General features: G+C 40.9%; 1 protein-coding gene, 1 long non-coding RNA gene and 1 pseudogene across 5 annotated transcripts; 1 reads left to right on the plus strand and 2 right to left on the minus strand.

Annotated features, from left to right (window-relative positions):
- Window positions 1-14,226: 14,226 nt before the first annotated feature.
- Window positions 14,227-30,013, minus strand: LOC128458310 (uncharacterized; annotated as a pseudogene).
- Window positions 30,014-31,577: 1,564 nt separating this feature from the next.
- On the minus strand, window positions 31,578-32,979 carry LOC128458565 (uncharacterized). The gene is made up of 4 exons (XR_008342031.1): window positions 32,893-32,979; window positions 32,769-32,797; window positions 32,097-32,235; window positions 31,578-31,935 (listed from the first exon to the last, which is right to left on the minus strand). It is a non-coding gene; the product is annotated as an uncharacterized LOC128458565 (long non-coding RNA).
- Window positions 32,980-45,393: 12,414 nt separating this feature from the next.
- rbfox1 (RNA binding fox-1 homolog 1) lies at window positions 45,394-120,670 on the plus strand. 4 transcript variants are annotated; one of them, XM_053443448.1, is made up of 13 exons: window positions 45,394-45,505; window positions 49,212-49,496; window positions 68,483-68,629; window positions 68,726-68,779; window positions 70,708-70,800; window positions 74,789-74,849; window positions 76,600-76,653; window positions 78,851-78,983; window positions 90,662-90,701; window positions 96,318-96,382; window positions 112,861-112,936; window positions 117,487-117,585; window positions 117,892-118,021. In XM_053443448.1, exons 1-12 carry the CDS (start codon window positions 45,467-45,469, stop codon window positions 117,535-117,537), a joined length of 1,098 nt encoding a protein of 365 aa, XP_053299423.1. In that variant the 5' UTR covers window positions 45,394-45,466; the 3' UTR covers window positions 117,538-117,585; window positions 117,892-118,021. The 4 variants fall into 4 exon arrangements, with proteins under 4 accessions (XP_053299423.1, XP_053299419.1, XP_053299421.1 ...); XM_053443444.1 differs by lacking the exon at window positions 117,487-117,585 and having other exon boundaries at window positions 117,892-120,670; XM_053443446.1 differs by lacking the exon at window positions 117,487-117,585 and having other exon boundaries at window positions 68,486-68,629; window positions 117,892-120,670.
- Window positions 120,671-144,179: the final 23,509 nt, after the last annotated feature.

The raw sequence follows: 144,179 nt of genomic DNA on the forward strand, positions 1-144,179 counted from the left end.
TCCGTTAACGTTTAGGGTTTCTTCAGCTTGAAGTTTGTTTTTATTTCAGTTTGTACTTACTTATTAACCAGTAGAGTTCTGTTAAACGTGGGTTCGTTCAGACGTGGTGTTGGTAGGAAGCGACTCGCGTTGCGTCTCTGCCTGTCGGAGATTTTATTTTTTTAAACATTTTTTTTTTTTACTTCACGGATTGAGTGTCTGACTACTCTCTAGCGTCTGGCTACTCTCTCTCTCTCTCCCTCTCTCTGCCGGTAGTTGGATTTTTTTTTTTTTTTTAAACCGTCAATTGGCTCTAACCAGTTTTATTTTACTTCACGCACTGAGTGTCTGACACATTATAGGTAGTAGTGATATAAAAAATATTACAAATTAAGCTACACACACACACACACCCTCTGTCTCTCTCTTACTCACTCATACACACACTCCCAGGTTAAGTCACACCCACTTCCGGGTTAGGCCCCGCCCACTCCGAGTACGGATACGGATACAGATAATTCATATGGTTAACAGATACAGATACAGATAATGCTGTACTCGTTCATCCCTAGTAAGAAGCTTGTCCGCACTTACCGAAAACATTTTTTAGAAGTTATAAAAGCTAGAGGATGCGCCACAAAGTACTGAAGCTGGGGGGTTGAATAATACTGCACATGTGTTGAAAGAGTTACATTTTTCATTTGAACTTCCAAGTTAAGTCAACTTCTGTTGTCAAAATAACTAAAATACATATCAATAAATATCCTTTGTTGTTTGATGAGGTTTTTTTGTCATTTATTGTCATTATCTGTCATCCACATCACTATAATGTCTATTGAGGTGAGGGGGTTGAATATTTCTGATTGCAACTGTATGTATTTTGAACATTGTGTAGCACACGTTGTAATTTGTTTCGGGATCTTACAATTAGTACAGATTTAAGTGATCATATACAAAAAAAACGTACTTTCTAGCCTCAATCTATTAGGGTTATACAATTCTTTTCTTTTCATGTACTATTAAAGTAAAACTTTGTTTTTATACTTACAGTTTCATCAGATTTAATCAAAATGTACTCATCAAAGTTTAACTGAATTTCTTAATCCAGCAACATGCTAACATCATGTCTGACAAGTTGAGAAAAATAAACCAATTAATTACAAAAAATTTCAGTTACAAATGAGAGTGAACAAAAATCAAAGTATTACTTGTATTTTCTCATTTCAAACACAAATTTTGCTCCTGCTTTGTTTGGAAAGGTCTATTACAGGCTGCTTTTTGTGTGTAGCTGACAGTTAATGACATCAATACATTTTACTGAGCAGTAGTTGATAAACAGCTGAATTTTATATGGAGGGAAGATGCCAAATGCTATTTGGTTCTCTTTCTTAGCATTCGTTTCGATGTCTGACCATGGGATACGCCACTCGCGCGTTTTCACATAAGCACTTAAAACAATTTGCCAGCCCTGGTAGGCTGGCAGTCGTGACGCGGTGGACGCGGCATCACATGTCATTCAAACACCTCTTCTCGCTTCACGAACAAGCATTTTTAATAGGCGTCGATGCTAACTAGCTGCTGTCCATAGACCGGAGCTTACACCTCCATTGCTGGACGCTAGTGGAAGAAACGCCGATCGTACTCCCTTCACCATAGGTAGTTTTTTCTATTTAAATAGCTAACGGCACCGGGAGCACCACACTGCCTGCCACCGGAGCTAGCTAACAGTGATTATCATTCCAGATAATTCGCTCCCCTTTAGCACACATAGCTAAATGGACCAAGCTGCAAAGCTTCCCTCCACCTTGCAACTGGGCGATGCCCATCGCCTGTGCACCTGTGGAAATAAAATCTCGAGGATGGACACATACCAAGTCTGCTCTGCGTGTCTCGGGCTGGAACATGCCTGCAACGCAAGCTTGTGCGCGGACTGTGCCCGCTTCACAGCAAAAAGTCACCGCCGACGACTAGCACGCCAAGCTAGTGTCTCTGAGAGGGATCCGATCCGGTGTGGACGAGGAGGATGCTCCTGAATCAGAGATTCGGCACTTGGGCTCCACGCTGGATTTGCTGGACCCGCTAATGGACTCACCCCTCATGTTGGATTATGAGGAGGAGGTTGAGTCCGACGGCAAAGATTGTATGGTGTCGGACGGTGACGACGAGGATTATGAATCCTGCTTCGTTCCATCTGCACAGGCTCTCAGCTCTCCAAGCCCTGCAAAGGGCTCGGTTGGGACAATTACACCCCAGCCTAGCGGCGATATGCATGATGTGTGTAAACGCGCCGCAGAGAGACTGAAGATTCCATGGCCCGCGGTCGTGGCGGCGGGGAGAAATTACCCCAAGCTAAAAGGGCTGCGAGACAACTTCTCCTGGTGTTCCTGGATCTCCTGGAGGAAGTTACCGCCTCATGGAAGCAAAACCCTTACTCCAGCAAAACCACCATTCATGGTGCGTCTTCCCTTGATATTAAAGGGATGGACAAGCATGCTATGGCCCACATGCCTCCCGTGGAGCCCCTGGTGGCAGCTCACCTTCATCCACGGCTGTCAGCTGCCTCATCCAGGGCCCCCACACTCCCCACGAAAGCCGATCGCTTCCAATCTGCCATGACTGAGCAAGTTTATAAAGCAGCACCTCCATGTTGTCAGCCTACCAAGCGGAGTTTGTTGACGACATAGCCGACGTGCCTGAATGTTACGCGTGGGACGAGATCACCACAATCGCGGATATCTGCCTACGCGTCCAGCGGTGCGCGGCACATCCGCCCCCCCCGTTAGACTTTCGCTCAGGTTGCCTCTAGGAGCGCCCCTCCTGCTTTCCGCATCCCGAAGCGCCCAACGGCTCAACCGGGTGTGAACACCAACGGCCCCCCGGACACCAAGCCCGCTCGAACGAGAAAGCCCTTCTATTCCCTGTCAACCCAGGCTGCTCAACCGGGCCCGTCACCAAGCCAGCAGGCCAGGCGGAAGAAGAAGGCGACTTAGCGGTCAACCCCACCGTGAGCGGAGCTGCCACCCGTTCCCTGTTCCCTGGCAGTCCAGCTATCCCGTGTGTTAGGGGAGAAATAACCCAGTGCCACCCATCCCTCTCAGCTACGCGTGGGCCCAGAGCTCAGTTTGTGCGTCCCAGTCAAGAGGCGAAGAGACATGTTTCAGATGTGGGATTGTTCAACACCGCATCATTGTCTCAAAATCACTCACACGGGGTACGCGTGGCCACTTATCTGGACGACTGGCTGCAGCTGGCGCGCTCAGAGCAGGAGGCTGCGGCACACACGGGCATTGTGCTTACACACCTGGCCGGTTAGGGTTTTGTGGTGAACAGGGAAAAAGAGCGTGTTAACACAGAGACCGGAAATTGCCTTTCTGAGTCTCACATTAAATTCACTGACCTACACGGCTCGCCTATCAGCCGAGAGAGTGTACACTTTCAGGTCCACTTTCTCTCATTTTGCCATAACACGTCAGGTCATGTACGGACTGTGCCTCAGGTTACTGGGACTGATGGCCTCACCAATATTGGTGGTGAGGCTGGGCAGGCTGTACATGAGAGATTTCCAGCGTTGGGTGACTTCTCTCAGACTGGATCCTGTGCGCCACAGACGCTGCAGTTTAACGGTTTGCGCGTCCTGCGTCCTGGCACTGCGACCATGGAAACACCCGTCTATGTTGACAGCGGGGGTGCGCATGGGCGCAATATCTACCAGAAAAGTGGTGACAACAGACGCCAGCCTATCAGGCTGGGGCGGTGTGTTCGAGGGCAGATCCTCGAATGGGATGTGAAGCACGGATCTCAAACATGCCCATATAAATTATCTGGAGTTGTTGGCAGTGTTTCTGACGCTGAAACATTTTCTGCCGTTCCTCCGGGTACATCATGTGTTAGTGAGGACTGACAATACGACCACGGCGTATATCAATCGTCAGGGGGTCTACATTCTCTACAGTTACACACTCTTGCACGCAGACTGATATTATGGGGCGAGGTGCATCTCCTCTCAGTGAGAGCGACCAACGTTCCCGGAATTCAGAATGTGTGTGCGGACCTTTTTGTCCAGGGGAAATCCTCTCTACGCGGAGTGGAATCTTCACCTGCTGTAGTAGCTCAGATTTGGTCACATTTCGGGCCGCGCGACAGTGGATCTGTTTGCGTCGAGAGGGAACACACAGTGCCCACTGTTCTTCTCCCTGCACGACCAGAGCGCACCACTGGGGCTGGATGTGTTCGCTCACGAGTGGCCGCCTGTCCCGCTTTACGCTTTTCCACCTCTGGCTTTGATTCCCCCGACACTGCTCAGGGTGCGGGAGAATCGTCTGTCACTAATTCTGATCGCCCCTAACTGGCCGTCCATGCACTTGCTGGCGGAAGTGAGACAGCTCCTCCACGGTCACCCATGGCCTCTCCCGCTATGCAGGGACCTGCTCTCCCAGGCGCGCGGACAGATATTTCACCCTCATCCGGAGCGCCTCGCCCTGTGGGCTTGGCCTGTGTGTGGTTTAATCTGAGCCTGACTGGATTATCACAGAATGTTGTTAACACAATTCAGAATGCCAGAGCATCATCCACTAGGTCTCTTTATGACTGTAAGTGGAGAATGTTTGAGGATTGGTGTGCTAAGGCACAGGAAGTCCCTTTTCAATGTCCAGTTGGTACAATCCTGTCCTTCCTGCAGGACTTGATTGATCAAAAGAGGGCATTTTCTACCGTCAAAGTTTACATGGCAGGTATTTCTGCTTGCCATGTTGGATTTAATGGAAAACCAGTGGGCCAACCCCCTCTGGTTTGTTGTTTTATGAAGGGTGCACAGAGGTTGCTGCCCATCTCTAAGACTATGTCACCATCTTGGGATCTAGCAGTGGTGCTCGGAGCCCTCTCATTCTTTTAAACCATTGGATAACGTGGACATGAAAACGTTATCCTTGAAGGTGGCTCTGTTATTGGCTTTGGCTACAGCTAAACGAGTGAGTGATATTCATGCTTTATCTGTACATCCAGCAAGTATTCGGTTCACCCCGGGGAACCTTGGGGTGACGCTGAGGCCGAACCTGGGACCTGTTCAAGGGACTCTATATCCATGACATCTGCGCTGCAGCTAGCTGGTCTTCTGCCCTCACGTTTGCAAGGTACTACAGGTTGGCTGTCACATCCCCTGGCCTGAACAACGCTGTCTTGAGCATTGGCTCCAATGTGGATCTCACTTCTAAGCGAAGGGGGGACTGGCGGTCAATCACCGAGATAAGCTTGTCTGGCAATACGGGAGTCTCCATATCCCATAGTGAGACATCGAAACGAATGCTAAGAAACAGAACTTTAGGTTTCTGTCGTAACCCTGGTTCTCTGAGTAGCATGAGTGAGATGTCTCACCAGACCGCCCTTCTTCCTACTGGGGTGAAGCGAGAAGAGGTGTGCTTGTTTTTAATGACGTGTGACGCCGCGTCCACCGTATTTAAGGTGCGGCACCTTGACGCGAACGTCACTACTGCCAGCCTATCAGGGCTGGCGAATTGGTATAAGTGCTTCTGTGAATACGCGCGAGGGGCGTATCCCATAATGAGATATCTCACTCATAATACTCAGAGAACCGGGTTTACGACAGTAACCCTAAAGTTTTCATTTCAGATTCCTTTCTGAGATTGTGATTGTGACTGTAAAGTCCAGCAGCTGACATTGGAAGTTTGGATGTCAAGATAAAACAGTACATGGATGCATCACAGACATATATACGTAAAGCTGCATTCTGTAGGTTTTTGAATATGGAGTATAGAGAAAAGAGAATGCGAGAATTTGAATAGGTACAACTTTCAGGCCCCTCCCTTCCCTTCCTGCTGAGCTCCAAACCGGTCACAGCCCCTCCTTTCACCCGACAGAGGGGCAGGTGCAGGGTAGTAACTGCAATAAGAGAAGAGACCAGAAAGAATGACAAAGAAAGAGTGAAAAAGAGAGCATGAGTGTGCACATAAGCAAGAAAAATATTAATTCATTATAAAAAATTAACAGTATCTTCCAAAACATTGACATTTCCCAGAGTCAATCAATGCTTATTTATAAAAACATTAGTGATATATGCAGCGAGTGAACAGTGTGATGACCTGAGTAACTAACAAAGTTCACATTTTTATAGCCAGATGACTGGGTTGAAGCATTTCCAAAATGACAAGACTCACTGTGTGCTCTCAGTCAGTGGTGGTGACTACCAACCAATAAACAGAGTGGGCGGCTACGGCTGAGGGGTAGAGTGGTCGTCCTCCAACCTGAAGGTCGACAGTTAGATCCCCAGTCTGACCGATCTGCATGCCGAAGTGTCTTTGGGCAAGATGCTGAACCCCGAATGGCCCCCCATAGAATAACAAAGTGCTGCGAATAGATGCACTGTTTGAATGTGTGTGTGAATGGATGAATGTAAAACTGTACTGTAAAGCGCTTTGAGGGATCATCAAGACTAGAAAAGCGCTATATAAATACAAAACCATTTACCAAAACCATTTGGTATGAAGTATCCATAAAGTTAAATGTGTCCCTGCTAAATAATTTTTTTAAATGTTAACTTATCTACTAACAGTGTCCCAAATAAACTCATCCATCCCAAGTTTCAAATCAAATTTGATTTGTGTAGCACAAATCACAACAAGAAACAAAATGGAGAGGTGTATCAATAATATCACAATCCACCACCACAATCAGCTGCCACCATATACAACTTAGAGGGTATTTTTACCAAAATGAAGCTTGAACACACAGATTACCCAGATCTTAAAGCAGATATTTATGAACTACGTAAAGGTCCAGTATGTAAGATTTAGGTGAAATGGATCTGTTGGCAGAAACTGAGTATAAACTAATCCTAGTGATGTTTTCAAAAGTGTCTTAAAAGTTTAAATTATACAAATTGTTGTTTTCTTTACCCTAGAATGAGCCATTTATATTTAAATACTTTCTATTTACATTGGAAGCAGGTCCTGTCTACGGAGGCCGCCATGTTAAAACTGGACCAACCTGCATTATTTAATATTAAATTAACCCTTGCAATCCTGGACCCATGTTTGAAAAAGGTCACATATGCACATTTGGATAGAATACATTTTTAGGACTAGAAAATAATGTTTGCCTGGATTTTGCCTTTCAGAGAAGCTGCCAAAACATTCCACACACATTCCCGAATCTCTTTGAAGCACTGTATTCCAAATTATATGGTTTAGTTTACAAGACGAAAAAATTTTTTAAAGTAGGAATGCTGTATATGTGTGTGTGTGTGTGTGTGAGTGTGTGTGTGTATGTTCTTGTTCTGACCTGCATTATTTACAGCTTGCCTGCACTGCCTGGGAACCTTGCACAGAGCACAACAGCTCAGCTCTGTATATCACAGCTGTTGCATAACTTATCCAGTCCCGTGTGACTTGAGGGCTGTGGCTGTGTGGAACACACTAACACTGCTGGCTCTTTGCTGCAACACAAATCCGACTGATGGCTGACTCTGCTGATGCACTGAGGCTATGAGAAGTAGGCTGTGTGTGTGTGTGGGGGGGGGGTAAAGCAGCTTTCTGTAAGATTTTCTGTACAATCACAATGGTGACAGTTGAAACCAGTTCTAAGTTTACAGTGAATTAGCAGTTAGTCAAATACTGCCTCAGCTCTACCTTTCAGCATGTCTTCAGTAGCCTGGGCCATATTTATGTACTCTATACCCGAGTAGATTATATTCTTGCAATGAAATGCTTGAAATGCTAGGTAATTTATTTTAACATTTTACCTTGACAATTTTTTGCTAGCGTGACTGTAAAGGCAATTTCCAACCAAGAAAGCTTCCAATCTTTACAGTGTTGAATTGATAACATGCTTGTTAGGGCCTATATCCAACTGCTGTGAGCAGCCTCTTCAAAATGCTGTGTTTGTCATTAAGGGTTCAGGCAGCATTCCTTGATGCTGAAGCCCTATTATATTTCTTCTCATTTTTGGGGGTCATTGTGGGCTTGAAGCCACAGAGGCAAAGCAGCAGAGGTGTTGCATATGGAACTGAGGCTGAGGGGTAGAATGGTCGTCCTCCAACAATTTGGTCTGCAGTGTGATCCCAGTCTTCCCCCATCTGCAAGTGTCCTTCAGTAAGATGCTGAACCCTGAATGTAGAAAAACTTGCTGCCCATAGATGCACTGCATGGATGTATGTGTGAATGGAAACCTGTAATATAAAGGGCTTTGAGTGGTCATCAAGACAGAAAAGCTCTATATAAATACAGAAATTTACTATTTGCATTTCATAAGCTATTCTCAAACACCAGCTCTGGATGAACTCCGACTCTGGAGATATTTATATTATTTGTATTTTTGCAACTTTTGCTTGATAGAACCATCCCTCCATTTGCTGACGGTGCAAAACTTTTGTTAACTCCTATCAACACTTAACTTGGCTCAAAAGTATCCCATGCACCACTCAGGCAAAACCTGTGGCTAATTGCCAAAATCTGGAAATGTGTGTTAAAATGACCATCATGACATTTTTTATGAATCTTTTTTAGTGAGGTGAACATTTTTACTTATCAGTGTAATCTGATTCCATTTCAAAATACATCTCTCCATTTTGGATACCATCAATAACATCCCACACACTGTATGAAGCTATTCTCTTTGCTGGCGGCATTTTGAAATAGATAGAATAGTTAGTATTTGCAAGACTTATAATATTTTTTTGCAAATCAATCCTAATTCTTACCATTATACTGAGGTCACACAATACTGCACACAGCAAGCCGTCTCCCATCGTCATGCTACCTCTGCCTTATATTTGCTGCTGTCTTGTTTCTATATTTTTGCTGCCGGGATGTAACTACTCTTTCGTTTATGATGGCCAAGCTTAACTTAACATCCAAGGCTCTTTTGAGGTTTTTGGGCTGTCAAGAGATGGGTAAGAAAACAGACAAGAGGCCGTCCGTTGTCTAACATCACAGATTACCTGTGCCGTGGCCTTCCCCGGAAAAAGACCCCCTGTCAGGGTTTGTGGAAGGAGATGGACCCAGGATGCAGAGGTTATAACAAAAAGGTATTTAATATAATAAAAGGCTTTAAACAAGACAAAAACAAAACAGGAACACTAACACAAGTAACTCTGGCGACAAGGCTCACGGAGAACAAGGAACGAGGAAGCTGGTCAAGACAGCCGGAACAAACAAACCTATAGAAGCCTACGTGTAGCACAACAACGAGTACAAACCGACAAAGGGCTTGGGGAACACAGAGGCTTAAATAGAGACACAGAGGGAAGGCAGGAGCAATTAACCACAGGTGAAACACATGAGGACTGGGAAGACAATCACCGAAAGGAAGTGAAGATAGAAACCACACACAAGGGACAGATACTACAAAATAAAACAGGAAACAGAAAATACACTGATGACACTGAAATTAACAAACTAAAATGACAGGACGTCACACCCACATGAAACGGGGAAAGCATGCCAGTGTGTTAGTTCAGCTAAAAGCTTACCTGAAAAGGTATGGCACCTCCCCGCCTCCTCTGCGATGAAGTCTTCTATCTCCCAACTATCCGTGACTGCCGTTTCCCGGTTATTCTGCGCCTGTGGTGGATCTGATCTATATTCTCTGGGCCCGCTGCGGATGATGTCGACCTCCATCCAACCGTTTTGGCTTCACTACCTGATCTGAGTCCGTCAGAGGGCTTTGCTCCTGCCATCTTGGTCACAGAACTTACTCTTTAAGTTAAATGCGGAAATACGAAAAATTTTATGCAAACGTTTATATCGTATACATTCCTTTAAATCCAGGGTTCAGCAACCTTAGGCACGCGTGCCACACAGGTGATTTCTTATTATAGTTTTTTTCGATTGCATAAACACTCAAATCTAAAGTATTACAAAATCATCAAAACCTTTCACTCAAGGAACAAAACATGGGCCCAGATGTGCACCACAATAAGCACAATGTCAGCTTCACACTTTTTGCAAAACAATACACACATTGATTTGCAAAACATTAAACACTTGTATACATTAGACACAGAAGTATATCAAGATGTCACTTCCTTGCAATTCCTAAGCACTGCCTGTCAAATGACCACCCCTATGAGCCAATTGGTTAAACACAGCCATCAGGTGTTTAAACACATGATTGTTTAATTTTAGACAGAACAATCAGTTTTAAGCACTTTAAAAATGCAGCAGCTGAGTTCACCTGTCTTTAACCAAAATGGAGCTCGTGCTCAAAAAAGAAGAAGAGTGAGGGTGAGAGGGGGAATCCACGGAGGAGAAGAAGGCTGCGGCTGCAGCATGAGTATGTGGAGGTGTGTATTGTTCACTTTAGCACTATGATGCTGCATACTGAACACGTAACCTTTATAATGTAAATGTACTGTATTCCAGACCTATGCTGAACTACACAATCTTGTCTTTCACTGTATTTCTGAGAGTTTTACAGATGGATGCTGAGGTAATCGCATGAATTCATATACATAGATGAGGCAGGGTTCAACCTGACAAAAGCAAGAAGGAGACGCAGAAATATCATTGGCCACAGGGCAATAATCAATGTCCCAGGGCAATGTGGGGCTAACATCACCCTTTGCGCTGGCACTACACAGAATGGGGTCTCGCAGCATCCTTGCAGCATCCGCTATCCCCCCGCCTCCGCTGACTCGCTGTCAGGTCCGTCGGCCATCGGAGCAGGCTGGCAAAGGCGCACGGAGGGGGGTGGAAGAGCGGAGATGGAGGCACCGCATGGTAGTGGACAGCGCTCAGACGAAGTGGAGGAGACAGAATAATAGAAGGAGTGGGAGGTTGGTGGGAGAGCACTCACGTGCCACAACAACACAGCCCCGGCCTCGGGAGTAGGGATGTCCCGATCCGATATTGATATCGGAAATCAGTCCGATATCAGCCAAAAAAGTGAATATCGGATTTTATCGGACTGAATCTAAAAACTCCGATATAAGCGCTCCGATATAAGCTGTCCATTTACCGCTACAGGACTTCTATAATAGGTGACTCTGGTTTGATCACACTCCAACACAGTAGGTGGTAATGCCCCTTAATTAACGTTGGTGCCGGCCGCGGAAGAAGAGCGTCTCTGATCCAGCATGCACAGCCCACGTGATCACAACAACGACAACGTGTGTGCCTGCAGCAAGGTGTAGTGATGTCGGCTGTGTGGAAGTATTTCGCTCAATTGGATAGACCTACAACCAATCAGAGCAACGTAGTATGTGACGTATGCTAAGCAACGCATTGTGAGTTATTTACTAACCCGGGTTCACACCGGACGCTTCAGCGCAGCGCCAAGCCTTAAATAACAGCTGGCTCCCATCCACTCCCATGTTAAAACTTTGTGCCGGTCACACCGGAGGCTGAAGCACCGCGAGGCAGCCTTGGCGCAGCGCGGTGCTTCAGCCTCCGGTGTGACCGGCACAAAGCCGTGCAGCGATCTACTGGATCAACGGGTGATATTATTAGCGCTGCCCGGCGGTTCAGCGTCGCTTCAGTGTCCGTTGTGAACAGCCAAGCGCCGGGGCGATAGGGATTAGCGCGGTGCTCTGGCGTCGCCTCCACGTTCTGTGTTCCTCTTTCAAAATGAATGCGCTGTCGATGTCTTCTAAAACAGACTCAATGGCAGCATCTACACATCTCAGCTCGCCAGCGGCAGGCATGTTTGTTGAAAACGAATTCAACCCGAGGGCACTTTGGTGACGTGGTTGATTACGTCACCGTTGATCATCTGTCAATCATCGTATAAAGCCCGCCCTGACAATCTGATTGGCCCAGTCCGGCCATAATTTTTTCCCAATGGAGCGACCCCAGACCGAACTGCCCGACCAAATCTGTTGTGGGCGGGGCTAAATTCGTCTGGCATCCAGGCTATGACAAACTACCACGGGACAGCAAAAAGGCAATGGCCATAACAGAAAAGATAGCCCAGTTTATTGTGCTTGATGACCAGCCCCTGTCGGTGGTGAGTAATGTCGGGTTTAAACGCTTAATGGAGCACCTCGAACCTCGCTACATTATTCCTATAGTTTTTGTTGTTTTTGTCCCTGCCCACAGTTGTTTCCAACATATGCTGACAGTAGAAAAATAACTGAAGTGAACTTGAATTGTTTGCACTTTAAAATTTAATTTATTCTATTCAATTGTATAATGATGTTGGTAACCAGTGGTTATTTTGCACTTTAAATATAACATTTTGTTTTCATTGGATTTGTTGAGGTAATACTCTTATGTTGAAGGTTAAAATTTATGTAACCAATTGGTTAATAATACATGGGTCAGTTTTTCCTATACCTACTGTTGCTGACTATTGTTTTCTGTTATATCACTACAACATCAGTAACAGTAACATCACTTTATCAAGCCTTTTCTAACATTCCACACAACAAAATAAGGAATAAATATATGTATGATTTGTGCCTATATCGTATCGTATTGATATCGGTATCGGCCAATACTCAAGGCTACAATATCGGTATCGTATCGGAAGTGAAAAAGTTGTATCGGGACATCCCTACTCGGGAGCCACGCTGGCCCTGGGACGCAGCGCGAGACCCTAAGCACCTGTGGGGGGGGGGGGGGGGGGGTTTGGGTGCCATGCAGTCGAATCAGGCTGTACCGGTAAAGATCCTTCCGCAGGTTCACCTACGGAAACCTTGTTACAACTTTTATTTCCTCGAGATAGTCAAGTTTGATCGTCTTCTCGGCGCTCCGCCAGGGCCGTTACCGACTCCGGCGGTGCCGATCCGAGGACCTCACTAAACCATCCAATCAGTAGTAGCGACGGGCGATGTGTACAAAGGGCAGGGCCTCAGCAGCCTGTGAAAGACTGTTTAGTGTTGCAGGGCTCATCTTCAGGCCAGGTAGAGCATGCATAGGCTCCAATACCTTTGAGAACCTGCTGCTTATGCGGCTGAACAAAGCCTATCGGTAGTTTTGTTGTACATACAGGATCTAGTCCAAAGGTCTCAAGGTCTCTTCCAATAAAGGTTATTAATAACATTCCACGGAAGTTTGACTTTTTGCACTATTACAATAATTATTGGCAACTAGTTATCATGTCTCCGCTCAATGAAACGCATGTTAATGCTCAGTAATACAAATATGGTACTTTAATGTATTTACATAAAAAAATTCCCCTTACATTACTTTTACTTTTATACTTTAAGTAGTTTTGAAACCAGTACTTTTAAACTTTTACTTAAGTAAAAAGCTTGAGTTGATACTTCAACTTCGACAGAAGTGTTTTTAAAACCTAGTATCTATACTTCTACTTGAGTAATGAATGGGAATACTTTTGACACCTCTGCTCATAGGGGTGGTCATTTGACAGTCAGTGCTTAGGAATTGCAAAGAAGTGACATCTTGATATACAAGTGTGTTGAGTGTTTTGCAGATCACTTTGTGTATTGTTTTGCAAAAAGTGTGAAGCTGACATTGTGCCTATAGGGGTGCAGATCTGAGCCCATGTTTTGCTCCTTGAGTTTAAGGTTTTGATAATTGTGTAATACTTTTGATTTCAGTGTTTATGCAATCGTAAAAAACTGTATTTAGCTTGATTGATGAACACCTCCCAGCCACTAGGTGCCAGTAATCCACCATAGGCTGGATGCCATCGTCATTAAATAAGAAGAAGAAGCCTCCGGCGCTGCTCGAATTTTGGTATGGTGTATTGGTGATGGCAGCCTCGCTAGCTAAAACCTAAGGTAGAGGTACTGTGGCCCTGACAGCTCAACACACTGCAACTTAAGAAAACACATGCAAGTAAACAAAACATAAGCAAAGTAAGAAAACATCTTCATCAATTTGACAACACAGCATAACACATTACGCACAGCCAAGACAAGGGAGAATTGATCAAACGTGCAGTGTCCAGGTATGGGAGGCAAGCCAACTCTCTCAAAGTCTTTTACACTGACGAAAATCATGCGACAGGAGCAAGCTTTCGTAATTCTGAATATGAGTGGTTGCTGGGGTTAATGACCAACTTATTATCAAAATCATAATGAGTTTTATTCACTATTACAGTCCCTTGCATTCTTCTGAATGTAATTACCTGTCAAACTCTGTTGCAGTTCTCTGCTGTTTTTTAAATACTCTGTGTTCTATAACTTGGAGGGATGTGAAGTTCTGAGTGCTGATGAGCTTATCAATCTTTTTAACTCAACCTGCATAAGCACTTGGACTTTGTTGCTCTTTTGAGGATAAACGCAATAAAGCACTTTTGGATCCATGTAATACAACTCTACCCGTGCTCTCAGAAGAGCATGTAGGCAAGCTGAGAGAAAGCGAAAAAATTGCAAACTCTGAGTGTCATATGAAATCTTACAGAACACAAGCATTGCTTTTCAGCGTCTTTTATTCTCCACACAGCACACACGAGCAATAATAAAGTCAAGACTCAACATTAAGCGGCCAGTAGTTTCTGTGGATGTCTAGCTTTGCAGCCCAGTATCTCTGTCTCTCTGCGTGGCTCTCAGCATGTTTGTCTTAGTCGTTGTGTCTGTCCGTGACTGTCTTTATGAGGCAGCTCTGCTCCTGCCTTTTGTACCAGACGATGTATCAGCTAACAGCTCTCACCTGCGCTCATTGATCCTCAAGTCCAGGCAAAGATGCTTACCCAGCTACCTCCAAAGACATTGTCAGCTCATCTGGGTAATTACGCCTAAAAGTAGTTGGTGCTCCTGCCTACTTTCCATCTTTCACCCCTTTATCCATTTATTTCACAACCAAAGTGTTCCCTATTTAAACCTTTTCAGCTGCACTATAGACATGTGCCTCCAAATGGCTTCGAAGAGCGGCAGATCCAGGAAAAAAGACGAAGCAGCAACAGCTAGCTCAACAATTGAGGCTATCTCTGCCTACTGGACCCGCACTGCGAGTCGCTGGCTGCAGACGTCAGGAGCTCCTTCAAAAGGCCTTAAAATAAATGTTACCAAGTGAAGCTCACAGTGAGTGACTGGCATCTCAGACGACCTGAGCCAGAGTGTCAAGGAGTTGATTTTTATTTCCAGAACACTTACATCCCCATATTCAAGAACATTTCATTTGTCCCAGAACAATACAAGTACACTCAGCACCCCAGAACAATTGATTACATTCTGTTATTATCATCAGGTTATGTACCACAGTCTTTTAAAATAGCTGTAATCAAACCCCTTCTCAAAAAACCCACCCTAGACCCAGAGGTTTTAGCCAATTACAATCCAATATCTAATCTCCCCTTCATGTCTGAAATCTTAGAAAAGTTGTAGTCAATCAGCTGTGTGTTTCTCCAGGAAAATAATATATATGAAGACTTTCAGTCTGGGTTCAGAGCCAATCACAGCACAGAGACAGCCTTAGCAAAAGTCAGTAATGACTAGAGATGAGCTGGATACTCGGCTGAAACGAGTATCCGGTACGGATAAAGCACTTTTGCCGAGCACGAGTATTATACGAGTAATACGAGTCAATATCTGTGCTCGGACTGAATGAAAATCCTCACACAGCGTCACAGCGCTCCTCCCCTTCACACACCGCTCTGCTCACTCACTCACAGAACAGCTCTCTGTCTCTCAGTCACTCAGGTTCGCGGGTCTTTTCCGTTAACGTTTAGGGTTTCTTCAGCTTGAAGTTTGTACTTACTTATTAACCAGTAGAGTTCTGTTAAACGTGGGTTCGTTCAGACGTGGTGCTGGTAGAAAGCGACTCGCGTTGCGTCTCTGCCTGTCGGAGATTTTTATTTTTTAAACAGTTTTTTTTTTTTACTTCACGCATTGAGTGTCTGACTACTCTCTAGCGTCTGGCTACTCTCTCTCTCTCTCTCTCTCTCTCTCTCTCCCTCTCCCTCTCTCTGCCGGTCGTTGGATTTTTTTTTTTTTTTTTAAACCGTCAGTTGGCTCTAACCAGTTTTATTTTACCTCACGCAGTGTCTGACACTTTCTAGGTAGTAGTGGTATAAAAAATATTACAAATTAAGCTACACACACACATTATATATTAAATATATTATATTATATTATATTACATTTCACTTCATAATTGCAACAGCATGTGTTGTATTCATTGCTGCAAAACTTTTTCTGTAAATAGTTCGTTTGCTATTGTGATCAAAATCATTGATCTGAAGCTCAATGCTGATGCTGTCCTGTAATAGTTTTCTAATCAGCAATAAATATAACAATTTCTGATCAACCCATATCAATTGCATGCTTTCAAGACAACCCGGCCTACTTCCGGGTTAAATCACACCCACTTCCGGGTTAGGCCCCGCCCACTCCGAGTACGGATACGGATACAGATAATTCATATGGTTAACAGATACAGATAATTCTGTACTCGCTCATCCCTACTAATGACCTTCTAATAGCTTCAGATCAGGGTCTTGTGTCTGTCCTCATTCTGTTAGATCTCAGTGCAGCATTCGACACAATTGACCATTTTTCCTATTTGTATAGTCCATATTCACAAATCACAATTTGTCTCATAGGGCTTTAACATTGTGAGACATCCTCTGTCCTTAACCCTCAACGTACGCACGTTGAAGCCTGTTGCGGTCTGTGGAGAGAGCGATCGATGACCAAGCACACGTCTCCGCGTTGCATAAGTTTTGCGCTCTGGGGCAAGGGTGAACGCTTCGCGTCTTACGCGATGTCGATGCTTGCCTGCTAATTGCTCATTACGGTCCAGGCTATCAAATTGCACATCACACTGAACATTTAACGTAAATTGAATGATAGTTGTAAAACAAAGCTTACTTTCTGTTGCCAGTAGGTGGCGCCATCACTATTATTACGCACAGACATATAGATCTGTTCAAGTAGGTGCTCTGATGTAGCGTGAGCAATTTTGTATCAATTGGACAATGTTTCCACAACTTAATTTTCACACTGATCAGTATGACCCTGAACTAATATTAGTATATGGAGCTGTTCAGGTCAGGATTGGGATCATAGCTCAGTAGTTCGGAGCCGGATAGCTAATGCAAAGTGTATTAACGAAGTACTTCCTGTTTCATGGTGAATCAGTAGGTGGCGCTATGACACTGAGGAAATATTGACACATAGAGCTGTTCAGGCTTGTACTCTAATCATGTGACAGAAGTTTGGTAGTGATAGGACAATGCAGAGTGGACTTCTGAAAACATTGTGTCCTTTGGCGAAGGACTATCCTTCGCCGCACATCAATGTTTACACAGTTTGAGGGAAAGTCACAATTCTGACCATGATCCAATGACTTGACTGAGCTCATTTGAGCTATATATTGTAAAGCAGCCAGAAGCAGTTCATCAAAGTATAAAACATTTCACTTCCTGTAGCCACCAGGGGGCGCTGTGATTTCAAGTCATTACTCCTATGTAGATGTCATCAGGCCGGGACTCTTTTCTTACATGTTTAGTTTGGACTCGATTGGACAATCTACATTGCCTTGCATAAGTATTCACCCCCCTTGGACTTTTTCCCATTATATACTGTTACTAACTGGAATTCAAATAGACTTAAATAAACTTTTTCCCGTTTGATCAACAAAACATGCATAGTACTTTGGAGGTGCAAAATAAATTTTATTGTGACACAAACAATAATGAGAACAAAAAAGTTGACATCTGTTGGGTGCATAAGTATTCACCCCCCTGTGTCAATACTTGGTAGAACCCCCTTTCGCTGCAATTACAGCTGCAAGTCTTTTGGGGTATGTCTCTACCAGCTTTGCACATCTAGAGATGGAAAGGTTTGTCCATTCTTCTTGGCAAAAAAGATGAAGCTCAGTCAGATTGGATGGAGACCGTCTGTGAACCGCAATCTTCAAGTCTTGCCATAGATTCTCTATTGGATTGAGGTCTGTGCTTTGACTGGGCCATTTTAAGACATTAACATTCTTTAATCCAAACCATTCCTTTGTAGCTCTGGCTGTATGTTTAGGGTCATTGTCCTGCTGGAAGATGAACCTCCGCCCCAGTCTCAAGTCTTTTGCAGACTGCATCAGATTTTCTTCAAGGATTTCCCTGTATTTGGCTCCATCCATCTTTCCCTCTATTCTGACCAGTTTCCCTGTACCTGCTGAAGAGAAGCATCCCCACAGCATGATGCTACCACCACCATGTTTCACTGTTGGGATGGTGTGCTCAGGGTGATGGGCAGTGTTGGGTTTTCGCCACAAATAGCGTTTTGCATTGAGGCCAAAAAGTTCAATTTTGGTCTCATCTGACCAGAGCACCTTCTTCCACATGTTTGCTGTGTCTCCCACATGGCTTCTGGCAAACTCCAAACAGGATTTTTTATGGATCCCTTTCAACAATGGCTTTCTTCTTGCCACTGCTTCATATTTCTCCACAACTTTATCCCTGACCTGTTTGGTGAGCTCCTTGGTCTTCATGATGCTGTTTGTTCAGTAATGATCTCCAACAAACTCTGAGTCCGTCACAGAACAGGTGTATTTATACTGAGATTAAATTGCAGACAGGTGGACCCTATTTACTAATTATGTGACTTGCAAATGTGACTTGTGAATGCAATTGGTCGCACCAGATCTTTGTTAGGGGTTTCACAGTAAAGGGGGTGAATACATATGCACTCAACACTTTTCAGATTTTTATTTGTAAATAATTGTGAAATTCATGTAATATTTCCCCCCATTTCCAAATGATGCACTATTTTGTGTTGGTCCATTACATAAACTCACGATGAAATACATTTTAATCTGTGGTTATACCATGACAAAATGTAGAAAAGTACAAAGGGGGTGAATACTTATGCAAGGCACTGTATGTCCGAGATACAGAACCTAGTGTTTTTATGGCGTGTTATCAAACTTTGATGCCACGCCACGGTCACACGGTGTGACGAATTTTTAAGTCAATTTTTATCTCCATCTTGTTGTACTGACAATCATCTTAATTTGAAGTTGATCGGAAGAAAGCCCTGGGACAAGTACTTCAAAGTAAAAATGTGCAATATGGATAAAATGGCCACTAAATCCAAAATGGAGGGCTTCCTGTTGAGTTTTTCATGATGCTCCAAGAGGCTTTTTTCTATGATTAGTCAAGATACACATGTGTCAAGATTTTGGGGGAAATCGGTTGCGACTCTTGTCTTACATGTCTAGTTTAGAGTTGATTGGACCAAATATGTCCAAGATACAGAACCCCGTGTTTTGATGGCATGTAATCAAACTTTGACGCCCCGCCATGGTCACACGGTGTGACGAAAAATCGATCTTTCAATAACTTTAGATCTCCGTCTTGTTGTAATGACACTCAACTAAATTTTAAGTTGATCTGATGAAAGCTCTACCACAAGTACATCAAAGTAAAAATGTGGAATATGGACAAAATGGCCACTAAATCTAAAATGGCGAGCTTCCTGTTGCGTTTTTCACAATGCTCCTTGAGGCTTTTTTGTGCATCTGGACATGATACACAACTGTCCTCATTTTCGTGAGGATCAGTGAATGCTAAATGAGGGGCTTTTCCGTAGGTGGCACTGTTGAGCCATTTTGCCACGCCTATTTCCAAATTCTCCAGAATACGTAAATGTTCACCACGTTCTAATTTACTGCAAACTTTTAAAACTGTTGAAAAACGCTCAGAATAATCCTTACAATTTCAATAGGGCCTCCCACCGATTTCGGTGCTCGGGCCCTAATAATCCTTACAATTACAATAGGGCCTCTCACCATTCGGTGCTCGGGCCCTAACTACTAAAAACCCCTTTAACAGGATAAAAATACGTAGAAACCTCAGAGAGAGCCACATGTGAGGGATCCCTCTCCCAGGACGAACAGAAGTGCAATAAATGTCAAGTGTAGAGGAAAACATCATCAAGATTAAAGTTTTAAGCAGCAATGATGAGGGTCAACATTTTGAAGGATAACTTCAATAATATATATCAAGCAGTCCTGCTGCAGTCATAGTCTATGGTCAGCAGCCAGCAAGATTATGATCCACCATCAAGACGGATGCCACTATAGTCCACAGCTGCCACCTCGGTCGTGGTCCACCACCATTTTCTGACGCGAAACGCGACAAAGGATGCGCCATTCCCACTACGATCAGCCGGCACAACAAAGAATCCACCACACTGGATCCACCATCGTGTCCACTGACCAGGATCCATAAATCGCAATCCATGATGATGTGGCCACAGCTGTGGCCCTGGATCTGCGGGCGATAAGACCCAGGGAAGGTGTCAAGTCAGAAACATGTATTGATGTGATCCTTCCTATTTTAGAACAGGACAAGTTACGTTCTGCCGCACTAATTAATGCATACCGCCAGTTGATGTTATCGACCTTCAAGACCAGGGGGGTCCAAACTACAGCCCGCGGGCCATCTGCGGCCCACCATCCATTATTAATTGGCCCACCTGAAAAAATTTAAAAAAAAATTAAAAAACTCCGATCCTGTGCCACATGAAAAACTCTTGTAAAAACTATACACTAATTTATCAAAACTATATCTTTTTACCATATGAAACTCACACATTTCATATGACTTAATTTCTGTTTCAGCCAGTTACACACAGCTGTTGCTAACCTAAAACACTTTTAGCAAATCTACTTCTCAGTGATTAGAGTACTGTAAGTGAAGTACACAGAGAAAGTGCAAATAGACAATAAATTCACCAAACTCTACACAAGACCAATGCTGCAGACTGATGAAAATATAATTGATTTCTCTCCATATTCCCAATTCAGTCAACATGTCAACATGGAGAATCAAAACAAAACATGTCCCAGTTTTCATGCAACTACAGGAGTTTGCATAACACTGTAAGCTCAGCAAATGTCAGACAAGCAGAAAATTCTGTATCCAGTACAGGTTTCAATGAGGGTACCTGAGCCTGGGGCCGAAGATCGTAAACCCTCCACCGCCATGCAAAGAAAAACTATTTGATTGGGTTAAGAAACGGAGAATGTTGTGTAAGGTATAGTACTGTAAACTGTGGATGGTGTTGAAACCAGTTCTGGACCAGAGAGGAGGGGTGGAATGACACATTGTCCCAGATGACAATATATTGCATCTGGTTTACTGCTGTGACGATATGTTGTGCAATCGGTCCAAAAATGTGAGAATGTGAGGTGTGTTGTAAGCTCACATATTGGCGTGACGGAGGAGGATCCCATTCTGTGTAATGGCAGCGCAAAGGGTGATGTTACCCCCATGTTGCCCTGGGACATTGATTATAGCCCTGTGTCCAATTGTATTTCTGCCTCTCCCTCTTGCTTTTGTCAGGTTGAACCCTGCCTCATCTATGTATATGAATTAATGCTGGATTTCCTCAGCATCCATCTGTAAAACTCTGTAAAAACCGTGAGTTGCACAGACCTTCAAATTTTTTCTGTATGTGGCCGTCAGGATAAAAAGTTTGGACAGCCCTGTTCTAGACCTATAGCAGCATAACTAAGAGCAGGTCTAAGACAAGCCTGGACCAGCTCTAACTATACGCTTTATCAAAAAGGAAGGTTGTAAGCCTACTTTTAAACGTACAATTGGTGTCTGCCTCCCGAACTGAAATTGAGAGATTATTTCACAGCAGAGGGGCTTGATGGCTGAAAGCTCTGGCTCCTACTCTACTTTTAGAGACTTTAGGTCCTGACAATAATGAATTACCATAGTCCAGTCTAGATGTAACAAAGGTGGGGACCAGTTTTTCTGCATCTTTTTGTGAAGGACATGTCTGATTTTTTAGATATTACGCAAGTGGAAAAAGGCCGTCCTAGAATAAAAAAAAAAAGAGAATTAAAGAACAAATCAGGATCAAAGATCACTCCCAAGTTCCTGATTGTATCATTGTAAGCAAGGGCAATGTCGTCTAGCGCAGCTATATCATTAGATAATGTATATCTAAGGTGTTTAGGGCCAAGTATTATAACCTCTGTTTTATCAGAGTTTAATAAGAGAAAATTGCGGGTCATCCAGGTTTTTATGTCCTGGAGACATGCTTGAAGTTTAGTTAATGTATTACCTTGTTCAGGTTTTATTGACAAGTATAACTGGGTGTCATCCGCATAGCAGTAGAAATTTACCGAGTGTGTCTTGATAATGTTTCACAGTGGAAGCATATATAATGAGAATAAAATTGGGCCGAGCACAGAGCCCTGTGGAACCCCATGGTTAACATTGGTGCGCACAGATGACTCAACATTAATTTGCACGAATTGGGAGCGATCAGAAAAATAAGATTTAAACCAGTTTAGGGCGGTTCCTCTAATGTTAATTAACTGTTTTAGTCTCTGTAATAAAATCTGATGGTCAATTGGGTTGAATGCTGCACTGAGATCTAACAGAACGAGGACAGACACAAATCCCTGATTTGAAGCTATTTGAAGGTCATTAGTGACTTTTGCCAAGGCTGTCTCTGTGCTGTGATTGGCTCTGAACCCAGACTGAAAGTCTTCATACATATACTTTTTCTTGAAAAACTCACACAGCTGATTGGCTACAACTTTTTCTAAGATTTTAGACATGAAGGGGAGATTAGAGATTGCTTAATTAATTAATTGGCCAAAACCTCTGGGTCTAGGGTGGGTTTTTTGAGAAGGGGTTTGATTACTGCTATTTTAAAGGACTGTGGTACATAACCTGATGATAATGACAGATTGATTGTATTGTATTTGTAAGTAACAAACTATCAATTAGGGGCAGAATTTCTTTAAGTAATTCTGTTGGAATCGGATCTAAGATACAGGTTGTTGGTTTAGAACCTGAGATTATTTTGGTCAGCTGATCACGGGTGATCAGAGAGAAGCTGTCTAAATAATGGGTAGGATTCTCAGCCGTTTCTGAGATCTCTGTTGTTGGTAGGATAGTAGTGCCAATTGAGGGCAGGAGAGGGTGGATTTTATTTCTAATAGTTAAAATGTTATCATTAAAAAAGCTCATAAAGATATTGCTATTTAGGGATTGAGGATTACTGGGTTCGGTGGAGGTGTGACTCTCTGTCAGCCTGGCTACAGTGCTGAAAAGAAACCAGGGGTTGTTTTTATTCTCTTCTATTAGTTTTGAATAATAGGCAGCTCTTGCTTTTTGGAGACCATGACAGTAAAACATTGCAAATCCAAGAAATCCGCATTTTAAAAAGTAGTGCAACATGTTGTGCAATAGTAGTAGACTTGAATTAAGAATAGTTAAATAATTAATGAAAACAATAAAATTATCAATTAAGAATAATACAATCGACGACGGGGCACCACCCTGGTAACAGGGCCAACAGTCAATCTGTAAGGATCAGTCTTAGTTTATAAAAGTTCAATTACTAATCTCAATATTTAATATTAATGAGTGTATAATGAACAATTAAGGGTTTTAAGTTCGAGCACAGGCTATCATAATCCAGCTGTATTCATATATATATGCACAAATAATCACAAGATAGAGATACTTTAATTACACAAGAATTTATTTAAAGATAATAACATTAATGTAACTCAATGATTACTATTCTAACAAAACTCCACTATATCACAGATAACAACAGCAGCACTTATCACAATTTAGGACACACGTGTAATACCGATGGTATATGTATGTGTGTGTGTTGGTGTGTGTGTGTCTGGCTGTGTCTCTATGTGTGTGTGTGTGGGGGGGGGGGGGGGGGAGTGGCAATGGCGTAATGATGCAGTCACGTGGTGACGTAGTCTGGCCGAATTCAAGATGGTGGTACACTCACATGATTCAAAATGGATGTTTATGTTAATGGCAGCATGAGGCCGAAGTCAAAATGGCGGTAGGTCACGTTAGTTGAACAAAGAGATTTAGGACAAAGAGATTCTGATCTACCTCGTGGTTTGAATCTAAAGCCATGTGTTTTGAACAAGGAAACTTTAGGACAAGCTCTAATCTCTCAGAGATGTGACCAAACTAGTTTAAGTATCAGAGGATATATATATGTATATGTGAATGTCTTGGAACGTGTGTGTAGGCAGGTTTAGGAGAAGAGAGAGAGAGAGAGAGAGAGAGAGAGAGAGAGAGAGAGAGAGAGAGAGAGAGAGAGAGGAACATGCAAGGAGTGATCAGAAAAGCTCTCAAATTACGCCAGAGACAATTTTACAGTGACTTTACCACTTGGTACCCAAGGGGCGTTGTGTACCTATATTTTGATCAGTAAAATCTCGGCAAACTTGGTCGGACGATAACAGTAGACGGCCGTCATACTCAAAATAGTTTTAACATACACTCAAATAATGACAAGCTAATTATTAAAACTAGTCTCTGCCCAGACATAAAAGCTTCTTACTGTGGATCCTCAGGGTTTGTGCGCGATCGGCTGATTCTGGGAAACAAGTGAATGATTCGTGGCCTGTGCCCCGCTGGTTTGGTCGGTGGCAACGGGAGTTGCGCTGGGCCAGAAGGAAGAGAATTTGTCTTTCTTCTTCGACGGAAAGACTTCGTCTTTCTGCAGGGATAAACAGCTGTTTTGTAGCCGTTTTGGGATTGTGGCAAAGTCCGTGTGAGCTGTTCGGCCTGCCGAGTGAACTTCCTGTGCCGTGGCCTTTTCAAGGTAAAATACAAAAATTGTCTTATCAAAATAAAAGCATCAACTTTAAGATAAAACAAAGAAAAATTAAATAAAACAAATGTCTGTGTGGTTGCCCCTTTACACTAGACGAAAAGCAGAATTAGTGTAATGGGAAATCCTATGGAAGCTACATGATCCCCTGAAGTTAATAGGTATTCACAGCACGTCAGCACCGAGTTCTCCCGCGACAGTAACTACAGTGAAGCGGAGAGTACGTACCGCGGAGAGGGGGTCTGGAGAACAAAGGGGGAGAGCGGGGGGGGGGGGGGGGGGGGCGCGGAGCCGCGGAGCGAACATGTTATCTAATTAGCATATGACTCAGGGCCAAGCCGCTGCTGAGCCTCTCTCGATTCCCCATTGGAGGAAACCAACCCGGAAAGTCACTCGTGGTTGGCTGGTAGAAGTGTTGCCATTGGTCACCCTGGGTCATTGCAGCACACACGTGGGGTAAACCCCTCCCACTCAATATTTATAATAAAAATTAATTTATAGTTGTTACTAATAATATATATAATAATATTTAATAATTTATTAGTAAGCCTTTACCAAAAGCAATGCAGTTATTAAGACATTCATTCATGTGATGCTTGATGTAATATGTGAACATATTGTACAGGGAAAAAAAACATGAACATTGATATGTTTAGTCAAAGCTTTATTTACATACAGCACAACTATTGTACAAACACAACTGGCCTAGCCAGTGAAAAGCTAATCAGGTGAAGCTTGAAATGTCTCTTTGCAGCCTCTGGGTCATACGTTCTTTGTGGGACTCTGTCCGAATCTGCCCCAGTGTGTAGACGTCTGTGGTGTGTAGCTGTGAGATCCAGTGTAGCTTCTAGTCTTATTTGAAGTGTGGCACACAGGTCGGTGAGCTCCTGGCTTTGGAAGGATGGATCCAATTCATCTGTCCCGCTTCAATCAGCTCTATACACAATCAGTACAATTAGTACAGTTCAATGACAACATTCACCTATACATGTTACTGAAAAATGATTTAATGAATCTAACCTTACCCTCTTTTTTATCTGCCGACTCCTAAACTCCTCAATGCTGATGCAAGGTCCGTATAGATGTACTGGAAGCTCCTTCACAATGGCGTAGTTTTTCAGATGAAAAATATCAGATAAGAAAAACTGGAGAATGTATTTTAAACAGCACAGCACATCTCTTCTTTAATCATACCCTTGCTCCGCCGGCCATTTTCGTCAGAGCTTAGAAGAGACGGAGAGCTTCCTACAAAAATAAAAAAAACTTACAGAGAACAAACTATTATATTTAAGTAGTTCATACATTTTTAAACATGCACTAGTTCCGCTAAAGCACTTGATGCTTTATTCTACATTTAGTAACTTTCGCGCTAATCCCACAGTTGTTCACACGTTTTTCAGATCTGAGAGTTAGCTTAGCAGTTAGCAATGGCTTCGCTCTCTAGCGGGTCCCACCTTAATTTAGGGACTGTGCGCCCATTTTCTCCGCCTCGACTTCTCCACACCGGGCCCGCGGCTTTGCTTTCCCACGCACTCATCTTCTCCTCTAGGGAAACAGTGTCGTGTCGACTTCAGCAAGTTATTTAAACCGAAAACAGTCACTCGTATTGAACAAGCTTAACACAATCCTCTCATGTCTGCGGGAGACTGACGCTGAATTCAAGAGGCTGTGATTGGACGAGCCCTTCAGGCGATGACGCAAACGACTGACGTGAGGTTTTCAAAGTAAAACTCACAACTGTCCATTTCATCTTAAAGCAGCGGTTATAACAGCTTTTAAATTGTAATTTTATATGGGATGAGTATGTGACTGAGGACCCTTCTTTCTGGTTTTAAGTTATTGTACTTACATGATTTTTGCTGTTCTGTGTTTGTACCCTCATAGTTGAATGCACATATTGTAAGTCGCTTTGGATAAAAGTGTTTAGTGTTTTAATGGAATACTGACAAAGTTAAATAAGAAGTTCAAATTATGGGGGAATTTTCAGTATTTTAGGAAGACAAATCTTTTTATGGAAAGCCAGTAGAAGTTTGGAGCTTACAGGGCACAGACACATCATATCCAGCATAATATCTTCCTGTTGAGCGGTGGTTGTGGTTAACACATCCACTGTGCATTTAACCAGCACAATTGAAAAAGTGACTGTAATCATGCCACTCGGTTGAGATTTAGGATTGTGTTTTGGATAATAATAAAATGCTGAAATAATGTGCATTGTTTCAAAAAAAATTCATAGAATTGATTTTGCTTGTGGTATAGAATGTAATAATTATAGCACACTTACTTACTTAAGAACAATTAACAATTTCAGGTTTTATATTTATGTTAAGCCTGGTGTACTTGCGCCGGATAGTTTAGAAAAAGGTGTTATCTGCTCTGAGGGAAACTATCCTAATTTGCATTTGTAAAGTGAAGAGCATTGTCATTTGCATGTGAAAGCATCCCCTAGGCTTAGGGGAAGGGGAGTCACCTCCAAACATTCTCAGGCTTGTAAAACTGCAAGAAACTGTTAACGGAAATTTCTCCAGAAATTTCCTACCACACGTACTGACACAAACTCTTCTTTTCATGCAATGTCTTATCATGTAACATAATTTGGATAATAATCACAAAACCCAAGAGCTTGTTAAGACCTCGTGTGTTGAAGTTTATCCGAGCTTGATATGCTTGATTACAATACATTACATTACATTTCATTTAGCTGACGCTTTTAACCAAAGCGACTTACAATAAGTGCATTCAACCCCGAGGGTACAGACCCAGGACGACAAGAATCAAGAAAGTACATTTCTTCAAAATAAAGCAAAACTACAAAGTGCTATAAGTAATTGCCATTTAAGTGCTACTAAAGTGTTAGTTTCAAAAAGTTGTTAGTATATATATATATATATATATTTTTTTTAATTCAAGGTATAGTCGGAAAAGGTGTGTTTTTAGTTTTCGGCAGAAGATGTGTAAACTTTCAGATGTTCGGATGTCGATGGGGAGCCCATTCGACCATTTAGGAGCCAGGAAAGTAAACAGTCGTGATTTTGATGAGTGTTTAGTAGGGATGAGCGAGTACAGCATTATCTGTATCTGTATCTGTATCTGTTAACCATATGAATTATCTGTATCCGTATCCGTACTCAGAGTGGGCGGTGCCTAACCCGAAAGTGGGTGTGACTTAACCTGGGAGTGTGTGTATGAGTGAGTAAGAGAGAGACAGAGAGAGAGAGAGGGGGAGGGTGTGTGTGTGTGTGTGTGTGTAGCTTAATTTGTAATATTTTTTATATCACTACTACCTAGAATGTGTCAGACACTCAGTGCGTGAAGTAAAATAAAACTGGTTAGAGCCAACTGACGGTTTAAAAAAAAAGAGAGAGAGAGAGAGAGAGAGAGAGAGAGAGAGAGAGAGAGAAAGAGAGAGTAGCCAGACGCTAGAGAGTAGTCAGACACTCAATCCGTGAAGTAAAAAAAAAAACTGTTTAAAAAAAAATAATAATAATCTCCGACAGGCAGAGACGCAACGCGAGTCGCTTTCTACCAGCACCACGTCTGAAGGAACCCACGTTTAACAGAACTCTACTGGTAAATAAGTAAGTACAAACTGAAATAAAAACAAACTTCAAGCTGAAGAAACCCTGAACGTTAACAGAAAAGACCCGCGAACCTGAGTGACTGAGAGACAGAGCTGTTCTGTGAGTGAGTGAGCAGAGCGGTGTGTGAAGGGGAGGGACGCTGTGTGAGGATTTTAATTCAGTCCGAGCATAGATATTGACTCGTATTACTCGTATAATACTCGTGCTCGGCAAAAGTGCTTTATCCGTACCGGATACTCGTTTCAGCCGAGTATCCGGCTCATCTCTAGTGTTTAGCTTGCAGTGAGGGAGCAACGAGCCGATTAGCTGAAGCAGAGCGGAGTGAGCGTGATGGGGTGTAACGTTTTACCATGTCCTGGATGTAGACTGGACCTGATCCGTTCACAGCAATGTTAGCAAGTACTAGTGTTTTGAACCGGATCGGGCAACCACTGGTAGCCAGTGAAGGGAGCGGAGTAATGTGAGTGAATTTAGGTTGGTTAAAAAACAGTCGAGCTGCTGCATTCTGGATGAGCTGCAAAGGTCGGATGGCAGTAGCAGGTAGACCTGCCAGGAGGGAGTTACAGTAGTCTCTGCATAAGATGAACAGAGCCTGGACAAGAACCTGCAATCCCTTCTGAGTGAGAAGGGGGCGTATTCTCCTGATGTTGTACAGCATGAATCTACAGGACCGTGTTGTTGCAGTAATGTTGGCAGTAAGGGAGAGTTGGATATCGAGTGTCACACCAAGGTTCCTAGCAGTCTGAGTGGGGATTAACACAGAGTTTTCAAAGTTAATAGTCAGGTCGTGGGTGGGAGAGTCTTTCCCTGGAAGGAAAAGTAGTTCAGTCTTGTCAAGGTTAATCTTCAGGTGGTGTGCAGACATCCACTGACAGGCAGAGATTTGTGCTGCTACCTGTGTTTCTGATCGGGGAAAAGACAGGATTAGTTGGGTGTCATCAGGGAGAGAGCAGAGCCTGAGACACCCAGGTCCTGAAGGGAGTTAATAAGGATCTGGTGGTTCACTTTGTCAAATGCAGCAGAGAGGTCTAGAAGGATGAGGACAGAGGAGAGAGAGGCTGCTCTAGCAGTGTGAAGCTGCTCAGAGACAGCAAGGAGGGCAGTCTCAGTTGAGTGACCTGCCTTGAAACCAGAATGGTGAGGGCCAAGACGATAGTTGTGGTTAAGATAGGAAGAGAGTTGATTAAAGATAGCGTGCTCAAGAGTTTTGGAAACAAAGGGAAGAAGAGAGACAGGTCTGTAGTTATTTACTTCAGACGGGTCAAGGAAGGATTTCTTCAGGAGAGGATTTACTCTTGCCTCCTTCAGAGAATTAGGGAAACAGCCAGTTGACAGGGAAGTGTTGATAAGATGGGTAAGAAAAGGAAGAAGGTCAGGACCAATAGACAATTGACCTCACAATGTGAGAAGGGATGGGGTCAAGGGGGCAGGTGGGCGGGCGGGCGGAGGTTACCAAGGTCAGAACTTGATTGGGAGACAGGGGGGTGAAAGAGGAAAGCGAAGGTGATGAAAATGAGGTTGATGGAGGTGTGGTTATAGAATGAGGATCCGAAAATGAAGAGCGTATGTCATTTATCTTTTTTGTAAAGTAGTTGACAAAGTGGCTTGGTAGAAGGGAGGAAGGAGGAGGGGGACTGGGGGGGTCGAGGAGGTTGGAAAAGATGGAGAAGAGTTTTTTGGGGTTAGAAAATGAGGATTGAATTGCAGTTTGGGAAAAAGTGCTTTTGGCTGTGGAAATAGAGGCAGAAAAAGAGTAGAGAAGAGACTGATAAGTGAGCACGTAGTCCAGGTGTTTACATTTCCGCCATTTCCTTTCTGATGCTCGCATAGTGGCTCTGTCGGCACGCACCGAGTCAGACAACCAAGGAGCTGGGGAGGACTTGCAGACCTGTCGTGAAGTAAGAGGACAGAGAGAGTCAAGAGAGGAGGACAGAGTAGAAAGGATAAGGTCTGAGGCATAGTTAGGATGCATGAATGAGAAGGAGTCAGTGGAAGGGAGGCTAGAGAGGCAGGAGAGAGGGAACGAATGTTGCGACGGACGGGTAGACTGTGTGGATGTGGTAGGGTTGTCAGTTTGAGATAGTGGGAGAGAGTAAGAGATAAAGAAGTGGTCGGAGACATGAAGTGGGGTTACAGTGAGGTTAGATGTTGAGCAGTGTAATGGAACATTTTATTACATTTCACAGCAAAGACAATTATCAATTCTGGTTCATACAATTCTACCTAGCTGCGGCTAGGGACCAGAGCACCCTGTCACTTAGTCAGACTTGGGTCAATGGCACAGAACAATGGAATCACATTTGATTTATACTAAATAAGTCCCTCCTTTCACAGAGGTAGAATGTTTATCCAATCAGCTCTCTGCGTGTTGTCTTCAGGCTTAGATTTGGTCACCTCCAATCTGAATGAAGGACCCCTTCGAAGGTCTCACTACACATCAACATCAGGCATCTGCTTAGACTCCAAGTGTTAAAACCTGTTTTCCCAGAGACCCCTGTCTCTGACTGTAACACCTATGCACTCTATCGCAGACAGTAGGATGGACCCTGCTGTTAAGACCTTTTGTTTCATCAGAGGCACAAAGGAATCTCCAACGAATACACATCTGAGTCTGCCAAGCTGACCCCACATGTTTTCAGTCTTAAACACACAGAAATACATATCAGAATAACATTCCCATCTATAACTGTCATTCCTTGCATGAAACATAACTAAATATAAAATCTGCCATCACAATCCTCCCTTTTGAGACTATTGTCTCAAACATCTCCATAACATCTTATCATTATATTTAGAAAGAGTCCAGGATACATGAGTTTCAAGAAATCGAACATTTTGTCCAATCATGGACTTGGTTAAGGAAGTAACCACAGTCTTAACAAAAAAAACAATATAACAGTTTGTAACACAACAAAAAAAATCAGAATCTGTCTCAACAAATCAATAACATATTTAGCAATTATTCAAAAGAAACCATGACCCTTAATTCCCACCCATCAGGAATATGTCCTTGTTCTCTCTCTGGACAATAGATCATTTTACCTTACATTTAACAATATGCACCATATTATCGAATTGTTCACTGTGCCACACTTCATATGTGTCGAAGTCCTCCTTCAGCTGACGAACATCTTATTTCAGAGCTTCCTGTAGATGCAGAGTTTCATTTCCTATTGTCCTTGAACTAACTCTTAGAGCCAGCTCATCTGTGTGTGTGTTCTTCACAGTGCCCCCCCATGGGACAAGCTCTCCAAACCATCCCTTGTGGAGACTCTCACACTGTGGAATGCTTATCTCGCACACAATATCTGGTCTGTTATCATCATGGTCGCCTACCATGAAGCTCTCCAGGCTCTATCAGTTCATCAGGAAAGTTAAACATAAGCTCTATTTGCTCTGACCATAGATGCTCAGGAATTTGTATTATTCCTCCTGCCAAAGTAACACATTTAACATGTTGGTGGCAAGACGATGATGAAAGCATCCGTAGTAGGGAAACCATTTTTCCCTGAACTGCTCCTCAGTCTTCCAAATCATCTGTCGTTGTTCCCCTGTCTGTGCGGTTGTGACAGCAGTGACCCTCTTCAATGTGTTTTCCTCACATTGCAACACCCATCAATTGAAGGCTCACACACTGGCACAAAGCACTATCCGTCCTGTAGAATCCACCCGTGGCTATCGAAATCCTCCTGCGTTGGCCCGCATGTCTCCAGGTTGCCCTCTCAGCGACCTTCACTTGTCATCCCTCTGGTGAGAGGCATTTGGCTTGCACTCGTTCCATCGACGTCCTCTTCCAATCTTTTCTCCTCACGTCCTTCAGTACAATCCAGTCTCCTGGTTCCTTCGCATGCAGCTCCCTTTCCATGGATTTCCAATAGATTCTCCTTCATCTGCCTGTGGATTTTAAAGAGTACAGGGAACAAGTTGACAACATATCTATCAGTTCGTTTTTCAATGTACTGTTAAGTTTTAATTTTACTGTCGTCTCTATCCACTGTTCCATCCCTGGCAGGATGTGGCACGATGTTGCCTTGTGTTGATACCCCGATACTCACCAGCATCCTTAATGCTGCGCTTACAAATTGGGTACAATTATCAGTGGACATCCTTTTAGACTCTCCCATCATGGATAAGTTCTCCCGAGCAGTGACTCTTTCACTGCTGAAGAATCCTGTTTAGATGTTGGGAACACTTCTGCTTGCATAGAAATCATTTCAATGAAAATAAAACAGTATTTATTCATTTCCCTAACTTACTTAATTTTTATCTTTATCAAATCTCTTTATGAATGATTAAATTGTTTATTTGGAGGTGGATGTTCACCTTGTGGAATCCAGATTGTTTTACCTTTTTATTTTGTAACTCAAATCACACAACTCTGCTAAAAAGTTAAAAAAGTTTTAGTGAATATTATTAAGTGTGTATCGTATGTACACTCAATATACCTATATCTAATTTCATTTCATATGTAACTCCTCCCTTTTGACACTTAGACACCAGTCTTGTGTCAATCCAACCTAATGAAGAAACATATTCAAAACAAAATTATCAAAATCATCTTTATGACCCACATTTAAACTCATCAACAACCAAATAAACTCTTGTTAATCAAGACTACTTAATTCACAAATGTATCAAATCTGAATTCTAAAAAATGTAAGTTCCTATGTAACTTTGCTTACAGCTCCTATAAGCCATATTAAATGTCAATATTCAAATCTTCAAACCGTAATCCATGTTCTCGGCCAACTGCATACTGCTTGCAAAACACAAATACCACAATCAAGCAAAAACAATGGTGTTAAAGTTAAGTTCATGAATGTCTATTCAGTCCCCCGATCACATGCAGACCTGCTGTCAGTGTAAATCTTGACACTCTTGTCTCTAGCATATTTGCATCTCTTTGGTCAATGCATATAATGTGAAGGGGGTTGATTTCCTCTGTGTCCCACAGTCGTAACCCACTTTGTTATCACACTGCGGAAACCTTTGAAGCTGAAACAGTCACAAAACACTTCACGTTTACATTGATCAGTTTGATTACCATTTAAATCTCTTTTACTAATGTAGCTAAGAGTTTCCTATTTAAAAACTTTCTATCTGTAATAGTAATGTCTATCATCTAAAAACAATACTGTATCCTAGCTGAACCACCTAGCTGTTGAAAAGTGAACGTTATTTTCTCAAGCAATATCATTGTTACAGCATATGACACTAGTAAAGTCTTATTTCAAAGTATCACATATCACACATCACATATAACAGTTCACTCAGCAGCTACCATAGCTCTGAGACATGTTTGAAGCTTTGCCTCTCTTGGTTTATCCTTGAAGACAAAAAATGTATGTTTAAACAGAAAATAAGTCATGTTTCACAAGAAGATTTACAGATATTCTTTCCTATTGCGTCTGCTCCTCTGATCAGACCAATATCATATTTGTGACCGGTTCACAAACATGATGTTACCTGTATCAACTTAGAAAATATCATTAATTTTTACAACAACAAACTAAAAATATCAATCCAGTACCTCAAAGATACTCAACATTCAAAAATGCGTTAAAAACTCCTTATTTAATTTATCTATACAGAAAATCGGTTACGATTAACTGTTAATCCTCTTTAAAAAATTTTAATGTGCTTATATGTATTTTATTGGGATTAAATGTGTCTTTCCTCTATTTAATCCAAAATTATAAAACCTTTACTCTTGTTTCTGGTTTTATTCATCTTTCATATGAATCAGAAGTTGATCATAAATCTTTTAGCCAATGAGTCTATCAAAGACTACTAAAACAACACAGTATTTACTAGTCCAAATTTCAAACTTACATTATCCTCAATGTATTTCCTTTAAATGCTTCTTAAACTAAGTTTTCTTACCAAATGGTTAATTCCTGTAAGAAAAATAAATTTTATGATCTAATTTATTTCTCCCCCTGCTCTTCGCACAAGGATGTTACTTTAGACCTGAGAAAGGTGTCTGGGATCATTCTTTGATATGCTAGTGTTAAATCCCCCTCTCTCTCTCTCTCCTTTAAATAAATGTAGATGTCATTTCGACTTTTGTTCTAACAAATGCCCTGCTGTGTCAAAATTTAGCATACTCTCCAATCTATTTACCCCATAGATTTGATCAAGCAGCTTGGTGACAACAAAATTAATGTTTAAATCCTGTATTTAACCTCTAAACACATATAAAAACACAATGATAAAAATGCATCTCTCTATCACTTTTACACATGTTTTCCCATCATTTATGAGCTATCTAACAATCATTCTGAGAGTGATATCACATTCTTCACATATATTTAATGTTGATTCTAATCCCTGAATCTACAAATATATTTGATGTCTCTGCCAATCACTCTGATTTGTTTGTTTTAGATTTAGTTCACATGAATCTTGTGAAAGTATTTAGCTTTCACAAGAAGGCACAATGGGCCTCTCTATAGTGATTTCTAATTTAGCTCTTATAATGTTAATCATCTGCTCTATGTAACATTAATTCACATGGTGTATGTGTGTCAGTGTTCTTACTTAGATGAAGTTTTTGTTGAACCTCTCCATCTCATCTCATAGTCTGTTCCTGATGAAGACTTGTTGTCCCCAGCTCAAATGCTGGTTAGTCACACTATTTGTGACGATTCTCTGGGCATTCTCTCTCCCAGTGTCCATTCTTCCCACATTTGAAACAAGCTTCAGCTCTTCCTTGTCCTCGTCCTCTTTGTCTCCCTCTTCCACTTCGAGACAAGCTGTTAGCTGTACCATTTTCAGAGTCTCTGAAAAATTTGCACATCTTTCACATGTAAAATGGTGGAAACTGTAGGCATGCTCACCTTCTCCTCTACAACTGTCTGTGGATATCAAAGAGAACAGAGGAAAGATTTACACAATATCGCAACATTTCATCTTCACATTGACTGGTCTGAGGAAGCTGCCTTTTAACAGGACCGATTCCTGTCTCCATTGGACGCGCAAAGAGAATCTCATATGGACTCAAACCATTTTTACTTCTCACCCTGGATCTCATGTACATTAAAAGAGAATCTCATATGGACTCAAACCATTTTTACTTCTCACCCTGGATCTCATGTACATTAAAAGAGAATCTCATATGGACTCAAACCATTTTTACTTCTCACCCTGGATCTCATGTACATTAAAACAACAGGCAACGCTTTTGTCCAAGTCAGCCCTGTTTCCTCACAGCACTTTACCAGTTTGTTTTTCAATGTGTCGTTTTCTCTTCCGACTGCCCCTCCACTGGCTGGATGGTAGGCACAATGTTGTCTCATATCGATACCCAAATACTCAAAAATATACTCACCTTGCTCCAGTGTTGAGAATTTCAAGAACTCCTCTCACTCCTCTCTTTTTCTTTGTCAGCTGTAAATTCTCAGACTGGTCTCATCAATCCTTACAGGTTACTTGTACAGACACTCAAACGAAATCATCATCATTTGTAAAAATGGTTTGAGGTAGAATGTTTATCCAATCAGCTCTCTGCGTGTTGTCTTCAGGCTTAGATTTGGTCACCTCCAATCTGAATGAAGGACCCCTTCGAAGGTCTCACTACACATCAACATCAGGCATCTGCTTAGACTCCAAGTGTTAAAACCTGTTTTCCCAGAGACCCCTGTCTCTGACTGTAACACCTATGCACTCTATCGCAGACAGTAGGATGGACCCTGCTGTTAAGACCTTTTGTTTCATCAGAGGCACAAAGGAATCTCCAACGAATACACATCTGAGTCTGCCAAGCTGACCCCACATGTTTTCAGTCTTAAACACACAGAAATACATATCAGAATAACATTCCCATCTATAACTGTCATTCCTTGCATGAAACATAACTAAATATAAAATCTGCCATCACAGCAGTTTCTGGGTGAACATATAGTCCAGGTGGTTACCGGCTTTGTGAGTAGGAGGGGAAGGACTGAGTGAAACAGCAAAAGAAGACAGTAAAAGTAAAAGGTCAGATGACTTTTCTGTCTGGATGTTAAAGTCACCCAGAAGGATAAGTGCAGGGCCATTTTCTGGGAAGTTTGACAGGAGGACGTCTAACTCCTCCAAAGAACTTTGCCTGAATCCAAGAGGTCTAGTAGTATGATAGCACTGAAGTTTAAATGCACAATGATTAAAGAGGACATCTCGTCACGCAAATACAAATACTGTACATGGCACAAACAGGCTCAGATGATTTGAATCCAGTTTACTGGAAGCAAGTAGGTGTGCTGCACATAAAACATACACAACACACACTGTGCTCCAATGAAGGAATACCCCTTGTTTGCTTTTGAGAGCTGCTACAGTGGAGAGAAAACCCAGTTTTAGTAGATTATGTAAATTACTGAATGAAGATAAGGTCTCTCTCACTCTCCCTCTGTTTGTGTGTGTGTGTCTGTGGGAGTGTGTTGCAGACAAGCTGCAGTATGTTGACAAAGGAGTTCTCAAAGAATCAGGTCCCTGGTTACACAGTGGCTAGCTGATTGTGTGCCAGAACATCAGTTTTGTGCATGTGTACAGTGCCTTGCATAAGTATTCACCCCCCTTGGACTTTTTCCCATTATGTACTGTTACTAACTGGACTTCAAATAGACTTAAATAAACTTTTTCCCGTTTGATCAACAAAACATTCATAGTACTTTGGAGGTGCAAAATACATTTTATTGTGACACAAACAATAATGAGAACAAAAAAGTTGACATCTGTTGGGTGCATAAGTATTCACCCCCCTGTGTCAATACTTGGTAGATCCCCCTTTCGCTGCAATTACAGCTGCAAGTCTTTTGGGGTATGTCTCTACCAGCTTTGCACATCTAGAGATGGAAAGGTTTGTCCATTCTTCTTGGCAAAAAAGATAAAGCTCAGTCAGATTGGATGGAGACCGTCTGTGAACCGCAATCTTCAAGTCTTGCCATAGATTCTCTATTGGATTGAGGTCTGGGCTTTGACTGGGCCATTTTAAGACATTAACATTCTTTAATCCAAACCATTCCTTTGTAGCTCTGGCTGTATGTTTAGGGTCATTGTCCTGCTGGAAGATGAACCTCCGCCCCAGTCTCAAGTCTTTTGCAGACTGCATCAGATTTTCTTCAAGGATTTCCCTGTATTTGGCTCCATCCATCTTTCCCTCTATTCTGACCAGTTTCCCTGTACCTGCTGAAGAGAAGCATCCCCACAGCATGATGCTACCACCACCATGTTTCACTGTTGGGATGGTGTGCTCAGGGTGATGGGCAGTGTTGGGTTTTCGCCACACATAGCGTTTTGCATTGAGGCCAAAAAGTTCAATTTTGGTCTCATCTGACCAGAGCACCTTCTTCCACATGTTTGCTGTGTCTCCCACATGGCTTCTGGCAAACTCCAAACGGGATTTTTTATGGATCCCTTTCAACAATGGCTTTCTTATTGCCACTCTTCCATAAAGGCCAGATTTGTGGAGTAGACGACTAATAGTTGTCCTGTGGACAGATTCTCCCACCTCAGCTGTGGATCTCTGCAACTCCTCCAGAGTAACCATGGGCCTCCTGGTTGCTTCTCTGATTAATTTTCTCCTTGTCCGACTCTTCAGTTTGGGTGGACGGCCTCCTCTTGGTAGGTTTGCGGTTGTGCCATATTCTTTCCATTTTCTTATGATGGATTTTATGGTGCTTAGAGAGATGTTCAAAGCTCTGGATATTTTTTTATAACCTAACCCTGCTTCATATTTCTCCACAACTTTATCCCTGACCTGTTTGGTGAGCTCCTTGGTCTTCATGATGCTGTTTGTTCAGTAATGATCTCCAACAAACTCTGAGTCCGTCACAGAACAGGTGTATTTATACTGAGATTAAATTGCAGACAGGTGGACCCTATTTACTAATTATGTGACTTGCAAATGTGACTTGTGAATGCAATTGGTCGCACCAGATCTTTGTTAGGGGTTTCACAGTAAAGGGGGTGAATACATATGCACTCAACACTTTTCAGATTTTAATTGTAAATAATTGTGAAATCCATGTAATATTTCCCCCCACTTCCAAATGATGCACTATTTTGTGTTGGTCCATTACATAAACTCACGATGAAATAAATTTTAATCTGTGGTTATACCATGACAAAATGTAGAAAAGTCCAAAGGGGGTGAATACTTATGCAAGGCACTGTATGTCTCTTCCTCTTTTAACACGCATGTGAGTGTACTTCTACTTCAACATAATAACTGAATGTTTGCATATGCATCTTTATTTGTGTGTGTGTGTGTGTGTGTGTGTGTGTGTGGAGTTGGAGTTAAGACAACAAAAACAGTAGGTCACAGCAGGGTGTCAATGTAAAGCAAGAGAGGTTGCTGGGCATGTGGTTTGTGTGTGTGAGTGTATGAAGCATGGATTTTGTATAATGAAGAAAAATGCCAATCATGCAATTACAAGCCCCAAAGCCAAGTATTACAAAGAATGCCTGCAGTAGATGCCATGGAATTCAAGTAAATTTCTGATTTGGGGCCACTCATTTACCATTAAGGCATCTATTTCTTTTTCTTATTCCAATGTTTAATGCTGTCTCACCTTCCTGCAATTGGTCTTAAAATTCGAACTATCCAAAAAAAAAAGCATTTCATGGTTCAAACAAACTGAACATAGGACGGAGATCATCTCTTATTGTCAGAATAAATTTTTGTCACTGGCAAATTTCAAACCTTTATGTTGGTTTAAACTAAACTGAGAAGCTAGTCAGTCAGAAATGCCTTGCACATGTATTGCAATTGATGCGTTAAATGTGACACCATTAAATGGTGTGCCGTTCGGCATTCAATATGGTTGGTTGTCAGAAAAAATATTGAATATTCATATAAAAATACGAATATCCAATAATAGCTTTAATTGATTAAAGTTACCTCTGGGCACCACCCTTCAAAGGAAGGAAAATATATCCAATTTATTGATTAAGTCTAATGAAAGTACTAACTGCAAATTTGGAACTCTGATTAATAATTAAATTAATAACTATAATCAAAATGACCATATAGATAGTTAGAAAAGAGGAAGGATATAGAGTTCTTGACAGTGTATAGGTTGGAAGAATTCACACTTATGCAATATTAATGTAAACAACAGTATTACGTACTGAATGTAAAGTAAAGTAGATGTCGTTGATATTGGAGTTGTAAATTTTGGTAAATGAACTGTGTTGGTTTGTCGTATTCAGTTTTTCTATAATCCGTAGTGGGAAATGATCAGTCAAAAATGTAATGTTATGGATAAAATCATAGTGTTCATAAAGACATTTGACTGTATTTGATCTTCCAACATCTTCTCTTCCAGAAATTCATGTTAGAGTGTCTGCATCTTTTTTTGCCCATCTCCCTCTTGCATAGTGTTTGAACTAGTCTATTTTTCTCTCTCTCTCTCTCTCTCTCTCTCTCTCTCTCTCTCTCTCTCTCTCTCTCTCTCTCTCTCTCTCACACACGAACACACACACATCAAAAGCCATGATGCATTTGAGTAAAGCTGGTGAAAGCTCATCTTCATGTTGCCTTGGAAACGTATGAAATTGTTTTGATATGTCCTTGGTCAACCTAATGCATGTGCGTGTGTGTATGTGAGAGAGAGAGAGAGAGAGTTGTGAACAGTGGATTTACATGGTCACATACATGCTAGCACTGACACTTTTTATTGGATATTCAAACATGGGGGGATGCTCATATATGAACTGTAATAACCTGTTCAAATTCAAAATATACAGTCGAGAAGCACGTCAGATTATCTGAACTTTTCGGTCTCATACTCCATCAGGGGGCACGAACTATTATCTTGTTCTTCACGCCCTCTTGATCATCAGTAAAGTAAGGCAGTAATATTATGTTTTGCTATTAAAAAGGAGGACGTCAGGAAGCAAAGCTATCCTGAGTGGACAATAATGACGCCAAAGCATCTAAGAAGCGGTGTGTAGCCATTTTTTGTTCTGCACTATAGATGGCAAAGTAAGAAACAAAGCGAAGACAGTTTTTTGTCTTTGTGCCACCCAACCATCTTAAGGCTCATTTATCATTTATTGATACATCAATTTCAAACAATTTAACCATCACTGCCACATACTTTTATGTGTGCACTGCATAGACAAGGTTGTTCCTCAGTACATCCCCCAGAGGGCGGTGCAGATGTTGACATTGGAGGAGGTTGAGATAAGCAATAGCTTGTGCAGATAAAGTAACATCATATAAATGTCTGTAGTTCTAATCATCTCTTAAAGGGGACATATTATGCCCATTTCACCACAATTGATATGGTTCCTTGGGGTCTTAATGAAATGTCTGTACCATTTTTTGGTCAAAATACCACAAGGATCAATCTAAAACAGCCTTCCTCAGATTGACCTGTTTTGAGTGCCCCGCCCCCCCCACACACTCTCACCGCCCCGCCCCCCCTCTATCCAACAACCCTGCCCCCCTTTCACCGCGTCCTGGAACACGTTCCGGTGCTATTTTCGAACAAAGCTCCACAAACAGCTGTTTTAAGTTATACCTGCTGTTTCAAACTGGCGACACACACAGAACCAACGACTCGGGTTAGCCTCCCGGCCGGGGTTCCACATGCAATACTGCTGTAAATACGTTCACAAGCAGCCATTCCAGAAAGTGATGCAACTTTAAACACAAACTAACAGCCAACTAGCGTAAGCCCGCTGCTGCTAACCGTAGCGGGACACACAGGCTGGAGATTTGTCACAGATCGATAATGATCAATGATGAAAATGAGACATACCCTGCAGACGTGGGGAACCCTGAGCCAGTGAGACGTGTCCGACTCTCAGGTGTGTGAAGTCAGCGGGAGCATCGCCAGCCTCGCAGTGAGCCGCCCGGGTACAGCCGGGATCCAACCCGCCACAGAGCAGCCAGCTGCCACTGCCGCCGGCCGGCAAGCCAGGCACTGATTGCTATGAGGCTAACGCCACCTAGCTTACATGTCACCGTCAATTACCGAAACAATACAACAGCTTTTCTAGTTGAAGACACTCACTGCGACACGAGACACGCACCGTCAACGCTCCCCTGTCCGTGGGGAGATCAGTCAGGCGGCTGCTGCTAACCGTAAACAAACAGCGAGGTCCACCAGAAGCGAGCCGCAGACATGGGTCCAGCAGCCCAACATCACCAAACGAGCCCGAGCTGAGGAGGGGGCTTTGGCATGTGACTTACCCGGACTGCAGGCTCTGCTTCTCGGCCAGATCTCCGCTGCTTCCCGGGTGGGCTGCCACATGCAATACTGCTGTAAAAACGTGCACAAGCAGCCATTTGAAGCAACTTTAAACACAAACTAACGGCAAGCTAGCGTTAGCTCCCTGCTGCTAACCGTAAACAAACACCGACAGGTCCAGCAGAAGCGAGCTGCTGACATGGAGCCAGCATCCCGACGACATCACCCAGCGAGCCCGAGCTGAGGAGGGGGCTTGGGCTCGTGACTTACCCCGACCGCAGGCTCTGCTTCTCGGCCAGATCTCCGCCTCTCACCCTGCTCACCGGCTGGTTAGCGTACCCCCTCAGCTAGCTTCCCAGCTAATACCCGCCGCCTTGAGCTGAGGAGGGTGCTGTGGCTCGTAACGTAAACCGGTCTCCTCCTCCACCAGATCTCCGCCTCCAGGGAGGGGGGGGGGGGGGGCTATGCCATGTAGACCGACTGTGACGTCAATTCTGGTCGTATTCCCATTCAACGCACTCTATCGTATAGTTTCTTACCTAGAGGAACCACAACAAATTGCGGGAGTTGCTTTTTTCCAGAGTTTTTGGGACGGTAGACATGCCCACATTTACGTGTAGAAGCACTACAAAAGTGGATTTTTCATAATATGTCCCCTTTAAAGTCTCTGCCAAAGACGTTACACCCTTGTTGAAATTTCTTCCTAGTATCTTATGGTTGTCTTCCTTGAACTATTGGCTACACTGCCCCCTCCAATGTTCCATGGTCCGACTCCATTTTGTATATCCAAAAGCTTGTAGAAGACCTGCATAAATACTGACAAAATTATACAAAATATAGATAGCTGTGTCCATATATGTATCTAACGTTGAGCATAAATTCGACTTTACCCCTTTATATTGATATAATTGTTTTGCAGTAAAGAAGTGAGGCACATCAAGACTGGAAATTATTTACGCTTGTACTTGGAGCATAACAAACAAATATTCACTGGATAGGTCAGTCCGTCAGTGAAGTCCGTATCGTATATAACACCACTGCTAACACATCAGAGTCTGTCCATGACTTGCAATTGACAGACAGAAGTCTGTTTGCATGTCCCTGCTGGTTGAGGTGTCAACCAAACACAATTGGGATTACAAATAAAGAATTTCTGATGTTTTTCTGATGCAAGTTTGATTGTAATGAAAAATGACAAACTCAGATTTCAGTCTGACCTTAATGGAAAGAAAAGGTCACAACACACTTAATGGCAGGACTCTCTGTCAGAAGTCAAATTTGATATGGTTGAAATGGACCTTCGAAACAGGCCCACAAACTCACTAACATCCTGAAGTATTAGTTTAACACACATCATCCATTCAACCAGCAATACTGACCAACTTGTTCTGTACTGGCCAAATACTTTCCATGTACAATTGGAATTACTCTATACACACAAGTGTGTTATTATCAAATCCTCATTTATCCTGTAAAGAGCAAGATTACAAAGGTATGTTCCACAGTATTATTGAACAAAACAGGCTGTTGTGAATACCAAATAAGGAAGGGTTCAGATTGAAAACATATCAAATTGATGTCTTCATGTGAATATAATTTGAAGTTATTATTGGAAAATACAGCTGCGCACCTGACTGACTGAATTTGTAGTTGAAAATATGAATGTGTCTGTAAATGTCAAGTCGCCAAAGGTTTTGCGCAAGGTACTACTTTGGATAGCGCACATTAAGATGAAAAATACGGTGTAAATGAGGGTTTTTCGAGTTGAATTTGTAGATTGGGGCTTACGGACAATTGGATGACACCACAGGGGCAGTATGGAGGTATTTTATGTTTTTTAAAGACGTGGTCCCCAGTTATTCAAACTCCAAAAGTGTTTTGTGGACTCAAACACTTCACACACCCCTCCATTCTTTTCCTTTTTCCTTACTATTTTTGATATGACTTCTTCATTGTTACCCTCTTCACCATGGGTTTCTCAAACCATGACTATAAACTGCTGTATAGTAAACAAATTACTTCATGCCAATCAGAAATAGCTGTGAATGCCTGGCTGAGTCATGAATAAAATGAAGTGAATGAATGAATGAATGAATGAATGAATGAACAAAAAGCTAAATGAGTATCTGCCCTGGAGTCCTGGCTGAGTAAGTCTGCCAGTTGCTTAGCAGTGTGGTGTCTGTGTGTTTCCATCCTGCCTCAGTGGTGTTGCTTCTGTCACACCCTGCCTCACATTGCCCCAAACCATCTGTCAACTACATGAGCAGGACACATAAACATCTGGCAAGAACCCGCCCTTTCTATCGCTTCATCCATTTTCTTCCTCTCTCCCTCCTGACCTCCTGCCTCTTAGGTTTCTTGGAGATCAAACAATTAGAGGGTCAAGACTGCTTAGCGAATGTCTGCTTTGTAGATTATATAATGTCTATTTCTCTCCATCTCTTTAATGCAATAACTGTTTTTTACTATTTAATTAAGTCAAATGTTAGTGGGTAAATATATTTAATTATAAAATATCAAATTATAAATAATAACAATATATACAAAAATAATAAAAGAATGATTTCCATGTAAGTATGTTAGTATAATTGAGTACATTTTAAATCTGTTTGCATTTGTAAGTTTTTTCTTTTGGTGTGTTATTTTAAACTTAAACCAATATTAATATAATTTTGTTGGGCAAAATAATCTTAAATTAATGTCCATTAACTAGATGTATGTGTGTTTGTTTCTTGCTTTCAACCTCAGTCAAAGTTGTTGAAAACTGTGTAGGACTTGTGTCATTACAAATCCATGGGCATTTATTCTCTGCCTCAGCCACCTCCACTCTTCTGGGACGAACATCCACACGTGTTTGGAACCTGGCTTCAGGAATTTGACCCTATTCAGCAGCAAAAGCAAACTTAAATGAGGATTAAAAATTAGGTGTTCATTTTCATAACAGCAGATTGCTGTGGACACATTTCTGTCCAGCTTTTTGTTTTTAGATGTATTTTAGTATTCGTGTATATCTGTTATACATTTATTTTTTAAATATTTACCCATTAACAGTAACATAGAACGATACAAAATAGCTTAGATGATACAAAATATGGAGTCAAATATTACACCTTCTATGTTATATGGAAGGTGAAGCAAGCACAGGTGTATTAAACTTTCACCCGGGTCTTACCTGACACAGAAAAAGTCTGCTTGGTTAGCGTTTTCAACAATGACAGTAACTCAAAAACTCAAGGGGAGTATACTAGTTTATTCTGCCCTTGAATCCAAGCCGACGTTGAAACCAATACATTTATGTTGAAATGTACATAGTGCTGAACACTTGAGTAAATAACTTTTGGCAAAGTAATCTGTTCAGTTACATGTGGCATCTATTGCACTTCTGTCTGTCCTGGGAGAGGGATCCCTCACGTGACTCTCTGAGTTTTCTACGTTTGGTGGGCCTGTTAAAAGGGTTTTTGGTAATTTTCCTTACTCTTGTTAAGGGTAATCGAAAGAGGATGTCACACCTTGTTAGGCCTTTGAGACAAATTGTGATTTGTGAATATGGGCTATACAAATACATTTTGATTGAAAGTGAAAGATAAAACAATATCAGCATCTTAGTGAACAAGCTATAATTCATTAGCTCAGAGTAGTATCTCAGTATTCTGCATGTACAATGTTGTTTATGAAATATACAACATATAAAAAATATGTATAGAGTATTTCTTTTTATGTGGTCATTGTCCTCTAATCCGGGTTCAAACTAACTGGTTCACATTAACTAGTTCTCATGCTTTTTTGCCTGACCACTAGAGGCTCATGTGTTTATAGCTGTTAAATGGCCACACTGCAGTGGGGACAAAAGCAAGCATTTATACAATGAGATATGTGATATGAGGTGCAAGTTCCACTCCTGCGTCTTCCACAACTGCATCTAGTGAGCATGATAGTCAAATTTGACCAAAATAACCCATACATCTTGAATAAGATTGTGAACTGGCAGGTATGTGTAATTCTGGCTAAATTAAAATAAAAACAAAGGGGAAAATAGGAGGATTGTGGGCGAGGAAAGAGAAGGGAGTTTGGGGAATGCTGCTCTCATTCACAATGGCACCTCCTCTTCCTCCTCCTCTTTCTGCTCATTCCCCCACTACACAAACACACATACACACACACACACATACACAAAGCCATCCATAATTGATGCTAGCTGTAGCTGTAGGCAGACACTGGCAGGCTGGACTTTATACCGCAGCTGGATGTGCATGGAGGAAAGCAGAGGCGAAATGGTAGAGCAGGTACCTCTGATATTACACTGTTTTTTCACCATCTCTCTACCCCACTCTATCTCTCTCACCTTATTGTCACTTCTACACCCGCTCTCTTCGTCCACACTGTGCTGCATGTCGCATGCTCCTTTTGTGGCTGTGTTCTATTATGCATGTGTGCGAGCATATACAGTATGTTTAGTATGGTTGGGTTTAAAGGGCTGCATGCTTGCACGCTGCTCTGTCTAGATGGGTTTTGGTATTAGTGTGTGTGCATGCATCTCTTTCTTTCTACCTCATTCTCTTGTCTTCATCTATAACAGAGGCTGAACTTATGCATTAGAGATTTTGAAAATGAGACCAATAAACCCTGCAAGTTGCATGTGGTTGGTTGTGATTGTTCAGCAGGGAGAGAAAGACATTAAGAAATTATATTATATATTCCCATTTTTGCCACTCTGTTTCATATATACAGTGTTATGCATGTTGAGTAAGTTATATTGCTTTCACCTTTTCACTGTTCACCTGAATGAAAAAAAATTAAATAGTGGATGAAAGAATCTAAAGTTCCGCTGAAGCTCTAGGATTCAGTAATCGTATCAAATGTATTTCCTCCAACACATCCGTCCCCCACATATTCAGTCTTTGTTTTCCCCTCACACAGACCTAGATTAACTGTTGCAGAGGAGTTTTTGATAGACATATATTTTGTTGCCAGTGAAGTGAGGAAATCTCTTTCTTTATCAGATTGTGTTTTCCTCTATGTTTACCCAGTGGCGTGCCATCCTGGTATAATGAACAACAATTAAATGATACCAAAATTTAACCGATATGTCTCCTTACATCTGATCTGTTTGTAACTTACAACTCACTTGAGGCAGAGCAGACTGTGGCCTCTGGAAGCTAGCTTCACCTTTAGGCAATGTTACTCATCTTTTCTGTCATTTTGTGGATGAGACCATGTTAACAGTTTATTTTTGAGTTTTTCGCATTGAGGATACACCCTGGGATCTCTGAGGGGTGTGCGTTTCAAGCTGCCCTTGACTTAGCTTCAGCAGCAGTTAGGAGTAATGCAGCTGCTCTAGTTTAGGGATGGGTGTTCTGCATGTCTAAAAAACATGAGTTCTGTATACAAGATACAAGATACATTAATGGTCCCACACACATGCACACACACGACATGCAAGGGGGGGAAAGTTGTTCTCTGCTATCACCCATCTGGTGAACACAGGAGGACACACAGAGCAGTGGGCAGCAATGCACAGCGCCCGGGGAGCAGTGTTGGGGGTACTTAGACAGTGGGGTGGGGTAGGCAATTTGACAGTGGGGAACAGATCCAGGTGTTGTCATCCAGGTATGTTTTTTGTTGTCACTCCGTGGAGTTGAACAAGAGACCACCGTCGGATTTTCTGCCCATAGTCCAACTTTCTGCCACTAGTCCACCGCCTCTCATCAGCTTGCCTACGTATAAAAACTCACTTGACTACACTGCATCAACCTGAACTTAAACTCATCCCTAACCCTAAGCTTAGTAGAAAGCACTATTTATCAGTTGAACAGGTTTGATACTACAAGGTGCTACAAAGACTGGTAAAAGCAGCCCATAAACTTAAATCAAAATCACAACTAAATAAAGTAGCCCAACAATAACAATCAAGCTAGATGCTATCGTTAAATGTTAGTGTGGTTGTTTGTGTTTAGCAGCTAGTTAGCTTGGCTCGCGTTGCTATCCTTAGTGCTATGTTGCGTGATGCCAATTTCTGGTTCAGCGACAGTGTAGTGGCCAGGTGACAGGTGTGTTTTACTCTCCCTTTATATACAAACATGCACTATCATGAATGTGAACACACACACAGACAAAGAAAGTGTGACTTATGCTCATGACATATATAAAGTCAATGAACATAGCTGAAAAGAGTTGTTGGATGGAACATTATTGTTTCAAATTTCCAATATAAAACCTTTAACTATGACACAGATATTTACCATCCTGGTAGGTCCATGGCTGTAGCCTACTGTTTCTCTCCAGGTTCAGTCAGTGAGCACAGATTCCAGAATAGAAGAACCACAAACCACACATTATCCTTTCTCTTTGAGTGAGGATAAGACACACAGGATCAGATGTATAACTTTGGGTAGGTGTTTCCTCTGCTTCCAGTGTTTATGCAAAGCTAAGCTAACCATGTCCGCTACATGTTTAGTAAAAAGCCTTATGATCACACTCTCAAAAAACATATGAAATTGTTTTATAAGTAATTTCTATAAAGCCTTTTTTTCTACAGTCCATTGGCAGGTCATCATCATGAATAACCCAAAGAAAACATGACAATACATACAAAAGAACATTTTACACCCCAGCACAATACATATCAACATGTGTGAAAGGCATGACAACAAGCAAGGTTTGGACAGTCAGTAGTTCCAGAGTATAAATAAATATTACAGTTTATAACATGGGTTTTTCACTCATCAAAGCAAATATTGAGACCTGGAATAATATGTATACACATGAGTGATCAAAAGATCAGACTGGTTGAAAAACTAAAAACAGGTTAGAAAACAAAGGTGATGCAAACATTCATCACAGTTTACAGACTGATTTCCTGCATTGACTCACTACATAGTAATTGCACAAAGTTGTACTAAACAATGTCTCTCAGTAAAGTCGCTGACAAATCTGGAATTCTTTCAAACATCTGGCAGTGTTCCACTAAGTTGTGGCTTTAAGAGAGAGCAGATTGAACAAATTCCCCCAAATCTCTCCTGGAAGTCAAGTCTGATGGTATCAGAAGGGATATAATCAAGCAAGGAGGAACAAAGTCATTTAGAATAAAAATACAGGAGACAGAGTTGAGGCGATTGCAGAGTTGTCTTCTGAGAAATGAAGAAAAGACAAGAATAACACATGTAAACACTTTTATTCACATAAACACTCATTCACTGTGCACTTATTCAGAATTAAAATTGTAGTTCTTGAGTCGTGTGTGTGTGTGTGCGTGTGCAGCCCTTACTGCCACGTAAAGCATATTTCAGGCTTGTAAATGTGGTTCTTATTACGCAGCAGAGCATTTAGCCAAGACTCACTGTCTGCACCCCCTCTCTTTCCTGCATATGTCTGTCTCTCTCTCTCTCTCTCTCTCTCTCTCTCTCTCTCTCTCTCTCTCTCTCTCTCTCTCTCTCTCTCTCTCTCTCTCTCTCTCTCTCTCTCTCTCTCTCATATGACTGGGATATAAATGTCCCACTAGAGTAACCTCTCTCACATACACTTAGTGTTTTTGGAATGGGAGCACATTAACTTTCTTTCTTCAACTGTTTTAGCAATTTTTCATGAATCCCAGCCACAGTCAGCTGAAACTGCATCTCTTTAAAAACTAAACACAAATATATTAACATACACATGTCATACAAAGATTTCAAGCTTTTTATTCCAGATTTCTTTCTCTATGCACAGCACACATGTTAACACTTCTTAAATGTGCTAATGTAAGTCATTCATTCTCTGGGGATGAAAAATATCATGCCATTGTGAATCTATTTTGTGGTGATATTTTCAACAACATTACCTTGTTTAGTGTCCTGACACTAGCAAGAAGAAACGGCAATACCATAAGATAGAACTTTTGAAAAACAATCTAAAGGAATGTTCAGTTGGGGAAAACAAGACATAAGCAATACTTCATCCTGATGGAATGTTGATGTGATCTAAATTAAAAAGTACATCTGTTTGTTCATACAGGACACACCCGCATCCCCGGACTCATCCATGGCCCAGGCTTACCCATCAGCCCAGTTTGCCCCTGCATCCCAGAACGGCATTCCAGCTCAATTCGCAGCTTCACACCCTCATCCACATCCACTCTCCCACCCACATCCACACCAGCACCCAGCAGCACCACCGGACTATACTGGGGTCCAGGCCTCCATTAGTGAGCATCCGCTCAACATGTACCAGTCCTTGCAGAGCCACAGTGATCAGGGCGGGTCAGAGTCCAGCTGCCAGACGGTCACAGGCACAGCTACAGTAAGACATTATGAGATGCACTGTTGTTTCAGTTTGTAACGATCCACGATTTGAATTATTATTTCTTTAGTACAATCTTTTTTTTAAACATGTGGAATAGTGTGGAAAGCCTAAAGAAAAGATAACACATTGAGGTAATTCAGCAGTATAGTTTTGCATAAATACAATCTATAGATACTAATCAATTGAGGGTGTAGTTAAATAGGAAGAAAAAGGTTCAAACTTGGAAGAGCCAATAGTCTTGAACTACACTCTACCCTTCCCATGTGCTCAAACCCTATACAGATCAAGGGAAAATCAAGCAAGTTAATGAGCAGCTAATGGGTCAGTTTGTAAGAATGGATTTTATAACTTCTTAGTTATTTATAGTTGTGTGTTTTGAAAAGCAAGAAAGCATAGATGGAAATCATTGGACACAACACATTTTGTGGTGTAAGTCAGAATCTTCAGGGGTGCAGTGCTGTCTTGATCAAGTAAATGGTATTTGATCTGTAATTATATACCACTTTTCTAGTCTTGATGACCACTTAAAGGGCTTACGCATTCACACACACACTCACTGCATCTATAGGCAGCACTTTTTCTATGAGAGAACAGCACAGCTCCATTAGCGATAGCTGGGGTGCGGACTTTATCGAGTAAGTAATGGGTTTGTAATTCTGGAACTTGAATGGAGTTGTAGGACCAGGACATGACCAAGAGACATAGCACCCGGAGCAAATGCATCCCCATTATCTAACTAGGGGGAAAACAGTTGTTGTTGTGCTATCAAACCTCTAACAACCCAAATAATCCACAAGTGTTTGTTTGTACTGTACAAATTACTCCGGATACAAAATACACTACAGCATTTGTGTGAGGTCATTAAGAGTCACATGAATGGTATTTTAGTTGTTGTTTTTATGCCACGCCAGTTACATTGAGTGGCCACAGGCATTAAGTTTTGGGTTGTCCGGCCATCCATACGTCTGTATGTACGTTTATCAATCTTCAGAGCACCTCCAGAGAATCTATTAAAATTTGGTACACATTTTAACTTAGACTCACAGATTAACTGACAAGCTTTAGGCAATCAAAGGTGAAAAGTCAAGGTCACAGTGACCTAAAAAAACATTTTCTCTGTCAACTCAGCCTTTTGGAGATGTGTTAAAATATTGAACAGTTGTCACAAGGACTCAACGATTAATTGATTCGATTTCAGTGGTCACAGACCTCATATGAGTCTACAGGACAATGTGTGGCTGACGGAGGTATACAAAGGCATTGCAGTATTTCCAGTATATTTTGTGAATATCCAACTACATCACAATTAAGTTGTGCAATCTTGTGTTTCATAATGGTAATTACATTGAATCGTGAATGCCCAATTTAAAACCCATGTTCATCCAATTATAATCAGATCACCAGTTAACAGGAAGATTACCCTGTCGATGGTGAGCTCCACTCTAAGGCCCTAACAGTACCCACAGTTGTGTTTTTGTTCTATTATAGTACAATCAGAATACAAGGTCCTACTGTATTATTCTATGTGGTTATCCCTCTAGTACTCCAGTAAATTGTCATTGTTATCAGGGACCTTTTTTAAGTTACAGTTTTAATAGAATTCATATGACTTTTAATGCTGCATAGACAAGTACAGTCTTGTAGGCAACAAATATCCTGCTTGTCATCTTGTCTTCTGTGAACGGATAACTCAGTTCATTTTTATACATATTTATGAGACCATTGGCCTTAAGTGTCAAAAAGATGTTTATAATTTTACATAGTAATATTGTGTTCTCTCAGCACTGCACAATTATTTATTTTGTTTTATCTTTCTCAACTGGACTTCAGGACTTAATTCACACATGAAATATTGACCTAAACTGAGATTATACTAATACAATATAAGACGTTATGTCTGATAAAAGCTAATATCACTCTTATCAGACATAACGTTTGATCGATGATGAATGATTTGATAAAACTGAGAAATTAATTAATGATTTTAAGACCATAATTCATTTGTCATAAAAAAAATTGTTACATGTAAATCAAGACAATATATGATGGAGAAAGCATTTTTTTACTATAACAATATATTTATTTGTGTCTTTATACAAGAAAATTTATTTTTCTGCGTATTTTCACTGTGTTTTTTAGATTCACTGTAAATAGATAGTTGCCAAAAGGTGTGTGAAGGTATTCCATTCAGGCTTCAGATACTCAAAAAGCAAAACCCATTGTAGCTCTGCAAACCACTATGCACCAGTTGCTCCTGCTTGTTAAGCTAATTGCTGTGCGCACACTGTAATAAGTGAGGGTTCCCTAAATTAAAACATCAGCATTGTTGCACTTTCATCTTCCACATGATGATAAGACTACAATAGAACACTGTACGGTTCATTGAGTAATACTTGGATATCAACCTTCAACTATAAAAGTGAGGGGAACATCCCCATATACCCCATCAGACTAAGATCTCACCAAATGTTGCCACTTATACAAAGGATTGCGGATGTTCACAAAAACAGTTTAGCTAGTTAACTGACAATAAACATTTAAAGTCAGAGTCTTCTTAAGCCACTGGCTCTGTCTTTGACTCAAAGATGAACTGAATAAATGTTGGTTGTCAAAGGTCAAAAGGTCACAGTCACATGGCCTTACTTTTTTTTAACTCCATAGCACTTCAAGGTCAAGGTAACTATCAATCAATCAGTCAAATTTTATTTGTATAGCCCACATTCACAAATCACAATTTGTCTCATAGGGTCTCACTATGAACTTGGCCTTTTCTGCCTTGTAAATGCAATATTCTCTAACATTTGGAACAAACATTCACTTGGGCTTGGATTCCATCTTGTTTGCCTAAGATCATAGGTCAAGGTCACTGTTTAAACATCATCTCCAGACTAATATTAATGTTTTGGTCACACATAGTATAAACAGATATTCTTTTCACTAGTTCTCTTTTTTTAAGACATGTGAAAATGCACAACTTATCTCAAGCTATTCAGTTCTTTTCTTCAAGTAAACACTAATAATAAACACATACTATCATAAATGTACAAAAACTTTAAGCACTGAATAGTCTAAAATAACAGCTCACCTTAAGTCCCTGTGTGACATTACAGACCACAACAATCATGATAACTTCTCAGTAGTTCCAATGTTTTAAAACTGAGAAATAGTCTGTTCCCAACACAGTGGGATAACTTGTTCCAACATAAACAAAACTTTTCTTTAGAGTAAAAGACGGAGTATAGTCATAGACAACATGTTGCACTACCGCAAATGTCTGAGCTAATGTGTTTCTGCAAGTTCAAAGAAGAAGTTACTGTAAATTAACTTTTGCATCATGCACTACTCCGATAATGCCATGCAAATTGCAGTAACTGACATTAAATATATTTGATGGTATATGTATTGTGTATTTTATGGTATTTAACTGTAAAAACACAACAAAAAAGGTTAACAGTGTAAATATGATTTACAAACAGTCATGCAATTTACCTCACAAAACAGACACTTAATTGTGCAGTAATTCAGACACATGAACAAAAAAACTGCTTAATACAGCCACTTGTCATGGGCTAAAGACCAAGTGGAATGAGTGAGTAAAACGAGTGTCATTTTGAAAAGGAAAAGGATCAGACCCTGTCTTCATGTGATGCAGATGTGGGAAAAAAAGGTCATTCAGTCATTGACAATGAGTGCCATTTCTAGTTTCACATTTCTAGATTTTCAGATATTCTTATTCTGCCTTATCAGAAATGCAGGCCTTGTTTATGTGCTGGGTACTGAGTTTTTTACATTTATTTCATTACTGCAAGTTATTCTACCAGAGGAAAGAGTGAGGCAACGAAGCATGTTGGCAGCAAGATGAAGGCATACTGTACATCTGGAAGTCTCATTAGTTCGCCTGCAAACTCAGTCTGTCTCCTGCAATGCTTTCCCCCACACCATCAAACCTTCTTCTCTCTACTTTATTTTCTCTCTTCCTTTTCTCAGCCACGTGCCTTTCTGCATCTTGGACACTGTGATTCTCTTGCTCCACCAAGCTTCAGCTGTTTGTGCCAACAATGAATCTCAGCCCCAAAACCCATGATGACAGATGATTCTGACATCATTTCATGATCTTATAGGCAAAACACTTATTTGACATCTACATGGTACATTACAGATGTTGTATTTATCCTATGCCTTACAGGATAAAATACAATTATTAAATGTAATTATGGATGACATAATGTATTTACACAATTATTCTGTGGTTTTCAAATATAACTGGCATTTAAAATTGGCCTTATTTTGTATTATTTTGTATGACTCAAAAATATATACAGTCACTGATCACTCTTAAAGGCTGGATATTTTCCTGGATATTACAGTTGCAGTCTTTTTGTCTTTGATTTCACAAGATGTGATCTGATTAAATGAGCCATTTACAGTTTCACTGTACCGGCCATTTGTACTTAGACTTGTATGGCCTAATCTTTGAGACAAGAATATGCTACTGGCAGGATCAGCCAGGACCACAACCTTCGATATTCTGCTCCATATTTGCACGACTGCAGCTGGCGAGGCCATGGTAGTTCTCATGATGTTATTCAACTAGTTAATGCTACATTGCTTTTATAAACAAATACTGTGTCACATTTCAGATACTTCCTTTAGTACCAGGCAAAATTCTATTGTATACAGTTTACAGCTCCAATGTTTTGTGCCTGAGGGTGGAAATAGGCAGCACTCTGTCATTTCTCGGCAGCATGTGTGTGCTGGAAGGATGACCTCATCTGGCCAGTGTTTATAGACCTACGTCAGCCTCGTTTTCCCTGACCGTTAACCCCCACATTGTTTTTTTTTTAGAGAAGTAGGGGGTTAAGAGAAAGAGAAAACAGATATTTGAATCTCCCAAAAAGAAGAATATCATGTGTTCTTTACTGTATGTTAAAGTACATCATATATTCAATTCAATACAATTGTATTTGTATTGAACCAAAAATGGGTCAAAAATTCAAAATGTTCAAAAATTATAAGGACATGCAAGAGTTGGCGACTCTGGAGAAATACAAAATAATTTTAAACGGGAAGAAACCTGTAACAGAATCAGACTAATACCCCAACCATCTGCCTCGAATGGTTGGGGTATGGAAAATGGGAAAGAATGGAGAGATGGGTGAAAAAGAGAGGAGAGAAAGTGGGGGGCGGTCAGGAACCGAGAGAGAGCAGAGAGAGGGAGAAAGGGCTCAGTGCATGATGGGAGTTCCCTCAGCAGTCTAGACCTATTTCACCATAACTAAGGGATGGTTCAGGACTCACCTGACCCAGCCCTAACTACAGGCTTTATCAAAAAGGAACGTTTAAAGTTTAACCTTATGTAGAGATAGTGTCTGCTTCCTGAACCCAGAGTTGGAGCTGGTTCCACAGGAGAGGCACTTGGTAGCTGAAAGCTCTACCTCCCATTCTACTCTTACAGATTATTGGAACCACAGGAGAGCGTGTGTTTTGGGAACGAAATGATCTATTTGGACAATACAGCTATTAGCTGGAATGGCTTGAATTGTAAGGCCATTGTATGTGAGCAGCATGATTTTAATTTTAAGAATCCTTTCTAAGTCACAATATTGTGAAGGTGAAAGAAGGCTGACCTATAGAGACTTTCTTTGTGACCAGGACATTGTCAAATGACATGTTCTGGTCAAATATAACTTCAAGTCATTCGTCAAACCCGTCATTGGCTAGTGTGGGAGTAAAAATCAGACGTAGGGGAGAGCGGGGTAATGTGGGACATCGGGTGGTGTGAAACACCCCCTGTATCTAGGCAACGGAACACATTTGTGGTCATGTGACTATTATGTTTAAAAGCCCCTCCCATTCCCCCCTTGCAATGAAGGATAAGTTGGTGCAGGTGCTGTGGTAAGTATGTTTTTTCACAAAAATGTGGTTTTTGCATGTAAAAGTAAATTTTTCTTGCTTTGAACTTAATCAACTATTGTGTCAAAACAAATTGATTCAGGTAGAAAAACCTATATCATACATGTTGGTGAACTTCCAACATATAAAACCATGTGATTGATGCTAGCTGAAGGTTAGCCTGAATTGATAAAAGATGTTTTTCTAAAATTGTGGCTTCGGGGCAAAGTGGGACAAATGCTGTGGGGTAAAGTGGGACAGTGTCTCACTTTACCCCACCATGAAGAACAAGTTAAGTTTAGTCTTGAATATATTTTAGTGTTATATTACATTACATATTTTTTGTTTTTAATGTCATAAACATTGTAGAAAAGCCATCTTGTCAAGAATCTACACCAGGAAGACAACCTGTGGCCAAACACTCCTCGCAGAGATGGAGAGTGCAGCCGCTGAGGTCATGCAAGGAATGAAGTCCTTAAGAAAAGCTGGAAGGGATAGAAATATTGATAAGACAACCCTCAACAGATTCATAAAGAAAAAAGAGAAAGGGGAAGTAAAATCAGTAGCCTGGGGTGCAGTAGCTGAGGTAAAGAGAATATTCACAGATGAGATGGAGGAGGAGCTTGCCAAACACTTGAAACAACTAGCTGACCAGTTCCATGGCCTTGCTCCAGTGAAGTGCCGTGAATTGGTATTTGATTATGCAGAGAAAAACTATATCCCTGTCCCTACCAATTGGACAGAGAAACAATGTGAGGGTAAGCAAGAGATCACATGAATAATAATAATCATAAATGTGCTTAATTGACCAATCCCCATGATTCTGTTACTAGTCCGATATTAGTGGTTGTCAATCTAGCTGTCAGGATTTTAACTATTAGAACATCTGTTGTTATGGTAGTTTTAAAGTGGAAAAAGTAAGTGGACCACTTTACCCCGTAGCTGGGGTAAAGTGGGATACAAGACCACTTTTTTTAAAACAATCATATTTTCACTGCCCTTTGTCCTGAAGACATTCTGATCATTTCCATTGCTAGAAAACATCCTGAATTAATAGGAAATGTGTAAATGTTACTGATACATCAGATTAGCTCGCCTAGAGGGGAGCAAATGTAAAAAATGTCCCACATTACCCCGCTCTCCCCTATTATCTACTTAAATAGTTTAATTGTATTATATTATAAAAGTATATCTATTATTTAAAGATAGTCAATTCTTGATGTCATCAATTCTTGCACATAAGTAATTTATAAAAGAATATACATGCTTTAGGTTGTGACAATATTCCTGTAGGTTGGGTAAGGCCTGGAAAAAAGCATTTTTGAACAATGCATTACGTCATTTTCTGACCTCATTGTGATTTTTTTCTAACGTAACTTATCACATTATATATGAAATATAATACGAGATATCTTCCATCGATGTGTTTGGATTTTGTGTGAACAAACACACAAACACTGCTTGTGCATAGGGTAATTATTATTCACATTTCTAAATGATAAATTCTTAGGGCCTGATCGACTAAACTTTAGTACGCGCAAACCTTTAGTAACTAAACCGCATTACATGCAAGAGGGGTTTATCTGTGGGTTTTCTTTTTCGTAATTGGCACTTGTCTTGCCGCCATCTTCTCTTGATTTCATCGGTCGTTCTTTTTGTTTTACCCACAGATTCTCTCCCATATTGCGTTTCTTTGAGTTGTATTAATATTTCTTTGCTGTAGCTCAACAACACGTTTGTTTGCCTCTTACACTAACATCTCCAATTCCATGGCATTAAATTTCGCTTTGCGCTTGTAATCCCACCACTCCCCGTAATGCTCCATGGCAGAAACCAGTAACATACGCAAAACACTCATTTAAATTCTATTGCTTCTACCGTGTTTGCAACTGTTATCATTTACGCAATTATTTTTAGGAGATCACTCGGTAAACGCCGACCAGCCCAAAATACAATCTGTTATAATGCACATGCAATTCATCACTCTTTATTTGGGAGCTTAGTAGATCAGGCCCATAGAGTAGGTGAGTCCATACCATTATTGTGTTTGTGTTATCATCAGGCATGCCCACAGAATGTTCTGTAACATCTGGCACAAATATTCAGTGGAACTTAAGGATCAACTAATATGAAATTTAGTGGTTAAATGTCAAGATTACTGTTAGCTCAAAACACAATAATTCATATGCTAAGTATAATGAAATATAAACATCTTTGTATTTCCTTGTAATTTTATAGGTTGGTGAAAGGAAACAACTGTGAAGCAATGATTCTGGTTTCTTTTTCTTTCTAGAATAAAGTATAATTAAATTCTGACAAAATTCTAAACATGAAATGTTTTCCAATAGCCTTTTTTATTATTATCTCTTCAGGTTACATTGAATTGTCTTCTCTCCTTCTCTGGGAACATGAATGTCAGCAACATTTCCAGAATGTCGGGAAACCACTACACAGTCAGCCACGCCTCAACTCACATATCGGTTCCTGATGCCAAAAGCGATGAGATGCTTCGTGTCACTGATTGTTTTATTTTTTTACTACGACTGTAGGTGGATGTCACCACTGACGTGGAGCCATGTACAGATGGCTGTCATTGTGTGTGTACACTTCTCTCCGTATGTGCCCCTGTATACCTCGGCCTTGCATGGAAGACACACAGTCTGTCGGCCGTAAGCAGTTTTTTCTTGAGCTCACACACCCACACAAATACACACATATACACACAAACAGCAGGTTGTATTTTTAGCTGACTTGGAGCCTGGTAATCGTGTGAGCAAGAGAAAGAGAGAAGGAGCAGGGAAGAGTAGAAAACATTCTTTCTGGTCCTCTTACACATGCTTGTGGCAGCTTCCTTGCTAACATTTCCTGCCTTTTTTTTTTTTCAGTCAATTGAATTATAGCCTCTCTAATATCATTGTGCCATCACAATATTAACAAACCAGCAAGAGTTTTTCTTTAAAGGGGACATATTATGCCCATTTCACCACAGTTGATATGGCTCCTTGGGGTCTTAATGAAATGTCTGTAAAATGTTTTGGTCAAAATACCACAAGGATAATTTAAAACAGCACCCTTTTTACCCTGTCTAAAACAGCCTTCCTCAGATTGACCTGTTTTGAGTGCCCTGCCTGCTGCAACACTGCTGCAACTTTTGCGGCGAAATGCACTTAAAACCCCGGGTGTGAGTCTATTTTAAAGCAAGCGACGGAGGCGGCAACGAGCTGCTGGTGACCGGCACCGGTTCGTGCAGCTCGGGGTGCGTGGAACAAATCTGTACGGGCCACAAAAGTTATAAGGCGCAGCTCTCTCCCCACCTCCTCCTCCTCCGCTTCGCCGCCCGGGCATCACAGGAGAGGCTGTCGGCTGCAGCCGGAGACGGGGGGGGATGGGGTCCTAGAACATGTTCCGGTGCTATTTTCTAACAAAGCTCCACAAACAGCTGTTTTAAGTTATACCTGCTGTTTCAACCGGGCGACACACACAGAAGCAACGACTCGGGTTAGCCTCCGAGTGCATTTTCTATTAATAGGTGCTGCGTCTACCGGGACGAAACACACACAGACACACACAAGCTACGACTCCGAGAGCATTGTTCCTCCACTCCGGACCCGAAATGGGATCTCTCCCCCCACCTCCCAGCCCGATGCTTCCCGGCCGGGGTTCCATATGCAATACTGCTGCAAATACGTTCACAAGCAGCCATTCCAGAAAGTGCTGCAACTTTAAACACAAACTAACAGCAAACTAGCGTTAGCCCGCTGCTGCTAACCATAGCGGTGCACAAACAGGAGACACACAGGCTGGAGATTTGTCACAGATCGATAATGATCAATGATGAAAATGAGACATACCCTGCAGACATGGTGAACCCTAAGCCGGTGAGATGTGTCCGGCTCTCAGGTGTGTGAAGTCAGCCGGAGCATCGCCAGCCTCGCAGTGAGCCGCCCGGGTACAGCCGGGATCCAACCCGCCACCGAGCAGCCGGCTGCTGCCGACGCCGGACGGCAAGCCGGGCACTGATTGCTATGAGGCTAACGCCACCTAGCTTACATGTCACTGTCAATTACCGAAACAAAACAACAGCTTTTCTAGTTGAAGACACTCACTGCGACACGAGACACGCACTGTCAACGCTCCCCTGTCCGTGGGGAGATCAGTCAGGCGGCTGCTGCTAACCGTAAACAAACACCAACAGGTCCACCATAAGCGAGCCGCTGACATGGAGGCAGCAACCCGACATCACCTAGCGAGCCTGAGCTGAGGAGGGGGCTTTGGCATGTGACTTACCCCGACCGCAGGCTCTGCTTCTCGGCCAGATCTCCGCTGCTTCTCGGGTGGGCTGCCACATGCAATACTGCTGTAAAAACGTGCACAAGCAGCCATTCCAGAAAGTGCTGCAGCTTTAAACACAAACTAACAGGAAGCTAGCGTTAGCTCCCTGCTGCTAACCGTAAACAAACAACGACAGGTCCGACAGAAGCGAGCCGCTGACATGGAGCCACAGCCCGACATCACCTAATGAGCCCGAGCTGAGGAGGGGGTTTAGGCATGTGACTTACCCCGACCGCAGGCTCTGCTTCTCGGCCAGATCTCCGCCTCTCACCCCGCTCACCGGCTGGTTAGCGTCCCCCCTCGGCTAGCTTCCCAGCTAACACCCGCCGCCTCGAGCTGAGGAGGGTGCTGTGGGTCGTATTCCCATTCTACGCACTCTATCGTATAGTTTCTTACCTAGAGGAACCACAACAAATCGCGGGAGTTGTTTTTTTCCAGATTTTTTGGGACGGTAGACATGCCAGATACCCACATTAACGTGTAGAAGCACTACAAATGTTGATTTTTCATAATATGTCCCCTTTAAATAACCATATGTTTTGAAAAAGCAGCTCTGATGCCGTCCAAAGGACACTTCAACACTTTGTGTAACACTCACACACAAACAGACACACACATAAGCACACACAGAATAACAGGAGACTGTTGAATCCTCTCTTGTGTTTAACAGTCTTTGATCTCACTCACACTGAGGGCTAAAGGACAAACACAGACTGCTGCTGTGACCCTGTTGAGTGCAGGAGCATCCATCATGTTTGGGTGTTTGCAGAATTCCTTCAGGTTTTGAGTTGTTTCATTGTTTGTCTCATGAACCATATATAACTTGTAGTTACTAATTCATGGGCTCTATGGATTACTTTTAATACTGTCTCATAATAAAGTTGTTCGGTGAGTGATTAATGTGAGAACTGTCCGGAAATGAATTTGCAACCGATCACCCCGCTCAACCTTTAACATACACTTATGCAGGCAGGACTCAGACCAGACAGTGGAACTTTGCGGTTATCGGATTCAGGATTGTAACCATTATCATTTAAAGGGGATGTTGTCAAGATGCTCAGCTTTTGGAGACAGTTTAATGCCCAGAGGCCTCATTTATAGAACTAAAAATGGTGTACACAAAAAAAGATTGCGATTTGTAATCCGTGCCCGCATACAGCTGAAAGCAATTTTCCCTTTATAAATCACAGTCCACCTGGAAACGTGGATACGTGGAACTGCCTCATATCCCGCCCTCTACAAGCTCACATTCAACCATAAATGGTCAATGCAAAGCACCTCATGCATATAAAATTATCCTGCTGACCAATGGGTTTCTACTGTGAGTCATGGCATCCAGCGATGAAAAGAACAAGTATAACTCTCTGATACTGACCTCGAGGTCATTGTTAGTGAGGTGGAGGTGAAGAAAGACATATTGTGAGTGAGTGAGAGTGAGGACGATAAAAAAGAATGGTGCCTGAAATAAAAAAAGATAATATTCAAATGTGGAGCCAGATAAATGTTGCTTCTCACTGTCAGAATGTGAGCGAACTTGTTCACCTGTACATATTTTTATTGAACTGCACTATCCACATTCTATAGAATTTATAATAATTATATTTATAAGATGATTAAAAGAGGCACTACATAGAAAGATTCATATTTTACAGTGTTAATCATACCACACACAAACCTGTACAAGTAGGCTGATAAACCAGAGTGTTGAGAACTTGTGTTTGTACTGGGTTTGATCAGTTCTGCCGGGTCAGTCTGTATAATACTGGACTCCGCTCAGCAAAAAGATCCAAGATCCCAGATCTATAGAATCTATATCAGCTGAATAGTCATCATCATGGGACCAAAAATCTATGTGATCACTGAACATTTGTTTCCTCTAAATCCTTCAGTGTCTGGGTAGTATTAATATATAAATATATATATAAATACTAGTGCTGTCAGACGATTAAAATATTTAATCGCGATTAATCGCATTTATGTCATAGTTAACTCAAAATTAATCGTGATTAATCGCAAATTTGTATCAATTTTAAATGTCCCTTCATTTATTTTTTTGTTTGAATGCTCTTATCAACATGAAAAAGTGGATTGGCTTGCTTAATGCAAATGTTTTATTTTATTGAAAAACAACATTGCCAAACAGGGCGGTACAAAATGTAATTATAAAGTGCACATTTCAGGTAAACAAGGACTCAGCATATAGTGCAGTTAAACCATGGCTAAATATTTTCTTTTTTTCAAGTTTGCTGTGAACATAGCAGTCAGGCCTCTTATTTCAGAAACAATGAACCGTAACAGTTAGGTTACCAATAAAAGGTAAACCTACTACTTCTTTGCTTTCAGCCAGCTACTCAAACAGACAAGCGACAAAATAACAAACAGACTAAATAGTGTTGGCCTACTTTGAAATAAATTAAACACAGAACTTTGTAGGGCTATTTGAGTCCTCCCAACATTTGTGGAAAATGTATGAAATAAGAAGTACCCTATTTTGAAATAAATAAAAACATATAGCTGCAGCCTAATAGCTTAAAAATATATATTTTAGTTGGCGAAATGTTAAAACAAAACGTGAGAGCAGGTCAGACTGGAGGCGAACACAGATACTGAAGCTCGTTGCAGCTGCGACCAGATAAACTCTGTGTTTTCACTGTTTCCATAGTTAAGAAGCAATCAGTCACTGAGCGGCTGCTACATGTGAACGAGCTCTGATCTCACTGTGTCTCTCTTAATTGACAGCACTAATAAATATATATATATATATATATATATATATATATATATATATATATATATTAAAAGCAGATCGGAAAGATTACTTCACATGTGGGATAATAATAACATCCGCTCTGGGATATTTTTTGGAATAGTTTTTCTGTGCGCCTGTTGCCACAGTAACGTTCACTGCAGAGTTTTACAAATACTTGAAGTGGGCACATTCTCCTGTCAAGTTTGTTTTTATAGATCCCAAAGATTGCCTGGTAAATGGCATACGCAAGTTTCAGGCCCCGTTTGGTGTGTACGCAGCAGTTATAAATGAGGTCCCTGGATTTTATGACATCATTTCTATGTTGTAATCAGGCTGCTCGTTCACATAGACATATGATGTGTGCACACACTGATAAATATTGCTGTTATTTCTTCCACTAAGCTTAGTTCTGAGTGAATACAACTGTTCCATGATGTGTTTACTTTACGTTTCTTTTAGTGCCCTAGCTGTCAGGTCATAAATGTAGACTACTGGAAACTCCACTGACCACCATGGTCCACTGACGGGGGCTGAGCTAAGAGACTGCAAAAGGGAGGGAGGGGCTCTGTCTTTGGTCCCATCAGCAATTGGCATTCTTTTGGAAAGACATTGCTTTCTACACAGCCATCATTTGGGTATAAGCGCGTGATGAACTATGAAGATCCAGGTCCTTCCTGCAAACATTCATATTGAAATGTGTTTGAGACAATGAAATATTTGAACTGAACTGAATTACATGATTTGAATCAATAAAGTGGTTTGTGGTGGATCACGTGATGCAGCGTAGCTAGGTAGAAGCAGACCCACAGGCTCCTCAAACAAATCCATTTTTTATTATTTTAATACACCCAAACTCAGTCCGAACCCGGTCAGATAGCTTTATTATGGTCCGAAGAACCAGAAACAGGCAACTGAATTCAGCTGGTGAGCAAAACTCGACATCTATCGATAAAACAACTCCCGATCACAGTGACGACGAAGTTCATGTAATGGCGGCGGCACAAGACCACCTGGGCGGTGTACAAGACTCCCTCATTCTTCAAGAGATACGAAACGGTAATCAAGCTCTCTCCAGTAAACTCGACGCTAAAACGGCAGAAATTAACCAATCTATCTCTGGACTAAAAGTAATGCTGGATACATTGAACACCCGCACAACGGAGGCGGAAAGCCGCATCAGCACAGCGGAGGACCAGCTGGTGAGCCTAGATTCTCACGTCCAAAAACTGAGTAAAGAAAATGACTTTTTATTGGAGAAAATCGACCAGCTGGAAAACTACAGCCAACGCAACAATATACGTGTCGTTAATCTGAAGGAAAACTGTGAGGGAAACGACCTTGTGAACTTTCTTGCCAGCTGGATCCCAGCCACTCTCGGACGAGAGCATTTCACTGAGCCGCTGATCATAGAGCGAGCACACCGAGCTCTTACGCACCGTCCACCTGCAGACCAGAGACCGAGACATGTATTGATACGCCTGCTTAAATGCCAGGACCGGGATAAAATCCTGCAGATCGCCGCACAGAGGTCCCGGAAGAACAACGAAGGGGTTTGTTTTCTTGTTGAATGTTGGTGCTTTGGTTTATCTTTTTTTCTTTCATCACGGGAGATACACTGGCTCTTGCACAGTGCATTTACAAGGAGGCTATGACACTCTTGTGTACACAGTTAATTAATGAATAGGGTAGTTAAGTTTGTTAGCTTCAATGTGAACGGGCTAAATGGACCAGTTAAGAGGAAGAGAGTTTTGACACAACTTAAAAAACTGCAAACGGATATCGCTTTTTTACAAGAGACCCACCTTACCACACAGGAGCATAAAAAGCCGAGAAGAGAATGGGTGGGACAAGTGTTATCATCCTCATTTAACTCTAAAGCCAGGGGGGTTGCTATTTTAATAAATAAAAACATTCCAGTTACAATTGGAGAAACTATAATTGATCCAGCAGGCCGCTATGTCCTAGTTAATTGCCAAATCTACTCGGAACCCTGGACACTGTTAAACTTATACGCACCCAACTATGATGATGAATCCTTTATTCAAGATATTTTTATGAGGGTATCGGAGGTACAACAAAACATACTTGTAGGAGGCGACTTTAATTTTTGCTTAGATCCCATATTAGATAAGTCAGCTACAACAACATCCAAAACAAAAGCAGCCAAGACTACCTTATCATTTATGAAAGATCTAAACCTGACTGATGTTTGGCGACAGATACACCCTCGAACTAGAGACTATTCCTTTTACTCCTGCCCACACAACTCTCACACAAGGATCGACCTTTTCTTATTGTCAACACAGTTGATTCATAGAACACTAGAATCTAACTATTTATCTAGGATGCTGTCTGACCATTCACCTTTGACCCTATCTATTTTGATGCCAGAAAAACCAGCAAACCAATATAGATGGCGTCTGAACCCTACTCTCCTTCATAGACCAGACTTTTGCCAGTTTATTAGGGACCAGATAATATTGTTCTGTGAGATAAACTGCCCCTCCTCCCCCAGTAGTTTCATATTATGGGACACGCTGAAAGCTTATCTAAGAGGGCAAATAATATCTTATACAAAGGGTATCAAAAAGAAATATATGGCAGAGATAAATGAGTTAGAAGCAGATATTCTGAAATTGGAAAAGGAGTTTCAACAATCTGGGTCTAAAGAACTTTACCAACGACTGGTTAACAAAAAACTAAAATACAATACTTAACATACTTATAAGGTTGAAAAAAACATTTTAAGAACCAAACAAAAATATTATGAATTGGGAGAGAAAGCTCACAAAATCTTGTCCTGGAAGTTGAGAACAGAGGAAAGCTCAAGGACAATTAATGCAATTCAAACTGAAACTGGTGCAATCTCACACAACCCAACAGAAATTAACAGCGCATTCAAACAATTTTATACAAATCTATATACATCAGAATCGCCAGAGGATCTATCTAAGATTGATGAATTTCTGTCCACTATTGATTTGCCGAAACTCAGCCATGAAGACAAAAAGAATCTTGATTTGCCCTTCACTCAGAAAGAAATCGAAAAGGCCTTATGCTCACTACAATCCAATAAATCCGCGGGAGAGGATGGCTTCCCCCCTGAATTCTACAGAGAATTTAAGGACTTACTAACCCCCCTTATAATGGATGTGATTAATTTGGCATCTAAAACTCAAACCCTTCCTGAATCGTTCTCCACTGCCATAATCACAGTGATTCACCAAAAAAATAGAGATCCATTACAATGTTCCTCTTTTCGACCCATTTCATTATTGAATTCAGATTATAAATTGATTTCCAAAGCCCTGGTAAACAGGCTTGGCCAACTTTTGCCAAAATTAATAAACCCAGACCAGAGTGGCTTTATTTTGAAACGCTCATCAGCCAATAACCTGTGCAGACTCTTTAATATTATCCACCTAACTAAATCTAAATCTGAACCTAGTGTAGCTGTAGCATTAGATGCTGAAAAGGCTTTTGATAGGCTAGAGTGGCCGTATTTATTCAAAGTTTTGGACAAGTTTGGATTCGGCCATTTTTTATCAATTGGGTGAAAACACTCTACCATAAACCCAGAGCCAAAATTACCACAAATGGACAGACTTCGGCAGCATTTCCCTTGAGTAGATCGAGTCGACAGGGATGTCCTCTGTCTCCAGGACTCTTTGTCCTGGCTATTGAACCACTTGCTGAAGCAATTAGACGGGATCCAGATATAAAGGGGTTCAGAGTGGACCAAATAAATCATAAAATTAATCTCCTGGCAGATGATGTAATTCTGTATCTAACAGAACCGGGTAACTCTCTCACAAAATTACAGACGCTGCTAAACACCTATGGTGCTATTTCAGGATACAAGGTCAATTTGGATAAAAGTGAAATTATTCCACTCACGAACTTTGATCACACCGAACACCAACAAACAACCCCATTTAAGTGGCTCCAGAACATTAAATATCTAGGAATAATTATAGACAATGATCTTAAAAACTTATACAAACTTAATTACCTCCCATTGCTGAGTAAAATCGAGGAAGACTTCGACAGATGGAGGAACCTACCCATTACTCTAATTGGTCGAATAAACTGTGTGAAAATGAATACCCTCCCGAAGTTGCAATATCTTTTCCAGTCCTTACCCGTTCCATTACCTGAAACCTTTTTTAAAACACTCAACAAACACGTTAGACAGTTTTTATGGAACGGTAAAATCCCAAGGGTGTCAATGGAAAAATTAAAATGGGATTTTAGCCTGGGAGGTTTTCGATTGCCAAATTTTAAAAAGTATTATTTAGCGGCCCAGATGCGATATATTTCGTCACTTTTTGGCGGTGATGCTGCCCCCTCTTGGATACAAATTGGACTTCATCCTCTGAAGGAGGGAGCTTCCAGTGATTTTATTTATAAATGGAACTCCAAAACCTTATCCAACAGGACAGATAATCCTATTTTGAAACATTTGATTAAAATATGGTGTGAAGTTCAGAAAAATCTTGGGCTGAATTTGAGACTGTCACCAAAAACCCCTCTAAGACAAAATTAACTTATACCCATGACTCTAAAAAATAAGATTCTGGAGACTTGGCATGACAAGGGAATCCAGCATCTGGAAGATTGCTTTGATAAAGCCTGATTGATAAAGGATGTCTCATGTCTTTTGAAGAACTGAAGAGAAAGTATGACTTGTCCAGTAGAACTTTCTTTTGTTACCTCCAGTTAAGATCTTTTTTGAGAACTAACCTGGGCCCTGAAATGATTCTACCTGTGTTAACTAATGTGGAAAAAATGCTTCATGAGGGAAATATGTGCAAATTTATTTCTAAAATGTACTCCATGTTGATGAATGAGTGCCCAAAACCAGGATTACACAGATCCAGAATGAGATGGGAATCAGACTTGAATATAGCAATTGATGAACAACTCTGGTCAGCTTTGTGCCAGAACAGTCTGTCAGCAACGGTTAATGCCCGGTACAGACTTGTGCCTTATAATTTTCTTCATCAACTGTACCTTACCCCACAGAAGCTACATAAATCCAAACCTGAATTGTCAGAAATGTGTTTCAGATGTGGTATAGAGGTTGGCTCCTTCCTACACTGTACCTGGCTTTTCACAAAGGTGAGGTCCTTTTGGTATGACTTTTGTAATGCCTTATCGGAAATCATAAGAGTTCCCTTTCCGTTGGATCCTGAGCTTTGTTTACTGGGAAACTTCACAACTTTCAACGGGTCTTTAACGAAGCTCCAAATTAAATTTGCAGAAATTGCTTTATGTGTGGCCAGAAAATGTATAGCAATGACTTGGAAGTCTGATTCCCCGACTCTCATAGACAGGTGGTCTGTGGAAATGAACAGTTGTATTCCTCTTGAAAAGATTACATATAGTCTCAGAAAGAAATATAAGTTATTTTTGAAAATCTGGCCGCCTTATTTGGAGTACATGGATACACCACCAACAGTACCATAGGACAAATTATTTGGAGCTCTGAATTACGCTATGTACTGTGTCATTGCGGTATTTCTCTGTGATGTGTCATCCTATGCACCAACTTCTTTTTTTCTTTTTTTTCTCTCTTTGGGTGGGGGGAATTATTTACAAAATTTATTTAATTAGTTTTATTCCATCTATATTTGTATTTTGTTATGTAATTTTTTTGTAATGTTTAATGTAGTATGCTCTGTATGTTCTGCATGTTCTCTTGGATTGTGAAAATATTTGGAAAAATAAAATATCACAAAAAAAATAAAAAATAAAGTGGTTTGTGGTTTCCACCTCTAGAAATCATCCATGTGTCTACAATGGAACTCCTGCATAGAGGGAATCCTACTAGGGAATATGAATTCTGGCGAATCCAGAACACAAAATCTTAAATAACTCCAGATATAGAGAAAATATCCTCCTGCTTTGATTGTCAAGAAAACTATAAGTAGGTAGTATAATGTGATCATAGATGCTGGAAGGGCTTTTCTGCATCTTTCATTTGTTTCCTTTCTTCTGTCTTTTCCAGCAGACAGATGATGCCGCTCATACGGACAGTCAGCCACCAACACAGGCTGTACCTGAAAGCACAGATAACAAGGCCCAACCCAAGAGACTTCATGTCTCCAACATCCCCTTCAGGTTCAGAGACCCAGATCTCAGGCAAATGTTCGGTGTAAGTACCGTATATCTGATGCGCATATAGCAACATGAATATGATATTCAAAACTATAATTGATCCAGCATTAATGTTTTGCTTGTGTCTCTACAGCAATTTGGAAAAATCTTAGATGTGGAAATCATCTTCAACGAGCGCGGTTCCAAGGTACTTGATACTTTTTAATTCTTTATCTTTTTTAGATTTTGTATTAACTGTTTCTAGCTCTCCTATATTGTATCAGCTTTAAGGTGAGGCAAGTAATTCTTGAACTGATATTTGAACTTAAGATCAAAACAAACACACTCCGCCCTTCAATGCTCCTTCAGAAGCTCCACACGTCAGAGTCATGCATGCGCATTGACAAAGCAAACCACTGATCTCAACAAGTTGGAATTAGCCACCACAAACATTTGCATTGACCACAGGCAAAATCACCCTTTGTATTTACACAAAATACAGGTTCAATGGCTAGAATCAGCCTCAGCAGTAACATGGTCTGTCTGCCCTTGAAGAAGACGACAGTCGGACACAGATGTACTACTACCACTCCGCCACCGGTGTTGCATAACTAGCTCCTGCCTGCTAGGAGGTTACGTACTGAGGTGTGGTCGCCACAGTCTGCAGTAAAGCTGAGGCAGCATTAGTAGTAGTACATGCTTAACATGAATAGGAGCTGAACTGTCACCTCAAAAAGTTGGAATTAATCATCACAAACATAAGCAAATGGGATAACACAATAAACTGACCTATCGGTTATGTTAAAAAGCTAAAGTAAAAACAAAGACGGAAACCTCTTCATCAGTTTACATCCATTTCAACTCCAGGTCGTTTGTACGCCCTGGAAATCACAGATGTTCACGAGGGTCTTTGCCCTTTAGCAATTTCGTTATCTTCCTGGGTAGTTACATTTTGAAACAGTATTGGTAGTGCATATTATCTTTGTCAGTTTTTTCAGGTATTCCTCCCATCCCTTCATTATATTAGGCAGAGGAATTATTATCATTATTTAATTTGAGCTATAACAGGTGATGTATGAGCACAGCACAGGGTGCAAACTCAACACAGAATGACCCCAGCCACACCAGGATTCAAATCGTCTAGCTATGAGGAGACTTCTGGTCGTTTTCTTAAAAACCTATCAAACTTAGTTTGGGACCCTTAACTCTCCTTCACATCTCATATAATCAGGACAATTGTCCAACCTCTTTTTCATTAGTACAACGAGATAAATTCATTCAATGATACCTACTGTGATAAAACACATTATTGAGGGATGCTGGTATTGATGACAATGTTGTAGGTTGATGTTCAAAGTCAAGTATATAAATAAAGTTTCCACTCTATTTCCTTAACAACCCAGAGTCATGGCTGATCAATACTGGTATATTACAACGTCCTCATTAGATCATTCTTCTTCTTGAATGTTGTTCATCAATGATGACGTTCCTAAAGCCCTGTGAGTCAAATTGTGATTTGTGAATATGGGCTATACAAATAAAATTTGATCGATTGATAAAGTCCTGAAGTTCCTATAAGATGTTTAATTTTCATCTTAATGTATTTTTAGGTTTGGCTATTGTTCTTTGTTTCCTAATATAACAGTTTATTTTTCTTAGTGCCATTAGCAAAACCATAAATAACACCCTTCATTCTTTTGTTGAATTTAATTTCATATGTAATTACTTAATTAGAGGGAATATGCTTTTCAACTATGAAATATAGGTAGACAATGTACTGTGTGTTTAACATTTAAATGCAATTGTGATATTCCCCTTGAAAGCATTTATTTTTGAAACATGTTATTATAATCCTTAAGGCCGAAGTGTTATTGTGCGGTGCATATGTTGCTAACTGTACAAAGAGCTAATGAGTTGCTAGCTACATTATTTATTAGAGTTACAGGTCATCAGGTTATGCAACCTAAGTGCATATTTAATAACTATTATGGGATATTGGAATGTAACAACTGAAGTAGAAGTTGAACGTTTTAATGTGTTCCTATTGATGTAAGCCACAGTTCACTGTAATGTTTAATACATTTTTTTGAATATAATGTGAATGTTTTTTCTTGCCTCCCTCTGTCTGGCATGCAGGGTTTTGGATTTGTAACATTCGAGCACAGTGTGGATGCCGACAGAGCCAGGGAGAAATTACACGGCACCGTGGTAGAAGGTCGTAAAATAGAGGTGCATGTTCTCAAATATTTATCTGGACTTCTTCCCCGTCTCTTTCTCCCTTTACATTTTTTGCATATGTGTTTTGGTATCTGTGAGGTCTGTGTGTGTTTGACAAGTCTACTGCCATGTCCGATTTTGCCATATTTCTCATGACATCAAAGTCTAATCATTTCCCTTTTCTTTTTCTAGCAGTTTCATTAAGCAAAACACAAGTAAATGTTGAACTTGTCCATCATTATTGTTTGTAAGAGACTTATATTTTTTGTTAGTCTACTTTTTATTTTATTTTCCTATTTTAATTAATTTTATACTGTGAAGGACCTTACCAAAGGTTTACAATTTTAAATCTACACTACCCAGCCCATTGACAAAGATGTAATAAATGCTTAAAAAAGAAAGCAACTAAGTTCCAGTCAGGAAATCTTGCTTATCCATGGACAGAGGAAGTGCTTAGGAATTAGAGGACACAGGGAGAGCAAAATGCAAGGTTTACAACGTACCAGACTCAGTGGAATGACTTTACATTAGGCTCTTTCAATATCTTCCACTCAATGGACTAAATCAAGACATTGACACTAACCTATAACTTATTACTCGTGTAAATTACTTTCCACCCAACACTCAATAAACTCATACTATTCATCCTATTAATTCCCTCCACATTTTAACTCTAGACCATTTTGTAGAATCTGCACAGTCCAGAACCGTGTCTGGACAATGGGGACTTTACTACATGGGCTGCACTTCAGGAGGGAATTACATAATTTTAAATGACTTGGAAGATTTGGCAATATGCAAAAATGGGTTCAGGCATTAAAAAGTTAATACCCAAATACTTAAACTTTAAAAGAATTGCTTTTTTGCACCACGTTTGGGTTTGCTTCCATCTATCACATTTGCAATGCTCCATTCGAAAAACCTTTCCACAGATATTAATTAATATATTTGTATGATTATACCCTTAAAAAAGCTGTAGTTCCCTGGTACCACCTCCATCCACTTATCCTGTTTAATGTAGGTAACAGCAGGCAAAGGAAGGCCCTAATCTCTGCTGTCGAGCTCTTTCTGAGCAACTCTAAGGCATTTCTAATGGTGATATGTAGTCAATCAAGTGTGTTCTGAGTATCTTTGGGCAAGATACTAAACTCCAAATTTCCCCTCATAGAAAAAGTGCTGCCCATAGATGCACTGTGTGCATGAATGGGTAAATGGCAACCAATTGTACTGTAAAGCACGTTGAGTGGTCATCAAGACTAGAAAAGCGCTAGATAATTAAAAAATGTTTACCAATACAAGCCCACAGCAGTACCAGTTCAAGACCTCAAGATTCTGTAGGAAAACTGCCATTATAATTTTTGCCACAACAATGTGAGTCCATAGATGGACCTTCACCCCTGTACCGACTCACTTCCCTACTTACCCTCCCTATTTATGAGAAACAGACGGCCCTATAGTGATATATTCCTCTTTTTTATGAATTTATTACACATAGCTTTGGGGCATTATTTGTTTTATTTGGAACTACAGAAGTTCTTCCCAGGCACCTTGCGCAGTCTCCTACACACTGGACCTTCTTCTTTCCCTGAATCATTCTCCTTCTCAAAACTACAATGTTTATCTTGTGGCTCTAGCAGATAGCCCTTTCCCTGTTTTTGAATTTGACCAATTATCCACTTATTTGCCTGACCTTTGACAACACATTCTCATATTTAATTCCTTTGAGCCACATTAGCCCTTTACATCCTTGTTGCATACCAACTAAAGCTCATTAGTGTATCGAACATAATTTGCTAGGAATTATATAATTTCAGTTTCTGAGTATTCAGATTTGACTGAATCAGGATTCTGAAGACCATTTCTAACTCAACTCATATAAGTCTAAAATACTTTCCCGATTTAGGAGTTGAATTTCTTGGAACCACAGTAAATAGTTAATTGTCCAACTCCTGTGTTACTGTCAATCTTTTCCAAATATGACTTAAGCATAATCATCAGCTAATTCATTTACAGCCCCAATACATTATCCACTTGTTAGAAGTGAAAAATAGAGAGAAGATTTCAGTTTAATTTCTGGATTGTTGCTCATCTATAATTGCTCAAGTATAACAGCAATTATCATTAAAGTTATTCAAATCATCTAGATTGCCATGCCCTCATGTTTGCAATGACAAAGTTTGATTAGTTATGTTAATTCTTCTCAGCTTCCACCCATCTGCCCATTTCTCTGCAATGCCCAGAATATTTTTGTATGACCCAAATTAATTTTCAACATCTCTAAATATTTTCAAACATATACATTTCGAACTGATATTAATACTGCATAGTTTTTTATTTTTCTATTTACGTAGTTGACAAAGAAACACAAACCTCCTGAAACATAATCTTGGGTAATGATAAATATTCTAATTATTTTCTGGAGATTTTTATAAAACAATCAAATTGGCCGTAAATGTTAAAATAACAAGAAGGTTAAGTTGCTATCCTAATGAATTATTACCATGATCCCACATCTGCAGGATGTTGCTCTACTTAAAGAAGCGAAGCACATGATTCACTGGCAGTGAAAATAATAGATGTTAAAGCAATGGCTCAGGTTGCATCAAAATATGACACGACTAGAATGGCACTCCAAAGGCCCACTAAGATTCAATCACCAAACTGAAAATACTCATAGATATCAATGACCTAAATTTTCCAGATTTTCTTAATCAAGATGCATTATTTCCTGGGAAATTTGTAAAGATGTGAAAAAAAGCTTAAGTTAAATGCATAAGATGAGATTTTGGTCTAAGTGTGATGGCTGACAACAACTTGTCTAGACAATATGGTGGGAGGTAAACTCTGCTTTACAGAGAGCTGAAAGAGAGTTTGTGCACTGGAATGATTGCAAAACTTTCTTGGCCACCTGAGTAAGATGCTGCTTATCCCTTTTTCATCCCATACTCCCCCACCATCTTTCCAACGGTAGCTTGTTTAGGGCCCCATCCGACACAGTTACAGCGGTAACAGTACACAAACAAGTGGGAGGGGCCAAAGGTTTGGGAATGGTAAGTGTGGGCGAGCAAGCCATTCTGCCAGCATTTCCTCTCACTCTTCCTCTCCCTTTGGAACGTTTGCAACGCTAAAACTCACGTTAGATTTCTTTTTGAATTGTGGTTGGGTTGATGCTGTATATTGACATACATATTTTCTTGCGTGTCAGCGTGTGTCCATTCACTAAGTGTTCTCCTAAAGCTGCGTGTGCGAGCGATACTGACTGAGACATGAATCCGTTTGCACATCACAGATTGTTGGAAACCCATTTATTTATTTTGTCTTATTTTAGTAGACAATGCACCCTTATTTTTTTGTTTGCTGTTGTTTGAATTTGGAATGATTTGATTGGTTGAGTGATTGACGTGGTTGGTTTATTTCAGTAGTATCTGTTTTATTAGGTTGACATTTTTAACTTAAGATTTATTTTTGCAATGAATTTGAAAGGCTGTTGTCTGAGTGTGAATGCTTTGTGTTGCTTTTGTCACAACAGTTCTTCTCATTTTTTATTGGTTGACTGAATGTTGCATAAAGCTCCCGACATATTCTCATCTATTAGCCCACTGACATTTTTTCTGTATTTTCCCCTCCTTTTTCTCCCCACCGCATGCATCTGTACATTTACAAAACATATTTATGCCAAGTGCATCAGTTTTTTAAAAACTTTTATCTGTATGTTATTGAAATGGCTCTAGAATTGGGGAGTGCATGCTGGAAAATGTCATAAAATAGAAAATATAAAAATGAGAAAGAAAACTGATTGGATTTGGTTGTGTTTTAAGCGTTTTCTGAATGCAATTTCGAAAACACACGGGTGACTAGGGTGTTTGCCATGACACATTATACTGTTTTCTCTGTTTATATCTCTTGGAAACTTTGCATGAAGATTTACTCTAACATTACTGTATTTACTACTGACTTATACGTATCATAACTTATGGAGCTCTCTGTTTACCTGCTGTAGGTCAACAATGCAACAGCCAGAGTAATGACAAATAAGAAGACAGTAAACCCATATGCAAATGGTAAGGTCCATGTTTACAGCGACTATAAATAACAAATATTCAACCACATACTTTTTCAGGTTTTAGGGTTTTACAACATTGAATTAATCGAAGGTGACTACTGTCCATGATAAACAGACAATAACCCCTTACTTTTAAAGTGATAACAGATAACGTGATCCACACTGATTATAATTTTTGATTACAAAATATGTTTGCTCACAGTAAATGTGAATACCTTTGACCATGACCAGCAAGTCAAGTAACCTTGGAAAAAGTAATTGAAAAGCTCAAGTCAGAGAATGAAAACAAGAACACCTTCAAGTGATTGAACATCTCCAGTTCAGTTAAATCAGTGAATGGAATTCTGTCAAAATATCACACACATCCAAGGCTTGTGATGAAGGGAAAAAGTCTGAAGATGTACAAAAACAACCCAGCAATACCTATAGTATGTAAAAAAATATATATATTCTTACATCAATACTTTTCAGCTTATTAGGGTTAGGAGGCCAGAGTTTGAAAAGGATACATTGGAGATGGAGAAGTGAGAGGAAGTGCTGGTGTCAGCATCATATTGGGGATGTTTTTCTGTAGTTGCTCCTGGAAAACATGATACATTTTTTAAGAAGCCTGTTTCCCAGACAAAGAGCCCTAACATAAAACCAAAGTTACACGACAGTGTTTCAACCTCTAAATGCATTGGTGTTTCTTAAAACTTTCCTATATACCACACTTCTTTGGCCATCTGGCTACAGGGCATAGAAAGCCAAATGTTCCAAAATTCACCTCTGTATGTCAATTAAGCCTCTGATGTTTTAATATATAGTTTAGTTCATACTGTGTTACACAGGCTGAAAACTTCTCATAGACTGACACCTACCGCACACAACGCACAGTAATCACTAATCAAATTCAGTTGCTAGTGTATGTTGAAGTGTGGTTATTGCACACAAACTAATGGCTTTTAGAACATACATTCTTTTGGAAGTCACAGCCCCACTTTACCTTGTCTCAGCTATGACTTCAGCAGCTAAATGTTGTGGTTTCACAGGGAAGCAAAACACCAGTGAGATATTCCCAAGTTAGACATTTGTATAGAAAACTGTGCTAATGGTCAAGGCAGTTGAGGTAACTACATGAAGTTCCCTCTTCAGTCTAAGCTTTTCTTGGGACAGCTAACTTGAATGTATCTTGATCAATTACCTATTCAAAGCTTTTGTTGGCTGAGCTGGTGTGATCATTCCCGTGAAATGAGTCAGGATGTAACATTGTTCCAAAGAAACGACTGAGCCAGTTTAAGCTTCGAAATTAAAATGAGGTTGTCATTTGTTGATTACCCATAAAATAGACACATAAATGGCAATGAACATGACTTAGATGGAATGATGAGTGATATTTGAGGCTATGCTAACCACACACCACTGTTAAAATGTGCCTGTCCTATTCACAAAATCAGAAAACTAGCCTATTGGAGGTAATGTTTTCTTCTTACAAATTCACAAAAGAAACATTCTGTTCAGATCACAGTTGACACAACAGTTCTTGAGTCCTTCGTAATACACTCAGCAGGTTTGAAGTAGATCAATGCTTGTCAAGAAAACTGAAGGACAGACAGACAGATTGATTTCTGGATTCATTAGCAGGATTCATTTCTAGGTAGATCCAAATTCATTCAGAACATATGGATCATATACTTAAGCATGATAAATTACTGCTCTGTCTCTTACGTATTGTCTGTTACTTTATCGCACTGTCTTTCTTGTTTAAGGCTGGAAGTTAAATCCAGTGGTCAGCGCTGTCTACAGCCCAGAATTCTATGCAGGTAAGAGGACATGCCCTTCTCCATTTGTCACAATCCCCTTTGTCATTATCTTCCCCATTCTTCAGTGTTTTTTCCACATCTTCATTTGTCCTCCTCAACTCCATCCTGATTTTTATTTTGCCCTTCATCACTTCTTTCTATTTACCTCAAAGCAACATGCAACCAAGCAAATCTGTTAGCAGAGCAGAACTGTGCTGAATTGCACAAATTTAACAATAAACTGTCATCTCTTCAGCAAAACATACACACACTGCACTGTCTCCACCCACAGACTCTCTGCAATCTTGGCCATTCCACCATTTACCTTGCCCAACCCTTAACCGACTTCCCAGCCCCCAGCCTGTAATTAACTACGGCCATTATGGCTAAAAAAAAGTACCTGTATTTTGTGATAAGAGGAACATAGATAGATAAAAGAGTGTGCTAGAGGGGAGGAGGAATGAAGCAAAGTAAAGGACAAGAGAGAAGAAAATCTTATTGTTCATTTTTGCAAGGACATTAAAAGGTATGAAATATATTTTGTAAATTAAAATCAATATTTTCACTTTCAGCAGACATTCATTTCCCTAATTCACCCCCATGTTCTTTTAAATACAAAATGCCTTTGTTTTGATTTACCTTTATCTCACCTTTCAATTCCCCTAAATACCATTGGGGAATGCTTGTTTTTGTGTTTATGTGCACATGTGCATAGAGTGTCCACTTTTCAGTCTTTTTCTGTATTGGTATTTTTGTTATTAAGTTTAGAATTGCCAGCTTTGCTTTTAGTTCAGTATCAGATGTTGTCTCCCTCCACACTAACATACCTGGAATTAAACATCACATTGTTCGACACGATTGTTTCTGATACAGCTCAAATCACCACATGATGTCCTGATCTTTAATAGATCTTCCCACCAATTAGTCCACTTGCTGATCATCAGACGAGCTAGCCAAAACAAATAAAATGGATACAACCATAAAGGTGTTTTCCTGTCATAAAATCTCAAAAAACTACTTGAGATTCCTTGGTCTTATCTTGTTTGAAGTTAAGCAATGCTTTTTGAAGAATTGACTAACAGCAACCTTAAATCAAATTGCGTCAGATGGCATAATATCGCTCGATCAGACTGGAACCTTTAGGGTTGTAGCATTTCCACTATTGGGCTTATATAATATGGAACCATATCCATGATATAAGTTATTGGGTCAAGTTTTACATTTTTGGTTCAACGCAATCTGAACATTAGGTAGAAGGTTATTAACTAATCAGGAGGACCCTGTTTTTTTTGTTCCTCGGACAGATTCTGAGCCCTTAACTGCGCGTGTTTGTGTGTGTGTGCGTGTGTATGATTGAATTAGAACATCAAGCGTAAAGTGCTTTGAGTGGTCAACAGACAAGAAAAGCACCCGTATAAATGTAAATCATTTACCATAGAAGATATTATCTTTGTAGCTACATGCAGCAATTTGAAGGTTTTGAACTTATGTGGACACAGGAAAACAGTCAAATGGCCTAAACTTAAGCCATGAGCAGCAAACAGCAAGTAAAAATGGAAGCTTATGTTTGGTTAGTTATGTCAGTAGTGTTAAATGATACATCACAAAAAGCTGTGAAACTCTAGATGACATTAGCATTTCAATCTTGGATTGAAGGTACAAACTGTTCTTCTATTTTTAGTTGGGGAATACAAATCAAGAGTAAGAAAGAATGGAGAGAGAGAGAGAGAGCACAGGGGAGAAGAGCTATTGCACGGTATTGTTATTAACTTATCATCAATCTTAATGGGGGGCGACTGACACAAAGCTTAATTTGAGAGCTCGGGAGAGTGAAGGTTGAGAAGGAGATCGAGGTGCCATTTCCAACCCTAATTATACATCTCTTCCAAAAGGAGATCTAATAAAATGCTAATAGAAACAGTGAATCATTCATTGACCTGATGAAAAATGGAGGGTTTGAGCCAAAGGATAAGAGTTTCCCAAAGAGAGACAAGGAGAGGAGTGAGGCTGGTAATTGTTCCTATTCATCTTTTGTCACCTTGATTTTAGGGCCGAGTGACCCTGGCCACCCTTAAAGTCACACCAATGACTCTATCCATAACTACTCTTCTTTGCTCTTGATATGGAGCTTGGTGTACACAATAGCAAGAAGCAAAGCACCGGCCATGCATCCCTCTTTAGGAGATAATATGCATAATTTTCTGTTCTCTGTCTCCAGTACCAGGTTTTCCCTTCCCAGCAGCCAGTGCAACGGCAGCGTACAGAGGAGCCCACCTACGGGGACGAGGAAGGACAGTATACAATACGTTTAGAGCAGCTGCACCGCCTCCCCATATGCCAGCTTATGGAGGGTGAGCGTCCTTTCTCATTCTTGTCCTGTTGTCTTTGCTTCCTTTTTGGTATCTCCTGTCTTTCCCTTCCCAAATGAAAAGTTCGGAGTCAGTAGATTGATGGATGCCACGTCTCGTCTGATATGACATTGCACTCCCCAACTTCCACAGAATGCTTAGTCCACCAATATGGTAAATGGTTTTGTATTTATATAGCGCTTTTCTAGTCTTGATGACCACTCAAAGCGCTTTACAGTACAGTTTTACCTTCACCCATTCACACAGTGCATCTATTCGCAGCACTTTGTTATTCTATGGGGGGCCATTCAGGGTTCAGCATCTTGCCCAAGGACACTTCGGCATGCAGATGGGTCAGACTGGGGATCGAACTGCCAACCTTTAGGTTGGAGGACGACTAATCTACCCCTAAACCACAGCCGCCCCATGCAATAGGCATGTGCCTTTGTACCTTTGCATGGAATCATGAGCAATGGCTAACAATTTGACCTTGTACTGTTGTGCTATTTGGTGAGGCCAACTTCATGCAGAAATGGGAGGTATCCCCCAGAGAAGAAAGGAAAAAATCAAATCAACAAACCAAAGCCACTTCCATGCCCCAGCAGCAGTTCTGACTGAGCCTCCAAGGCTGACTCCCGAAACAAAAGCAAAGGAGAGCTGTGTATTGTGGGTAAATAAAGATAAGATACATTTATTTGTCCCAAACACATGCACAGACATGCACAGGCACACTCATGCAGGCAGGGAAATTTAACCTCTGCTTTTAACCCATCTGGTGAAGGACACGCAGAGCAGTGAGCAGCCATGTACGGCGCACAGGGAGCAGATGTTTGGGGAGTAAGGTGCCTTGCTCAGGGGCACTAGACAGGGTAGGAAGAATCCTCCTCGATTTTTGGACAGGTTTGTCTTTTTGTTGTTTCTCCGTGGAGTCGAACCAGAGACGAACCAGAGACCTTTTCTGCCACTAGTCCACCGCCTCTCCTTTAGTCCACCGCCTCTCCTTTAGTCCACCGCCTCTCCTTTATATGATTTACCATTATTATGTTGATTCTTTTCATTTATTTCTATGACTGCAAGCAGATGAACACAAAGGAGGTTGGTAGGGAATATATTTATAAGAGTGGGAGGAGGATTTGTTTTCCTCTGCTCACAGTTATTAGGTTTAAATCCCCAAAAATGTTCCCTGAATTTCCAGAAAATTTCAATAAAATATGTATTGCTATTCACTGCTCTATTGAAGATAGAAGAAGTTGAATGCAGTGATCGCACAATAATAGGAGCCAATAAGATATTGCCTTAAATGTGAACAACTGAAAGTTAATTAACTTGTATTTAAACTAAATGACAAAATCCAGACCAGCGCTTCAATTTATTTCATCTGACATGACGTGTCAGTGTGCTGACTACAGAGTAAAGTCTACATTACTCCATATTGAAACAACATTGTGAAGCTGCTTACTGTAACTCGGGACGTTACTCTTACATTGTCTGACTGTACAGCTAAAACTTGAACAAACATAAGGACGGTGTAACTTACCATTTAGAAACATTCTGTTGTAACCGACTGTAAATATGTGGCTAGTCTTTTGGCAGCAGATAAGCCGAAGACAATCTGTTAAAATAATCACGTTTGAAAATTAAAAAACTTCCCCCTGTGATATGACAAGGCTATGTTAAAGGTTTGGTTAGCTGTGAGACACAAAACAACATTGGCAAAATGATGGCTTGGGTTTAAATATGTCCTATGCTAAGGTTAAAGTACCTTTGTGATCAGGGTTAAAAGTAGCAACGTTATTAGTCAATTGGGAATGAGAATCAAATAGCTGTTCTTAACAGTTTAACTAACACTTTGTTCCATCCTAACATCCTCTCTTCACAGACTATATCACTGCATGTAATAAAGCCTGATTTCCTCATTTGCTCTCATTATAGTTACTTCAGGCACTAGAACAAAAGTGTATTTTGGGGGCTTTTCACACAACTAATGCCAGTGAACAATACAGCTTAACTTTGGCCTGTAATTGGCTACTTGCACAATCGAACTAAGGGTTTGCTTTTTATGGGAGGACAGTACACTCTACACTCCATATGTGAATCTTTGACAACACTGCCATTATGAGCATCCCTCGCAGCAGATGAACCGTCACATAGGATAAGGAAGATAGGAGTTTAGGAGCATGATCTTGAAAAAGAGATATTTGCTACAGACTGTTCTTTCATTAACGCTGCTGCATTACGTAATTGCTATGGTGGCAGTAGATTGTGAATTATTGATGTGGACCATGATGTATTTTAATTAAAACTGCTTGTCTCAAGTGGCATTGAGTTGGCTCCGAACGTGACATATAGCCAGGAAACTCCGTTTTGTTTTTGTGTGTTTGTTCCCTGATGTCTTTAAGGGAGCCTGACACAACATCGTGTCAATAAGCCAATATGTGGATAGAGCTGTGCTACAGTCCCACAGAACACAATTTAATGAGTGAAACAGCTCTCTGGGCCACCTTGGCATTTAAGTTCAATCAATCAATCAATAATCAAATTTTATTTGTATAGCCCGTATTCACAAATTACAATTCATCTCATAGGGCTTTAACAGGGTGTGACATCCTCTGTCCTTAAGCCTCAGCAAGAGTAAGGAAAAACTACTAAAAACCCTTTTAACAGGGTAAAAATACGTAGAAACCTCAGAGAGAGCCACATGTGAGGGATCCCTCTCCCAGGACGGACAGAAGTGCAATAGATGCCACGTGCAGGAAAACATCATCAAGATTAAAGTCTTCAAGATTAAAGATTAAAGTCTCTAGCAGCATTTGATGAGGGTAGACATCCCGAAGGAACCCTAACATGACATGCCAAGCAGTCCCGCTGCAATCACAGTCCATGGTCAGCAACCATCCAGACCACGATCCACCATCCAGACAAAACTCCACTCCAGTCCTCAGTCACCGTCCACCGCCGCCCACCAGGACCCATCACGAGCCACCACTGCGGTCCTGGTCCACCGCCCGTGCCCAATGCCAACGCAACACAGGGTCCGCAACCAGCACCACGATCAGCCCACATTACTCAGAATCCGCAACACTGGATCCAACACTGCGACCCCCGGTGCGCCATCCACAAACCGCAATCCATGGTGCGGCCACAGAGGCCCTGGATCTGCGGGTGATAAAGCAAAGGGATTCCGGAGAATCCGTGTGTCATGTGTCATAAAATAGAAAAAGTTACGTTCTTCCGCACTAATTAGCTCTAACTATAAGCTTTATCAAAAAGGAAGTTTTGAGCCTACTCTTAAATGAAAAGATGGTGTCTGCCTCCCGAACTGAAAGTGGTAGATGATTCCACAGCCGAGGGGCTTGATGGCTGAAAGCTCTGGCTCCTACTCTACTTTTAGAGACTTTAGGGACGACAAGTAGGCTTGAATTCTGGGAGCGGAGTGCTCTAGTGGGTTTATAAGGTACTAACAGCTCTTTAAGGTAAAAAGGCGCTATATTATTAAGGGCCTTGAAGGTGAGGAGAAGAATTTTAAATTCTATTCTAGATTTAACTGGAAGCCAGTGTAGCGATGCTAATACTGGAGAAATGTGCTCTCTTCTCTTTGTTCTCGTCAGTACACGTGCTGCGGCATTTTGGATAAGCTCTAGAGTCTTTAACGACTTACTGCTGGAGCCTGATAATAATGAATTACAATAGTCTAGTCTCGATGTAACAAAGGCGTGGACTAGTTTTTCTGCATCTTTTTGTGAAAGGACATGTCTAATTTTTTTAATATATTACGCAAGTGGAAAAAAGCGGTCCTAGAAATTTGTTTAAAGTGACTATTAAAGGATAAATCAGGATCGAAGATCACTCCCAAGTTCCTGACTGTTTCATTGGAAGCAAGGGCAATGTCGTCTAGCGCAGCTATATCATTAGATAATGTATCTCTAAGGTGTTTGGGGCCAAGTATTATAACCTCTGTTTTGTCTGAGTTTAATAAGAAAAAATTGCGGGTCATCCAGGTTTTTATGTCCTTGAGACATGTTCGAAGTTTAGTTTAGTAATTGATTACTTTGTTCAGGTTTTATTTACAAATATAACTGGGTGTCAAGTTGTTACCAGGTATTAGAGACAATGAAACTGGAAGCTTGGTCTCCTTAGAATCTCTTCAAATTAAACGCAGCAGTATCTTGCTTGTTTACTCTATAAGATTTAAGGTCTCCACCTCACTATGTAAGTGCCTTGAGATACATACATTTACGTATTGCAAGAACAGATCCCTTATTAAACCTAAACATTCATCATAATTTTGCTTCATCCCTACTAGCAGAAATATTGCTCAACTTTTATGGAAGCTTACTTTAAAAGCATTGAACATTATCTCAAGCAGTTTCTTGATATGCATGTTGCAGTCCTACATCAACATTTCTGTCTGTTAGAACACGTTAGAACAGTAAAGCTTGGTTCAGCACAGATTTCACAAAGTTGGACAAAGGTCAGGTCCCATACTTCACTGCACCAATCATAATTTAGCAACAATCAAGAGCTGCTGACTACCATTATTTGGCCAGTGTCAACCACAACCATACAGTGTTAGACTACCACCTGAGCTCAGGGACCCTTAGGTTACCTGCAACACTGACATTTACACTGATAATCCTGGATCATCTGGTTATAACCTGGCTCAGGTAGTTGAGTTTTTTCCAGTACAGCTCTAAGGACATGTGACACAGGACTAGTTGCTCAGAACTGTAATATGATTATAGTAATTAAAATGAGTAGCCAAAAAGTATTAAAAGAAAGGTTAAGTTGATTTACTGTATTTTTTGTATAAAGTAAGTCTTTCTTTTTCTCTTTGTGCTAATATGAACAAAATGATGAGCAGTCATTTTCTTCACTGACTGAACAGAAGATGAAATGGAAGAATCAAAATCCATGCCCATGGGACACTTCCGGTTTGGTCAGCATGTGAGAGCGGTGGAGTCTCGGTCTCCCGTAACCCAACTTTTCAAAAACCCGTACTTTTGTTATACCCTGAACGACCCAAGTAAGAACTGACGCCCCATAAACTCCTTATTATACCGTGGAACCAGGAATAATGTCAAAATCAACGAAGCAGACAAAGAAAAACGAAAATGAAGCTCCGAGGGCCTGTGATAGCACATGTTTAACTAGCATCGAAGACCTGCTGGAAAAACACAGAGCCAGCATATCTACAGATCTTAAAAACTCCTTCGCTGCCCTGGAGTCAAGACTGGAGAAATTGCAGACCACTGTGTTAAATCATGGACAACGTATCATCTCACTGGAAACCAGCGCAGAGTCAGATGACCAGCGTATTCGCACTCTGGAGGCGAAGCTTATAGCTTTAGCCAATAGCAACAACAAGCTACTAGCGAAGACGCGGGACCTCGAAGGCCGGAGCCGCAGGAATAACATCCGGATCATCGGCCTTCCAGAATCAATCGAGTGCCCGGCACCCACTATGTTTTTCTCGAAGCTGTTAGTTGAACTTCTCGGGGAGGAGATCTTAGAGTCCCCTCCAGAGCTTGACCGGGTGCACAGGGCGTTAACTGCCAAGCCACAATCAGGGTCGCGGCCGCGGCCGGTGATCATCCGCCTGCACTGCTACCGGATCAGTGATCTGATCATACGAGAGGCTCGCAAAAGAAGAGGAAAACTACAGTATGAATGAGCTCCTGTCCAGATCTTCAAAGACTACGCACCAGAGGTGGTTGAAGAACGCGCAAAATACCGGGCGGTGATTGCAGAACTGTACAACCTCGCTCTCAGGCCTGCACTACTCTTCCCGGCTCGCCTACAGATTTCACCCAGCGACGGGACGAAGAAGAGGTTCTCCTCCCCGGAGGAGGCCGCGGCGTTCGCCTCAAGATACAAACAGAGCCCGGGGCCCAACTAGCTTAGCCAGCCAGGCTAGCCAGCTCCGGTAAGGCGTAAGATAACCGTTAAGTATAATTCTGCATAGCAGACCAAAAGTGTATGACTGTTGTTAAATGCTGTGTATTGACAATGTGTGATTGAAGACTATTTGCTCAGGGCTACTGATAGCCGATCATTGTGCTAACCAGTAGCTAACGCGCCAGGGGACTGGGCTCTCATCCAAAGACACTCTCCTGCAGCAAACTGAGTTAACTTTGCACTCGGACAATTTATTTTTTTGTACTTATTCTCATTTTATTTCATGGTTTACAGTTCTCATAATGACTATCGGTTGTATGAGATAACTAAATGTTCAGAAGTATACTGCATTATTTTCTCTTAATTTACTTAAAGCTGCAATTTCTACAGAGCCAGTGGTCTTTATTTAGATGAAGTAAAGCACAATAATTGTAAGTTTTGACTAATGTTGAGCTTAACTAAGCACAGGAATTGGTCTGTTCTGCTTGGTTTCGAAGGCTTACTTAATATGGTTAGGGTAAATAATTATATTCAACACTATACATGGGTCATAGTTCACTATGTAATAGTTTACATTCCACAGAATATTTTATTTTTGTCTGCTATCCACCTCATGTTGGAGGGGTACTTTGAAGTATTTTGTTAAAGGTTCTAAGGGTTATGTAATACATTATAATACTTGTTCAGTTATGGGTTCTGAGATGATTCTTCGAGGTGAGATGCTTCAGAAAGGGAAGTATGAGCAAGTCAGTTTAGGAGTGGATGACATTCCTAGGGGCAGGGGGGGACATAGGAGGGAGCAAGGGCAGGAGACTAGGTCTCCTCACAGATGGGGTGGGGGGGTTGGGGGAAGTGTGGGTAAAGAGACCTTTTTTGTGTGTCCAGTATTGACAAGCTTCACTGTTTTGTGGTTTATTAAGTTTTTGACATTATTTGTGATTATTTCACTCATCTCTTGCTGTCTGCGTCTTAGAATTGACCTGGTACCCTCTCTACCTTTTGCTGTAATATGACTGGCTCACTAGATGGAGGGACCACCGGTAGGCAAGTGGTAAGGTTCACCTCTTTAAACATGGGGGACTTGAATGCCGCATTAAAACGGACTAAAATAATGACATATATCAAAAATCTGAATGCTGATGTGATTCTACTTCAAGAGATGCACCTGCTAAAAACTGACCATAGAAAGTTGAACCGACCATGGATAGGACAAATCTTTCACTCTCAATTTAACTGCAAGACAAGAGGGACAGCCATACTAATCAGAAAAAATGTTCAATTTACCTCCAGTAATATTATCACAGATCCAGAAGGACGTTATACAATTATCTCTGGTATGTTATACCAAAAGCCTGTAATCTTGGCATCAATCTACGCCCCTAATTGGGATGACCAAAGCTTCTTCAATTCAGTGTTTTCTCTAATTCCTAATCTGGACTCTCATACTTTAATTTTTGGAGGGGATTTGAATTGTGTTATCGACCCAGTTCTTGACAGATCGAGCCACAGAACTATTCCGCCCTTAAAGATGTCACAAACCCTGTCCGCCATCATGGACCAGTTTGGCTACGTCGATCCCTGGAGATTTACGAACCCATCTTCTCGTCAATATTCCTTTTTCTCGCACGCCCATCGTTCTTTCTCCCGTATAGATTACTTCCTAGTGGATAAAACTCTTATTTCTTCTCTTATTCATGTACAATACTTACCCATAACGGTTTCAGATCACTCAGCCTTAGTACTAGATCTCTGTTTCGACCTAAAACCCAAACATTGTAGATCCTGGCGTCTCGACCCTCTTTTACTTAGAGAAGACAAATTTTGTAACCATATTTCTGACTCAATCTCAGTCTTCTGCGAAACTAACAAAATTGAGGAAACCTCCCCATCATTGCTATGGGACACATTGAAGGCTTTTCTTAGAGGCAAGATAATTTCATATGTTTCCTATGCAAATAAACAACGCAGAATGCGTAAGGAAGAACTAGAAAGATTAATCGCAGATCTGGATAGATCGTTAGCAGTAACAAATACTCCGGACTTATATAAAGAAAGACTTGGATTTAAGACAGAACTTTACTTGCTCCTTACAACAGAAGCTGAACGACTACTTCTCCGTTCCTATGGATCACTATATGAACACGGCGACAAGGCTGGGCGTCTCCTTGCTCACCAGCTAAAGACCAAACAAGCATCCAACCAAATCATCCAGATAAGAGATGAATCAGGCATGGTAGTGACCGACTATATTAAAATTAATACCTCATTCAGTTTATTCTATCAACAACTGTATAAGTCTGAATCCCCCGATGATGAAACCCATATGGACGCTTTCATTAAAAATCTAGATGTACCAAAAGTTTCGCCTAATGATAATCAGGCGCTAGACGCTCCTTTAAAACTCTCTGAGATAAAAGAAGCAATAAGCTCAATGAATAGTGGTAAATCACCGGGCCCCGACGGATATCCCGTTGAGTTTTATAAACGGTTTTCTAACCAGCTAGCCCCTCTACTTTCGGAGATGTTTAACTACTCATACAGCCAGGGCTCTCTGCCACCCACCCTAACGCAAGCTTCCATTTCACTCATTTATAAAAAGGACAAGGACCCTCTAAACTGTGCATCATATAGGCCGATTTCACTACTACCTGTAGATGTGAAAATACTTGCGGAAATTTGAGCAAGCCGTTTGGGGCCAATTATGCCTTTAATCATCTTGGAGGACCAGACGGGGTTCATCAGTGGGAGGCACTCCTTTTCTAATGTCAGGAGACTTCTCGGCATCATTCATACTCCATCCTCGCCTACAGATCCGGAGATGGTTATTTCACTTGATGCTGAGAAGGCCTTCGATAGAATAGAGTGGCCTTACCTTTTATTTTCCTTGCAGCGATTCGGGTTTAGCTCACGTTTTGTGTCCTGGATCAAATTACTGTACTCATCTCCTCAGGCATTAGTATGCACAAACACACAGCGCTCCAATCCTTTCACCCTCTTTCGTGGCACTCTTCAAGGGTGCCCCCTCTCTCCACTGCTGTTCGCGCTTGCTATTGAGCCGCTGTCCATAGCATTGAAATCAGAAGGGGGATTTAAAGGAATAAGGAGACATGGAGAGGAACATCGGGTCTCATTGTATGCTGATGACCTACTCCTGTATGTAAGCGATCCCCTGTCAAGCCTTCCATCTATTCTCTCAATCCTGGACTCTTTTAGCATATTCTCCGGATATAAACTCAACATCTCCAAGAGTGAGTGGTTCCCAATAAACCAACTAGCTACAGAAAGTCCAACTCATCTCATACCATTTAAGACTGCCGTGGTTGGCATAAAATATCTAGGAATAATGATCACACGATCTATGCGCACGCTGAAAGAACAAAACTTTTCAGTACTGACTGATGCAGTCAAACAGGATCTTCAGAAATGGAGCCGTTTGCTGCTGTCTCTAGCAGGCAGAGTGCAAACTTAAGTGAATATCTTACCAAGGTACCTTTATCTTTTTCAATGCTTACCAATCTACCTCCCCTGTTAATTTTTTAACCGTATCAATAGCATCATATCCACATTCATTTGGGCAGGTAAACGAGCCAGAGCCAATAAATCCTTGCTCCAGAGGAACAGATCAGAGGGTGGACTAGGACTGCCCAATGTCCTTGGGTACTATTGGGCGGCTAACGCACAAAAGATTTTACTTTGGTTCACCTCTCCTCAACAGGGCTGGTGCCAATTGGAAGAGAGCTCATGTTACACATCCCTTCAAGCACTAGTATGTAGTACCCTCCCCCTCTCTCTCACAAATTTCACATCCAACCCCATTGTAATTAATACATAAAAAATCTGGACTCAAATCAGGAAACGGTTTGGATGGCTCTCCCTCCCTCAGACTACACCTCTTCGTAATAACCACTTATTTATACCAGCCAAGATTGACTCACGCTTTGCAACTCTAGAAAATAAAGGCCTGAGATGCCTGGGAGACTTGTACATGAACGGACTTTTTGCCAGTTTTAATCAACTATGTTCAACCTTTGGACTAGGTAATACAGACTTCTTTCGCTTCTTCCAACTTCGCGATTTTGCTCGAACCTACTCTTCTCAGTTTCCACAAGCCCCACCCCTCAGCGGCATGGATCTGGTACTCCAGGCTAAGTCGTTGCCTAAGGGCCATGTTTCATATCTCTATAATCTCTTATCACCAACAAACGATTCATCTGTAAATAAGAGCAGAGCCGGCTGGGAAACTGAACTCCAGATAAGCATTTCCGATGCTCTTTGGAAAAAGGCGTTGAAAGCTGTTAACTCCTCTTCTAGCTGTGCCAGACTTTCTGTTATCCAATTTAAAGTACTTTATAGGCTGCACTATAGCAAAGACAAACTCTTCAAACTTTACCCAGACAAGACATCTGAAACTTGTGACAGATGCTCTCGGACGCCATGCAATCTGACGATGTTCTGGACATGCTCCAAGTTGTTAAATTACTGGCAATCAATTTTTAAATCTATCTCTGACATCCTAGGTATACCTGTTAGTCCTTCACCACAGATAGCTATTTTTGGGGTGCCTCCTGATGAACTTGTAACCACATCACTGCAGGAAAATGTCATAGCTTTTGCGTCCTTGATTGCACGTAGAAAAATTCTTCTCTTATGGAAATCTTCCCAGCCACCTTCCTTCAAATCCTGGCTACATGATTTATTATTGCTATTGACACTGGAGAAAATCAAATTCAGCCTTAGAGGCCGCCCTGAGAAGTCTTCTAGATTATGTTGATAAACTCCCTGCCACTGAAACGTCCCCCTGATCCTTTGTTCACACCTTGAATAGTCCGCCGACCCCCACCCCATTTGATATGACTCTTTGTACTCAACCTGACCCAGGAATAGTGGGCTGATCAGTTGAGCACGCAGAGACGCAGGCAGCAAACAACTTATATTACACCCCCCTTCTTTATCTATATTATTTTATTTTATTTATTTTTATTACCTTATTATTTTATTATTGTTATTGATTATTATTTATTTATTTATCTATTTCTGTATGTCGTTATCTAAAACCGTTCTGGTATATTATACTGTTGTGAAAATGTTTGAAGATCTCTGGGATAAGTGGGATGGGCATGGGGTTATACAAAATGGAAATGAAACTGTCTTTGATTGTATTGTATACTGCAAATGTGAAATCAATAAAAATGTTTGTAAAAAAAAAAAAATCCATGCCCATGTGTGAAATATTGTAACAATACAACAATGTAACAAGGTGTAAATTACTGTGCATTAAGAAAGGCCTGCAAACCTTGACATGTTCGTAACTTAGGACTAAATACAGTGTCAATATAAATACAACTAAATAAAGTCAAGGAAAGGAAGTTTTTATAGTTATTCAAATTGAATAGAATATTAAAATAAGAATCCATATATGCTGAGGAAATATTTTTCGCTATTTCTCTACAGTGATTTGCATAATGCTATAAAGGTCATTGTTTTTTTTTTGTCTATTTAAGATTTTAAAATATTTGGAAATGCTTTTTGGACTATACATGTAAAAGTCTTTGTGTACCCTCCCAGCCTCCTTACTTGGGCATCAGATAGCAGAGGGGGGTGCCTGCTTTATTTCCCCTTTGCCTCGCCCCTTCTATGTCTTTTGCTTGTTTACCTTTGGTTGTTAACTGGATTGGGGAGAAGGGGTTGGTTAGTAGCCAGCCGTTGCCTGCATGTCAACATGCACTAATATGGAAGTTTTTGTTTTATTGTGTTTTTCTGTTTGTTTGTGTTTGCATCCTCTGCAGTGTTGTTTACCAGGATGGATTTTATGGTGCAGATATTTATGTAAGTATCATTTACTGGTATGACATTGCATGCTACACTGCCATCTCTGTGGTCTCTTCCCTGATTTTATGCACATGCAAGCCTCCAACCCTACCAGATAGCTGCTCATACCAAGATCTGCAGATCTGTTTGCCCCCAGCTATGAAACTACAGCCTGCAAACTTCAACAGGCACTACCAATAGCACAAGGTTTAAAAAACACATGCACAATTACCATTAAGAAGATGATTAGACTATTGCTCCCGCGATAATTCGACGTCATCGATGACGTCGACACTGAAAATGTGTCGTCCTTCATATTTTAAACCGACGCGTCGGACCCACACAAATTATGAATTTACCTTTTCGATTTCTAAAATGTTTCATTTCAATTCATTATAACAAATGTTCTTCTTCAATTTCACTACGTAAAGCCAGGTTTACACCGGACGCCGAAGATTCTGCTTTCTCCGCTTTTTGTTGTATGTAACCCGTTCAATGTACTGGTTTTGGAGTAAATGATAATGGTCTTTATAGCCCCCCCCCCTCTTTCTCTCTTTCTCTCTCTGTCTATCTGCTTGTGTGGCTGTAGCGGATTGGCAGAGGGGGTAATTTAATTATGTGATTGGGAAAATTGGGGAAATTAAATCTCCAGGACAACAGAATAGGAATACAAAGTATGGGATGCATATTTGATCATTTATATCATATAAAATATGTCATTAATATCGTTTAAAATCATTTTCCAGTGTGTTTCCTGGCGCGATACGCTCGCGGCGAGCGGAAAAAATAGACCGTGATATCGTTTAATGTTATTCACAACAGTTGATTGACATGTAGGTTTAGCTAATAGGAAGCCCCTATGTTGGTATGTTGTGGACCAATAGGAGGAGGCAATGAATGTGGGGGGCGGGGTCAGACATGGAAGTGAGGACCCGAATAAAGATGTCAACATTAGTACACAGTCTGTCTCACGCACATTATTAAGCGAACTCGACAGACTCGACGCCGAAACCATTGGTGCAGGGCGCGAGTTATCTTGGCGCGGCGCGGCGCATCGCAGCCCCTTTGTTAACCGCACAAAGGTTTAACAGAGGGGTGAATAGGAGGAGCATGGGTTTCCTTGGCGTGCGGCGCGGCCCTTCGGAAATGAAATGAAAGGGTCAATTCGATTTTTTGGGAGTTAAATTTATCGTTAAGATTAATCGACTAATAGGTAAAATAGTCGACAGATTAATCGATAGAAAAATAGTCGTAAGTGGCAGCCCTAGATTAGGCTGGATATGGATGGATGGGTTCGGAAATTGGGCCATAGGGATGACTATTCATTTGAAAACTGATACTTTAGAAAGATAAATACAGCTTCAATATAACAGATTCAATAAAGAGAGAGCATCTTTCAAGTTCGGTCTCCAGTGCACTGTGTGCCAATCCACTCAGTCACTCATGTCCTGCATCCTAAAATTGAACATAACTGGCAGTGTAGCTTACAGGTCTCGATAAAACTTCCTCTCTGTCAGAACACCGCCATAGAAAACATTAGGCTAATAAATGACGAACGGAAAATAATGAAAATGAATATCAGACTACAGTGTAACTCAGAAGCATTTGTTCATGGATAATAATAATGATTAGACCAAAACCAAGAACAAATTAAAATTACTTTTTAAAAATGGTGTTTTCAAACTAATAAATATTGAAATGAAATAATGGTGCATTGATAAAATGTGTAGCAGCACAGTAGTAGTGCTGGTTTTATTAATATTTTGAATAACTACATTTTAGAATTAAAACTCTCAACTTTTATTCTGAATGCTAGATACATATATCTGATACCTCCTAATGCACTTGAACACTTTATGTGGGTTAATATTTACACATCTATGGGTCTATAAATCTTAAATAATGAGACTTTAGTAATAATGTGAAAAAATAAACTACTGACCATACAACCGGAGGAGGATAAAGCCATGCAATAGAATTAGGTCATATTTATTAAAATAAGTTACTTTGAGCTCACTTTGTGGCACACTCATCAGTAACTCAATAATGGATTATTTTTCTAAATATTAATTTTCTAAACAAAGCTGCCTGGCAGAAGTGTGAACAATAGAGCCACGAGTACATTCATGGCGGAGGCTTCAGGGAGATTCAGACTAATGATGCAGTCTGTGTGTGTTGCTCCCATAACGTTCGACCTCCTTGGCTCCCCATTAGCCCCTATGCCCCTTCCACAGGGATTGATTGCTATGCTGCAGACACAACATTTAATATTCATTAGCAGAGGGATCAAAAGTCCCTGATGCTGTGTTTATGTTTATGTGAACAGGAACTACCTATGACGGGGATTCAGTCAATTCAGTCTAAATAGCGAATTAAATGAGCTCAGTCATACTCAACAGAGGCTGTTGGAAAATTATGATGAAAACAGACTAACATTGGAGACAGAACTTTTCTTGCAATTTCTTCTTTTCTCAAGAAAATGTTAACTCAAAACTTCCCTCCTTTGTGTTTTAATAATGCACTTTTAGGCTACCAATGAAACACACTACCTGCACAGATATTACACATTGGGTTTTCCTTTGGAACACTGGGCGTAACCACTGACCCTTACCAGACTCTTTTTGTATTTTCTGCCTCTAGTAGAAACAGGTCATAATTTGTTGGTGATTGTCAAAGGATTTACTCTTAAATAGAAAAGGGGTAAGTATTTTAGATTTTACACTATTTTGAGGTATTTTGCCTTGTTTATGGTTGCATGAAGGTAGTGCCTTCACATTAGTGTGGGTCTGCAGCTTTGTGACCAAAACTACTGGGTCAGTGAAGATAAATGGATGGACAGAAAGTAGAGTTCTGTTCTGTCTCTCTTGCTTTCACTGAATCATCACATTTGATGAATAAGAAACATGCACCTGCACACAGTGGCTTAGTATTGCCATTACTCACTCAGTCAGTGACAGTCCACAGCGGTGGGTGACTAACATGAGACAACCTGTTAATCTTTTTGCCATGGGCCATCATCACACGCTCTAAGTATCACTTACTCGCCTCCACAGTTTATAGAGGTAAAAATACATTGTTCATGGCAGGACAGACACTGTCTCAGTCACGGACCGTGGAAGGGTGGAATGTGAAATGATGTGAGAAGTGAGGGAGTTGTCACCGAGCCTTTGAGGGAGAAAAATGGCTTTCGTTTTGTGATAAATTAGAGCAGGGGTTTACAGCCATGTGCCATAAAAAGCCCAGTTACTCAGTGAAAACTGAGAGACCAATACAAGTGGTCACATCTCAACATGCTTTAAAAAGTAAATTAAGACTCAAATTTAGCCATGATGCAAAAGATGGAGCTCAGATGGCGATATTATTCTAGTCTTAGCCACAGTGGCAAAGCGTACTGTGCACTTAAACAATACAAGCAAAGTGACAAAATGCACTTATTAGATTGAAAGGACATACAGCATAAAGATTTGGAATAAAACAACATGCATAAAGCATATACTTTCAAAAATAAAATAACATAAATGATCATATTTTGATTTACGTCTAATTCTGAGCTTTACCTTAATATATAAAGCAGACATTACTTCTTATTCCAAATATTATGGGCTTTGATAAAACGTACAGCGACTGCTCATAAGCATGAAGACATCTGTAAAAAAAAAATGCAGGAAACTATGGCGTACTTTTCATTTGAGACTCGCTTTCAAAATGTAATTTCTATCAATTAATCAATCAGATTTTATTTGTATAGCCCATATTCACAAATCACAATTTGTCTCATAGGGCTTTAACAAGGTGTGACATTCTCTGTCCTTAACCCTCAAGGGTTAGGGTTAGGGTTAGGGTTTAGGGTTAGGGTTAGGGTTAAAAAACAAAACATTTTAACACGGTAAAAAGAACGTAGAAACCTCAGATTGCCACATATGAGGGATCCTTCTCCCAGGACGGACAGAAGTGCAATAGATGCCACGTTTAAAGGAAAACTTCAGAAAGATAAGGGTATTGACAGCATTGATTAGAATAAACAGTTTGTGGAATAATGGAATGTAAATTAATTGATGAATTATTGTCAGTAATAGTAGATTATCTGAGTAGAAATTTTGTATATCAAGCAGTCTTGTTGTAATCATAGTCCACGGTCAGCAGCCACCATGATAATGATCCACCATCAAGATCAGATGCCACTATAGTTCACATTAATTGTCCACTGTTGTGCAATAATGCTTTAAAAGTGATACTATAATATAGTTTGCCTTTGGGCATTCAATAAATTGGTTATCAAAATAAAATATAAAACATTAATGTTTAAAATATTAATATGAAATCATAACTTCAATTGGTTAAAGTTACCTCGGGGTACCACCCTTCAAAGGAAGGGATAAGATAGCCGATTTATTGATTAAGTCTCATAAAAGTACTAACTTTAAAAATGGGAACTCTGATTAATAATTAAATTAATAACTATAAAGAAATTTACCATCTAGATAGTTAGCTAAGTTGAAGGATCAGTCTCATTTAGATCTAGTTCAATTAGAAATCTCAATATTTACTATTAAAGTTATATAATGAACAGTGCATGTTATGGAGTTCTTGACAGTGTAGAGGTTGGCAAAATTCACTTATGCAACATTAATGAAAGAACATTTGTAAAAGAAAAACATTTATTATGAATATAATAAAGTTAAAAACACAAATAACTAACAAACGTACTAACTAAACAATGATGCGTACGTGAGTGTGTGTAAATCAGGGTGATCTCAAAATGGTGGCTTGCCAAAAGAGTAACACCTTCCTGTGGGCTTCTAAGATGGTCTAAAGATAGCGCCCCCCTCTTCTGAAGTGGCTTTACTACAGGTAGCGGGGGAAGAGATAGGTGCTCTTTAGCAATTTGTTAGCAAATCAACGTCATTTGTTGCTGCAATGCTTTATTTCGAGATGAATTACAGAGCTTTTATTTTGTGATGTTGTGAACTTTGGTCTGAAGCTGGGTGTGTTGCTTAGCAGATCTCTGAAATAGCCAACCTGAAGTGTATGAAAAAATAACACCAGTTAAGGAAATCAATCAAACTTACACACATTATAAAAAATAAAAAATTAATTCCTAGATAAACCAGGTACCGGGTAATCTGCACCATAGAGTGCATATATAAAGCTCTGCACACAACGTCCAGCACTCAAACATAAAAAAATTATAGTTTATTGTAAAACTGTTTGAGGAGGACTCACTAATGTGAAAGAATAATTCTGAAGTTAGCTCCAGAGCATTAACACAGGCCAAGCAAACAGCCCATTCCAAACAGTCATATTTATAACTGGCACTGCAGTAGTTTATCAACTATATATATAGTATATATTATACAGTATATAGTATTATACTGTATAATACGTTAATTATACAGTGCTGAATGGTGAGATTACATTTATAGATTTATACACTGTGAATGTAACAGAATGAATGATATAACAATAACTCAAGGACATTTCCCAATGATTCCACTACACATTTAAAAGTGTGACTCCTGACTCATATCAGAACAGGTCTGGAGTATTATTATATTACCTTAAACACAAACACAAAAGCATTATCATTTATTTTGACTGTTATCTCTTTGTGTTTGTGTGTATGTGTGTTACTAGGGTGGTTATGCTGCCTACAGATATACCCAACCTACTGCTGCCACAGCTGCTGCATTCAGTGACAGGTAAGATACACACTGTCAGGCATACATCTTTAATTTCATCATATTTTGTGTTCAAGAGAGGATACAATGACCTACCAACAGTAAACTATTGTTATTCCAACACCAGTGACTTTCTGACCGCATTAAGAGAGACTATTAGCTTCACAACAATCAGAAACGTATGATCTTTTCTGATCCATTTCTTTGCTATGCAATACATAACTATATGGGGTTTCACAGGGCAGAGGCAGGAATTTTAATATCCTAAAAACCTGAATCAGGAGAGAAAGAAATGTTACTGCTCCTGCTTCTTTAACCTGCAGCTCTAGGACTACCAGCTTCATACTCAGACAGTAAGCACATATAAAGTCATAGAAATTAAAAAAATAATTTGATGAATAAAATCTGATTAAAAATATATATATATATTTTAAAATAATGTTTACTTTGGTAGTCCAGGTCAGTACATTGAGAATGCAGATTTGATGTCTGTTGAAAATCTAAAATCTGACAAATGTATTTGCAGGACATAAAGTTTATGGACACCAGATGCATCTATAATCCCAAACAACATTACCACAAATAGCTATAAATTATAGACACACTTATCAGACTTTGCAACACATAATTAACACGTTCCCATCTTCTGTGACTGAAGTATATATCACATACCAGGTTTGCTCTTTTCTCTCCTTTATCCATAAGCAGCATACCTCCCTGATTTAATCCAAATGTTTTTGTTGCCAAACCTTATCATACCACAGACATTTGTCAGCTTCAACTATACAGTCGTTAACAGTTGCCTGACCAGCACCAAATAAATGTAATATCCCCCAGAGCATCAGGTTACAGGCTCAAAACTCATAGGCACCCTGGTTTTGAACCATGGAAAAAGTCTCATAAGAAAAGGAACATTATGAGCTTCACTGGGTTTATTACAGGACTACTGCATTGGACTGCTGGTCACAGTTGTTAAAGTCTCTGTTGGGTACAGGGTCATAGTTCTACCTAAATATGATTCTTGAACATTAGAAAGAGTGATATTTCATGGTGCTTTATCTCGCATATGCCTTCCCCCATTGTATTAATAATGGAAAAATTCATAACACTGTGAATCATTATTGTTAAATAAGTAAGCACTGCGGTGATATTTTAGTTGGTAATTGCACAGAACTTGTAGATGTTGTCGTCGCCAGGCACTAAACTTGACCTCGCCTCCGGCGATTTGACAAACGTGTTTGTTGATCCAGGATTTGAGAAGGAATAATTAGACACTTATACATGAAGTTCTGGAAATTGAACATTTATTGTAAAATAAAGAAATACTTACAGAGAGTCTCTGGGGTTCTGCCGGACACGTCACCAGGTTCACTGGATCATGTCGAGAAGAAGCCCAGTTCAATCCTAAGTCCACAGTATATATAATCAGACACAGGGTGGGCACAGAGGCGGTTCTTTTTCCCTGAGGGAATTCAGCCATTGGTCAGATGTACACTGTTTCCTCAAAGTGCAGTTTTTTGCAAGCACATCACTTTCAACTGACCAGGTGTCCCACTACTGTGGCCTTGGCAAACAGGGAGCTTGCTACAGTGGAGAGACCCAGCAGATTAAACATTTCAGGAGGATTTCATATCTTTTTCTCACCACGTTTCATGAAGCACCTCATTGTATTAGTTCTGGCTGATACAATGAATTTCCATCACACACTTTTCTGCGAATTGTATTTTGGGTCAGATTGACATTCAGATTGATACCGGCTCTTTCAGTGGTCGTGCTCTGGGCCTGACCCTGCGTCTGAGTCAAAAAGATATACATCATTCCAAATATAAGAAACAGTTGTAGCATTATTGATTATATGGATTATACATCCAAAAATGTTCATAGGATATAGGTAAAATATAATCACAAGATACAGAGAAACATAAATATCTCAACAATCCCTCTGTTGACATGTGTTAATCACATGTCACTAAAATCAGGGTAAGGCTCCCAGCATTTCATCGGGCTATTGCATGAAGTAGTCCCCCTGGGACCCTGTACATTAAGTTTAGTTGCAGCAAGAGGGGGGTTCTAACCACTGTTAAGGCTCCTGTGAGAGATTTTGTGTCAGGAAAGCCTTTTTCTAGCAAGTAGGGGCTGTATGCACTCAAAAGGGGCCAATTTGGGTCAAAACCGTGTCCAGAATGGGTCCATACATCACCATTTGGGGCTATGTGACTAATCATAATTGAGTGTCAACTTATTGGGGAAGTCCGAAAGCAGGGGTCAGAGCGATTGAGGGGACAGTCTGTAACGCAAGAGCAAAGGCATGGTCAATATCTGGTAAGTTGTCACCATCTGAGCAGAAATCATAAGAAACGCAGTCCCTCATGTCCCTTGTCTCCTCAGAGTGAGCTAGCAGAGGCAGTTGTAATGCACGTTCAGTGTCAGATAGTATGAAGGCCTTAACCAGTTTAGACCATTTGCCAAAGAATTAAGTCATAAAATCATCCCATGGTTTCACGCCAGAGTGTTCCTTCATTTCCACAGAGAGTGAACGCAGTCCATGGAGTGCTTTAGATAAGGTACCGTCTGGGGCTGTGTTGTTAGGGATAAACATACAACATTGTGCACCCATCATAGCACATACATCCCCTTTCTCTGTTAACAGGAAATCAACTGCTACACGATTTTGAAATGAAATGAGGAGGTGGCAGACAGCTGTTCGTGTATCGCAGATACTGCGTCTCTGGTGAAATTGGACAAGCGTTGGATGTTATAGTGGAGAGCTGATTGGGAGTAACTGGGAACATAGCACTAAGGATATACATGCTAAAAAATCATGCTGCAATGTTATTTGCCAGTTTATATTCATCTGGGACCCCCTTGGGAATTCCTATAGCATCCATGTACACCGGACTACTGGAGAATGCATCAACTGATCTGCGTGCCCTAGGGATGGCAGTTGGAGTCGGGGGGGACGTGGTGGAGCTTGGGGTTAGTTTCTTTTTGAACCATAGTAGAGGAAAAACTATCACTAAAGGGATTAAGGTCAAAAACAGTACTGTCCCCCTAAACCAGTATAACCCAGGGTGTCTGAAAGGATGCCAAGGTCTTTGCCTTGGTTCCATTTTTCCTTATTATTTAATTAAAATACATGCATGATATTGTGGATTTATTTCAGAGAGAAAATGAAACAGAAGAAACAAAATTAAACTCTAACACTGTTGACTCTGTTAAATGATTAAAATGAATAGAAAAATTTAACACAAAAGGTAAAAATAAAACTCTAATACTGTGGACTCTGTTAAATGATTAAAATAATTAGTAAAATAGGAAATAAAAGTAAAAAACTCCGTCGTCGGTTCACAGGTCCCGCCGAGAAGGTCTTTATCAGTGTGTGAGAGGGGGTGTGGTGTAGCTCTGAGAGGTTACTAGCACTTCAGGCTGTATCAGTTGTAGTGTGTCCCAAGGTCTGTGTGCTTGCTTGGGGAACTGGAGCGCTTTATCAGTGTGTGAGAGGGGTGTGGTGTAGCTCTGAGAGGTTACTAGCACTTCAGGCTGTATCAGTAGTGTGCCTGGGGGAAGTGGCAGAGACCCAGCAGAACGCATCAGCACATCAAAACGCATCAAACAGCCGGCGTCTGTAAGATTTTATAACAGTAGGTCTTGGTTCTTCCTCCTCGAAAGTGCGCACGCGTAGTCCCTCCTCTTGGCATTTGGAATAAGGAAGTGAACAGGAGACACTCTCAAGGCCTTGACACAGCTGATGCCATGAGGGCCAAACTGTTGTTGTTGGAGAAAAGGTATTATTGTGTTCCTGCTATATCGGCTAAAATGTTCTGTTTGTACAGAAATTCGAAACAACTAAGCCAAAACAACGAAACAGAACTGTGACCCACATACATTCTAATTTCAAGATGACACAGTAGGAAGGAAAAGGTTATTTATTTATGATTTGTATAAAGGCCTAATATCTGGCTCAAACTGCTCATGCTTCCACCCCCCCTTTAGTTGCAAATAGTTTCAGTCAGACCCCCACTATATAGAATTATTCAACCCTAACAATCCCTCTTTTCACACCATTTAATGGTGTGAACCACTTACTGGGGATTTCCATGTACCCCCAACCTTCATTCCATCCAGTGCAAACCCGTCCTCATCATCATCATCATCGTCAGCATCACCTTCGTCCTCAGCATCTTCATCACCAGCATCGGCATCCTCAGCATCAGATCAGCTGGGGGAATGAGGCATGTTTTCCTCCATCAGAGCCATGGTGATGATTTTATTAAGCAATTTCAGAGTCTGCAGCCATGTCTTGTCATGGTGCGTAAGGTGGAGAGGGCACTGGTCACCCAGCCACCAGGGGCAGTTTGGAAAAAAAAAATATTTTAAGAACTTCCTATAGCTGTGCACACACATAACCCTCTCCTGCCAGTAGCAGATCCAGGGCCATTCGTTTATATGTGACCACACAGGGTACAGGAGCAAGCTGTTCAGATATCAGCTTCTGTCAGATCTGCTCCAGGAACAAAATTGTCAAGAATTGTCAGTGAGGCTTTTTTAATTTTAAGAGTCAGTGATCTGGATCTCAGCCTTGTAAAGATCCTTTCGTGGAACTGATACTCGCCTACAGGCCAGGTGTTTAAGCTTGCACTGTACAAGCCAGGCGCAGGGCGTAGTCGGTCAGGGTGGAGGAGGTGGAGTTGACACCGGATGGGAGTGGGTTGTGGAGACATGGAGCCCAGATCCCAGAGATTGAAAGGAAAACAAACTGAAAAGTGATTAATATGCTGCAGTGCGTAACTGAGTTTACAGTAAATTATATAAGCTTATATTTGAAAAGGAAAATAAACAAATAATCAAAACAAGACATACAGGTAGACCCATCTTTTTTTGGTCAACAATTTCTTTACAATTTTGAGGAGTAATAGCCAAATAAGTGGACATTAAAAAATAAAAGATTCAAAAAGTGGCAGAAAAGCGACAGAAATCTTTGGCATTTCATGAAATATTAAATGATTAACAAGCTGAATTTCAATAAGCAGCAAATTTAACAGCATTTGAGTATTTGTGTTCAAACCATTTTCCAAAAGTCATCGACTGCATCATTACATCATAATTCAGAAGCTTTGACGTCAAACAGCCCTGTGGTAAAACAGGCATCACATACAAAGGACAAATGTGTGAGACAGCTGAAACAAAACAAAACAAAATTAATAAAAGTCATTCTGTCACACTTTCCTTTATGATAAAATAAAAACAAAAAGTAGAGCTTAACAACGTCTTTCAAATTAGGAGCATTGGATGTTAAGATAATTGGTAAAACAAAACACACAAAAAGAAATTCCCTTCTTCTGGTTCTTTAAAGGTTAAAGTGTTGCAAAGTAATTAAAATATAATTATTGATATGGTATTCAATGAAGTGTGTAAACAAGGGGGCTTGTACTATGGTTTGTGCTTTTCATTTAAGATGAAACACGCTATGAGTTAAAGTGTTTTAGACATCTGTCCCTTTAATTGGATTAAGATTTATTCTTCTTTCAATGGTGAAACATATTTATTTTTAGGTCGCAAGAGTCTAACAATAATTACATGGAGGGTGAATCAAACTCCTATTTTAAAGGCCAACTGTAAATAGATTAAACATGTCTTGATTATTTAATCTTAAATGGATGATTTGAATGTGGAATTAAAGCAACTTCAGGTGAAACCAAAAAAAAAAAAAAAAAAATCTAATTCTAGGCAGCACAGAATTAAGTTTAAAGTAAAGTTTGAATTTCTCATCATGATATGATTGATTTTGCTCATATAGAAAGCACATGAATGATTTTCAGCTCTAAGAAATACAAGTAAATTTCCTCTTCTCATCAAACCTGAGCAGAGCAAAGCAAGATCAGCTCTGTCTAGCTTCACGGAGCTCATTGCATCAGAGAATCAAGTTCTCCATACTACAAAACAAAAACAATTATCATCTTCATTGTCACAAAACCACAGATGAGGGTTACACTTTTGTAAAGATGTAAAATGGCTCAAAAATAATACAAAACAGAGAAAGAAAAATCCCCCCCCCCAAAAAATAAAAAAAAAAATAAAAAAATTGCACATTAACTGTACCTAGAGATGGACTTTTAAAGGACACATTAATGTGATTTGGTTAATCACTCATCCTTGAAGTTATATTAAGAATCAAATAATAAATTGTCTGAAATATTAAACCGGTGTATCCTATTATCCCTGCTGTGTGAGAATAAGCTATTTAATGATTGGATTTTGTGTAATAATTTGGAGGCCAAAAGCTTTTCTCCGTTCCTCTAATGGACTGGATATATTGGAAAAATCCAAAATAACAAATTGGTACCAAAAGTGTAAATTTAACAATTTCTTTTGGAGTTTTTTACTTCTGAATGAAGCAATAGTAAAAACAAACAAACAGACAAACAAACATCCAAGCCTCCTTATGGTCTCAATGCCAGTTGCAACCTGTAAGGATTCTGGCCTTTCCCAGATGGCTTTCCGACTCCCAAACACTCTTATCTCCCTCCTTTCATCCTGTGCACTTACAAAAACGTTCTATTCCCACTTCTCTTCCCCTATTTTCTTTGCCACTCAAGTTTTACATTCTATTATCCATCTCAGAGCAAGATATTACTGAATTGAAACATCTCACTCCTATAGATCTTTCTTATTCCTAAACATAGCTTTATCTTTCTCGTCCTTAGTTCATCTCTCAAACCTTCAGTCAACATTCTTTTACTTTCTTTGGCAAATCCTTTACACGTTTACCCTCACATCCATACATACAACATACATCAAATGGCAGGCGTATATCGCCTCTAGTCTAGTTTTTGTATTATTTCTGTCTTTCCTCTGTCAGTCAGTCGGTTTTCTCTCAGTCTCAGTCAGTTTTTTCTGTGTCTCAGTCAGTCGTTTCCCTCTGTGTCTCAGTCAGCAAGCTGACCTTGACTCTTTTTCCTCTCCTCCTCTCTCGTTTTCACAGACACACTTTTTCATTCACACTAGTTCTTTCAGAAAGAACTCCCTATATTATATAATCAATATTAATTTATAATTATTATATTAGTAATTCTTTCCCTTTTAGTACCGACAGCCTATGTGTTATTGGGGGAAGTGTTTTTTTTTTTTTAAATGACTGGGATCATCCATCCCTGTTTAATCCACCTGTGTAATTTTCTCTGTTCCTCTTTTCTGGCTTTGTCACGATCCACAGAGTGTTCTATGGCTTTTAAAATGACCGCCTCTATTTTATTACGGCAGGTCGACATTTTATTTTCTTTCAAAAGGGCCAAATGAATCACCTCCTGGAATGTTGCATTAGTAGTCGTCATTTTGTTTGTTTCTTTAACTACTTTTTTCAAAAAAAATTTCACAATTTTTATCAAATACTTAGATGTGGAGGACGCATTGCCATGTATACTTGGTCAGAACAGGAAGCTTCTACTACAGAAATATTTTCAGTAGCGCCCGTTCTCTGGGTGTTTAACACAACCAAAATACACACTTTTCCACAAACTATTAATATTCTGCCAATATCTATTCCAACCCTCAATACCCTTTCAGAACTGTGACTCAAAACACTCTTTGTGTTTCGTAATTACCTTGATGTCACAGGAAACCACCCCACACTTTTCCCCTTTAGTCCCAGACTAGGAAATCCCTGATTCCCTTTTTCACTTCATATCCGACTCCGGACACAGATATGAGTGTGGCCCCAGGCCATAGGATCCCAGATCCTTTAATGGTTCCAAACCATAGGGTCCCAGACCCTTTAATTTATAGTGCGTGCTCCAAGCACCACTTTGTCAGTGTTCCAAACACTTCTCAGTCCCAGACTGTAAAATGATTTATAGTACGTGCTCCAAGCACCACTTTTTCAGTGTTCCAAACACTTCTTAGTCCCAGACTCTAAAATGATCTGTATCTATAGTGCGTGCTCCAAGCACCACTTTTTCAGTGTTCCAAACACTTCTTAGTCCCAGACTCTAAAATTATCTGTATCTATAGTGCGTGCTCCAAGCACCACTTTTTCAGTGTTCCAAACACTTCTTAGTCCCAGACTCTAAAATTATCTGTATCTATAGTGCGTGCTCCAAGCACCACTTTTTCAGTGTTCCAAACACTTCTTAGTCCCAGACTCTAAAATTATCTGTATCTATAGTGCGTGCTCCAAGCACCACTTTTTCAGTGTTCCAAACACTTCTCAGTGTGGCCCCAGGCCATAGGATCCCAGATCCTTTCAATAAATATAAATGGTTCCAAACCATAGGGTCCCAGACCCTTACAATTTCCTTCACTTCACTCTTATATACTTACATCTCGTATTTCTCTTTGTTCACAGTTAATTTAGTTATTTTTCCAATCATAGCCGTTTTAGTTATAAAAAGGTCGCTGCTCGCCTGTTTTAGGTTGACCGGTCTTTTCACTGTGAACAACGAGATCCTCGAGATGTCATTTTATCGTCAATACGATCTGTCTTTTTTTCCTTCACTGGATCACGTCGGGGTCACCAATTTTGTCGTCGCCAGGCACTAAACTTGACCTCGCCTCCGGCGATTTGACAAACGTGTTTGTTGTTCCAGGATTTGAGAAGGAATAATTAGACACTTATACATGAAGTTCTGGAAATTGAACATTTATTGTAAAATAAAGAAATACTTTCAGAGAGTCTCAGGGTTTCTGCCGGACACGTCACCAGGTTCACTGGATCATGTCGAGAAGAAGCCCAGTTCAATCCTAAGTCCACAGTATATATAATCAGACACAGGGTGGGCACAGAGGCGGTTCTTTTTCCCTGAGGGAATTCAGCCATTGGCCAGATGTACACTGTTTCCTCAAAGTGCAGTTTTTTGCAAGCACATCACTTTCAACTGACCAGGTGTCCCACTACTGTGGCCTTGGCAAACAGGGAGCTTGCTACAGTGGAGAGACCCAGCAGATTAAACATTTCAGGAGGATTTCATATCTTTTTCTCACCACGTTTCATGAAGCACCTCATTGTATTAGTTCTGGCTGATACAATGAATTTCCATCACACACTTTTCTCCAAATTGTATTTTGGGTCAGATTGACATTCAGATTGATACCGGCTCTTTCAGTGGTCGGGCTCTGGGCCTGACCCTGCGTCTGAGTCAAAAAGATATACATCATTCCAAATATAAGAAACAGTTGTAGCATTATTGATTATATGGATTATACATCCAAAAATGTTCATAGGATATAGGTAAAATATAATCACAAGATACAGAGAAACATAAATATCTCAACTCAATATCCTTTTGATTATAATTCATCATTTACTCCCTCACTTTTCCCACTATACTTTCCCTTTTTGTGAACTTGGTTTCAATGAGCAGTGCAGGATGGCAGAAATATGTCTATTTCTTCCTATGTCCGGAGGCTCTTGACAATGGAGCAGCTCTTTTCGTATATATATATATATATGTGTATATACAGTATATATATATATAGTATATACAGTATATATATATATATATATATATACACAGTTGGTTCACATAAAAATAAACTATTGACTCATGAATGATGATCATGGCTGTATTCGCCAAGGGAGAAATAAAGGAAAGCCTAGATAAGAAGCGGAAAAAGATGTATACCTCTCCTAAGAGCTTTTATAGAGAACAGACAGCTGAAATGGACAGCAAAGTAGGTCAAACCAGTGGTCCTCCTTTTATTAAAACCCCTAACGTTCCAAACACATGGACATAAATTAGATGACACAAGTAGCCTATTACTAAGTTATACACAACAACTTAAAAAAGCATTTCCTTGAAGCTGACTGGCATCCTATGATTCAAACTCTAATTCAAATGAAAACATATGATTTACTGAGTTAGCTGTGAAATGCGAACCATACATGTAGATTTGTTTGCATTATACACTCCTGATCAAAAGATTAAGACCACAGCTAAAAAAAAAAAAAAAACTCCTAAAAAAGGAATTAAAGTGTCAAAAACTGACTCAGTAATGAGTAGCTCCACCATTATTGTTGATCACTTCAAAAATTCGTTTTGGCATGCTTGATGCAAGTGTTTCCAAAAGGCTAGTGCGAATGTTGCCCCAAGTGGTGAAGATGGCTTCACGAAGGGCATCCACTGTCTGGAACTGAAGTCCATTTTTGTAAACTTCCCTTGCCATCCATCCCCAAATGTTCTCAATTGGATTAAGATCAGGGGAACACGCAGGATGGTCCAAAAGAGTGATGTTATTCTCCTGGAAAAAAGTCTTGGTCAGACGGGCATTGTGAATTGGAGCGTTGTCCTGCTGAAAAGCCCATTCGTTACCACACAGACGAGGGCCCTCAGTCATGAGGGATGCCCGCTGCAACATCTTCACATAGCCAGCTGCTGTTTGACGCCCCTGCACAACCTGGAGCTCCATTGTTCCATTGAAGGAAAAAGCAGCCCAGATCATGATGGCGCCCCCTCCACTGTGCCGCGTAGAAAACATCTCAGGTGGCATCTCCTTGTCATGCCAGTAACGCTGGAAGCCATCAGGACCATCAAGGTTACATTTTTTCTCGTCAGAGAATAACACTTTCTTCCACCTTTGAATGTCCCATGTTTGGTGCTCCCTTGCAAAGTCTAAAAGGGCAATTTTGTGGCGTTGAAGGAGACGTGGCCTTTGAAGACGTTTCTTGTTTTTGAAGCCCTTCCTTCGCAGATGCCGTCTGATGGTTATTGGGCTGCAGTCAGCACCAGTAATGGCCTTAATTTGGGACGAGGATCGTCCCGTGTCTTGACGGACGGCCATTCGGATCCTCCGGCTCAGCGCCGTTGAGATTTTTTTGGGTCTACCACTTGATTTTTTTGTTCCATAACCCTGAGGATCTTTTAAGAAATGCAAAATGACTGTCTTACTGCGTCCAACCTCAGCAGCGATGGCACGTTGTGAGAGGCCTTGTTTATGCAGTTCAACAATCCTACCACGTTCAAAGACGGTGAGCTTTTTTGCCTTTGCCATCAAGAGATCTTCACAGTGTGATTACTTGACATGAAATGACATGGAATCCAAATTTTTGCACAGATTTTGGCTTTTAAAGGCTGTGGTCTTAAACTTTTGATCAGCTGATGAACAGCCTATTATGATTAGTGATGGTGATTATTCTTGTATCCTGTAAAGTGAGTGCAAGTCAACAGCAGTGTGGAGGGCGCACACCCTTAAAGGACACCAGCCAAGCAGCGATGCTGCTTCTGCTCTGATCCTGAAGCAGTAATTGATATTAATAATCCTTCAAAATGTTTACCCTCATCAATGCTGCTAAAAACTTTAATCTTGATGGTGTTTTCCTACACCTGACGTCTATTGCACTTCTGTCCATCCTGGGACATGTGGCTCTCTCTGAGGTTTCTACATATTTTTACCCTGTTAAAGGTTTTTTTAGTAGTTTTTTCTTACTCTTGCTGAGGGTTAAGGACAGTTAAGGAAAGCCCTATGAGATAAATTGTGATTTGTGAATATGGGCTAAACAAATAAAATTTGATTGATTGATTGATTGATTGATAAACCGGCTGAAATACAAATATAGGGAGTAAATTGTCTCCTGGATTTAGTTGATTCTTGTGTGGTAGTGAGTGGATACATCAGTTAAATGCAATAGGAGAACAAATGAATGGACTTTTTTAAGCTCTGTCAATCAACTTAGTAAAGTCATAGATCAAGATACCGTGATATTACTGTACAGAGCACACCACTGACCACATTCCAACACACACATATGCTGCTTTTATGTTAAGAATGGATACAAAATTTGTATTTAGCAGTTGAGAGACCAAAAAATAAATAAAAGAAGACGAAGATGAATATTACACTTACTCTCTTGGTTTCAGTTGTTTGTTATAAACATATATCATTGATCATGCTGTTTCTGTTGGATGTGCTAAGAGGCAAATGTATGCCAACCCATTAATCAATAGTTTAATAAGGTGATAATGAATCAGTTGACTTTTCACTTTGATTTGCTGCCCCCAAGTGGCCAAACATTGAATAAATGGATCTATAAACACTGAGCAAAGGCTTTCAAGGGGACTGTTTGGATGTTAAACCTTTGTCTGGTGGATATTTGAGGGCTTGCTTGTGTACCAGTGTATCCTTCTTGTGCCCATCTGTGCAGGGTCACCCCGGCACCAGGTGAGTTAGGTTTGTGCCATGAGGGTCACAAAGGGGAAGCAGCAACAGCTGCTTTCATGTGGCCTTACCAGAGACAGCCTGACTTTTGTGTTATACAAACAAACTAGTCCAGTATGGCGGATTCTATATCGTGCGGGCTGATCGTAGTGGTAATGGCGGATCCTGTGTCGCGTTGGCATCATATAATGGTGGTGGACCACGACCGAGGTCGGCGGCTGATGATGGATCCTAATAAGCGGCAGTGGACAATGACTGTGGAGTATAGTGGATCCGATCTGGATGGCGGATCATGATCTTGCTGGCTGCTGACCATATACTATGATTTCAGCAGGACTGCTTGACATATAGTATTGAAAGTTATCCTTCAAAATGTTTACCCTCATCAATGCTGCTAAAAACTTTAATCTTGATGATGTTTTCCTACACCTGACATCTATTGCACTTCTGTCCGTCCTGGGAGAGGGATCCCTCACATGTGGCTCTCTCTGAGGTTTCTACGTATTTTTACCCTGTTAAAAAGGGTTTTTAGTAGTTTTTCCTTACTCTTGCTGAGGGTTAAGGACAGAGGATGTCACACCATGCTAAAGCCCAATGAGACGAATTGTGATTTGTTAATATGGGCTATACAAATCAAATTTGATTGATTGATCAATAAAGTCAAATAGAAATAACTTTAGCAGTATTCAGATCATTTCTATCAATCTACAGATCAAAATATAAACCCCATTTGTTTTCAAACAATTTGCAGTCAAACAATCATGTGGCATCAAACACCAAACAATTGTCCACGCTTAAACGCACGTTTTAACGTGCGCAACGTAAGCGATTGCGCAACTTTACAATCCTTACGCTAAAAAAATCTTTCTCTTACCGGCCGTTTCTCCAGACTTTTTATGGCTGTACCAGCGCTGCTTTTTCCACGTTTTCTAGCGCAGCTTTGCTGCTGCTGGACAGAACGCTGTCTGATTTGTTTGCCACTGGCGTTTCCTGAAAGAGTCTCTCTTCCCCTTTCTGTCCTTTCCGGTCAGGTGACGCAATGACGCGGATTTCCCAGGTAACGCTCTGAGGAGGGATTCCCCCAGCTGTCAGTCGGCGCTGCATATTAACCCCTTCATATCCAGCGGGGATTTTCCAAGTTGACTTCACAATTTGATTGATTGATACAAACAAATGCAAATGCAAAAACAGTCAGCACAATTTTTTTTCTCGAATCCACGAATTTATATGATCCTGCTTGTGCAGGATCTTTTTTTTGCACAATGTAATTTATTTATCCATCTTAACGTAATTTACTCCACCCGATTTTCTTGACCTCAACAAAAGCTACACAAAATGCTTTGTGACACTAAAAGTTACTCCCACTGAAATCGATGTCAAATCTCAATTTTTAACACATGCACACAAGCGGGTGTGTTTAAATATGTCTCATAGATTGTGGAGCAAATCAAACAAACACAAAGAAAACATCAGTACTTTACGTGTCCTAATATGATTAGTGATGTTGTTTATTGTTGTATGCTGTAAAGTGTGTCCTGTAGAGTGCAAGTCAACAGCAGTGTGGAGGGCGCACACCCATAAAGGACACCAACCAAGCAGCGATGCTGCTTCTTCTCTGATCCTGGAGCAGTAATTGATCATAATAATTCATCATTTAGTATTGATGTTTGTGATTGGGGGTCAATCATAGAAATCCTGTATTTTGTTGCCTCTGTTGACAATTTACCTCCTAGTTTACGAGTTCTACTCTCTCATCTCTGCTTCACCATCTGTTTATGAGTGAGAGGTTCAGTGGGGGCTGGGCTGGCCCTTGGCCTGTGTGTGTGAGTGTAAACTCTGCCTTGCTCCCAGACTCATAGGACACGACTTGATCAGATCACAGAGACACACCAGCTATTTATGGATTGCCTCGCGGTCTACAGCAGACAGTCTGGTCAGAAACTCCCCACCGTTTGCTTTAAATGGTTTATTTACCTGTGTCGCTGCCTTCTATTGTAACTGCATTTTTTTGTGTTTCCTTGTCCCTAAATATCCACTCTCTATTAAGACATTATGCATTTCACCAGGTTCCTAACCATTTTGTAGAGCTGTGGAAAATATACTTTTCATTTTTCTATTTTCTCTTCAGGGTCACTTTAAAAATGCATTTGACTTAAATTGCATTTAAATCTGTGTTGTATTGTCAGCCTACCTCACACTGATGCAATGACCCTCTCTGTCTCTCTCTCTCTCTCTCTCTCTCACACACATACACATATACATGGGTTAGGGCTCTGCACTGTGAGATAAGATAGGTCAAAAGTGGTGGTGATTTGAGCGTGGGTCTTGGGGGTTGTGTATATGTGTTTGAGTTGGGGGGAGGGGGATTTGCATGGTGAATAGCAATGTCTAAAACTAATCGGGATTAACTTCTAATCGCTTCAACCACTGGGCCTCTATGCTGCTCAATTATGGGCCCTAGCCCTTGATTGGCCCTTATCATAAATAGGCAAGGAAGGGAGGAAGGGGGTGGGGGCATTGCGTGGTTGAGGGATAGATTGGCTACAGCATGGTTGTTCACTAAGAATGAACACTGCTACTGTGGCTCAGGGGTAAAGTGGTCGTCCTCCAACCTGAAGGTTGGCGGTTCGATCCCCAGTCTAACCCATCTGCATGCCGAATTGTCCTTGGGCAAGATGCTGACCCCGAATGGCCTCCCATAGAATAACAAAGTGTTGCGAATAGATGCACTGTGTGAATGTAAAACTGTACTGTAAATCACTTTGATTGGTCATCAAGACTAGAAAAGCGCTATATAAATACAAAACCATTTACCTTTACTGTCTATTTCTTTACTGTATAAAATTATTATTCTTTGATCCCTTGATTGTCTGTATATTTAACCATTTTCAATAAGCTTTTTGGTATTCTTCTAGTTCATTCAAATACATTTCAAATCCTCTGCTTTCTTAACTCTTTTTTAGCTGTTTCACTCTGCTTCCCAGACTTATTAATCGCAGCCCATGATATTATTTAATTAAGGCTGTCCTCTGAACAGAGGAGTTGTAATAAAAATGACAAATAATGTGGTCGCCTCGACATTTTGGTCCATACAACTACTAGTCAGACTGCCATGTTTGCTGTGGAAAATAATATTCCTAAGATGATCTACCCTCTTGTTTAACTATTGTACACAGAAGAAACATTGCAATTGTAATTAAATTCAGTAAAAACCTTCATGGAGCACAGATAATGAGTCCTTAATACTTTTGACACACTACTTGAAAGCTAACTTTGAACTGTAATCTAAATAGCTAAACTCTATGGAAATTGCATAGCATGTTGATGCTTCCAGAGATTACCTCTGTATTTTCTTAGGAGATAAGACACTGCTTCTCTGGGTTGAAGGATTAGAGTCTGTTGAACATTACCCAACACCCGAGCCCACATCACAGCTGGGCGTGGACAGATGTGGTCTGTTGTACTGTGAGTACACCAGAGCTCTTAAACTAGTACTGACTACTACTTGAACAAACTATCGGCTTCATGGGAAGTCTTTGCCGAGGCATTTGGGAGAGAGAGGAAGAGAGGGAGTGGAGTTAGGACGAGCTGAATTAATGAATGAATGAGCAGCTATGAAAAAATTTTTTTTACTCATTTAAGAAAACTTTGTGATTATGTGGTGATCAGTGTTGATAATGTGGCTTAATTTCAGACAAATCAACATTTAAACTGTAGCGGGTCAGAGCCGTCAGCTGTGTCTGTGTGAGTGTCTACACGAGTGTCTACGCATGAGTGCAAGAAAGAGAGAGAGAACATACAGGACTACACACTGTGATATCTCACTTAATCTTAAAAAACGCTGTTACCTTCCCTCAAGTTGTGGGAGTATCATATAGAAGCTACCTAATTCGGTTAGAGTAATCAACCACTTACAGTATAGTGATTAATTTGGCTCAAACAAAAGGTCATCACTGTTAGCAGTTTCCACTGTGTTTATTTGAAGCTTTTACGAGACATCACATCAGAAAATTATTATTTGATTCATTGGACAATGGCTATTGTCCAATGTACCTCTGAATACCTCTGAATATATTAGAGACTAATTATGATGTAATAATTATTCCTTCTTATATTATGAAATTGGAGCAATGGGCTCTGAGGAGATGCAGATCAGCATAACATTTAATACATAATTGAATGAAATACTCATTATTATGACAAACACCTCCAATAGTAACATACCTGTATCTCTGTGCAATATTTATGATTTAAAATGAAGAACTAATGGCTTGTAATTTGGAAGACCTGCTCAATGGACGGGACATAGTGTTTGGATTAACCATCCTCTATTATCTCATGTGTTTCCCCAGTTACGGACGAGTATACGCTGCCGACCCCTACAACCACACACTCACTCCAGCAGCCACATACAGCGTTGGTGCCATGGTAAGCGTGCCAATGCCTCGCATAGATCGATTTTTTCCATCACAACTCCTCCTCATATCATGCATCCTAATTCTCTTTTTCAAAATGTCACAAATATATATTAATAATAATATTAAGCATTAAAATATGATCACAGTCAATATAGCCCAAGCAAATGCTTCGGAAACCAACATAGTTTGGGGGGGGAAATGAATGTCTTACCTTAATTCAGTACTATCTGATGCTTTACTTTGTTATTAAAGACATTGTAGATCTCAACAAACATGCAATCAAGTGGTAGAAACAAGTTGCCCATAGAGACCTTGGAATGATTCAATCAACCTGCCAATTGGACAGGTCTTGAAAGCATCCAGTCTAAGGGAAATCATCATGGTTGCTTGCATCCAAGCACTCATTGTTTTGGTTACTATCCAAGCTCATGACAACAGGTAAGATTTGGATTGGGTGATTAACTGAAACCATCTCTTTTACACCATGGCAACGTGGTATATCACATGTTTGCATCTTACATTCATGAAAATACCTAAGCTCCTCCGCTTACATTTGTGCTGGACATTGTCTGACGAAGCAAAAACAGCATTATCTTCAAAAAGTGGTGATCCATTTCTGAGCTTAGCCAAGTGTTTTCTAAGAACCCCCCACAAGCCATTGCTGGTTGTGCAGCCTTCTCCAAGGCTACAAGCAAACTGCCTTGCGAGTTAAGAAATGGACCACTGTTACTTGACCAAGACAGAATACACATTGCTCCAAATAAAACTGAGACATGACAACTGTCCAGAGCCTCTTTTCAATTACCAAGGCACAAGCTTTCACCAGAGAAGCATCATATCTCGAGCCTACTGCTCTTATTCTAACTACGCTCTTTGACTTTCCAATAGGAAATCTCGTCTGGCCCCTTGGCTTGCGCCCAAAAGGTCAACCTGGATAATCTCTCCTTCAGGCTGGTACTAGCATTTTATGAAAATCTGAATAAGTTAGAAACAAATTCCAGTTTTTCAACACAAATCCTCCCAAATACACTTCACATTTGCAATCAAGTATAAACACGTCAAATTGACATACACATCCTGTAGCCACAAGCTGAAATCAGGTTTGACTTGATATGAAATGTCAATTCAAGTTACACAAGTAGTGTTAATGTTGACTGAAAAATAGCCACTGCCCTTCACCCCCTGCAGACACTTAAAAAGGGATTTGGGTTTATGAATGTCACCTTTTAGTTAAATCATTCAAATTATGAGCAGCCAAAATGTGAAATTAGAAAAGTATTCACCTCAGAATGCCAATATAATCCCCACTATACATTTTGGACAAATATGGATCGTGTTATGTTACCTGTGTGCTCTTCCTTTATTTAAACAGATTTACATATGCATTTAAGAAAAAATTATGTTACTCTATCAAGTGGTCTGAGTCGACTATTGAAGCATTAGATGGACTCATTAATAACTAATATCGTATACGTCTGAATATATTACTACATGCCATTTGTTAATTGAAAGAGGTTTTGGTTGTTGCTGTCCTACCGTCATGCTGAAAGTGAAAAACAAAAAGGAAAACCCTTCCAATATAAATAATGGTGAAAACATCCACAGTGCAAAAAATGCACACAGTCAAACATTATATGCAGTCTGAGTTTGTCAAGTCAAGGATTATTTTCATATAATTGTGAAAACAATGACCAAACTAAATGCCCGGACCAATTACGAAACACTTGGTTCTTGGTCACAGATGCATTATCCGACCCCCCCTTACACCCTTTTAGCAATATTGATCTTTTCTTGGTTTTAAACTGCACCTAAACACTGCATAGAGATAAAAAGAGGCCATGTTATCCACAATGAAACTCATATTCACAGATACACCATACATGCTGGTTACATTTCTTACGGAGATAGTTCACCGAAAAAAATGAAAATTCTCTTGTTATCTACTCAATACTAAGCAATACTATATTAAAGTAACGGGTGACTCCTTCTTCAGATAAAATAAATCAACAGAAAAACATCCCTCCATACTGCTTGTGTGGTGTCACCCAAGTTTCCAGAAGCCCCAATATTAAAATTAAAATCGTTTGAGTAAAAAACTTACCAGTTATTTAAATTATTGGATTTGGCTGCAACACTGTTTACCCCTGCAGTTTATGGACTCAGACACTTTACCCAGCCCTCCATCAGCATAGTGGTGGGTAAATACTGATGAATTTTCATTTTTTAGTGAACTATCCCTTTAAGCTGACTATAAAAATATGGTTCATGTAAACGTTTATCCAAAAATGTTTTCCTAATGCAATTTTATTTCTGTCATTTCTTACACTAGAAACCATACATTGATTACTATTTTCGTCAACTGTTCACCAAATTCTTCAAACAATCTCACTTCAACTCCCCCCCTTGCTTTCCCCCTCCCCCACCCCAATCTCTTCTTCAGTCACCATGCACGGTTTTCTGCAGCGTTGACATCTCCTCACTTAAACTTAATTGAATTTTGCCTGTGCTGCTAACAGCAGTCCAAATGCCACATTAATCCTGCCTGTAAATGGTGATGAATGTCTTCATGCCTTGGCAGCCAGGTCCATGTTAGTTATTATATTTCTAATTTGGTGGATACCACCTCATCCTGCACTCCCTGGTAATGAAATAATTAGTCAATTTGATAATTAAATCCCTCGTGGTGCTGCAGCCGCAGGCAGGAGGCAAGGGAAGAAGGAAGCAAGTAAGAAAGCAGGGTGGAGAGGATGAAAAGATTGTTGAAACTTGATGTTAAATCACATAAAACACAAACCAGACTGAATAGATATCGGTCAGCGCAGCCACAGTGTGGTTAGTGAACAAACTGTTCCATCAAAGATGTAAAGGGCTAGTTAAATATTAATGCAAACACCAATAAATCTTGTCGATGCTGCCACATCAATTGATTGGGCAATATCATTGTCCAACACTAATCCAACATTTAGACTGCCTGTGAATCTTTCCTTTGCACAACCAGCTCCATATCGTTTCTCTATAGTGAACATTGATACCCCTCGTAAGGCTACAGACAATTAAGGGATATCGGAGAAGAAGTAAGGTGAAATTACAAGTACAAGCCAAGGTTTTAAAGTCAGAGCTGGTGAAAAGGACCACGGGTTATATAACATGAACAAAGCCAAGCTGTTTGATTACATTACCATGCTGAACACTTGTGTAATATGTTACTGTTACATAAGTGTTAGGGTTACACATAACTATAATACATTGTAACCATAGAAAAATAAATGGTTGCATAATGAAATTTCAGATTTTTTATAAATGTGAAAGCAAGTAGTAATTGCTCATGTTGCATTGAGGTTTATACGTTGTTGCCACTGATCGGTTCACATTATAAACAAAGATGATGGACACGTTTTTTAAAGTCCAATGTTGTTTTTCAAACTCACATGTTCAAGTAGTTGTCAGAGAAAATAATGGAATTAAATGTAACCCTCCACCGTCCTACCTTATTTCCTGACTTGGATCTATAAATATGCTGATATACATCTTTCCAACCTGTCTGACCAAATCTCACAAAAAGGCATAAGGGGGGCATGTTAACAAATAAACTTGATTTTCACCAGAGGGGGACCAAAATGTTTGCGCAGATAGTTATTAAATGTTATTTTCAAAGGGTAAACATTGAGAGTGATTAAACAAAGGCAAGCTAGGATGTAAAGTGTGTTTGTCAATTTACAATCTGCCCTGGATCTGTGTTCATGTCCTCAGTGAAATAGAAGTAAAGTCGAGACATGAATGAGGGAATTGTGGATACAGTTGAAGGAAATGAGGTGTGATGTCTGTTCTTTTCTTACTGCACCGGTCCGACAAAAAGACACTAATTAACCTTTCCTGCAAGTATTAAACATGTTCCTACATCTTTCTCTTGCCCGACACAGCTTTTAGCTGTCCTTGAATCCAACAGTAAGCTAATGCACTGAATAGACACTCAGATGCTTAACAGAACTTTTATCTAAAGACTACATTACCTTGTGACTACTACAGTAGCTTTCCCAGCTGGTTTATGGCAGCTTCACCCGAATTACACCCTAATTACTTTAGACTAAATGGTTATTTTCTAGATTAATAACATTCATGAAATAAAAACAATTACTCCAAAGACTAAATGACAAGCCAAACACGTATCACTGAGAGTGTTTGACAGCTTAACTCCTTCTCTGAAATGCTTGAGAAACACAAGGTCCAGGGCCCGTATTTATGATAAAAAGAAAAAGACATGGAGTTTCACCGAAACACACAAAGCTGGAACTTTTACCAATATTTTTTTTCATTTCTAATTTCACAAAAACAAAGAATGTATTCTAAAATATCTAAAATAAATGTTGCTAAAAGCTGCAACTGCCTCTCCCTTATCTTCATACAATGAAAATCAGCATGATCCATCCAAAATGTTTAGCCCTCCCTTATTAACCCCACCCTTATTGGCACTGCTTCAAATCACTTTTTGACGTGATTTCTTGAATTTTATAGTTTCCTCCCCTATCTCATAGTTGTATTGACTGGATTTCTTTCACATAGCTGTTGGCATGTACCCCTGGCATGAAGCGTCTCGCTGTGCTTGCTGCATGACGGTTGCTCCGGTCTTTTCATCCCCCATGGGTTTGCACTGGAATAACGGTAATGTAATGTTGAAACTCTAGTAATGGTTTTTGCTGGACTAAGGGGGGCTAATGAGGGTGTGTGTGTGTGTGTGTGTGTGTGTGTGTGTGTGTGTGTGTGTGTGTGTGTGTGTGTGTGTGTGTGTGTGTGTGTGTGTGCACTTGTTTACATGCCTTTGTCTTTATATGTGTGTGTTTTGAGATTTTGTTTTGGTTGTGTATGCCTTTGTTTGTGTCTATGTGTGTGTGTCTATGTGTGTGTGTGTGGGGGTGTCCGTGTGTGTGTGTCGTTGTATTTGTCCATGCCTGTATGTGTGTGTTTCAGAACGCATTCACCCCACTGACAGATGCCAAAACTCGGAGTCATGCTGACGACGTGGGGCTGGTGCTGTCCTCTCTCCAGGCCAGTATATACCGGGGAGGCTACAGTCGCTTCACACCCTATTAGCACCACCTCCGACCTCTAATCAACCTTCCAACAGGACAGAAAGAAAGTGTGTGTATGTCTGAGTGTGTGAGCGAATGAGAGACAAAAGGAGTTATCAGTTAAAGGTGTACTGAGACCCGGGTATTGCAATACATGCAGTTTGTGCATAATTTCATCATCTCCTGAGAGAGAAGTACAAAAAAAGAATACGAATAAAATGACAGCTGATATTTTTCATCTTATACCTCAGATATTTTGTGCTGTGTATTTTGATATTGTGGGTTTTTAATTTCTAAAGATTTGAACATAGATTATCAGCTGTAGAGTTTTTTTTCCCCTGGTACTAAGAGAGAGCTGCTATAGTAACGATAAGGTTCCAGTGGGAATATTTATCAAATTCAAATTTTTAGGGCTTGTAAAGAGCTCCAACTCTGTAGGATACGTCATAGTCACCCTTGAGATTTTTATGTTTCCTAAGAGTGTTTAAGCGACTTTGCTAGTCAAGTGTTGTTGTTTTACTTCTCTCAGCTTCCTTTGGAAGTTCCTCTGTCAGTTTAGAAATTATAGTTTTTCTTACCCTGGTTTGGGAGAAGGTTAAGAAGAGTTGGAAACATGAAGGTACGAAGAGTTATTCTCTGAGCTTTTGAGAACAGAATGGATGAGTTCGAGAAGCTGAGAGCAGCAATGGTTGATCATTTTGGTCCATGGTCTAAAATTCATGAGCCTTTATCTTCTAATATTGAAACTACGACCACATGCTATTAATTTATTTTGGCTAATCTGAAAGAACATAATTTGTATCTGCATGGTCACAAAAAATGCTTTTATTGAGGCCTGAAATCACTCAGAACAGCTCATCTTACAACATGAGCTGTTTTGATTTGTACCATGAAATGAGAAATTTGCATTAAATTTGAATTATAAGACAATAAGTAAAAACTATAAAATGAGGTCTCCTACTCATATTCCCTTAGGTGAATGCAATATGTTTATGTAGTAAACAGCACAAGTATTTACTAAATAACTACAAAAAATATGTCCTCTTCTTATGATGAAAAAAATGCCACAATGTATTTAATGAGAATTTTTGTTTTTGTCAATTATCCTGAGATAATGGAGTAATTAAGTCATGATTGCTGAAAATAAAATAAGCCAATTTTTACCAATCAGAGCTGCTCTCAGACATGTGGTTCAGTCTTCCTGACAGGGAGAGGATGCTTTGAGTCATGTTTTAGGTGTGTTGACTTAATAATGAGGTTTTATCTCTTCAAGCCAAAGGTTGTTATGGACATATCTGGTGTGTTTATGTGTATAGTCAAGATTCCACATAGATATGAATTATGAGCTAAGTAAAAAAAAAAAAAAAAAGATTGTCATGGCAACTGAACTGTTCAACTATTTAATGCTTACTCCAATGCTGAGATATGAAAAATAATTAGGGCCAAGTTAATATGAAAACATGCTACTTGTGAAAAACAGATGTCTAAGTTGTGACTTAGAATTTGATGGTTTGAAGTTTTTGGCACTAATCCTCTTCCATACAGAGCAGTGTTGGCCATCCAGATGTAGATGTTTTTTATATAAACTTCCAATATATTAATTGGTATAACTGATGGTTTTTATATTACAGGAAAGATTTAAAAAGTATATATAGCAGTGGCCAAAACCACTGTGTCTATTTGATCATTTTGTCAAATTTGTTCTTCCTTTGTTTTTGTTGTTTATTTGTTTAATAATTACAATTTCTGGGGGGTAAAGTATGATAATCCAACAATGTATTATATTTGAACTGTGCAGTGAATATGTTCCCTTATATGAAATACACAATGGTATAATGTTTTAGATTTAGATGAATAGATCAGTTGTTAGGGCAAGTGATCTCATTTTCTATCAAATCATACCCTGATTTTTATTAACTCTTTTCAAATAATCGTATAGATACTCTCATTCATGTGTTCTTTTTTTGTCCACTGTATTTTTTGCACATTGTAATTTTCACATGAAACTGACACATATCAGTGCTGTAGTTGTAATTTTTCTTAACATTTTTTTTTATCGGTTTTGCAGTTTCTGATTTTCTTTGCACTCATGTTGATATTAATGTGACATCCTCTAGTTTATTTTCTGCAACTCAGACTTTACTCTTTGAAAATTACTGTTTGAATATTACAAAAGTAAAAAATATGGGACATTAACTATTTGTGGACAGACGATGATGTAAATAAAAGTTAATGACATAAATCTGCAGTGCATTTTAAAAGCACTACATTGGCAATAGGATCTAGGCTATGGCTGCATTGCAAGCAAGCCCATAAGCAATTTCCTCTGCCACATTCTGTTTACAACTATTCCCAATTATTGGTGTTGTTACATATCTCTCTTTTGTATTTATGACAAATTAGATAGGAGAACTCTCAGATGCATCACATTATAAAAAAGGCAACGGTGAGAGCCTCTGTGCCTTTTGGCTCTGCTGGTTCAAACCATCGTCTGTGTACTGTGTGTGAGGACTATCGGTCTGAACCTAGACGACTCTTAGTCCTCACTATGCTGAATGTCTGACTACGCAACTACTTTATCAAAGCTCTGCTTCCAGTAGGTGTTGTGGTTCAAAACAAAGCTTCCGACTTCCTATTCACTGTATGTGCATGTACTATGGTTCTTCCACTAATCAATAACCATCAATAAAGTTTTGTTTTCTCAAAAAGTTTTCATCTCTTTCCTATTGTTCAGCATCTGAGTGAAACTATCCTCAAAGGAAGATGGCCATGTAATGGTTTTGGTAAATGTTTTTGTATTTATATAGCGCTTTTCTAGTCTTGATGACCACTCAAAGGGCTTTACAGTACAGTTTTTACATTCACCCATTCAAACACACATTCAAACAGTTCATCTATTCGCAGCACCTTGTTATTCTATGGGGGGCCATTCAGGGTTCAGCATCTTGCCCAAGGACACTTCGGCATGCAGATGTGTCAGACTGGGGATCGAACTGCCGACCTTCAGGTTGGAGGATGACCAATCTACCCCCTCAGCCACAGCCGCCCATGTGACCCATTTAGTTTGACCATTTTGTCAAAATCATTCCTCTACAGTATTTCCTGGGCTGAGTGTAATTTTCTCTGTGCATTGTTTAATATAATTCTATTCTTTCTTTGTTTGTTTATTTTTTAAATTACGAAACAGAATGTCTGTGTGTTGTCAGCTTAGCATATTTGTTATTACTGAGGACACAAATCTTAAAAATCATTTTTTGTCTGGTGCAAGAAGCTGTCAACACTGGAGCGCGATGGCACAGGGACATAGGCCAAACTGTCATCAAGCTTTAATACACACCTACTAATGTGTTACTAGGATAGAGCTAATAATCTGGTAATGTGAATATCAGTGCCTGTAAATTCATATTAAAGATGTGGTGGTGACCTCTGAAGGACATCCAAATCTACTACAGGTTAGTGTTGAGGAGGGGATGTCCTTATTGCTGAGAATTTATCTTGGGAACTTGTTTGTCATGTTGAAACTGTGGAGGTTGAAGTCATTTTCTGAGGTCACAGATGAAAAGTTTTCTTCAATGTGGATTTTTATCTGTTAACAAATTTATAGCAATATTGTCCTTTTTTTATTGAAATTCGCTGATTTAATTTTGTTGTCACATGTCAGTTTTGGTATATATGGTACTGTTTAAATAATTTTAGAGGTTGTAGCTAGGTAATTTAAATATAATAATGAATAAACAGACAGAAATGTGGCTGTGCTTCTCAACTTGTAGTCCACCATCAAACGAGGCAGGGAAACCAGCCATTATTCATCATTTCACCTCGCTAGAAGGAAGGTACTGTGGGACTGTGTGAAATATGCACATCATCACTACTTTCTAATTGAAGCAAAGGGAATGAGTACTCTTCAACTCAATTCGATTAGTGTAATTGGAATTTTTTTTTGCCAGAAGCTTCTGCAGAAAGATAAGCAATATAAATGTTTAAAATTGATGAAGGGTTCACATTACAGAAAGTAATTATCTCTTACTTGCATAGAAACAGGTGATCAATTATTAATGCATAGCGGGTCACATGGGCTGGAGATATAATTCAAACTGCTTATTAAGTCTGTAATTCACAGGAAAAATGTCGAGTTTTTCTATGATACGAGACACAGACACTGTTGGGTAGTGTGTGTGTGTGAATGTGTGTGTATGTAATCATGAACTTGACGTAGCCTATTATTACTATTGACTCAATTACTCAACAGTCAAATCAACAGAACTCCTCAAAATGATTTTTTGGCATTGTAATTGTCCAATATGAACAGCATTATAGTTACATACTGGACAATTTTAGTATTTTAGCACATGGTATGTTATATGCTTTTGCAGTATCTTGATAAACACTGATATGCATTTTTTCCGTGCTATGTTTCAAGGTACTCTGGAAAGGAATAGAGAAGTTAGAAATGTTATTATTATTATTATTCAAATAATGATCAGAGGAATATATAAAAGCTGTGACCCAATTCTGGAGCTGCATCCTTCAGAGGTGTTGGTCAACACATACCACGACAACCACAAAAGTAAAGCCAGGTTTAGCCGGTGACCCAGTTTCTGACCACTGGTGTAGTTCATCAGAAGAAGTAGTCATGTTCAAGTTGGCCTGTAGACTGAAGGCTCACTGCCCTGGCCCCACTGACTAGTAGTGTGCTGGTCGCTGGTTCTTTAAAAACCCGAGCTCCATATAACGTATCACTTGCACCAAATTCTAAACTGCACGGCCTTTGACCGATAGGTACACACATACCGAGTGCGAAGGTACAATCAACGGTTTAGGGGATATGCATTATACATACAGACAGCAAGACATTGATACAGACATTTGTGGAATCAGATGAATCCTGGGATGAGATGGCTTGATAAGGGTCCACCAGTTTAATATTTTGTTGGACACATTTGTTGACTCTATTAGAGGGAGCCTTCAAATGAGTCACACCACTGTGACTCCATCGGTCAACAAATGCAATTTTCGAAGGATGCCACCTCTGAATTAGGACAGTTATACAGTGTATGAGCATGGATAACAAAAAGTGGTGTCTGTGATTTTAGGAAGTTAGTTGGTTATTTGATACGGGGTCCTATCATCATATATAGCTGAGACCAACTTTTTGTCCAGACCATCGGCAGGACCTCGCTACCATGGCTCTATATCCTAATTGCCACTTTACAGACTCTCAGATCTCGTATAAAAGATATTTTGGATTCATGTCCTATGCTCCATCTTTATATATAGCCGTTGCCAAAAGTTTTGAGAATGGCACAAATCTTCATTTTCACAAAGTCTGCTGCCTCAGTTTTTATGATGACAATTTGCATATACTCCAGAATGTTATGAAGAGTGATCAGATGAATTGCAATTAATTGCAAAGTCCCTCTTTGCCATGAGAATGAACTTTATCTCCCAAAAAACATTTCCACTGCATTTCAGCCCTGCCACAAAAAGACATCACTGACATCATGTCAGTGATGTTTCTTCTTGTTAACACAGGGGAGAGTGTTGACCGGGACAAGTCTGGAGATCACTCTGTCATCCTGATTGAGACAGAATTGCAGACTGCAAGCTTTAATCGGAGGGTGGTGCTTGAAATCATTGTTCTTCCTCTGTTAACCATGGTTACCTGCAAGGAAACACATGCAGTCATCATTGCTTTGCACAAAACGGGCTTCACAGGCAAGGATGTTGCTGCTAGTAAGATTGCACCTAAATCTTCCATTTATCGGATCATCAAGAACTTCAAGGAGAGTGGTTCAATTGTTGTGAAGAAGGCGTCAGGGCCCCCAAGAAAGTTCAGCAAGTGCCAGGACCGTCTCCTAAAGTTGATTTAGCTGCGGGATCGGGGCACGTCCAGTGCAGAGGTTGCTCAGGAATGACAGCAGGCAGGTGTGAGTGCATCTGCACGCACAGTGAGGCGAAGATGTTTGGAGGATGACTTGGTGTTAAGAAGGGCCGCAAAGAAGCCACTTCTCTCCAGGAAAAACATCAGGGACAGACTGATATTCTGCCAAAGGTGCAGGGATTGGAGGAATGGGGTAAAGCCAATTTCTCTGATGAATCCCCTTTCAGATTGTTGGCTTTGGCTTTGTATTTATATAGCGCTTGTCTAGTCTTAATGACCACTCAAAGCGCTTTACAGTACAGTTTTACATTCACCCATTCACACACACATTCATACAGTGCATCTATTTGCAGCACTTAGTTATTCTATGGGGGGCCATTCGGGGTTCAGCATCTTGCCCAAGGACACTTCGGCATGCAGATGGGTCAGACTGGGGATCGAACTGCCGACCTTCAGGTTGGAGGACGACCACTCTACCCCTCAGCCACAGCCGCCCTGTTTTGGGTATCTGGATGAAAGCTTGTCCGGAGAAGAAAAGGTGAGCGTTACCATCAGTCCTGTGTCTTGCCAACAGTGAGACCAATCATGTGTGGGGTTGCTTCTCAGCCAATGGAGTGTGCTCACTCACAATTTTGCCTAAGAACACCTCCATGAATAAAGAATGGTACCAACACATCCTCTGAGAGCAACTTCTCCCAACCATCCAAGAACAGTTTGGTGACAAACAATGCCTTTTCAAGCATGATGGAGCACCTTGCCATAAGGCAAAAGTGATAACTATGTGGCTCGGGAAACAAAATATCAACATTTTGGGTCCATGGCCAGGAAGCTCCCCAGACCTTAATCCCATTGAGAAAGTGTGGTCAATCCTCAAGAGGCGGGTGGACAAACAAAAACCCACAAATTCTGACAAACTCCATGCATTGATTCTGCAAGAATAAGCTGCCATCAGTCAGGATGTGGCCCAGAAGTCAATTGACTGCATGCCAGGGTGAATTGCAGAGGTCTTGAAAAAGAAGGGTCAACACTGCAAATATTGACTCTTTGCATGAACTCAATGTAATTGTCAATAAAATATTTTGACACTTATGAAATGCCTATAATTATGCTTCAGTATACCATAGTAACATCTGATAAAAATATCTAAAAACACTGAAGCAACACACTCTCTGAAAACCAATACTTGTGTCATTCTCAAAACTTTTGGCCACGGCTGTACATTCCATGGCCATTTATGCATTTAGTAAAAGCACTCTTTAAGAAGTAGAAGTCATAAAAATGACTCTACCAAATAAAATGAAAAACAAAGAGTCTGGAGTATTTTGTTATTAGATGCAGTAAATGATTTAATCAATAAATCCCAACCATTGGATTCCTCAGGATAGTATTGCTGCCCTTAAACTAAGTAATCAAGAGAATTCAGGGGAAGCTCAGATCCTCCTGACTCATCTCTGCCTCTCTGACCTCATCCTTAACACAACAGAGAAAGAGCCTCGAGCAGCGTGGGAGGGATCGTCAGTGATAATGGCAGACACTAATACATTTTTTGGATGTGAGTAATGGAAAATGAGCATTGGAGTTTTAGAACTCTGTATTTTTTTGCTTTATGTTTATTTGGCATTGATAAAATATATACACATGACAGGTTTTACAACATTTTACAGATATTACCTCTCTGTCTCTTTCCTCCCAATTTGCAAACCCCTTCAGCTTCAAATCACTCTACCCATCACAATAATTTGTAGTTATAGGAACCTCTCAAGTTTACATTGTTCAATAACTGTTGACCCAGTGTTTATGACCAATTCTCTTTAAATGTGACCGGTTTTATGAATAAAATAAGGTAGCCGAGCGTTCTCAGCCGAAAGAGGACACAAGAGAAGGTCATGAACTCGGGACATCACACCCGTTTATTCCCCGTCACATTCCACAACAACTCTCCTCACAGAACCCCCTTCCCCTTTCAAAATAAGATCCCAACAAACAACCTGCTTACATAAGGAACTACACATTAACCCTGAACAATAAAGTCACTAAATAAAATGGCTTACATAATAAAAATATCATCTATGAATAAAGGTTCCAATATGTTGCTTTATTCCAGGGAGTATGCAGAATGTTTTTAGTCATTATTCAGTATTTCAGGTTCCGAAAATAAATATGTCGATCACATTTGTGTGGCTGCTGTGAGGAGTATGTTCATCTATAAATTCAATGTTTATGTTTAGACTTTTGATTTGTTGGTTCTTTTGCTGATAGTGTGTTCAATTCAAATTATTTTCATGCATCAATTCACTGAGGGCATTGATCCATTTTCCATTAAAGATTATCACAATGTTTAATATTTTTTAGTACCTCTTGGTTCAAATCGGTTCTATTGATTCCAAAAATATAAATTCAAGATTTGATAGAACTGGAAGGTTCTGTCCTGGAACCTCCTCCATTCCATACATTATATTGTACCTGCTTCCACTTGAAAATAAAAAAAGCTCGATCCGTTTTGTTGAAAAAGTTGGGCTCCAACAGCAGATAAGGGCATAGAGTTATACATAGGTTTAAACAGATTAAATGTACAACGAATAGATAATGAATTGATCAGGTGCATAAGTACGAGTCTCTCTTTTGGGGAATTACTGAGCTCTGCACATCCAAGATGAGAGGAGGCAGAGATCCAAAATGTAGCATGAGCTGAGGGAGAGTAGCTGAGCATGGCTGGTCATTATTTGGGCAGGTATGTAATCCTAGGAGCTAAATCAGGACATGCAGGCATTGGAAGTAACAGAACATAGAAGATATAGCTATACTCCCCACACAATCAAATACCGCTCATATACAGAATACAAACTGTTGTACATGTCACCCTCCTCCAGTAACTTAAGGCCAGTTGACCAACTCTGCAACCAACCACAAGAAAAACTGCTGGTTGGTTGCAGAGATCAGAGACTGATGTCTGTCTTAACTGAAACTTTGTGAGCAGATCAGGAATCAGTTATTCTTGATGCTGGGTTGATTCTAATAAACACTTCACTGGGCTTTTTAATAACACCATTCAGCCCCTCAGTCTGTCAAAATAAGTTACTAGGGGACTGCAAAACAGAGACAAGCTTGAGCCACCTCAAAAGTTTTCTTATTTTGCCAGGCTTAAGGCTTTTTGCTTCTTCGCCTTCTTTGTTTCCACAAACGTTCTTCATCCATCCACTGCTTGTCTGCATGTCAGCACGTTTGCTGTTTAATGCTGTTGAAAATGTGAAGCCGACTGACTGAATGGCATGATTTGAGTCTTCCCCGCCAATCCAGGAAACACCAACATTTAATCAAATTTGCTCTAATTAAAGTCACCAACAATTATTATTGTTGGTGACTTTAATATTCATGTTGACAATAAGAAAGATTGCCGTAGCGTAGCATTTAGTTCAATACTAGACTCAATTGGTTTCAGTCAGTGTGTACACCAACCTACTCATTGTTGTAACCACACACTTGACCTTATATTATCGTACGGTGTCCAAATTGAACATTTAACAGTACTTCCGCGCAATCCAGTTCTATCAGACCATAATTTAATAACCTTCGATTTTTCTATAACTGAATATATGCCCCTAATAAAAAACTAATTTTCTAGTTGTCTACCTGATAGTGCTGTAGCTAAATCTAAGGAAATATTTCCAATTACATTTAAATGCCTATTATCCGTCGATATAAACAACAAATTCTTTAAAAACCCGAGCTCCATTGAGATCGATCATTTCGTTGATAGCTCTGCAGACTCATTATAATTAACATTCGACACAGAAAAAAACACAAGTTGGCGGCACGTGCACAACGCAAGGCTCAGCGTCTCCCCAGATTTAGCAAAATAGTTATTATCTGCCTACTCGTTTCAAGTCTGTTCACTCAGAACAGTCTTGCGAATACCGTCTACAGCTGACAGGATCTTTTAGACATTGGAACAACTCCGATCTCCGACGTATGTGGCAAGGCATCCAGGCTTTAACTGACTACAAACCCACCAACACCACCCCCCAAAACAGCGATGCGACATTCCCTGACGAGCTTAACAGCTTTTATGCTCGCTTCGACAGGGACAACCAGGAGGTGCTATCAAGGCTGTGCTCACTACAGACCACCAGCCCCTCACACTCTCCTCCATCGACGTGTGTGCTGCACTGAGCAGGATCAATGCACGTAAGGCTGCCGGCCCTGATGCCATCCCCGGACGCGTGCTCAGGGCCTGTGCTGGGCAGCTAGCTGAGGTCTTGACTGAAATATTCAACCTGTCACTGGCCCAAGCAGCTGTGCTTTAAACCACCTCCATTGTGCCGGTGCCTAAACACTCCACTGCAGCGAGCCTCAACGACTTCTGCCCTGTTGCACTCACCCCCACAATTATGAACCTCACCTCAAAACCTGTTTACCACTGTCGTGGCAATTAATAATAATCCCACCTTAGCAAGGAGGAAACGAGACACAATTCTCTTACAGTATTGTCACACTTTAATGCTCGAGCATGGTACATACAACAGAGTTGAGTTTGTCATATGCACCCAGACAGAAGACAGTGGTTGGTATTTATACATTTGGCTAACCCCACCCATTCGGGAGGGGGTTGTTAAACAGTTAATGACACAGGAGAAGCAGCACTTCAAACATCTTCAAGCTCCTCCTAGAGAGGAACAAACTTATTGATCAGCCTCTTTGATATAAAGGAAATAGGTGACGGGTATCCTGTCCCCTGCTCTCAGACCCCTGGAGTGTAACATCTGTCTCCAAGATCCCTTCTTAGTGTCTACAACCACCACAAATCCCCCGTGCTGTAAGGTCTTTGTTAGGTGAGTTTGTGTAAGGAACATCAAAGTAGTTCCTTACATCAATCATAATGCCTGAATAGCTAATTACTATCACACTGTGTCCGGACTAATTAGATTACTGTGACTGGAGTAATCAGGCCAACACTCACTCAGTTCTACAGGAAACAGCAACATCTAAGTTACATTTGTTAGAGATTCAATGATGATCAATCCAAGTATACATAAACATGATTATATTATGGTCACATGTTACATTTCCCTTACACCACCCACACTGGATCCCTTCCAATTCGCCTACCACCAGAGCAGGAGTACGGAGGATGCCATCTCCACGGCACTTCACTCTGCATTTTCTCACCTAGACAATAACAACTCCTATGCAAGAATGCTGTTCATAGACTTCAGTTCAGCTTCAACACCATCATCCCCTCCTAACTGATCAAGAAACTCGGTCACCTAGGCATCAACACTTCCCTCTGCAACTGGATACTGGACTTCCTATCCAAAAGACCCTAGTTAGGTTAGAGAACCACACCTCCTCAACCCGCATCCTGAACACCGGCGTGCCACAGGGCTGTGTACTGAGTCCTCTCCTCTACTCCCTCTTCACCTATGACTGCATACCTGTACATGTATCTAATACCTTTGTCAAGTTTGCAGACGATACAACGGTGATTGGCCTCATCAGCAACAACGATGAGTCGGCCTACAGAGAAGAGGTCCAGCATCTGACGGAGTGGTGCGCCGACAACAACCTGGCTCTCAACACCAAGAAGACCAAAGAGCTCATTCTGGACTTCAGGAAGAAAGGTGGCAGACACACCCTCATCCATATCAACGGGACGGAGGTTGAGCGTGTCACCAGCTTCAAGTTCCTGGGTGTCCACATCTCTGAGGACCTCTCTTGGACCCTCAACCCTGGTCAAGAAATCACACCAGCGACTCTTCTTCTTGAGTAGACTGAAGAAGGCCCATCTGTCTCCTCAGATTCTGGTGAATTTCTACCACTGCACCATCGAGAGCATCCTCACCAACTGCATCTCAGTGTGGTATGGCAGCTGCTCTGTTGCGGACCCGAAACCACTGCAGAGGGTGGTGAAAACTGCCCAACGCATCGAAGGTTCCTCACTCTCCACCATTGCAGCTGTCCAGAGCAAGAGATGTCTGCGGAGAGCGCGCAGCATTGTCAAGGACAGCTCACACCCCAGCCACAGACTGTTTGCCCTCCTCCCCTCTGGGAGGCGCTACAGGGTCATCCGTTCCCGGACCAGCAGGTTCAGGAACAGCTTAATCCCTGTGGCTGTCACCCTGCTGAACTCTGCAACCCAGTGATAGCAGCAGCTCCCCCACCGCCCAGACACACACACCTTCTCCAGTGACTATACTACCCCCCCCCCCCCCCTCCACCCTGGCTTGGACTGCCACACACCCCCCTCCAACCACTGAACATTTGAACATTTGCACTACACTGTTACTTTTTTACTACTGTATTATCCCGCCTATAGTTTATTCATATTTATATATTTTTATATATTTATCTTGCTCATAGTTCTTATATCATACAATACCTGTTAATACTGTACTATTCCATATATATTTCTTACTGCTCATAGTTCTTATATCATACAATACCTGTTAATACTGTACCATTCCATATATATTTCTTACTGCTCATAGTTCTTATATCATACAATACCTGTTAATACTGTACTATTCCATATATATTTCTTACTGTACATATCTATTTATTCACATTTAACTTTAAATACGCACAATACTCTGCACTTTACTGCCTTTTTTTTGCACTTCTGGTTAGATGCTAAACTGCATTTCGTTGTATAAGTACGTGTACTGTGCAATGACAATGAAGTTGAATCTAATCTAAAAAAAAATAGTGCCTCTATAAAGAATAATGTCAAACACAGTAAATTAGCTCCGTGGTATAATTCCCAGACAAATGAGTTAAAACAATTATCAAGAAAACTAGAAAGGAAGTGGAGCTGTTACGGTTTGGTGGAGGAGATGGACCCAGGATGCAGAGGTTATAACAAAAAGGTGTATTTAATATAAAAGGGGTCTTCAAACAAGACAAAAACAAAACATAACCGGAGACCGAAACACACAAGGAAAGCGGGACTACAAAATAAAACAGGAAACAGAAAATACAAAGAGACTGAAATTAACAAACTAAAATGACAGGACGTCACAGTACCCCCCCCTCAAGGACCGGATCCAGACGGTCCATAACCGAGATGGGTGGGAGGAGGGGGGAACCGGAGGAGGGAATCCGGGAGGTGCCCAGGGTCTCAGGCCGACGGCTCCAGGGCCGCTCCGGGGCTGAGCACAGAGGCTCGGGAGGATGGCGCCGTGGCCGATCAACGGCAAAGTTCTTAGGCTCGGGAGGGCGGCACCGTGGCCGCTCGAGGGCAGAGTTCTTAGGCTCGGGAGGGCGGCACCGTGGCCGCTCAGTGACAGAGTTCTGAAGCTCGGGAGGGCGGCACCGTGGTCGCTCAAAGGCAGAGTTCTGAGGCTCGGAAGGGCGGTCAGGAGCCCAACACGGGAGCTCCTCGAGCAGGTGGCCCGAAGACCAGTCAGGGGCAGAGGGCAAGAGGTCCAACCTCAGCCCCGGACGTGGGGCAAGAACTGGAGCTGGCACTGCGAGGATCTCCGACGCCGGGACCCTCCGGCGTGGGACAGGGACTGGAGCGGGGACAGGAGCAGGGACTGGGAAAGCCGCCGCGGTGAAGACAACTGACGTCGGAGAAAGAGAGACATCAGACGGGAACCTCCGCCGCGGAGCAGGGACTGGAGCTGGGTGCGGAGCTTGCACTGCGAGGATCTCCGACGCCGAAACACAGGGGACGTCAGCCGAGAGCCTCCGGCGCGGAGCAGGCACTGGAGCAGGGACTGGAGCTGGGTGCGGAGCTGGCACCGCAAGGATCTCCGCCGCCGAAACACAGGGGACGTCAGCCGAGAGCCTCCGGCGCAGAGCAGGCACTGGAGCAGGTGCTGGAGCAGACGCCGCTGTGAGGACCACTGACGTCGGAGAACGAGTGACATCAACTGAGGGCCTCCGGCGCGGAGCAGGGACTGGAGCAGGTGCTGGAGCAGGTGCTGGAGCAGGCGCTGGAGCAGGCGCCGCTGTGAGGACCACTGACGTCGGAGAATGAGTGACATCAGCTGAGAGCCTCCGGCGCCGAGCCGGGACTGGAGCAGGTGCTGGAGCAGGTGCTGGAGCAGACGCCGCTGTGAGGACCACTGACGTCGGAAAATGAGTGACATCAGCTGAGAGCTTCCGTTGCGGAGCAGGCACTGGAGCAGACGCCGCTGTGAGGACCACTGATGTCGAAGAATGAGAGACGTCAGCTGGGAGCCTCCGGCGAGGAGCTGGGACCGGAGCAGGTGCTGGAGCCAACGTCGGTGTGAGGATCTCCGACGCCGAAACACAGGGGACGTCAGCCGAGAGCCTCCGGCGCGGAGCAGGCACTGGAGCAGGGACTGGGAAAGCCGCCGCTGTGAGGACCACTGACGTCGGAGAACGAGAGACATCAGCTGGGAGCCTCCGGTGCGGAGCTGGGACCGGAGCCAACGCCGGTGTGAGGATCTCCGACACCGAAACACAGGGGACGTCAGCCGAGAGCCTCCGGCGCGGAGCTGGCACTGGAGCAGGGACTTGAGCCAACGCCGTTGTGAGGATCTCCGACGCCGAAACACAGGGGACGTCAGCCGAGAGCCTCCGGCGCGGAGCTGGCACTGGAGCAGGGACTGGAGCCAACGCCGGTGTGAGGATCTCCGACGCCGAAACACAGGGGACGTCAGCCGAGAGCCTCCGGCGCGGAGCAGGGGACTGCGACCCAGTCGGGACTGGAGGTGGCTGGTCCCTGTGAGCATGCTGCTGGAGGGATTGGCTTCTGCTGTGGATCCCCCCTCTCCAACGTCCGCAACCCGCCACAGGAAACCCCTTGAGGTTGCGGGGTCCCCAAAAGGCCCCGCCGCTTCCAGCGTACAGGACTACGGCTGGTGCTGGAGGGTGGTGCCTGCGAGCTGGCCTAAGAGATGCGGGAGCACTGCTCCGACCTCTGCGACCAGGCTGCGGGGTCCACCAAAAGCCAGGCGGGTTCCAAAAAACGGGTTAGAGGAAGGGACTGTATGGCTGCGCAGCTTCCTCAACCTCTCCTGCACCTCCGGGAGGTATGGCACGGTGTGGCTCACCCACGGTCGATCCTTCAGCCAGACCTCCACTAGCAAGATCTCCCTCAAGGTCTCCGCAGGGTCTGGGGATCCATCCTCCAGCTCAGACACCAGAAAATCTAAATAATATACTCTTTCAAAAAATAAATTAACCTCTGCTGGGTCCATAGTTTGATCGGTTTGTTCTGTTACAGTTTGGTGGAGGAGATGGACCCAGGATACAGAGGTTATAACAAAAAGGTGTATTTAATATAAAAGGGGTCTTTAAACAAGACAAAAACAAAACATAACCGGTGACTACTGGAGAGTCAAAAACCCGGGGATGAAAAACACAGGTGCCAACTCTGGTGAGCAGTAGCAGAAGTTGAGCGTCAAGGCGCACAAGGAACACAGAAGATCCGCAGGGGAAAGCTGCACGAGACAGCAGTACAAAACAAACCTATAGAAGACTACGTGTAGAAACGAGTAGCACAACCAAGAGTACAAACCCGACAGAGGACAAAGGGAAACACAGAGGCTTAAATACAGAGGAAAGGAAGGGGCAATTACGTACAGGTGAAACACATGAGGATTGGGCACGACAATCAACAACAGGAAGTAAAGACCGAAACACACAAGGAAAGGGGGACTACAAAATAAAACAGGAAACAGAAAATACAAAGAGACTGAAATTAACAAACTAAAATGACAGGACGTCACAGGAGCTCCAGCAACCGTGTTGAAATACTCATAGACTGGAAGAATAGTGTTAAAGGATATAAAAAGGCTATCCACATAGCAAGAGCTGCCTACTATTCAAAACTAATAGAAGAAAACAAAAACAACCCCAGGGTTTCTCTTCAGCACTGTAGCCAGGCTGACAGAGAGTCACACCTCCACCGAACCCAGTATTCCTCCATCCCTAAATAGCAATATCTTTATGACCTTTTTCAATGATAAAATTCTAACTATTAGAAATAAAATCAACCATCTCCTGCCCTCAATTGGCACTAAAACCCTACCAACAAGAGAATCTCAGAAACGGCTGAGAATCCAACCTATTATTTTTCTATCAGATCACCCGTGATCAGTTTACCAAAATAATCTCAGGTTCTAAACCAACAACCTGTATTTTAGATCCGATTCCGACAAAATTACTTAAAGAAATTCTGCCCCTAATTGATAGTTCGTCACTTAATACAATCAATCTGTCATTATCATCAGGTTATATACCACAGTCTTTTAAAAAAGCTGTAATCAAACCCCTTCTCAAAAAAACTACCCTAGACCCAGAGGTTTTAGCCAATTACAGACCAATATCTAATCTCCCCTTAATGTCTAAAATCTTAGAAAAAGTTGTAGCCAATCAGCTGTGTGAGTTTCTCCAGGAAAATAATATACATGAAGAATTTCAGTCTGGGTTCAGAGCCACTCACAGCACAGAGACAGCCTTAGCAAAAGTCACTAATGACCTTCTAATAGCCTCAGATCAGAGACTTGTGTCTGTCCTCGTTCTGTTAGATCTCGGTGCAGCATTCGACACAATTGACCATTACATTTTATTACAATGACTTAAACAGTTAATTAACATTAATGGAACCGCCCTTAACTGGTTTAAATCTTATTTTTCTGATCGCTCCCAATTCGTGCAAATTAATGATGAGTCATCATCGCACCAAAGTTAACCATGGGGTTCCAAAGGGCTCTGTGCTCGGCCCGATTTTATTCTCATTATATATGCTTCCACTAGGAAACATCGTCAGGACACACTCCTGAATTTCCACTGCTATGCGGATGACACCCAGTTATACTTGTCATTAAAACCTGAACAAAGTAATCAATTAACTAAACTTCAAGCATGTCTCAAGGACATAAAAACCTGGATGACCCGCAATTTTCTCTTATTAAACTCAGATAAAACAGAGGTTATAATACTTGGCCGTAAACACCTTGAGATACATTATCTCATCATATAGCTGCGCTAGACAACATTGCCCTTGCTACCAATGAAACAGTCAGGAACTTGGGAGTGATCTTTGATCATGATTTGTCCTTTAATTCACGCCTAAAACAAATTTCTAGGACAGCCTTTTTCCACTTGCGTAATATCTCAAAAGTTAGACATGTCCTTTCGCAAAAAGATGCAGAAAAACTAGTCCACGCCTTTGTTACATCGAGACTGGACTATTGTAATTCATTACTATCAGGCTCAAGCAGTAAGTTGTTAAAGACTCTACAGCTTGTCCAAAATGCCGCAGCACGTGTCCTGACGAGAACCAAGAAAAGAGAGCACATTTCTCCAGTATTAGCATCGCTACACTGGCTTTTCGGTTAAATCTAGAATAGAATTTAAAATTCTCCTCTTCACCTTCCAGGCCCTGAATAATATGCTGCCATTTTACCTTAAAGAGCTGTTAGTATCCTATCAACCAACTAGAGCACTCCGCTCCCAGAATTCAGGCTTACTTGTCGTCCCTAAAGTCTGTAAAAGTAGGGTAGGAGCCAGAGCTTTTAGCCATCAAGCCCCTCTCCTGTAGAATAATCTACCACTTTCAGTTTGGGAGGCAGACACAATCTGTACGTTTAGGAGTAGGCTTAAAACCTTCCTTTTTGATAAAGCTTATACTTAGAGCTGGTCCAGTCTTAGACCTGCTCTTATGTATGCTGCTATAGTTCTAGAAGGTTGATAACATCAACTGGCGCTATGCATTAATTAATGCGGCAGAAATTAACTTGTCTCATGTTCTAAAATAGGAGGCGTTTACTTTAAAAAGGCATAGAGGTATTGATGTCTGATCTACTGAGTGGGCCACATGGTTTTCATCGTACTACCATACAAACCAGTAGCGAGTCAGATTTACCTTGAGCCTCAGTGTACCCGCAAGTTCGGCCTGTATTATTGTATCATTGATTACAAGGCAAAAACAGAGGGAATTTACGACACATGACACACAGAGTATCTCTTTCCAGGTTCTCCTTCCTCTTCTCCATCCTTATCACATCAAAGTAATTCATATCACATCAATAGATGTTTCTGACTTGACCCCTTCCCCGGAGTCCCTGTGCCTTATCGCCCGCAGATCCAGGGCCACAGCTGTGGCCACATCATCATGGATTGTGATTTGTGGATCGCGTGTCGGAGGTCGCGGTGGTGAATCCAGTGTGGTGGATTCTATGTTGTGCCGGCTGATCATAGTAGGAATGACGGATCCTTTGTCGCGTTGGAGTGAGATAATGGTGGTGGACCACGACCGAGGTGGCAGCTGATGATGGATCCTAACTGGGGGCAGTGGACAATGACTATGGACTATAGTGGATCCGATCTTGATGATGGATCATGATCTTGCTGGCTGCTGACCATAGACTATGATTGCAGCAGGACTACTTGATATATAGTATTAAAGTTATCCTTCAAAATGTTTACCCTCATTAATGCTGCTTAAAACTTCAATCTTGATGATGTTTTCCTACACTTGACATCTATTGCACATCTGTCCGTCCTGGGAGAGGGAGCCCTCACATGTGGCTCTCTCTGAGGTTTCTACGTATTTTTACCCTGTTAAAAGGGTTTTTAGTATTTTTCCTTACTCTTGCTTGGGGTTAAGGACAGAGGATGTCTCACCATGTTAAAGCCCTATGAGACAAATTGTGGTTTGTGAATATAGGCTATACAAATACAATTTTATTGATTGATTGATTGAATGATAAGTCTGACAGTGCAGTATAAATGTAGTCAAATGTAAATGGTTTTGGTTTTGTATTTATACAGCGCTTTTTTAGTCTTGATGACCACTCAAAGCGCTTTACAGTATAGTACAGTTTTACATTCACACAGTGCATCTATTCGCAGCACTTTGTTATTCTATGGAAGGCCGTTCGGGGTCAGCATCTTGCCCAAGGACACTTCGGCATGCAGATGGGTCAGAATGGGTATCGAACTGCCGACCTTCAGGTTGGAGGACGACCACTCTACCCCTCATCCACAGCCGCCCAAATGTATACATCATTATGATGTTCTTATATGTCAATGTATATAGCAAATTGAACAACTTAACATAGTCAGAACCACATATTATTGAATAATTATGTCATAAAATGAAATGATCTTGTTATCACTTGAAAAGATTTTGTCAAAATAACGATATTTATCATGGTGGCATTAATCTGTAATTCACAACACACTTTGAGAGAAAAACAAATTCTGTCCGGTAAACCAGGTCAGGTGTCTACAGTTGCATGTGCAGATTAATATTTTTGATGTTGTATTACCATCCAGCGGTCAAACCGGTTCATTACAATCTCGGATCCACTGAAACTACAGTACCATAGGTGGGTGCAATATTATGTAACACCTTGATGTTAGGCTAAATCCTGTGAAGCTGTCCTTTTGCCTTCTAAAGTGTGAGTCAGTTCGGATCTACACTATCATTCATGTACACACACTACATAAAGCATCCCTCTCAGCCTAGATAGATTGATGGATGGATGAACAGATGGATGGATGGATGGATATATAGATAGATGGATAGAAATATAGATAGATAGATAGATAGATAGATAGATAGATAGATAGATAGATAGATAGATAGATAGACACACTCAGTAAACATTTCTATTTGATTCAACCATTTCAGGTAGATGTCATAAAAATAATGAATATCATAGCTGAATTTGAGGATCGACCAAAGCTTTGGTTTAAAGTTTGACCTATCAGGGAAAAAAAGACAGCAGCTGAACTAAACGTCGTTTTACCGGAGGCGCTGATGGAAGTAGCTGAGGAGTGAACCATCTTGCTTCCTCTGAAAGTCGTGTATGTGCAATAGCGACAAAACATGGACCAATGGCGGTGTCGGTTGCAACAGCATCGCGTACCAGAAAGTCAAAAGAATGGGAGAACTTCACCCTTAACAAAGCCCTAAAAAAACTCCATGGATCAGGACATGAGCATTTGAGGAGGAGGCACGTTTGACATCGTAACGTAGACGACGCGGACTCGCTTCGGTAAGATGTTATCAGAGGTGTCAAAAGTATTCCCATTCATTACTCAAGTAGAAGTATAGATACTAGGGTTTAAAAATACTTTTGTAGAAGTTGAAGTATCAACTCAAGCTTTTTACTTAAGTACAAGTGTAAAAGTACTGGTTTCAAAACTACTTAAAGTATAAAAGTAAAAGTAATGTAAGGGGAATTTTTTTATGTAAATACATTAAAGTACCATATGTGTACTACTGAGCATTAACATGCGTTTCATGGAGCGGAAGGCATAATAACGAGTTGCCAATAAGTATTGTAATAATGCAAAAAGTCAATCTTCAGTGGAATGTTATCAATAACCTTTATTGGAAGAGACTTGAGAACTTTGGACTAAATCCTGTATGTACAACAACACTACCGATAGGCTTTGTTCAGCCGCAAAAGCAGCAGGTTCTCAAAGTTATTTGAGCCTATGCATGCTCTACCTGGCCTGAAGATGAGCCCTGCAACACTAAACAGTCTTTCACAGGCTGCTGAGGCCCTGCCCTTTGTACACACCGCTTGTCGCTACTACCGATTGGATGGTTTAGTGAGGTCCTCGGATCGGCTCCGCCGGAGTCGGTAACGGCCCTGGCGGAGCGCCGAGAAGACGATCAAACTTGACTATCTAGAGCAGGGGTGTCCAAACTACGGCCCGCAGGCCATCTGCGGCACGCCATCCATTTTAAATTGGCCCGCCTCAAAAAAAAAAAATTATAATTTTTTTTTTTTCAAACCAACAATTTAGTAGTACTTTAATGGCACTTACTTATAGCAGTTTGTAGTTTAGCTCTATTTTTGAATATATTGTACTTTCTTGATTCTTGTTGTTCTGGGTTTGTACCCTTGAATGCACTTATTGTAAGTTGCTTTGGATAAAAGCGTCAGCTATCATCATCATTATGTGCCATGCAGCCGGATTCGACTGCATGGCACCCAAAACCCCCCCCCACAGGTGCTTAGGGTGTCGCGCTGGACCCCAGGGCCAGCGTGTCTCACGAGGCCGGGGTTGTGTTGGTGTGGCACGCGAGTGATCTCCCACCTACCCCCACTCCTTCTATTTTTCTTTCTCCTCCACTTCGTCTGAGCACTGTCCACGACCGTGCGGTGCCTCTTTCTCCGCACTTCCACCCCCCTCCGTGCGCCTTTGCCGGCCTGCTCCGATGGCCGACGGACCTGACAGCGAGGCGCCTCAGCGGAGGGGGGGGGGGGGGGGGCTGATGCTGTGAGGACGGTGATGCACGCCGCAGCTCTGGCTTTGCTCTCCTCCTTTTCGGAACCCACAGGTGCGGTCGTGTGGTGGCCTCGGCCTGGCCGTCATCCTTGATATGTGGCGAGGAATTAGCAAACAAAAATAAATGTAATGTTTAAAAGACATTTCCAGAGCAAGCACACAGCATCTGCTGAAAAGTACCAAGCTGGAGATGAGCAAAAAAGGCATAGTTCTGTTTTTCATTTATTTCAAAGTAGGCCTACAAATGTATTTTGTTCTCCTCTTCATATGAGTTTGGTGTTTTCCTTTTTCGTAACAGGTAAAAATTGCAGTTTAATGTCAACAGTTTTTTTTTTGTCGTTCTATAATTTAATAAATGCAACAAACTATTGTTTTTTGTGCATCAGGTCATGATACACAACTGTCCTCATTTTCGTGAGGATCGGTGAATGCTAAATGAAGGGCTTTTCCGTAGGTGGCGCTGTTGAGCCATTTTGCCACGCCCATTTCCAAATACTCCAGAATACGTACATTTTCACACATTTCTAATTTACTGCAAACTTTAGAAACTTTTTGAGCAGGTTAAAGCCCTCAAAAAGCCAATTCATTTGAGTGAAGAAAATTTGAGTAATAATAAAAATCTTTTCAATTTCAATAGAGCCTCCCACCAGAGATGCTCGGGCCCTAATTATCAGATTGATTTGGTGGCAGTTTTGGGGTCCCCTCGGCTGTCTGCACATAGTCTCTCAAGTCTCTGTTCACAGTATTGCTCCTCCTGCTTAACAAGAAAACAACCAGGCATAATGTTATCATCTTAAGATAAATCTCTTTGGCATTTATCACTCTTTCTTCAACCTTAGTGTATTTAATTATTCCTACACCATGACATCCTTTTTTCCAAAGTAACAGATGAAGCCTTTTGCCCCCAGTTGACAGTGTCACACTGATGAGCCAAAACATTATGACAAGCATGGTCATGCTTACCTGTATACAGCTATACAGGCTAAGACGCCCTTTTGTGAGTTTTCCGTGGCATAGCAGCCATTCTGTCTGTTTAGGCCTTTGTTGTCATTGGGTATAATGGACGCAGCAGTTTGTGATTTGTCCCTCTTCAGGTCCCTCTTGCTCAGATCTTTACACATGCACATCCAACACTGTGACTGAGAACCATGTGTTCAATAGTTTTACAAGCCATCATTACGGTGGCCCTGAGAGCTCAACGAACAGCAACTTAAGAAAACACATGCAAGTTAAGAAAACACATGCAAGTTGACAAAACACAAGCAAAATAAGAAAACATCTTCATCATGTTCACAACTGTAAGGGAAATATTACAGTTTATTTCCCCTTTGATTGATCATGATTGAATCTCTAACAAATATAACCTTGATTATGATGTTTCCTGTTGAACTGAATGAGTGCTGGCCTGATTAGTCTAAACACGTTACCTGATTACTCCAGTCACAGTAATCTATTTAGTCCAGACACAGTGTTATAGTAATTAACTATTCAGGCAAATGATTGATAAGGAACTACTATGATGTTTATAAGGATTAGCATATGTTTCCCTGAGAAGTCAGGGTGTTGCTACTAAGTGATGTTATATTACTTCCTCACCCATGGGGGCACCTCACGGGGGATTTGTGGTGGTTGTAAAAGGGATCTTGGAAACAGATGTTACACTCCAGGGGTCTGAGACAGAGCAGGGAGCAGGATATTTGTCACCTATTTCTTAAACATCAAAGAGGCTGATCGATAAGTTTGTCCCTCTCTAGACAGGAGTTTGAAGATGTTTAAAGTTCTGCTTTTCCTGTATGTCATTAGATGTTTACCAACCCCCTCCCGAGTGGGAGGGCTTATCCAAATGTATAAAAACCAACCGCTGTTTCCTATCTGGTGTGCATATTACGAACTGAAGTCTGTGGTATGCACCATGCTCGAGCATTAAAGGTAAGAATACTGTAAGAGAATTTGTGTCTCGTTTCCTCTGTTGTGCAATAGTAGGAGTAGAATTGACGTTGGCTAATTATTAATAATCATGAAATATGATTATTAAAATAACAATTATTTCTTAAAAATAATCAAAAATGATAAAGCTATTAATTAAGAAATGTAACACATTTAATTAGAAATGATACGGTTATCCATTAATAATAGTTAAAATAATTAATGAAAACAATAAAATTATCAATTAAGAATAATACAAATCTGTAATCATTGCTTATTGTCGCGGGGCACCACCCTGGTTACAGGGACCAACGAGTCAATCTATAAATATCAGTCTCATAATGATAAATGTCAAATCAATAATCTCAATATTTAATATTAATAATTATTTAATTAACAGTGAAGGCTTCTAAGTTCGAGCACAGGCAATCATAATCCAGCTGCAATCACATACATATGCACAAATAATCACAGACTACAGATTTTTTAATTACAAAAGCATTTATTAAAAAGGGGAAATAAAGTTATAATGTTATTCAATGATTCATCATTTTAACAAGCTCCGATATTTCAAAGATAAACACAGCAGCAGCACTTATCACAATTCAGAAAATACATGTAAAACCGGCGGTCTACATATGTATGTCTGTCTCGGTGTGTGTGTGTGTGTCTGTGTCAAAGTGTCTCTCTGTGTGTGTGTCTATGTGTATGCATGTGAAATAAAGTTAGTGTTATTTAATGATTCATCATTTTAACAAACTCCCATATTTCAAAGATAACAACAGCAGCAGCTTATCACAATTTAGAACAACACATGTATTCATCTATGTGTGTCTGTGTGGGTGTATCTGTCTGTGTCTATCAATGTGTCTCTGTGTCTGTGTGTGGGTGTGTGTGTGTGTTTGTGTGTGAGAGAGCGAGAGAGAAAAAGAAGGGGGCGTGGCGATGACGCAGTCACGTGGTGACGTCACATCTAAGATGGCGGCCGATCATGATTCGTGGAATCAAGGCCTAAAAACTCTCAAAATGGCGGATTGACTACAAAACAAGATGGCGGAGCCGTTATGAATTTAGAGCCAGAATGGGAGGAGAGGGAGAGAGGAGGCGTGGCAATAATAGATTCAAAATGGTGGTTTAACTTGCGTTATTCAAAATGGAGTCTATGTTAATGACACCATGTGGCCGGAGCTCACACTGGTGGTCGTCACATGAATTACACCAAGGGATTTTCAGACAAAGAGAAGTCTTTGTCTCTGCTTTGGCGTTGGGCCGCATGGCTTCCAGATGTGTCCAGCCTCTCTGAATATAGATTTAACTATGTTACATGAACTGTATTCTAAATACAGATCGGATGTGTGTATAGGTCGGTTTAGAAGGAGAGAGAGAGAGAGAGCATACAAGGAGAGAGCAAAGCTCTTAAAAGCACCGTCAGAGACAAATTACATTTACTTTACCACTCAGCACCCAAGTGGCGTTGTGTGCTGAGGTTTTGACCGGTAAAGTCTCTTTAAAGTTGTTCAAACGGTCACAATGAGCTGGAGACACTGCTCACAGCACTTAAAAACTGTGGCACAAGGCCGTAACCGGAAACCGGAAGTGGCGAGTCGCCGCTAAACATTAGAGACTCGGCGGTCTCATACAAAACAAATACGTTCAAGTATTAAAACAATACGCTACGTATTAGATTAACATCTGCCCAGACAATAAAGCCTCTTACTGTACCACCCTCGCGGTGTGCGTGCGCCAGTGAATCACGTGGTCTCTCAAGCGGTCTTCGGCCGCCGGACCGGACAAGCAGCGGATTTTCTCGTGCTGCTTCGACGGGATGAACATCGTCCTTCTTCTTCAGGGATGTGGAGCTCGTGCTCCTCAGCGGAATGAATCTCGCGCTTCTGCAGGGGACGGCTGTGGAAGCCGTTTGTAGATCGTTGGGAAAAGAAAAGTCCGTGGGGAAAGTGAAACAGTCTGAGATTGTTCCGCGTGCAATTTCCTGTTTGGTCTTTTCAAGTTAAAAGAGCAAAAGTCCTTTTGAAAATAAAAACGTCGACTGAGATAAAAGACAATGAAAGAAATGAAAGAAAATAACTCTGGTTGCCCCCTTTAGCAACTAAATCAGCTGGGAGGCCCCGAAGGGGGCCTGGTGTTGTCTTCAGAGCAGGGTAAAATGGCAGCGATGTTTGGGGTTCATGGGCTTTTAAATTACCTGAGAGGTCCTCCTCCTTGAGGAGTTGGTCATAGGATGATGCTGGCTTTAAGCCAATTGAGTGTCAGAGCTGGACCTGAGTGGGCTGGGCTTGGAAATCAGCGGGGGTTCCAAGGCATTCCCAGAACATTTTTCCACCACCAGGGGGAGATTCTTGAGCCTGCAGGAGGATGTTGTCCCGCCCAAAGTTTAACAACCCTTTGTTCCTCTCGGCTCCAGTGTCTGGTGGCACCCCGCTGGGCTCTGGCCCAACAGTCCCCCTTTTGGTCTGGAGAGTGGGCTGTGACCCCGGTCTCCAGGGCAAACTATGGTCGAGAGTCCAGTGATAATCCATGAGAGGTAATCCTTGAGTGGAGTTGAAGCAGTGAAAGTTAGTTCATTATGAGGCAGAGAGGCATAAATGTCTTCGAGGCATGAGTCTAAACAGAGAGAGGTAATTGTCTGGGCAGACAGGCTAAATAACATATATTCTAAAACACGGCACACACTTTCAATTTCACATAATGCTTATCGGCAGTTATTGTTAAAATACCAATGAATTTCGGTGAAGAGTGAAATGAAAGAAAAGTGGAAACACGAACAGAAGAAAATGTTTGAGTAGGTGCTGGTGTTTTGAGGTAAACATGTGTGTTATCCTGTCAAACCAAAACATTTAGAACGGCGAGTCACGTTCTGTTGTTCGCTAATCTGTGAATTTATGATAAATCCTATTTCTAGGTTTTCAGATCTACAGATATTGGAATTTCACTGCCAAGACTGAATTGCCAAGTGTACCCGTGAGGGCTGCACAACCGTAGTGGTAACGACTTCAAAATCCTCAACGAGGTCTAAGGAGGTTCACTACCTGAACTACGTTATACAATTTACTGACAGAGGGTCTAAAGCATGCAGCTATTGATGGAGTGAGTGGTTTGAGCGTTTTGTTTTAAAGTTGGGATTTCTTCCCCCCCTT

Source organism: Pleuronectes platessa, chromosome 16, assembly GCF_947347685.1.
Source record: "Pleuronectes platessa chromosome 16, fPlePla1.1, whole genome shotgun sequence".
NCBI classification, from domain to species: Eukaryota; Metazoa; Chordata; class Actinopteri; order Pleuronectiformes; family Pleuronectidae; genus Pleuronectes; species Pleuronectes platessa.

Bases quoted from the DNA above. Each gene is read 5' to 3' on its own strand.
- rbfox1 (XM_053443444.1), top strand. From the start codon at position 45,467: ATGTGCATGGAGGAAAGCAGAGGCGAAATGGTAGAGCAG. The intron at 68,630-68,725 runs GTAAGTACCGTA...GTGTCTCTACAG, and splicing joins ATCTCAGGCAAATGTTCGGT to CAATTTGGAAAAATCTTAGA. The intron at 74,850-76,599 runs GTAAGGTCCATG...TTCTTGTTTAAG, and splicing joins AGTAAACCCATATGCAAATG to GCTGGAAGTTAAATCCAGTG.